This window comes from Perca flavescens, chromosome 8 (genome assembly GCF_004354835.1).
Source record: "Perca flavescens isolate YP-PL-M2 chromosome 8, PFLA_1.0, whole genome shotgun sequence".
Taxonomy (NCBI): Eukaryota; Metazoa; Chordata; class Actinopteri; order Perciformes; family Percidae; genus Perca; species Perca flavescens.
In genome coordinates, this window is record NC_041338.1 from 18,415,217 (window position 1) to 18,520,234 (window position 105,018).

General features: G+C 40.4%; 4 protein-coding genes across 6 annotated transcripts; 3 read left to right on the plus strand and 1 right to left on the minus strand.

Annotated features, from left to right (window-relative positions):
* The first annotated feature begins 20,272 nt into the window (after positions 1–20,272).
* prickle1a (prickle homolog 1a) lies at positions 20,273–47,215 on the plus strand. 2 transcript variants are annotated; one of them, XM_028585942.1, is made up of 8 exons: positions 20,273–20,677; positions 39,415–39,618; positions 41,498–41,611; positions 42,438–42,575; positions 44,024–44,227; positions 44,449–44,635; positions 44,736–45,602; positions 45,724–47,215. In XM_028585942.1, the coding sequence occupies exons 2-8, from the start codon at positions 39,430–39,432 to the stop codon at positions 46,572–46,574; spliced, it is 2,550 nt and encodes an 849-aa protein (XP_028441743.1). In that variant the 5' UTR covers positions 20,273–20,677; positions 39,415–39,429; the 3' UTR covers positions 46,575–47,215. The 2 variants fall into 2 exon arrangements, with proteins under 2 accessions (XP_028441743.1, XP_028441744.1); XM_028585943.1 differs by lacking the exon at positions 20,273–20,677 and adding an exon at positions 34,145–34,422.
* A 59-nt stretch (positions 47,216–47,274) lies between these two features.
* LOC114560423 (periphilin-1) lies at positions 47,275–67,451 on the minus strand. Its single transcript, XM_028585785.1, has 10 exons — positions 67,177–67,451; positions 65,967–66,027; positions 64,822–64,895; positions 63,346–63,561; positions 62,570–62,631; positions 60,446–60,508; positions 59,799–59,971; positions 56,953–57,029; positions 55,570–55,704; positions 47,275–48,185 (listed from the first exon to the last, which is right to left on the minus strand). Coding segments are annotated over exons 2-10 (996 nt in total). The 5' UTR covers positions 65,968–66,027; positions 67,177–67,451; the 3' UTR covers positions 47,275–47,990.
* Positions 67,452–68,157: 706 nt separating this feature from the next.
* LOC114560310 (YY1-associated factor 2) lies at positions 68,158–71,809 on the plus strand. Its single transcript, XM_028585607.1, has 4 exons — positions 68,158–68,325; positions 68,636–68,761; positions 71,257–71,409; positions 71,553–71,809. Exons 1-4 carry the CDS (start codon positions 68,300–68,302, stop codon positions 71,791–71,793), a joined length of 546 nt encoding a protein of 181 aa, XP_028441408.1. The 5' UTR covers positions 68,158–68,299; the 3' UTR covers positions 71,794–71,809.
* A 1,459-nt stretch (positions 71,810–73,268) lies between these two features.
* On the plus strand, positions 73,269–80,607 carry gxylt1a (glucoside xylosyltransferase 1a). 2 transcript variants are annotated; one of them, XM_028586216.1, is made up of 8 exons: positions 73,269–73,766; positions 74,332–74,424; positions 75,145–75,328; positions 75,713–75,844; positions 75,937–76,188; positions 76,616–76,739; positions 76,931–77,103; positions 79,612–80,607. In XM_028586216.1, exons 1-8 carry the CDS (start codon positions 73,549–73,551, stop codon positions 79,771–79,773), a joined length of 1,338 nt encoding a protein of 445 aa, XP_028442017.1. In that variant the 5' UTR covers positions 73,269–73,548; the 3' UTR covers positions 79,774–80,607. The 2 variants fall into 2 exon arrangements, with proteins under 2 accessions (XP_028442017.1, XP_028442018.1); XM_028586217.1 differs by lacking the exon at positions 74,332–74,424 and having other exon boundaries at positions 73,273–73,766.
* The last annotated feature ends 24,411 nt before the right edge of the window (positions 80,608–105,018 follow it).

The window sequence follows — 105,018 nt, forward strand, 5'->3', positions numbered from 1 at the left end:
TTGATTTAGTGACCGAGACCCAGGTGGGGACTGATCAGCTCTGGGCAGTGAGGAAGTGTTTGACGGTGTGTACACAGATTAGAAACTACTAATGCTGTTTTCTGAGTGAAACTTTCCACTTGTTACAATACATTGGGAATTTACTATGTTGTTTGTGCATAGTTTTTCTTTCAGTTTTTTTTTTAACAAATGTATTGAGGGTATTTTTCCTAAAATCATACTGTTATAAAGGAAAAACTATTTTTATTTAGTAGTGATAAGTAGCTTAATGATGTATAATTGTTGTTTATATGCATGTATAAAGCTATAGTGTGTAGTTTCTGTCTCCCCATGAGGAATTCTAAGTAATGACAACAAAACTTTCGGAGCATTCACATGATACAAGCCTTCCTTGATCGCGCACAACACCCACCCCTCCTCCACGCAGTTGCTTGTAGCCTAGGATGACACGGAGGATTAAAAAAACATGATGGACTCTTCAGAAGAGGTAATTAGCTTCACTCGATTTTCTGCGCGCTGAAGTTGCCAGACGACACAGTTTCTGAACATAGGCATACTGAGAAAAGCAGAGAGAGTTGTGTGGAGCTGATAGTCTTAATTAGCTTTGTAGCAACTCATTTGGCAACGGCTTGAAACGTAGACAGTTTCAGGCAACAGGTTTCCACGCATTCAAGTAAAGTCAACTAATTCGGGAAAACAGTGTGGGGAGCGAGTGAGTGGGAGCAATGGCTGGATGATCCTCCACCCTCAACCTCCACACGTGCATTATTTGCATAGATGAAAAACTATTTGGTATGTGGCTTATGAAAACCTGATGAAGAGTTGAGCATGTATGGTTCCAATTCTTTCCTATATGTGAATAATAATGGCTCTGAAATACAGATTTCCTGGAATCTTTCTCTATGCATATCGTCAGATTGTTGACTAGACAACCTCATCTCTATTTGTTTTTAGTATGTGCTCCGTAATGCGTCTCTTGTTCCCAAAAATGAAGCAGTAACAGTCGTGCCTCCATGAAAAAGTAAGCTGACTCGCCCCATATCAATCACTGAGCAGTTCATTAAAACCCTCCCTCACATATAATATACACAGGGAATTCCTCTCCTCTGAGTTCTGTTGTGACCTAAATAGAAGACCACACCTACAAAAATGGAAACATGAGCTTTTCAGAGTGCATGTAGGAAAGTATATTCCTCAAAGTGAAACCATATGACTCAATCCCTCGCTATGTTTTTAGCTGCAACATCGCCAGTCAGGGGAAAAGGTGTTGGGGAACACAGAACTATTCTCGGCACGCAGCCGACTGAAAGTTTATTTATTATGTTCTTCGCACAATTAAGCAAGCTGAGCATGGTCCTTTTGCTTCTTTGTAGTTATTAATATATTATCCCCAGATGTGAGGAGAGATTGGATTCAGACTACATTTTGTCCATTCACAGCCACAGGTTTTTGTGTTTACATAGTTTACAAAGACGTTGAAAGATTACTGTCAAACGTAATAGAAGGGCAAAGCCACCATGTAAGTTTAGCGAGTCTGCACTACATGGTCCTCTGCAAAATTAGAATATCCATAGTCTGAACTATACCCATAGTCTGACAGCATGTGCGTATCCAGTTGTTTGGGAAAAGGGAATGCGGGTAGTAGTGGGATTATTCAAGGAATAGTTTGACATTTTAGAAAATATTCTTTCTTGTCGAGAGTTAGATGAGAAGAATGATACCACTCTTGTATCTATAGTTTAGCTGTTTGGTGCTCAGCAGGTAGTGTACAGTGGGATTTTACACCTTTTTCCCTAAAAAACAAATTCAGCTGTGGCTGGAGATGAGAGCATTAAGAAAGAGTCAAAACAGTAAAGTTGTGGGCTGGAAAGCTAAAAAAATGAGCTAATACTCACTGTAAAGCTTCGTAAAGCCAAGCCAAGCTGCAGATTCAGGTGTTTATTTTACAATATCCGACCTGTTTTACATTGTCGCATAGTTTTCACATTGTCATTTGATACATTGTTAACATAAAAATATCAGCTAAAACTGCTTTAAGCAACATACACAGTACTTAACCTCTCTGTTAGCATTTCCATCTGCAGTCATAGTACACATTTGCTTCTCATTCTTGGATACAAATATTTTTTAAGCCTGCAGCTCCAACATTGCAACTCCCTTTTTTCAAAAGGTAAACTGCAAAGTAGAAATGTTGCATTAGGTATTTTAGGTACAGCCCTTCTCTATTACTGTGCACCTGCACCAGTGCATTTAGGAACAGTTGAGTCCGTAGTTTCCTGTGACAAATCTCTTGTCATTACTCATCGGTGGCATTCAATTTGTCAACCTAGTTCTTGTAGTCATCTATTAATGTCTGGCTGCAGATGATGCACAGTCCCCTGAGCTGGAATTGCCTGTTCTCCCTGCTCAAAGACATGGTCCCTTATCACAGCTTGCCGAGCTCACGTCTATTAAGATGCACCATCTGCATTGCAACAGCTCTCCTACATCATTCAGGATTTTCTTACAGTCTCTCCCCTGGCTCCTTTTTTTGAGGGAAGATCTGTGTAATGTTGAATGAAACTTTTGACGAGCCAGCTTGCCCACTGAGGATGGTTTTTATTATTGCTCCCCTTTTATTGCTCAACATGCATTACTTACAGTATTTAATTTAGTAAAAACAGGGACCAAATCAAGAGTTCCATGAGTTTCTTCCACCTACAAATAAAGTGTTTTTCTGCTAATTTGGATGACACGTTTGCAAGTTACTGCAATTGTCATCACTCTAACATACTCTAGAATAACAATTATTGTGGCGAGTACTGTGATGCCATTTCCTGCGTTTTATTTTCTTGAAGTTTGACTCTTAACCACTCAAGCTAGCTATAATTTAAAAAACCCAGTTTTAGTGCCGCTGAGAGTGTAAAATGCACAATCCCTGAACATCAATGCACCAGAGAACTATGAGGTGCATACAGCAGCAAATATGTTAGTGTTACATTGGCTGGGTATGGAAATCACTACTGAATCACAGTGTTATATGAACTGGCAGAGAGATAACAGACATTTCTATAAATGAAAAAATGTCAAACATTATGACTTTAAAGCAGCAAGCCTAAACCAAATCTGTCTACCTTCCCCTGCCTGTCAGGGGGAGGATGGATGGGCCCAGGGCCTCCACATGTCAGAAGCAGAAGTTACTGTAGCGTGTAGAAAGAGAGAGAGAGAGAGAGAGAGAGAGAGAGAGAGAGAGCTTTTGGTACACCCTCAGATGACCCACACCCTCGCCTCCCTCCCACCACCACCCGCTCCAGTCAAAGCTCCCAGACACAGGCAGAGGGTGTGGGTTGTTTGGACACAGCTGGTGGTCAGGCCGCTCTGACAACAATCAGACTGAATCAAGCATCACTGGTCCAGCCGCTGGATCCCTCCCTCCATAAAACAAAACATACAAACCCTCCTTTGGTTTTATCTTGATAGTGGAATAATTCAATATACTGCTTAATTATTATCATATCCTGCTAAGGATGACACCATGCTAGGACTTTTTTCTTCTTCCTCATACTGTTATAGCACATAAAAAGAAAATGTTCCATATAATTCATGCTACTTTCTTGCACCACTTGAAGTGACACTGACTGCTTGAGGGTTTGGATCATTTTGGGGTTATTTCAGCTGTGGTTTGTGCTCAGGCAAAAGGGTGTTAATCCTCTGAGCGCGAACCCAACATAAATCTGCACAGACTGTCAGACCTTCTTGTGTTTCCAATTTGGATTTATGACACTGTACACTTGAAATGTATCTTATTATGGACCAACCAGACATATCTTGGAGGGATTGCTGCAGCAGGGGTAATTTAAGATTAATCATAATGTAATACAATGACAGCTTTTATTAAAGCTAACATGCAGCTGCTACTTTTTTGGTAATTTTGGTGTTCATTTAGACTAAACATTATTATATATTGTTTTTTTCATCACAGTGTGGTGCTGGTGGTCTCATTTGCAACTGTTTATTTAACAGTCTGCAGTCTAGTCATAAGGAAGATTTAACAAATGACAGTGAAAACATTCACACAATCACCTCTTTTCTTCCTATTTCTTTTCTTCTCTCTCTGTTTCACACACACACACACACACACACACACACACACACACACTCCTCTACCCTGCCAGCCCAGAACTATGTTGATGACATCTCCTTTGCTTGGGCAAAGCAAAAGAGCCAGTGAAATAGCTGAGTAAAGAATAGTGAAGAAAACAGTCTGCAGAGTGACTCATGCCTCTTAAACTGTGTAATCCATGACACCGCTTCAATCCTCTCATCATAATGTCTCATTCACAGTGACATCTGTCTGGCATTGTTCTGTGGCATCACCGTAATAACAGTCTGGAACTAGTCTTATTTTCCTCTGATGCCTTATTGTAATGTTCACCAGGGTTTACAGTAACTGCCCTGAAGGGAAGTCATGAATAGCCATTCACATTAGCTGAAACTTTACTGTAAGAGCCTTTTATGTACAGTCAGTAGTATCACTGCAAAGGGTTAGATTGTCAGAAGCTAATTAAATACTAACCATTCTGTACAAATCAGTAGTTTAGCTGCAACTATTTCTGCTTATGTCTGTATTAAAGAACCAAATAAGTAAGTTTATTTAGAATTGAGTCTAAAAATAGTGTTTTCCTTTAAGCAAGTGAATAAATGGGTGATCCAATGGGTTTTTTAAAGAATATGTGCCTTTCCAAAGATGGATATTTTTTGCAGTGTGATCCTTTTCTTGGCCCACGCTGACTCTCTGGAACAAACCGTTGCCTAATATTATCCAGAACAATATGTCTGCCCTGACAATGAATTATGCTACTAGTTAACCCTGTATTTATACCTTCACACTGGCTTGATCGGCCCCGTTGTTCAACTCAATTGCTGTTTCAGTGCCGGCTGAAAGAGGACCATTTGTCTTCATCAAAAATGTGCCTGCAGAACATGTGAACACTTAAACAAGCTTCCTCCCTCCAAGCTGTAGAGAGTTCTTATTTTTCTCTCTTGCAGCCATATTTTTAAATCCCATTCCATTATGATGGTGACAGACTATATCCGCAGTGATGAACACAGCTCCCACACTCCAACCGCCACCTCACTGACCTAAAAGTGTATAGCTGTAGTATCGTGTGTGCCTGTGCTGTGTGTCTGTGAGACTGCGCACATGATCCGGTGTCTCATATGCCTCATGCCTGAAGTAGGAAAAGGAGGGCGATGACACTCTCCGTTGCTCGCGGCAGTTGGTCGCCTGGGTGCTCAGATCACTCCACACCGCGCTGATTATGCAGGGGACAGTGAGTGTTGGGTTAAACTGATGGATGAGCACTTGAACAAGAGAAAGAGAGCTGTTGACAGGGGTGTATACACAGACGTTCTGCTACACCATCTGAGTGGCAACACCTTTTGTTCCCCTAACAGCTACTCAGACTTTGCTATCACTGATCTCCAAGTGGCCTCTGTTGTATGACGAACTTAAAAAACCTCAAGGTCAGTGATTTCTGATGGTTGATTCTACAACTATGGAACACAAAGGGACAATTAGGACACATAAGGCCTTCTAACTCTAAGGCCAACACCACTTTTGTGACCCTAACAATCAAATAAGTCTTTTAAAAAGTTGTGACTTGTATGTATGAATATGTGAAATTCAGGTTTTTATGTTCCAAATCCATGAAGAAAACTACAGTAGGACTGATCTCTCTACTCCCTGCTATGCAAATGAGGCTTAATATAGACTGCACATACAATACGGTTCTTAAACTGGCTGAGTTAGTTACATTTAAACTACCAAGTTGGTTTGCATTGAGGATTTTATGTGCGCTGACATTTTTTATCTTCTCTGCAGTGTTGGTCATGTGCCAAAAATGAAATAGTTTTTTAAAGAAAAACAGTGGTTTCTGTGACATGAGAAATACTTTGAATGAGTACGTAGTCCCGCTTACAGTTGAGTAGGCGGTCTTTAATGTGGACACAGGACACATTCCAGTTATCACTGCTATTAGAATGACACATACCACCTCCAAATGTGGTTTATGTGATCCGATCTCAATGCGTCCTGAGAGTTTTCACCTGCACTTAGAGCTGTCCACTTGTGATCCAATTAGGACAGATGTTAAAGCCAGGTGAAAACAGGGTATGTAAAGTCAGTTTTACATCACATACAGGTTCTTAAAAACAGTGTGTTTGGGAATGCTGTGTTTATATCCCATATGATCTATCTATCTAATTTTGCAGTGTTGCTTAAAGAAAGGAGCATGTAAAAAGACTCCAATTCAGTAATCATGTAAATGCTGACGGGCCTCAATTTTAAGCTTTACTGTCAAGGTTGGACACAAACTAAGAAAAATATGAAAAACATTATTCATCTGCAGTGTGAAACGGGAAATAATCATGTCACCTTTATTACAGTCACAATCAACTGAATTTCCTTGATTCAGAAAAAATTAATGAATTCAAAGTTAACAGCAGCCTTCATTTTGTTACAGACTGCATATCATGACTACTTCAGTGTGGAAGACTAAAACCAGGTTTTGATTGATGCATTTCACCAGTTAGTCACAATCTATCACTGTTTCCTCACAATCACCCACGTGTCATCTCCCCAGAAAACATTTGTCTGATTTTCCAACACATGGCAGCTTTTAAAAATGAGTCATAAATATTGTAATAGTTTGTCTCTGAATGTCACAGAAGACTGCTTGTTAGTGGGCCAGCATGACCTGTGACTATGACTGTGTGTGTGTGTGTGTGTGTGTAAACCTGCAACACAACATAATCTTCCACACCTTTAAAAATGGAGTATGCTTACAGAGGTTTTGCCACATAAACACACACAAACACACACACGCAGGATCAAAGGTAATGATTGTTTCCTCAGATATCAGATTCAAGTAATTCCCTGCATGGCACAGATGTAGGATTGTTTTGTTAATTTCAATAGGTCAAATGTGTGTGTTTTTAGAAGCTGATCTCAGGGGGAAATCCTCTTTTTGGCTAATTAGACGGATCCGTCCCTCAAAGGCCACATGTTGGCTTATTTCAGGCTAAAGAAGTGAAATATCTCTAGTGACACTTTTAATGAGCACAGTGTACAGTGGAAATGGTAATGATGTGCTGTGACAATAGTAATAGCTGGGTCATTAAGAGAAGCACAGAAGCCGTGCAGCTTTCTTTCATTGTCCCCACCTCATTAAATTCTAACTGAGTGAGAGACGCAGATCGTTTTGAAAGCAAAGGCGATCAAATGAAACAAGAGGACATTCACAGATACAGTGTGTCTAATTAAGAAAGTGTAGATTGACAGGCAGAGCAGAGGAGACATTCTTAGTCATGCAGTTGATGCCACTTGGTTTGTCTGTGTATGTGTGTGCGCAGGCGTGGGTGCGTGCGTGCATATGTGCGTGTGTGTGTGTGTGTGTGTGTGTGTGTGTGTGTGTGTGTGTTTGTGTGTGTGTGTGTGTGTGTGTGAATGCTTACAAACAAAAAGCAAGCCAAAGAGACAGAGACTGAAAGCTGGGATGTGTTATCCGTCTCTATTCTGGCCTCCTTCCTTCAACTCACACATTTGGTTGTAAGTGTTTGATTGGCACAAGCACATCTACTTTCACTACCATCAATATGAAAAAGGCATTATGAGTGAACCAGACAGGTTTTTAATATTTCAAGGCCCGGACACATAGATCCGATAATCGGCCATTGGACAGTCTAGCGAGGTCAGTGACTCGAGTCTGTTCCGTGTGTTCCGTGCCGTTGTCCATCCGAGGGGCCGTCAGCCTTCATTTTGGCTGATTTGACATGTAATAATCGGCGGGGCGGGCACTGCCAGCAGTCAGACTCAAATTACCCATCTGATTGGTAGAGTGCTAACCTGGAAATGAGGAGCGGAATGAGCGTGACTAGAGTCTCTCAAAATCTGATGAAAATCTTTTAAACTGACCTTTATTGAGCTGAAATGAAGACAGATTCAGCAACTGCATGGCTTATTTCTTGCTTAAAATGTTTTAAATTTGAAATTTTTATTGATCCCCAGTGGTGAAATTACAATTTGACCTCTGCAAATCTCATAGGCGACCTTCATGCTTTATTTGTGCATCCCTCTTGCACCCAGTTCACTTCGGATGGTTCCAAAGTTACGTTACGACCGAATGCGGCGTATTTGCCTAAGGTTATTCCTACAGCCTATAGCTCTATGGCCTTTGAGCTTTTGAGCTTCTCTCCTCCTCCTTTTTCATCCGAGGAGCAGAGGAGGTTGCGTTCCCTGTGCCCGGTGCATGTACTACACCCCTACATAGACCGCACCCAGGGTGTGCATTTATGTGACCAGGTGTTTGTCTGTTTTGTTATCCAGACAGGGCTAGAGCCTTGTCTAAACAGCGGCTTTCTCACTGGATTGTGGAGGCCATCTCCCTAGCGTATAACAGCAGTGGTCGTCCGTTGCCTCACGGTGAGAGGGCACATTCAGCCAGGGGTATAGCAACACCATGGGCTTTGTTTAAAGGGGTATCTGTAAGTGACATCTGTGCTGCAGCCAACTGGTCATTGGCGCACACTTTTGTTCGGTTCTATCGTTTGTATGTGACTGCTCTGTGGGGCGTGAATACATGTCCAATACTGTATGTGTTGTACCGAGTGAATCGACTGAAAGGGAACAAACAATGACTATAACTTCTGTTCCCTGAAGAAGAGGAACGAGGTGCAACACTAGGTTGCCCCACTGCGCAGCAGGGCTCAGTGAAGAGCGGCCATCGAACTGAAGGATGACTGATCATCTGCCTTATAGGCGTGAATAGAGATGTCTTCAGTCAGGCCACGCGGGGGCGTGATATCCAATACTATATGTGTTGTACCTCGTTCCTCTCCTTCTGGGAACAGAAGTTATAGTCATAAAATGTTGTTTGTTCAAATGCGTAAAACAACCCGTGTATACGTGACATCATGTGATGAGTCTCTTGAGAGATTGTAAAAAACACAACTGTCCTTTAGGTGACTTATTTGGGCCTATTTCGGTGTTCAGATAATATTATTAACAATTTACACATAGGGGAAACTGAGTGAAATGAATGAAGAGATATTAACAAACAGCATGATGTGAAAAGGACAGGAAAAAAATCACAAGCAGTTGGCTTCACATATGGTGTCATATTGCTGCCAATTGAAAGAGCAGAGAAACTGAAACACCTTTTGTTTTCACTGTCCTTTCTACCTTTTAGAAGCCTGGGTGGCCATGATTTCTGGGTAATGTAGTGTAGTTTTAGAGTCTGACGAGGCCTGAGTGTCTGTGTGGAATTGGTCCTCTCTGGAGACTCATCCAAGCCCAGCCTCAGTTTGTCCCCAGCCCAAGGGGATGAAAGGCGACACCTCCTGCCCACAGCCTTGTGTTTTATATACTGCTCAACATACTTTCCATTCACCATTACCATATAATCACACCAACAAGGACAAGCGGGCAGTTCCACATGTCTTCAAAATGAGTCTTTGTAATGGCTGTTTCCATCTCTATTTAACTTTTGCTCATTGGCATACTTTACACCTCCTTTCTGTTTTTCACTTTTTCAGTATTTTGCTCCCTCTCCTTTTACTTGTCCAAGGGATGTTTTGACATTTTTTTTTTATATCCTCCACAGGCACAACCATCTGTGGCTGACCCTGACCACACTGCGTTGTCCCCCAGGCACAGACCCATGTTATTATCATCCAGAGCAACATGCACAGAGTGGAAAAGGATTGTCACGACCACAAATACACCAGTTTCACATTAGGGCTGCAGAGCTGCAGAGGGAAGCACACACAAATCCCTCATCCTGGCTCAGCGCTTGGTTGGTGAAATAAAACAAAGGCAAGCGGCGAGCCTGAGCAGGGATGGGGCTGCTGATAAAGATCTGTCAATGGCGCATTTCCACGGGACAGGGGGTTGGAAGGAGGGAGGGAGGGATGAAGAGAGGGAGAAAGGAGAGTTTAAGCGATTGTGGAAAGGGGTACAGCACAGGGGCCCTGAGTTTTCCAGAGTTGCAGAAAAGCTGTTGCTGGACAAACAAGCATCTCCAATTGAAACATGTTCTTCCAAAGCAGGTTGTCGAGCAAGGAATTTAGGGAATGGAGCAGATTCCTCTGAGAGGCTGCTACCCTCAGACTACCTTTCCAAGTAAACCCCCACCCCCCCAAAAAAACATTCCCCCATCAGCCTGTCAGTCCTGCAGAGGTGCAGACAGAGTTGTGCTGGCGCAGCCCCAGGTTGATGATCCTTAGGATAACTGATCTACAAGAACACGAAAAAGCCTTGCATGGAAAGACACCTTTCATCAGAGCAAATTCCACGATCACGGTGTCACAAGTTGAAGTAAAATGCAGAAACCTATGCCTGCTAGTGCTGATACTAGAACCAGGGCTGTAAATCTTGTTATCTGGCCTTTTTCAGCTTCTAACAAGTCTGTAAAAAGTAATGTGCGGTACGTAAAGAGTCGCCCAGAAGTGCGGCTGACCTCATTTTGTTAATGTATTTTTTTGTGGCGGAACAAAGCTGTTGACGGTACTTTACTGAAGCAATATGACCTGACGTTGAATTCCACAGGCACACATTAAATTACAGCCTAGTGCCGCTGAAAGCTGCACAGGATTGCAGCTGAAAATGTACAGACACTATCCACTGGTTAGGACCTTTGCAAATGGTTCTCATTGCCAAGTAAAGAGAGGATAATGCTGAAAAGGGATTATATATGCGGGGTAAGAAATTATACCAATAGCTTCCAGGTGACATCTTTCAACCACAGCAACTCTCAAGCTTTTGTTAAGTGTATAAAGGTGCCAATTTCTTCATCAGTTTCTCTCCTGGAGTTGCAATCATGCAATCACACACTCTGGGTATATCTATACATGAAAAACTGCCTGGAGTATAATGTCAATCTTCCCACGTTCTTTTAAAAAGGGGATAACTGCTGGGGGAGATATCCCTCAGGAGGTGTTGGTTGCAGTCTGCAGTTCCAGAAAAGCAGAGTGTCAAAGAGCCACCAACAGTGATTCAGAAACCAAACACTGGAGCCAGTGTGCTAGTTATGATTGGATGAGGTCTGAAAACTCAGACAGGGAGGGAGAGATTGAGCAAATACAGGAGCATCAAGAGTCCTTGGTGAAGGCAGGGTGAAATAGGAAGAAAGGAAGACATTATAGAGACAAGAAGAAAGTAGAGGCAGAGGGAAAGCAGAGGTCCTCTTATGTCCCTTATCTGGGTAACATAAGGAATCTTAATAGTAGTGCAGGTTGTGTGCTCTGTGGTATCTCACAGGCGACAGAAGGATGGCCTGGGGAATGCAGCATGCCTAAAGGAGCTTCAATCCACAGCTGGGGAATTAATAGCAGAAGCATTGCAGTGTCTGGGATAAGAATGAAAGGCTGAGGGCGGACACACAGTTGAAAAAAAAAAAAAAAAAAAAAAAACTGTTCCTATGACAATTTATGTTTGAGCCGTAACATTTAGAGGGGTGTGAACAATTTAGCAGGAAAGCTGGTCCACATGAACAAAGATGCAAGCTGAACTGTTAGAGAAGGGATGATAATGCGTTAACTCAGATCTGTTTGGGGCTCGGTCAAACCCTCTCAGTGTTTGTCTTTCACCCAGCTCCCTGGTCTTCCTGCCTGGAGGCCCACAAACCTTCCTCAGTCAGCTTCCTCCTTGACTGGGAGAGCATTGTGTACGTCAGCTAGTGCAATCACTCAGACTCTCCACCTGCACGTGCACATTCCCTGCTGAAATCACACAAAATAAAGCCCCACAAATTGGCCAAAGATCAAAGTCATGTTATGCAGAAGCACCACCTCTTGCCAGCCTTTAATAGGGTTTGGATGGTTGTATGACTTATAAACATCTGTAGAGGTGCCTAGTTATGTATGCAAAACCAGTAAAACTAGTCTGGCTATCAAAAGACCAAGCTCAATCTTTTAAGATCGAACATTAGTCTGGGGATTCTGCTCTGTATTTTCTCTGCATAAGAGGCATGATCAACGAGCATAGTTCAAATGATTGTATGCAATTGGCTAGTCCTTCAACCAATCAGACCAATGATCCGGGTGATGTAGAAGCGACAGCAGCATCAATGGGTTGCTACGCTTTGGTGGCCGGCTTGTTGAATGTAAACAAAAAGCTGCTTGGTCGCTTCTCTATCGTCGTCGTGTTAAACCCGGCAATAGCGCGCCAGGTGGTTAAGCCAGTTTGTGATTGGTTCCATTTGTAACAGAAGCAGGATAGATAAACGTACAGGTTTCCAGCCTGAGCTGTAGGGCGAAATCAAATCGCTGGCAGATCGGGCTGGGTTTACCCAGTCTACAGTAGAACAGTTATTTTATCATAATAATTTGGTCATCCCAAGCCTTATTTTAAGGTGAAAATATTACTGTGTTAAACAATATACATTTCAGTGAGCAGGATTATTGCATATATAAACCTCCTTCGGGATACATCTAAATCAAAGAGTGGAACCTCTATTGGAAAAATTTTCAAGAATGCAGCTCTTTCATAAATGATTGTTGGGGAGAAAAGTAGAGGTATGATTGCAGATGGAGGATACAATAGCAGGAAAATACATTAACTTTGAATAACTGCTGAAAGGTGCCTCTCCAACCCAAAGTGAACTAACATTTCATGTGTTGTTGTGTAACCTCAATAGGCAGAACATAACTGAATGAACTAAATGAATAGTTTGGCATTTTGGGAAATACACTTTCACAGTTCACTTTCTTTTCAAGATGAGACAATTGATTCCACTCTCATAGCTGTAGCCAGGGGACGCTAAGGTTTCAAGAGGGTTATGTGCCACACTATTTCTTGGCCAGGTTAGTCAGCTGTTTGCCCAAACTATTCCTTTAAAGATTTCAAGCAGAAGGGATTCAAATTCAATCCTCTGGCCAAATGAAAGCATGTACCAAATGGTTAAAAAATTCCCCTGTACTCCCTCGTGCTCTGCCTGTATACCATTAACAAACAATGTCACACAAGCAATCCCCAGTAGAGATACAGGGATGGAGAGGCCAGCAGATACCATGACACTACTATGAGCAGTTGGTTGCTACTTATACCCTGTAACACTTCCATAATTAGCATGCTGTCAGCAAACAAGCATTCTCTTGTTTCAGTGAGTGTTTGTAGTTATTTTAGGAGAACTTGAGCAAGAGACAATTAGAGGCAACAAAGGCTAAAGTGTAACATATCAATTATAATGGTCTGGTATTTACAGAGTGCTTCATCAGCAAGCCAAACAGAATGCCAACAGCCTATTGTTCTTCTAGCAGCTCATGTAGACCATGGAGTCTATTACTGCCATTCTCTATAGGATTCTACAGAAACAGTGGAAACCAATCAGGGTCTGACTGGTGTGCTTTATCTCTAGCTCATGCATTAACTTGTTTGTTTTAGTAATGTGATCCCATTTGTCAATCTGTGACAAGCTGTCCAACAACAAACCGGTCAACAGACTGAGTAAAGCTGGGCCTTTTGGGGCACTGGGGTGACCAGTGGTCCCTAATTTGTCACTAGTGTTTGAGTATGGACAGCAGCCAGGTGACTGGTCAAGAGGTCCAGCTGCTCTGTCAACTGGTCCCACCTTAATTTGCTTTCCAGCCTCTGTCCCAGTCACTTGTTTATTTTCCTGTTTGGACTGGAGATTTCCTTTCTAAACTCAAAGAAACAAGATCCCTTTCAGAAAAAAGAATCCCCTCCCAAATTGTTTGAATGCGACTCAATGTGGATTTATTCCAGCAACAAGCAATTACCTCATATCTTTCTTGAATGAAACGAAATATGTGTATGGAATATGTTTCTGGGGCAGACACAGTTTCCATCCCTATCTTTTAATCTCATATATTCCAGTATGCTAATACCCCAGCAGGTTAGAGGAAGTCATAACTTGCATCAAACTGTTTCAGCAAAATTAGTTTACACACGCAGTTTCATATTCACTCACCCTGGGCCCAAGCAAACATGCAGCCACACATAAAAAGTAGAGCAAACAAGGAAGGCAGAGCAAGCCACTTGATTGGGACCACACTCACTCAACCTGGCAACCAAGGTTATAACTGCATTACTGTTGGTGGATTGAGGTGCTAAATAGAGACTTGTATCTCTTAGGCAGCCTAATTACTGTAATTTCAGTCCAAATATCACTAACTAAAACTTGTGTTCTTGAATGTATGTCACTGTTTACCACTTAACTGGATGCATTTACACTTCCTGAGTGTAAAATATAGATGCAGATGGGAATTACCAAAGCTGAATGCAGAATTCCCACAAGCTTGTAAAACTGGGTCTCCAAGTCAGTGGTCTGACTTTGAAAAATGCTCCATTACTGTTTCTGCACAGCTGAAAAACACATTGGTTCACATTAGGGATTTTCTTTCAATAATTAATATGAAGAGAGCTTCAATTGAAGGACAAATGTTCTGCAGGCAGAGACAGAAGAGTGCAAAGACAAAGAAAATTGTCAAGTCATTGCACCCTTACATGGATCTACATGCAAACAGTAAATAGCACTTATAAAGAAGAAAATCATCATCTTCTGTAATTAAAGCAGATTTGTTGGTGAGCTACTGTTTCAGAGGTTTCAGTGCCTTAATCTCCTAATCTTGTTAGAGGGTTCGACAACTTAACCAACACATTCACTGGTGCTCTGTCACACAGCCCAACAAATAGAAAACAGCTGTGACGGGGAAAAACATATATTGGTTTGTTGACCAAGTGAGGCATTTATGCTCAGCAATTCAACAGGATTACATTTGACACACAGCAATCAGAATCAAGTTCTATGTTATTAAAAATCATGGGGGTAAAGTCACATGCTACATATTAACGAGAGATACGCTGGAAAGTATGCCAAGCATCTTTATGGGTCATGTAAGTCAATGTAAGTGATGCTGCTCACTTGTTTTTTTCCAACGCCGCCATAAATATCCCATTAGATAAGCTGGAGATAAGCTCTGAAAAGAGACAAGATAAGTGATCGAGAGAGGTTTAACATTCAGGTCGAGCCAGTTGAACATTCTGGTTTAAGGCAAAATGGCTCTGCAAAAAAATCTGTGGTTTGAAATGATATCTATTTGCTTTAGTGCTGTGTTAACAGAATCCTGACATACACACCTAATTTGTTTAGAACTGTCCTCCTTTCAGATGTTGTGCTGTAACTTATGTTCAAGATAATGCTAGCAGGGATAACTTTTTGGAATATTCTATCCTAGTTAGACTTATCAGTGTAGTTTTGAAATAAATAAATAGATTTAGGTCAAATATATCTATATATATATATATATAAGTACTGTATATATGAATCTTCTCCGTGAACCATCACCTTATCGTGGTGGAGAGGTTTGTGTGTCTCTGTGAACCTGAGGGCTGTGTTATCTGGAGCTTTGTGCTCCTGGTAGGGTCTCCCAAGGCAAAGTGGTCTCAGGTGAGGGGCCAGACAAAGAATGGTTCAAAAACCCTATGGAAAAACAAGGTAGAGATGGAGTGACCCTGCCCGGAGGAAGCCCGGGGCCCCCGTCTGGAGCCAGGCCCAGACGGCGGGCTCATCGGCGAGCGCCTGGTGGCCGGGTTTGCCACGAAGCCCGGCCAGGCACAGCCCGAACAAGCTACGGGGCTCCCATCTCTCCAGCCCATGGGCCCACCACCTGTGGGAGGAACCGCTGGGGTCGGGTGCGCTGCCACATGGGTGGCAGTGAAGGTCAGGGGCCTCGACGGACCAGACCTGGGCGGCAGACGCTGGCTCTGGGGACGTGGAACGTCACCTCTCTGTGGGGGAAGGAGCCGGAACTGGTGCGGGAGGTGGAGCGCTACCGGTTAGATCTGGTGGGGCTTACCTCTACACAGAGTCTCGGTTCTGGAACCGTACTCCTGGATAGGGGTTGGACTCTTTTCTTCTCCGGAGTTGCCCAGGGTGTGAGGCGCAGGGCGGGTGTGGGGATACTCACAAGCCCCCGGCTGAGTGCCGATACGTTGGAGTTTACCCCGGTGGACGAGAGGGTCGCCTCCCTACGCCTGCGGGTTGTGGGGGGGAAAACTCTGACTGTTGTTTGTGCATATGCACCAAACAGGAGTTCGGAGTATTCGGCTTTCTTGGAGACCTTGAGTGGAGTCCTGCATGGGGCGCCAGTGGGGGACTCCATTGTTCTGCTGGGGGACTTCAACGCACACGTGGGCAATGATGGAGACACCTGGAGAGGCGTGATTGGGAGGAACGGCCTCCCTGATCTAAACCAGAGTGGTTGTTTGTTGTTGGACTTCTGTGCTAGTCATGGATTGTCTATAACGAACACCATGTTCGAACATAGGGATGCTCATAAGTGTACCTGGTACCAGAGCACCCTAGGCCGAAGGTCAATGATCGATTTTATAATCGTTTCATCTGATCTGAGGCCGTATGTTTTGGACACTTGGGTAAAGAGAGGGGCAGAGCTGTCAACCGATCACCATCTGGTGGTGAGTTGGGTCAAGGGGTGGGGGAAGACTCTGGACAGACCTGGTAAGCCCAAACGTGTGGTGCGGGTAAATTGGGAACGTCTGGAGGAGGCCCCTGTCCGACAGACTTCCAACTCACACCTCCGGCGGAGCTTTTCGTGCATCCCTGTGGAGGCTGGGGGCATTGAACCCGAGTGGACAATGTTCAAAGTTTCCATTACTGAAGCTGCGGCGAGGAGCTGTGGTCTTAGGGTCTTAGGTGCCTCAAGGGGCGGTAACCCACAAACACCGTGGTGGACACCGGTGGTCAGGGAAGCCGTTTGACTGAAGAAGGAGTCTTTCCGGGATATGTTATCCCAGAGGACTCCGGAGGAAGTTGCAGGGTACCGAAGGGCCCGAAGGGCTGCAGCCTCTGCCGTGAAAGAGGCAAAGCAGCGGGTGTGGGAGAAGTTTGAAGAAGACATGGAGAAGGACTTTCGGTCGGCACCAAAGTGCTTCTGGAAAACTGTTCACCACCTCAGGAGGGGGAAGCGGGGAACCATCCAAGCTGTGTACAGTAAGGATGGGACACTGTTGACCTCAACTGAGGAGGTAATAGGGCGGTGGAAGGAGCACTTTGAGGAACTCCTGAATCCGACTAATACGCCCAGTAGAAGCAGAGCTGGAGGATAACGGGGGATTGTCGTCGATTTCCCAGGCGGAAGTCACTGATGTAGTCAAACAACTCCACAGTGGCAAAGCCCCTGGGATTGATGAGATCCGTCCAGAAATGCTCAAGGCTCTGGGTGTGGAGGGGCTGTCCTGGTTGACACCACTCTTCAACATTGCGTGGAAGTCTGGAACAGTGCCAAAGGAGTGGCAGACTGGGGTGGTGGTTCCCCTTTTTAAAAAGGGGGACCAGAGGGTGTGTGCCAATTACAGGGGTATCACACTTCTCAGCCTCCCTGATAAAGTCTACTCCAAGGTGCTGGAAAGGAGGGTTCGGCCGATAGTCGAACCTCGGGTTGAGGAGGAACAATGCGGATTTCGTCCTGGTCGTGGAACAACGGACCAGCTCTTCACTCTCGCAAGGATCCTGGAGGGAGCCTGGGAGTATGCCCAACCAGTCTACATGTGTTTTGTGGATTTGGAGAAGGCGTATGACCGGGTCCCCTGGGAGATACTGTGGGAGGTGCTGCGGGAGTATGGGGTGAGGGGGTCTCTACTCAGGGCAATCCAATCTCTGTACGACCAAAGTGAAAGCTGTGTCCGGGTTCTCGGCAGTAAGTCGGACTCGTTTCAGGTGAGGGTTGGCCTCCGCCAGGGCTGCGCTTTGTTACCAATCCTGTTTGTAATATTTATGGACAGGATATCGAGGCGTAGTCGGGGTGGGGAGGGGTTGCAGTTTGGTGGGCTAGGGATCTCATCGCTGCTCTTTGCAGATGATGTGGTCCTGATGGCATCATCGGCCTGTGACCTTCAGCACTCACTGGATCGGTTCGCAGCCGAGTGTGAAGCAGTTGGGATGAGGATCAGCACCTCTAAATCGGAGGCCATGGTTCTCAGCAGGAAACCGATGGAATGCCTTCTCCAGGTAGGGAATGAGTCCTTACCCCAAGTGAAGGAGTTCAAGTACCTTGGGGTTTTGTTCGCGAGTGAGGGGACAATGGAGCGGGAGATTGGTCGGAGAATCGGCGCAGCGGGTGCGGTATTACATTCAATCTATCGCACCGTTGTGACGAAAAGAGAGCTGAGCCAGAAGGCAAAGCTCTCGATCTACCGGTCAGTTTTCGTTCCTACCCTCACCTATGGTCATGAAGGATGGGTCATGACCGAAAGAACGAGATCCAGGGTACAAGCGGCCGAAATGGGTTTCCTCAGGAGGGTGGCTGGCGTCTCCCTTAGAGATAGGGTGAGAAGCTCAGTCATCCGTGAGGAGCTCGGAGTAGAGCCGCTGCTCCTTTGCGTCGAAAGGAGCCAGTTGAGGTGGTTCGGGCATCTGGTAAGGATGCCCCCTGGGCGCCTCCCTAGGGAGGTGTTCCAGGCACGTCCAGCTGGGAGGAGGCCTCGGGGAAGACCCAGGACTAGGTGGAGGGATTATATCTCCAACCTGGCCTGGGAACGCCGATCCCCAGTCGGAGCTGGTTAATGTTGCTCGGGAAAGGGAAGTTTGTGGTCCCCTGCTGGAGCTGCTCCCCCCGCGACCCGACACCGGATAAGCGGACGAAGATGGATGGATGGATGGTATATATGAATATATATATAAATATATATATATATATATATATATTTATTTATATATATATATATATATATATATATATATATATTAGCTTTTTCTGATGATAAAATGACAAAGATATTTTACGGTTAGATTAGTCTTGTTTTTATACATTATGATGTATATGATCTTGTTATTGTTTTTCTTTGTTTTTATCTTGAAAAGTGCCTTTTGGTAACTTTTAAAGCGCTATATAAAATAAATGTATTATTATTGTTATTATTATTAATATTAGTTATCTTAGTTCTTTGTGACCGATTACCCGGTCTATGTGATGTGATTGGTTAAATGAGGTATCACATAAGGGGTACCTCATTTAACCAATCACATCACATTAGCTCAGTTCTATTCTCAGTTCAGTTCTATAAATCATCTTCATATCTGCAGCTCTGATTAAGAAGATGCACAGTGAGCGGTTGCAGTGAAGTGCAATAACAAATAGTAACTTATATCCATCTGGACTCGACAATATGTACCATTGCTGAATGCCAGGGCTGTTTTGAGCTTGCTAAAGCTGTTCTTACTTAAGATGCATTCACTCAGATCTATGTGATGGTCACTGGGTCGTAACCAAGGTCAGTCAGAGATGTAGCGTCTGCTCCAGTGAGAGAGAAAGCCATGAAAGTCAAATGGATGCATTTGTCATATTTATGTTTCATGTTTCAGCAGTCATGTTTTAGAGACAGCAGAATTCCAAAGACACCTTCAGATCTTGATTTCAGATACGACAAAAGATCCAGATTTGGTTGAGCTGTTTGGGGGCGCAGTGTCACTCTTGATGTCATGGAAAGGCCTTATCTGGGTCACAGGAGGTCAGAGGACTCTCTAAAGGTCCACAAGTCAAAAATCGTATCTTAATTGTATTTAAGTTGTCATGTGCTGACAACCTGACATGTGGTTAGAACACATGACTGCAATGGTGCCATAAAATTAATGAAAACAGTGGGCTGATTCTGCAAGCAAAATGAAATCTACAGAAAACTACCTTTTGGGTGACTTTGAATGCAGCACAAACCTGATTCTTTACTTGCATTGTGCTCATGCACTGATTTATGGGCGGTGGCCTTTCTCTCCATTTCTTTGATCACCCCAGAACATTTTGTCTAACTCAATAGACAGCTAGGCCATAGCCTCTTTTCAGTGTAAGCATATAAGCTTACCTTTCATGGCACACTGTAAATAGGAGTAGTGTTACACAGTCTGTGTGGAAGAACATAAAGCACATTGTAAACATTTCATATTGGTGGCATTAGGGACAAATAGGTTTGCAAAAAAAGATCATATTTCTATACCTGGTAACAAAGTCTTTGCACACGAAGTCTTACTGTTTTTTGAACATGAATTAGTGGAGTTGTTAATATTTAAAACAGAGAACCATTACATTTTAAAGTTCACAACGTTTTATTGGTTTATATATAGCCTTGATAAAGGCAAAAGTTCATATAAAGGTAATGGGCAGCCTGTAGGTAAAGGCAACAGAGGAAGATTAACTCACTTAGTAGTTTTAAAGCACTTAAATTACGCAAACACTTCTGGAACTCCCCGCTGTAGCAGCAGGAGTTAAACTCACAGGAGCATTTGTCCACTGAGCTCCAGACTGGTCCGTCTCACCAGGATTGGTGGGGCTGCTTGTTTAAGCCAATAGGCAGGGAGCAGCGCTAATGTCATTCCACTGTGACCGCCGAGAGGAACACCATAGCGCACCGTGCGCCGCTGTAATGACTGAAATGTGGTGACAGCGGGTGAAGTCAGACCAGGCTCCTTCAGCGCTCCTTTCCAATGCAGCCAGTATCTGGAGTTTAAGCTTATCGCTTTGCACAGCTCTGGGTTCAGCTTTGCGGCACAGTGGTGCACCCTCTCTGGACTTTTCATCTTATGCCAATGAGACGCAGCGTGAATCGTTTTTCTCACTTCAGGAATATTGGTTCTGGATACTCGGTTCACTGCGGCTGAACGCTTTGCGGGTGAGTATTTTAACAGTTATTTTTTATTTTTATTTCAGAAGTCTTTGCCGCTTTTAAAATAATTTCACTACGTTACACCAATTGGATTTTTGTAGTCACTTTAATTTCAAGTTTTACGTAGTGGTGAAGAAAACGTCGACCTCATAGTTGTGGTTTTGATAAGAAAAACAAAGCGCTTTCAACAATATATGGTAGCCTAGATAAACAAGCAACACTTCCATCAGTTGGAACTATATAGAGGCTACTTGTGTCAGCCCCCAAAAGTCATCACACTGGCTTTCATTTTACAATCCTTTGCGCTTTTACGCAGCAACATTTCACTTTCCCTGCATGTTAACCTCATTTCTCTGACGCTGAAAAAGCTTGGGTCAGAGACGGGTGGAAGTGTGGAGTCCCCCGGGCCTCCAGATGTATGGACTCAGCTGTCGCCTGTCACTTTGGTGACAACTGCTCGGCACTTCGTGACCGCCGCTTGTACGCCACTGCAAGGCTCCATAGCTGTCAAGAGTGCTGTCGAGTGAGGGAGAATGTGGTCAAGAACCCCGGCCACATAGGCTACAGTATGAGAAGTCACTCTCACTTTCTGTAAGTCCAACCATGATGCATAAGGAATGGCTTGACCAAAAAATTGCACTAGCTGCAAAACAAATATCCATTCTGACGAGGTATTTAATCTAGATTCAGAACTGAAATTTTTTTTATTAAAGTAAGTGAATACATCTAGCAACTTGTTTGAACTAGAAATTAACTTCTAGAGACATTTCTTGTGTCAGGTTTGATCCCCCTGATAGTGTGATCTGCACTTTTCTGCATTGTTTCTTGATAAAAATCTAAAGAAAAATGAAACTGAGCATGAGCATAGAGGCCTTATTAGGAGGGCATGTTTGCAGTGCAGTCAGCTCTTTAAATAAAAAGAACCCTGCATGCTGCTTGAGTGAATTCATCACTCCTTGTGGACCTTGTGCAGAGCTAAACATGCCATAAAGTGTTTCCTTTGGAGAACAATGACACACCCTCAAGTTTCAAACATTTCCATTCTCAGCTGTGACAGAAAGTGCTAAACCTACAAGGCACAGGATAGTAGTTACTGTTATATTTAACCAAGGCAGTCTAAGATAATAGTTTGCTCTCATAGGAACACAGTAAACATCACTTTAAACCATTAAGTCCTGTGCATGCCCTCTTGGGGGCTGACAGAATGACAGACCCACTTGGCTCAGACCAAGCACAAAAAAGCAGCAAAGTCAGACTGGCCTAAAATCTGCCACTATAACCACAGCTGACAGAAACAGATCACTGCTGATCCCAGAACAGTTCTGAAGCCTGACAGCTAGGTGAGAGGACAGACTCAGGAAATGCCATGGTCTTTATTTGGACACGGGGATAGCTTGTGGAAGTGATTTGAGGTATTGCAGGACTACACAAGTAAAATGTATTAAAATACATTAAATTATACCTTGGAACACGTTGAGAGTACAAAGGAGGAACTGCAGGTTCTGCACAATTCCATTTCAAAGTGTAATCCACCAGGTCAAAATGTGGCTGTAATTGCACCAGAAAGTGTTTTGAAACGTGGTCACATTTATCCATGATTGCAGCACTTTTAACCATCCTATCAGATGTATTTATTTTTCCCTGGTCAGTAAAGGAAGAGGATACAGAAAGAAATACTCTGAGTGAGTGTGAGTGTTGTGGACAGAGATACAGAGAGGACAGAGCACAGAACCAAGGGGGTGGTGTCACCTAGTGGCTAGAATAAAGGTTGACGCCTTCACTGCCAAGGAGTCACAGAAACTCATCAGCAGTATTGTCTTTACAACCTGAACTACTTCACATATGTATCGAAATAAGAGTAAACAAAAACACTTTTGATGTTTTGTGTAAGCTAAAGACAGCTGTTCAACATAAGCCATTGTAAGTACTGACATACAAAATGATGGCCTATATCTGAGACCCAGCATCTAATGCAGAAATAAGAGTTCTGTGTTGTCCTACATATTCTAACTTGTTATTGGATGTATCAACATTGTGTATATCTGCTCAAATCTGGGTCTCATGCTTCACAGCTGCAGATAGATGATCTAGCAGGAGAGGCTTGTTTTAGGGGATATTGAGCTGAGCTCCTACTTTCAATGATCTGCTGCAGGTGAGAATTATCTGTGAGTATTAAGTTATTTATAGACTAAATGATTTACAAGTGGTGTTTTTGGAGCAGCTCCACATGTCACACTGCACTTGTTCACATCTCATTTCCAAAGCCCCGATTTGAATCAAAGGTACCATTAATAGAATCAAAAGACTTTAAAGGCATATTGTTATAAATTTGTGTGCGAACACAAGAAAGCAAGGAAATCAAATAGCTGGCCTTATCATACATTTTCTTGGACAGAGCATAAAGAAACCGTTCCTGATCCTCCTCTGCCAACTGGATGTTTATGAGTGCTCGCTTAATAAATGTGGACTATGTTGATGGTTTATTTGAGTACCAAAGTGCATAGAGGATGTAGGACTCTGCAGCAGAAAAGGCCTGTTTTTTGTATGAGCACCTCATAATGTACCTTTCGACTATATGACCTTGCTAAAACATTAGCACACTTGTGCGCCTCGCATTAGTGCACAGCAAGAGTGTTGGAAGTGGAGACAAATCGCAGACATGAAGCCAGTCTCAGACATAAACAGTGGGGCATGTTGTGGTGTGTGTGTGTGTGTGTGTGTGTGCATGCGTTTGTCCGTACATGCGTGCGTGTGTCCGAGAGAAGCAGATGGACAGAGACAAAGTGGTCATCTATATGTGTGTATGGCTGCCACGTGCATACACTCTCTGACACCTACAGACAGACACCCAGCTGAGTGTGAATGAGCAGAATGTAAGTCCCAGTGCCCGTGTGTATACGTTTCCCACTGTTGATTTAAAAGCCCAGTACCAGTGAAATGTACACAGAGGTCTGTTTGTGCAAAGCTAGAATGAATCACCCTTGCGTCCGTGTAAATCGCCTGCAAGCCAAACACTCTGGCAGCCTTTTATCCCCAGACGTGGTCCAGCTCACTACAGCAGGACTAAAAGCAGACCGGGACAGGGCCGTGTGTTGTGCGGAGCTGTCAGAGGACGCCAGTCTTTCAAGACTCTGGATGGGGAGATGTGGCATAGAGTCGGGTTGCCATAGACAAACTCCAGAGAGCAGAGCGCATTGACTGTAAACTGTTTGTGGTAGGTTGGCAGGAGGCTGTATGAAATATGGCTTGTTTAAACGCTGGTGGTCCCTGAATCTGTGGTCACTGGGCTCGGCTGAATGGACGGTTGCCTGGATGGTCAAATTTAGGGCACTGTTACACTGCTGTTGTAGAGATTAGGATAACCACTGTGGATGCTGCTGTCTGTGCCATGCTGTAAAATTCTCCCTCCTGTAACTTTCAAACGGCATCATATATGAGACTCAGCGCCTGCAGCAGTGGCACACATTGGATCCACATGCTAAGCATTATTCTAAAGTGATAAAGGTAGCTAGTGATTTAGCGCTTCCAGGCACAACTCTGTTTATTAGGAGATGCACGATGATGTTAGAGGAAAATGGGTTTGGCTCTCATACTGGAGTTTAATACCCCAGCAGATCTCTGGTAACCACATGGCATAATTGCGGGACTAACCATCAGACCACCACTATGATGAAAGTCATACTTGACACACATGTTTTATTATCACCACCACCATGTATAGGCATGATGCTCAGCTCTGGATACTGCATGATAACATCGGTGCAGCGCTACAAAGGTGGTTTTTAATCGACATGTCTGTCCTTAATAAAGGGGAATAACAGATGTAAGGATGCCAAATGTCAGATGGAGTTTTGGAAAGTTCATCTGACCCAGCCTGACACAGACATGGCCGACTGCAGGAGGGTGTGTTTTCTCCTCTGACCTCCACATCTATAGGGATCCATCTAAGCAATCACAGCATCAAGGGCTAGAAGCAAAAGAAAACATATTACCCTGAGATAGTCATTAAAAAGCCCAGCTCATTTCCCCAGCACACAACAGGGGATTCAGTTAAAGCTTTCCGGACCCACGGCTGGAAATATGCAAAACACACACACACACCCTTCCCCTTCTTGTGGCTCTTGTTCCTCCTTTCCTGTTGGCATTGTCACAGGAGTGAAGTCAGTAAGCGTGGATGATATAGAAAAGGTCAACAGGGTTTAAAAATTGACTCTGCAGGGCAAGAGATTTTTGGACTGACAACAAAGGTATTTTCTGAGATTGTTGGGAAAGGTTACAGTTTAAGACAGTGGGGACAGTTGCTGGATGTCTGCCAGAATATTCCTCTCAGAACATTTCCTCATTAAAACTTTAATCCTGTCATATTTTATGATGCCATTATTTAGGTTTGGAAAGAAATGTATGCACACACGAGATTGGCCATATTCACAAACACACAATGCTGGATTTAATCGTAAGAACCAATTTGAATAACTCCTAAAATACATTTTAAGAAGATTAAAAAGATCACAAAGCAATACGTCAATACCTTATCCCCTTTCGGCTCTAGATTTAAACTGCTGCTGCTTCTTCTTCCTTTTCTTTTTAATGGAGGAGTTTTTCATGTGAGCTAATTCAAAGATAATTCCTTAATGGGATCTTACATCCAAGAATAGCAAGTGCTCTGTATATCACCAGATACTGTATGTACCACAGCACATGCTTTACATTCATAATGAAACATGAGATCTCTTCCCATTTCATCTCAAGCATTAAATTAGTTTAGCTCCAGAAATGTTACACATTGACAGGGTTGGCTATCGAGAACAGGTTCTGAAGTGAAGCTGACTGGAAATGTACAGTATAACAATTGGCACGATCAGGCTTACTAATTGTTTGGACCTACTGCAAGTCCATCTATATTATGCATATCTTAATATGCTTGTCTTTACAATGATTGGGATACAGCGAAAGTAATTTCATGCAAAGAAGGGAGGCCAGATATAAGATATAAGAATGCAGTCCTCCAGTCCATCAGTTTTAGTCATTTTGCCTCAAAATCAGCTAATGCTGTCATTTCTAACTTAAGTAAAAACAAGTGTAAAACAACAAACATTCAAGGTGTGTAAGGCCAGAACATAAATATATTTTCCTAATTTTACATTGCAACCAAAATTAAAATGGGAAGTCTAATTTTGATTGACTTCCCATTTTAGGCATTTATAAAGAGGATTACTTTTCTGTACATTATTATTTATCAAAAATCATATTCAAATGCAATTTTTAAATGCATTTGTCACCTAAATTGGTTTGCAACATTGAGGTCAAGGGACTGTCAAAGTTTTCTACCACCTCCACTCTCTCATATTTTCACCGCTATTATTAAAGCTCTCAATAAATGCAACCTCGGGTCTTTTTGTGAATGTACCCGAGTCAAACTTTCATTTAAAAGCATAATTAGGACAGAAACGCCACTTTTAAGATTTACTGTATTCTCGTTTTCGGTCAAATGGCCTTTTGAATGGGAGTGCTAGGGGCACTAGTATGATAGCATCAAAATCACCATTTTTAAAACACTAAGAAGGCTCGACACAACATGAAACTTTGCTCGAAGTATCACCAGGGGCTCTACACATGAACTCGAGCATTGAGAACATTGTTTGTGTTCCCAGAGTTTACTAAAAAGAAAGGTTTTGAACGACTCACTTTAGCAGTTGTTGTTTACGCTATCAGCCATCTTCTCAGTCAAAAAGTGTCCATCTCCGAATGCGAATGAACGGACTCCATAGGAGGAAATGTCATTCTTATATGAGGCCCCTTTTTCAACTACAAGGTCAATATTATTTTTCACTAACGACAAAACAACAAATTATCCGTGCATTTATATGGAACTAAGCTTTAGGAGCTTTCCATCTTTATTCTCCTCGAGATCAACTCTTAGAGTTACGCTTTAAGTTTACTATTGCAGCGTCATGATTAGGATTTACTACTTTATAATCTAATTCCTCTCTATACACAGAGGGAATGTATTAGTATCAGTTGGAAATACATCACAGTAAAGGCCGATGTTGTAGGATGACATACAGATGGGTCAATATTGACAAAGGCCAATTGAGGACATGTCTTGCAGAGCAGCAGCCTGAGGCCCACAATGGGTCCACTGAGCTGACACAGAAACAGTTCGTTTGGCCACAACAACCTGACGGCAGCTCCTAGTGAGAGGCCAGTTCAAAGAGCCGGGCTTTTGTTTGCTATGCTCACACTGTCTTCCTGTTCGGGGCTGGGCTCCCAAAGAAAACAAGAGCAGTGGCTCACCAGATGTGTACATCTGTATGTGTGCGCTTTCGGTCCAAACACACACACTTGACCATTCAGGGAGAATGTTTTATGATGTTGGAAAGGAATAAAAACTTGAAGAAAAGGCATCTCGGATTTTATGGAAAGGGTTGTTATTTTTTAAAACACACACAGCGTGTATGCCCACTCTGTCACATGTTCCTTTATGCTGGCCCATGATGCTAAAAATGGCTTGGTGTCATTAGTGACCTCAGTATTAGCAGCTCCAAAAATAACACACTGATGCTGACAGAAACAGGCGTATTACATGTGAGGTTACTAAGAATAAGCTTTGCTCTGCAGGACTGGTATCCCTAATTGGGGGGTGATAAGGCAGCCAGTTGTGCCCTTTTTTCCATTGCACACATATATTGTGCCAACACACATACAAACACACACACACACACACACACACACACACACACACACACACACACACACACACACACACATGCATACACACATGCATACACACTCACACACAGATCCCAGGCACTAATGACCCCATGTCTGGCCTGTATATCTGCTAAACTAAGTGAGGCCTCCTGAGGGATTCAGATTGGATCTTACTTGAATACACACACACACACACACACACACACACACACACACACACACACATAAAATGCACACTCATCTTACTCATGTATTCTTTTGTCCACAGGCAAGCTTATGTGCTCTTGGATCAGGTATGATGGTATAGATTCACATTAAATATAGCTACTGCTACCCTAAAAGAAGTAGATAGAAGAGAGCGGAAAGGAAATGAGGGGTGACAAATGTGGGAAATTGCATACAACAACATGCAAGATCCCCGGCAAGAGTCAAATCAGGTTGCGATTACATGGACAGCGCTTTAAACATTTAAAGGACCAGTTTGTAGGATTTAGTGGCATCTAGCGGCGAGGTTGCAGATTGCAACAAACCGTATACCCCTTCCCTTATCGCTCCCTTTCCAAGCACGTAGTAACCTACAGTGTCCTTTAGGTAGCGGGTAAACTTTTAAGACCATCTTTAGATAATCTTTTGTGTTTGGTTTGTCCGTTCTGGGCTACTGTAGAAAAATTGCAGTGCAAAATGTCAGGCTCCATGGAAGAGGACCCGCTCCCTATGTACATATGACGATTTATTGTTCAGATGATATACACTAATGAAAACTTAATTATAAATATTATTTTCTGCCAATAGACCCCCCTAAATCCTACACACTGCTCCTTTAAGCCACCAGGATGCCCTTGGTTTAGACGTTCTTAAAAGAACCTTACGTAATACAACATGGGCAAAAAGGTGATAAGACAAATGTTTCAACCATTCTCAGTCTTGGATACAATCTAAGTCAACATACTGCTTAAAAAGTGGAAGAAGTCAAATTGTTACCATGTTACTCAACTTGTTTCCCAATACATGTTATAATTCGGGTATCCCGTGCAAAAAGATCATGTCTCAGCAAATCATTATAGACAATACATCACAAGTGTCAAAAAATATATGTTGAAGCCACAAAGAACACAGAGAAAAGCAACTCAATGTGGCAAACAGATGCACATATAAAAGTGGGCCTCCCAAGATGTAGGACCTCCAAACATGTAACCTTGTTGTCCTTTTCTGAAAGACACACATAAAACCAGCCTCGAAAAATTCTTAAAGTCAAAGAAGAGAGTAGATTTAGAATTGTTTTCCTGTACATTTCAATGTGAGTCACATGAGGAGGTGAAAAGGTCAACATCACAGCAACAGAGAGCCTTACAGGGGAGATCATTGGGCCTCTCCTCTGCTCTTTCTGCTGTTTTACTACCACCTAAATGACTTAAATTGTGTCCAATTAAGCAGAGCTAGAAAGAAGCATCCCCGCTCTCAGTGGTCAGAGTTCCCTCTGTGCTGTGGCACTGGAGCATGTGTTTAATTAGAATGCTCTAAAAAGACTGTAACGGAGTGTTTCTCCAGGAATGTTAATCATTAGTGGGATCCTGACTGAGCAGCTCTTAACTGTTTCAGAGTATTGTTGGATTCCATGGTTTGCCTTTTGAAGCCGTGCGGCTCAGGAAAATGCTTCCACGTGTGGAAATTGCCAACTTTCTCTTCCTTTAAAAAACAGCATCCTCTCCTTCTACAGTGACTTGCTCGTGCACTCATGCCCAAGTATTGCCTGTTTTGTAACGGCGGTCTCATTCATGTGTCCGTTTGAGCCCAGGGCTGGAAACACACAGGAAATACTTTTCTTGCCATATGAAAGATATACTGTTGAACTGTGAGGAAAGTTGAGGAGAAAAGCCCAGATGTGTGAGGTGTGAGGTTTAAGTGGTGTGCTAGATTTTCTGAAAGTGTGAGGTCATAAGCTAAAAATGTAGTGAAGTTGTAAAAGGTTGAACCCGGACATTGACAGGGTGCTGTTTCAACAGGAGTGATCACAATAGCATGGAAATGAAGGCATGGAAAACCTGACTGAATTTTAAAGTTTCAATAAAGAAATAAAACATGATAGTGAAAACAGAGACCTGTTGGTTGAACCCACTGGTTTAAGGTGTTTATAGGGCTGTTTTCTAATTGTTTATCTATATTCTCAGTTTGTCCGTGGAGACCACACATGACAGGCTTTGCCCTTTGCTGATCCAGTGCTTTTGTCAGTGCAAGTGAGTAGTGTAAGAGCAGCCCATTCATCCTCGGCCCGCTCTGTGTGCAGACAGCCACAGGCTTTTGTTGAGTTATAGTGTCCTCAAATAAAGGGGCTTCCTCCCTTTAACAGCCCCAGGAGCTCTGTCGCTCCACTTCCCATTGTTCCCAATGAAGTTCGGCTTTTACAACTAGGTGAGAGGGTGTCAAATTGAGGGTGAAATATGAGCCGTCCCAATCGTACATCGCTGCAATGTTTGGCAAAGCAGACAGTGGTGTTTTTTTGATAAAGGGAAGAAACAACCAGTGTGCCGACATAGGGATTTGTTGAGCAGAGAGGTGTTATGTCATTTATTACAGGTTACTCTATATGGAAACTGGACATTCTTGTCACATTACATCATGCATGACATAAAAGGGCTAAAGCAAATTAATTAAAGCAGAAATTAATAGGTAAATAAGTAATATGTTCATAGATTGCTTCCATTAAATCAGAGCTATTCAAACTGACATCATCTACTTAACAAGTATCATGTTGTTGGTTTTATACAAAAGCATTACATACTCTAATTTAATAATCAGACACAGACAGCTTGGTTATGGACTCAGGATTTAAGGAACGTGACCTTTTTTGTTGCTGTTTGGGAAGAAATTAGATTTTAGAGTTGAAAAGTTCAGAAGTAATTCAGTCCAATAAACCTTGAATCCTGTCCTTTTTTTCATTTAGATTTTTACTATTCAGCGCCCTTGAGAAACACATGATCTTTAGTGAGGTCAAGTGAGAATATATTTCTCCTTAATATTTTACAAATGTCTCCTGTCAGAAATTAAGCTTAGATCTAAGCTCTGCCCTCAGCTGCCTCCAATGTGTCAGAGTGAAACAGTAAAAGGGGTTATGTGAGGGTTATAGGGCTAACCAGCCCACTGTCTGACCTGAGTTTGTCAGCGCCAATCTAGCTAAGTCAATATCAATGCGCTGACTGCTCCACCAGTTGACCTTTTCCTCCCTCTTTCAGGGCAAAAAAGGATTGTTGTTACAGTAGAGTGATAGGCTTTTATTGGCCTTTATAACTGAGGCTTTTGTTGGGCCTGTGTCCTGCTAATACCCGTTGGCAAGTCATTTAAACCTTGACAATGCCTACTTTTTATAAGGTAGCTCACATACCAGTGAGAGCTGCTCTTAACAATGGTCATCAATGACGGTGAGTTAGAGACTGACCTTCCCTTTGCCTCCTTTGGTACCACAATTTATGGCATTTCTTGGTACTTAAATTTATCTTTTTTAAACAGGTTACTTAAGACATTAATCCATGCTAGTGTCCATCTCTACACAATGTTTCACATGGGGATTAAATGCTTACTGTAAGATACAGCTTGACTAGATGCTTTGTTTTATGGGTCCCCTTCTTTGAGGACGTGTTTGAACCAGAGAAGAATGCAGCTTTATCGTTGGGCATTGGTTTTGATGACCATCAACTCTGTACCTGTCATTGTCAGGGCATGCTGCTCACCTCTACTACCTCGCTGCATGGGGAGTTTTTTTCCTCTTTTTATAGCGGTGAGAAGGTGCAGACCAGGTGTGAGGTGCTGTTCAGGTCGTTGTGGCTATGACAGGGGAATGGGCCGTAAAGCCCCGGGGCCATAGATTTATGGGTCATCTGGTGCTTCTAAGGTCAAAGGTCAGGGATGCATGACTTGTCCAACTTTATATCATTCAACCATCTGAGGCAAACCTTGAACTGTGTAGCCAGCTACCTCTAACTATAGAGTTGTGCGATCTCTGAATGAGACGGAGGATGTGATTTAGGAGACATAAAGATAATCCACAGATGCCTTTAAATAGTCGTCCTCGCATTAGTTCATTGTCAAAGGCCACTTATTCTCTTTTACAAAATTCTATTATAAGATGTCCTCACATTTGAACTTCAAAGATATCTGTGATTACTTATTTGCACTTAATCTGTTATTTAACTTTCTTCTGCAACTTTGAAATGAGAAGAGCTGTTTCCCTTAACTTTAAATGTGGATTACAAAACAGGTGATTCATTTCTACATTATAAGTAATTTGGGCACAATTCTGTTATATAGGCTCTGCAACTTTTGTCCAGATTAGTTTACCATCTTAACTTTGCATTTCATGAATGCACCCCCCAGAGACAGGATGCTGTGTTGTCCCTCCCTTCTAAGAATTGCTAATGGAGCTGGCTTGAGTCATTTGGACCAGCACAAAGGCCTGAGGTTTGCTGTGAAAGGTTGTCTCTCCTCCCTGGCCTTGGCTGCTACAATGGCTTTGTCCACACACCAATGGTACATGCACCATGCATGCACCCAAATTAATATATAAGCCCCAGAATATCGATTATCAATTTATTCAATCATGTTTTTCCTGGTTTGGATTAAACGTTCATCAGTACTGCCTAAGCTGTTTTATTTTTTTAAATTAAATGTCACTGAAATGACGGTCACCATTCACCACCCACGCTGTGATATTTCAACACATAATGGTTTGAATGTGAGGTGTGTGGGCGAGCAAAGTCACATGCTGTCAGTCATGAAACGTGTGCTAAACCAGGAATGAGTGGCCATGTTTTTGCTCTCATTTTTTTTGGCTGATATTTTGATTACACAATACTAGGTTTTCTGACCAGTTAGCATATAGACAATGATGTTCCGCTGTCCTAAGTTTAACATATCAGCCATGAGCTGTGATCTGATTAAAGGAGACTGTGAACTTTGCAGCAAACTAGCTTTGAATATACTGTGTATTTGTCTTAAATAATTAAATAATTGGCAGTGCTTGTTCTGTGTTTAATGCTGTGTGAACATACATTTTTTAAACAATTTCACTGCTTCTGCTACATACTAGTATTGAACTGTGTGAACCCTGTATTATCAGCCCCACTTAAAAACCCCACAGTGTAAATGCTGGCCGCATGTATTACATCCCGACGTCATCGCCATAAAATTAAACAGCTTCTAAAATGTTAATAAAGAAAACAATTCTAGCTGTTTAATAGATTCCTTGCTTCCTAGTAAAATGTTCTATTGCTTTGTTTTACAGTCTTAAAGTATGTTTACCCTTGTGTTGAAAAGGATGGAAAAAACTTTTTAGTTATCTTAGACACAATTATGTCCACTATAAAACATATCTTTTTGGGAGAAAGTAACACTTTGACATTGCAACCAAAACAACCACAAAAGGATGCAAAAAGTGCAACTGTCCAGAGTTTGACCTGAACTGGTCACTTTTGTTTTCTGAGGCAACAGGAAGAGAATCACGTTCTGACATTCCTGCAGAGGTGAAGGAGAGGCAGAGGTCAACTGCATCCCGGGGAGTTTCCATGGATGGGCGCCGGGCGGATATGTACATTTGCGTTTTATAGAACATGCTTATAATTCTATATAAAGCTTCTGTCCTGCCAGTACATGATGAAGTCAAACAGATAGCTTGCATCTTCGATCTCTTTTGATGATTTTTCTAAGGTTTGTTTGAATACATGTTGAATATTATGCCTGTTACTCATGTTTGGGATATGAAGATACATACAACTGCATTATATTGGCAACTAAAAATGCCCAATACAAGTTTCCAGAGCTCAAGTTGACGTATTCAAATATCTTGTTTTGTCCGAGCAACAGTCTTACACACAAAGAAATTTGTCATAAAAAAGACAAAGAAAAGCAGCAGATTGAGAAAATGGAAATATTTCAAAATTGTTATAGATTTATTTTCTGTCAATCAGTTAATCAATTAATGGACTATTCGTTTAGGCTGTAAAGTGAATATCTAATGTCTGTAACATTTTGGGGAACTCAGGTGACTCCATTGGGATTCCCATTACACAGTTACATTATCCATTTTGCATTGAGCTGAACAATGTGGGACATTTTTAACCCCCGGGCAGACAATGTTAAACAGATATTAACAGCTTTGTGGTTCAAATAATTTCTTTGTATAGACAGTTAAAGGGAAGGCTTATGTGAGGCTGAGGCAGGTTGTTGTAGATGGTAGGAAGCAATTTTTCATAGTGGGATAAATAAAGCATCTTTTGTTCACCCGATCCAACAATCACTCTGTAATCATAAAGCTGGAGTTTGCAAACAGCTCGCTGTAACTTAGTGACATTTAGCGCAGGAAAGAAGAGAAACAAACCACCAGATAAACCAAGTCCTGACTCTTATGTTCACCACCTTCCCCACATCTTTGAGCTGTTGATAGGGAAGGAGAGCGAAGAATGTCATGTGAAAGCTGTTGTGGAGATGAGGTGGTCAGTGTGGTAAAACGAGCTCTGCCATCACTGATGTGTTATTTAAAAGCACAGTTCCTGTGAGCTGCACGGAGCTAACGGTGGTTCTCATTTGGAAGCATATGTTTGAAGTAAGAGGGGAGGGTCAGCGGAGGAGAGACGCCTCGCTCCTCCATACCCTGCCGTGACTGGCTGTTCTGAGGTTAAGGGGCCGGGCTGAGGTTAGGGGGGGTTGGGTCGGGGGAGGGATGGAGGAGGAGGAGTGGTGGGTGAGAGAGAAAAGGGTGGGATGACCATCTGGTTGAGCTCCTTCATGTACACGCACACGCACACACCCCTCTCAGACACACTCTCCCACGCACTCAGACATCTCACTGACTTTTTACAGTCCCACCTTTGATATGGGCTGTTGCTTTGCTGACAGATCTGGTAGAGAAAGCTGACTGCTTCTGTCCTGGAATTAGAGCTCTGAGGATCTTGTGTATAGCTATGGAGGCTGAAGAATAATCTAGGACTGGATATTGTGATTATAAAATCATTTTTTTTCTGCTCGCCTCAGGAGAGTTGGCCTACACTGAGGTAAGACCAGCAGGGAAATGACTGAATATGTCATCTGTTTGTTTTTTTTCTTTTGAGGAATGGGTTTTGTTTGTAGTGAGGCTGAAAGAAAAAAATACTTGAGTAAGTAGAGATGTTAGAGTATTATACCATACCTAATCCTGAGCTGTCTACTAGAACCAAGCTTATTTGACCCTGATGGCGATTTGTAAAGTGAAGACATACACAAAGTCTCTTGGATTATTTAGTTTAATGGTAGGGTGGTTTAATTATTAATCTGTGTTTTGCATGATTCACAAGACATACAGCACATTACATGTATAGATGGAGTTTTGTACAACTTCTGATCTTTGCTAAAGTCAAAATCTGCCTTCAGATGGACTTTTTTTCATTCAGATGGTGTAAAGGGTGCCAATGTTCAAATTGAAGTTGATTTTAGGTCCCGAATACTGCAAACTGAATTTACTGGGATGTAAATGTGTTTTATGTCCACTATGTGACAGCAGCACATGTGTGTTGAGTCTTAGTTCAGTCTGGCCAGTGCATACAGGTGGTCCCCATAGTGTAGATCTCTGTGGGGATGTCACTCCCATCCATTTGGTCTTGAAAAAACAAGGAGGCCTCAATAAGATGACCAAACTCCAGCCATGTAGCACCTCAACACTGCATGAACTGAGCTCCTCTCTGGGTCTCCTGTTAGTCGCACTCAGACTTTCCAGCAGCTTTTCCACAATTGCATTTTCAATCTGACTGGATTAAAATCTTCTGCAGGCAGAAATGCCATTAATGAACATCCCCTGTGTTGTTTTTCAGTTCATGATTTTATGACGGTTAGTTTGTAAATTAGATCATTCAATTACAAGTTTAATCTAAAATGCTGATTTACTTAGCTATACGTGTGAAGCTGCTGATTCACAAACAGATCTAATCTGATCTGGCCTAAATGTTGGACGATGATGATGTTAGTTTGTTTGTTAGATCACTCTGAATATTTTTTTTTACAAGGGATACAACATATTAGGTGCCAACAGCTGACTGACTATCATTTATAGATATTTGTGTATACAGGGACAGCAGGGAGCAATAAAAAGTTAAGACTTATCTCTTCTGACATAAAAACTGATTTGTCTCAGTTGAAGCTCAAGTAAGCAAGGATTTTGAACAGAAATTCTTGTTTTTCTCTTCAAGTAGAGCCTATCCTGCACTGCTGAGCTTGCAGGAGCCAAGTTAAACATGTTGGGCCAGTCCAAACTGACAGAGGGCACTGTGTTGGGTTGTGTGCATGTCCATCATCCACTTCCTAGAGGAATATAGACAGTAATTCAGACCAGAAGCTGCTTATTTTCCCTATGCACTCTCTCAAGGGCTGTTAATCCAATACTCCAGTGTCTGGATTTTGGGGGCACTCTGGTTAAAGTGTTGCTGAAAACTCTTTACAAATGTCACTGACGGCTATATTTATTGGTCAGTCACAGTATGAGGTCCTGTGAGAGGTTTGTATCCCACAAAGTGATAAATAACATTACACTGCAGTTAACATGATGCAGTCTCTGCAGTGCTTTTTTAAAGGGTGAATACAAATCTGTGGTTATTTTTGTTCCTTAATGAATCAAGTTTGCACGCACTTGTTCATTGACCTGCTGTTATATAGAGCTTGTTGGAATACAAGCTTTATGTGCAACAAGACTATTAGAGTCATTGTGCACTTTTTTTCTAGAACACAGGCAACTTCATTCATTCAAAATATCTTGTGGGATGTTTTAAAATCTTCATTCACTGAAAACTATTCAAAGCAAGCATGTGTTCCAACTCCCCTCTTTCCCCTGCCTCAACTTACATTTCATCTCTTTTGTCGAACAAGACACATTAACATTTTCATACATGTCAGTCACCCCATTTTAGCCTCAGTCTGACAGCAACTCCACCACCTTCTGGCCCTCTGTGGGCAGATCAGTCAGATATGCAGGCCTGCAGCTCCCAAAGCCATGTTAACAAGCACCTTTACAAAAGAGCGAGGGGCTGTTAAACATTCAGGACTGCAGGGGTCTGGCTAGTGTGGGAGGAGGGCAGGGGGAGCAGAGCAATAAGAAGGGGGAGAAATTTAAGCTCACGAACCATGGGTCCCTTGTTGGGAGAAAAACTTAAAAAGCCAGAACAAGTGATGAATCAGTGAGTTGGCAAGTCAGTATAAGCATGGTTAAGTTATTTGGCTCAGTGCTTCCGTCATTCAAAAAGTTAAGGAAGCATTCTGGGCAAAGTTGGGAGGAAATGAACTGCATGACATCTAACGGAAAAATTAGCATGCAAGCAGATGTGGTTGTAAGGCGCTTTGCCTCACATCAAACTGTGTACATCCTTTATTTCTCTTTGCGGGCCTGGCTTAAGTTCAAGCCTGACATTCCTGTGAGTCAGGTTTGGCTGAGTAAGAGACATCCTTGCGGTCACTTGGCCAACATGTGAAAGCAAACATCTTTCTAACAAATGTAGCGCACGAGTGAGTCTATGCCTGATAAAATGTGAATCTCTGGGCTCCTGACTGAACCTGCCTATTGTTAGCTATCTCCCATGTGAAACCCAAGACACTCTCAAACAAGGCCACATTTTTGCAGGTTATTTTGGTCTCATTTGCAAGTCAATAGATGCGAATAGAACAAGAGAGTGTCTTCTTTCTCCCCCCCCTATCATCCGAAGACAAGGTTATCTGGGTTTGAGGGCTTTAACTGTCATGTATAGGGAGATAACGCAACACATCTTCAAGACAAAAAAAGACTTAAAGGGAGATAAACAGGCCCTGATGGAACAAGTCTTCAGTGGATTCCTTCACAAAGCCGCCATTGTTTAGGACATGAGAGCCGATTTAATAGGACATGTCATAAGCAAATCCGCCTGACTTGACACTTTGTGGTGTAATGCAGGCACGAATTCCAAAAAAAAGCACATGAATCCACTGACACCACTATCCATCATGCTTAACTCTGATAGTCTTTGGACAGGCTAGAGGAGGCCATGCCCGTCGATGGTGGCGAAGCCACAGGTCTGACTTGTCCTTGAGGAAGATGGGTTGATAGGAATAGCTAGTAGCCACCTCAACTAGCATGCTCTGTGTGCAGCAGTTAATCATCCACAGGAGGGTCTGGATTGCCACTATCTCAGAAAGAGTTGTCACTAAACAAGAAGTAGGGTACATGACCTGACTGACAGGTATATGTTGCTGAGTGTGTTTGTGTGGACTAGCTTTGCCTATATAGTAGCCTGTGTCTATATGTCCGCACGCCTGCATCAGTGTTGGCTCCAGCATAAATGTGTGCATTCCCTCTTCATATGTGCATAGGAGCTGCACACACCCAGGGGCAGCCAGGCATATATATCATTCCAGGAGAGAGCGCAGATTTTCAGGCCCCTTTACTGTTCAAAGGCTTTGAGTGTGTCTGGTTTTGTCAGCTGTCTCTATGCGGCCCTCGGTGCCCTTGCCGGCCATAGGGGGTAGTGGCTTGGGGGGGTTCTGGACGCTGGCTGGGCTCCCATTTGATCTCAGCTAGAGCCCTTGGCCTGTGAGAGATGACCACAACTGGACACACATTCATCATCTCCCTGTCTGCTCAGTCCTGCAAAGCTAACAGCAGCACAGGGAATAAAGTAGGCTTGTAGGAGTGATTTGGTTAGTAACTAACAGGTGTTCATAACTTGCTGAAACAGGTTAAGTTTCCTTACCTGGTCTGGTATGACCAGTAGCATTGTGGCATGCTAGCAATTAAGGACGATGCTATTTAACAGATATTACTGAATCGGTTGATTTGACAGAAAAGATAACTAATAATTCAGTAACTTGTTTTTTTCTATTTAATCCAACTATGCACTGGTTTATATTGTTACTATCTTTGTTGCAGTACAGTCATGTCTGGTGCGGATGTAAAGAAAAGCATTAGTGACTATGGCCACCACACACATAGATCAACACTGTGCCAGTCTTTGATCTCCCTGCTCAATGTCCAACCGAGTATCTGTTGACCCCATCCATCCACGTCCTCCTCTATCCATCTCTCTGTACTACTTCACCTGTCTGGCATTGTTCTGTCTATCTAAAAGATGAAAGGATAATCAGACACTCACTGCAGCAGGTTGGAAAACAAACAGTCCAAAGAAAAAGGGGAGATGAAGGGAGAGACCAGGCTTGTGGACATTCCCCATATGGTGGCCCTGTCTTAAGGCCAGGCCTGTGTTTATACAGACCTCAGGCTCAACTGATCAAGCCAACATCAGATCCCATGTGGTGCCCCCTCTTGGAACAAAGTATGACGTAGCACCTCAACAGGCTGAATGATGACTCATTCAGACCCAAGCTCATCAGATAAGGTGAAACCTAAAAATTTAACAGCCAGTGTCTGGGGTTGTTCTTGCTTTTGAGTTAATGGCAAACTGAATCACAGCATAGGAAGGAATGTGAGGTCTGTGCAACATTGCCCAAAGCTGGGCATACATATACGCAGCTTTGAATTCACTGCATATTTATGAATAGGTAACTGCTTGTTATTGTCACTATATATATACTATAATGAGATCGGACGTCACCTCATGAAGCTTTGGGAATTTCCTAATGGTCCTCAAAAGCCACATGAGGAGGGTACATGTTTAACTGCCACCACAATAGCAGTGAAAGGGTATAGTTCTCTTTGTGAGTGTCTTTATGAAGTAGACTCATCACCAGAAGTGCACCAAGAAAAGCTTGCTCAGATACCATAATGGGCTTTTGAGGGGGGATGTTGGCCTCATGAAAGAGACAGTGATGGTGTGATTCAGTCAGTGGTTAACATTAGTAAAGTGGGATTGAAATCAGAGAACTGGATTAGATGGAGTGAGAATAGCATTATGTGGAGATTGGTTGATGTAATGGCTTGTTAACCAACATTTATTTTTCTTGTCTACTTCAATCCTCCCACCTCTTCCTATCCTCACCCCAATTTCCCTTTCTTTCCTCCACCCCATCCTTCCATTTTTTTTGCTTTGTCTGTCTAGTAAAAAGAGAGTCTGATGAGTCTGGCGAGTGCGGCAGTGTCGGCAGCTGGCTTCCAGGGCGGGGCGCGCAAGCGAGACTTGATGATGGAGCAAAAAGTCAGTAAGCTGACCTCTGGCTTCCAACGCAGCTCCACCTCCGACGATGACTCAGGCTGTGCGCTGGAGGAGTACGCCTGGGTACCACCTGGCCTTAGGCCTGAACAGGTGAGCAAAATATTGCTTACAGTGGACTAATATTATTGACATTGTTCATGAAATACACAACGGCGTTCTGAGCTAAGCTTAAATAAGCCTGCTTAGTTAGGATTTGGCCTTCTTGTACTACAAAGAAAACTTATTGAACAATATTGTTCACTTTTATTCTGGTACCTATTTCATTGGTTCACAAATCTTTACCACAGTGAATAATGGTTTATCCTCCAGACAGAGAGTAAAAACAGCTCTGACCTGATTTTTATTCCCTTCTAGCCCATTTGCCTGGCCCAGATAAATGCTATTCGGTACATTACGGAATAACACACCAACTAGAGTGTCTGGATAATGGCACTTATGGGACAGAAGACATGTTTCATAAAACGTTTTCTTGGTCCCTTTGTTTGAGGCAGACATGTCAGGCTCTACCATGCAGCCACTTACAGGCAGGATGTGTGTACTTTTATTTACTAACTGCGGTATGGTAAAGTCTGCTTGTGATTATCAGAGATCTGTTAAGAGGAGGACTTGGTGGGTCGAGCTGACTGCTGCTGGCAGGATCAGGAATCAGGGGGCCGTCTTTTAACAAGCCTTCTCCTCCACAAACACAGGCAGGGCTGTTAGTTGTGTCCGCAGGGCAGCCAGTGTGATGTGGCACTTTTCCCAAATTGGCTGCATTTTTCCCCCTCTTCTCTCCTCATTTCTCTCTTTTCCTTCTGTTTCTCTCCTCCTTTCCATCTCTCTCCATCGCTTCCCTTAAACAACACACATGGAAGCAATGAGGGAGAGATGGGCAAGAAGGGATGGGTTCGCAGCGACAGAGAACCTCAAATCCTAAACATGCAGGGCCTTTTGTTTTAGAAATGCATGGGTCAACTGTAAAGCCTTTACTGCAGCCATTGCCCTGAATGGGCCATGTATTATGGGTCGTCATTACAGGGAAGACACACATAAGGCCTGGGTGATAGCTGCCCCTAGGGAGCTGGATAAGGGGTAATAGCAGCATGGAAATGCATAATTTATGGTGGGGGGCAAACATTAGGTTGATTGTCAGGGTAAATTGCTGTTACACCCCCTCTAGACGGCCAAAGCCGCAGGAAACCCCCTAACACACAAGACAAGCACATCCCACCTCTTTATCTGGCTGGCTGTAAAAGCCCCTCCCTCATAAAGTTTAGTTTTCAGTTGTCAGCCCCAAGGGTCAAAGTGTCACAGCGACAGGCTGCTTTGTCCTGTCCCTATAGAGACAAGCATATGACTGGAGAAATAAAACCTTTAAACTGGTTTGACCTGTTGACCTGTTTTGACTTGTTTAATGCAGATTTATGAAGAAAATGATTTCTCCAGTGCCATCATCAAAGGGTATCAGTGCTCTGTGTGGTGCTTTTGAACTTAAGCTGATTTGTGGGTTAGGAAAAACTCAAGCAAACACTTTCGATTCCACAAAGTAAGTCTTCCATAGATTTTACACATACTTATCCCAGAATGTGTCACAAGTTAATGTGTCCTTCTCTGGTTCCTTGGAAAATAACTTGTGTTCAAAAAAATATGGGCCATTCTGTCCAAGATCATAACAATAATATATAGCTGAAGATGTGGGTGTAAAAAAGCTAAAATTCTTGGGGAACCAAAAACAGGTATATGTTCAGATTGATGACCACACATTCTTGAATATATCTTTTGGAAGAGGCTTCACTTTTCTTGTGTGGGGATTTATTGAACCTTAACATGTTTTTTGCCTCAACATCAGCGATACATTTGGATTTTTCTAAATGTTTTTCAGCAGGGTCAACAAAAACCTAGTACATAATCTTGGGGCTCTCTGAATTGGCTTTGTGTCAGATGGTGTTTCTATGTCTAATTTCCTTCCTCCATGCCATGATTTCTCCAGGTCCAGTTATATTTCTCCTGTCTGCCTGAGGATAAGATCCCCTATGTGAACAGTCCTGGAGAGAAGTTTAGAATCAAGCAGCTCCTCTACCAACTTCCACCGCATGATAATGAGGTGAGAATATTTTATTTGCATGTGCGTTAATGCCAAGTATCATAAAATTCAACCCAGGTCCTCTAATTTATGCCACGGCTGCATTGAGGATTTACACTCCATTTTACTTTAGTAGCCGTATCTGTCTCCCACAAAACCCACAGTGTTAACAGCCTCACCATCTCTATGCCCTTGGCATTCATGTTGACATCACACTGGGGGATTTTTGTTCCACAATCTTGTAGACATGTAGTGTGGGCACAATGTGACTTTTGACTTGATGGTTTTATGATGTTTGCCGGGAGCCCCCACCAGCAGGATTTTTGTCATAGCAGTGGTTTTTACGAGGACTGCTCATTGGGAGAGAGGGATGCTGGTTGAAAGAGGCTTTATGTGATGCCACCACCGCAGTGGCACTACAGTTCAACTTGGCTGTCTTTCTTCCTTTGTTGCTCGTCCTCTTGATTTCACTCTAAATACAGGTTTTGTTTGTGTAAACGTCTGCTTTCCCTCTTGTAAAGGCTTTGGGAAACATCAAAAAGGCCTGTAGTAAAAATGATGTTCTCAATCAGGGAACTGTGGGTGAAGATATGCAGGGGGTGTAGGGAGGGCAAGCTGGGGTCAAGAGTTGCCTTTGTTCAGCATGCTTTGGTATGCACTCTGCACTCTTTCATACTTACCTAAGTTTATAACCTTTATTAGTGGCCGACAGTCTTGCAGTTGGGTCCTTCAAGGGGTGTAATATGAAAGAGATACCTTTAAAAAAAGGAATCCCACTCATTGATGTAAAAGTACGTGATTGGAAAATTTGCCTTCGTACCCATAACTTATCACAACCCTTTTCCAGGTGCGTTACTGCCAGTCCCTCAGTGAGGAGGAGAAGAAGGAGCTACTTATGTTCAGTGTCCAGAGGAAGAAGGAAGCGCTGGGGAGGGGCACAGTGAAACTGCTGCCCCGCAATGTTCTGAACAGCATTTGTGAGCATGTAAGTTTCCTTGTCTTGCATCTATGGGAGAGTGTTTGTGGTATAACGTTGCTGACCTCACTGCTGAGTGGTTTGGAGTGGCTCATGACAAGTTTTTCACTTAGAATTTACAATGATCATTGAGCAGCCACAGGGTGCCCATAAAACTTGTCAAAACATAGTCCCATTGATGTAGCTCTCCCCTAGAAATCCATGCTTTCTCTTGTTTTCATAATTCAAAGTCACTATAGTTGATTTAAAAAGTCATGTCCTCATTTGATGATCTGCTCAGGAAGACAAAGGAAAAGATAAACAAATCTGCCACTCTGGGACTGCAGTTAGGACAACCTGATGGCACACACACGCCACATATTTACCTCCTCAATATGATGCTCCAGCGGCGGGTGGGGTGGAGGGGGTTGTTCAACGTCAAAAAGTAATATTACCTGAAAACAGTGTGTAGTTTCTTTTTAGCAGCTCATATCACACTTTCAATGACCAATACTACGGTCAGAAACATTTTGCCAAAATATGAACAATAATGTCGCCGTCAACGGGCTTATCTGCAAAATGTTAGCTACCGACCGTAGGGTGCCGTTACCTGAAACTGGCCGCTCATTTTACACACGGTTTAACAACAAAACAAAACGCTGAGTGAACATTACTAGCTACGTTTTTCATGTTCAATCACCCCCACTAAACCTGGAAAACGGTTTTAAAACAGTAACGTTAATACAGCGTGTCGGAGGAATACAGCGTCTCCTGCAGCAGGGAACCAAATGCAGAGGGACCGCAGCCTTCGCTAACTTTAGTTTCTTGTCTCATCTGGGGTCTAATAAGCAGTAAATTCATCAAATTCAGTCACCACAATGCTGTTTTCCAATAAACTGTAGCTGTCATATTTCACGGGACCTGCCTGAGTGCAGATTTCATGTCGCGGCTTTCGTCGCTGTTTGTCACTTTGCCTAAGATTGAGTGACAAGTAGTACTCGCCCTGTTGTTTATTTAGTTGCCATGACTTCGCGAGTGCTAACTTCCTGTCACTGTTCCATTTGCTCACCCTAAAGGGGAGAGAGAGAGCGGATGACAGTTCGCTTGAGTTCAGTAGAGCAGACGGCTCTGCAGAGTCGTGTAATTATGACTTTATGACTTTTCATAAACAGCTGAAGGAGCGGCGGTGTGCGGTTTACATAGCGGAAACCCTGTTGTGCGTCTGCCCTATTTCTGATACCGTGGCGGCAGAAATGTTAGCGTGGCGGCCTACCATGGTAACATTTCTGCCGACATAGAGAAAACACTGTGCTCTAGTTTCTATGAGCTAGGCTTTGTGTTACAGCTATATCCATGCAGTTTTGTGATAGATGTAATCACCTATGCCGGATTCAGATGATATTATCACAGAACATTTTGGAACTACAGTCAGTACAGGATGTTATAATCAAGCATTTGATCATGTCTGCATATTGCAGTGTGGTGAAAACATCAATGGTGGAGAAATGGCAGTGTTCTCCTCGAGGGCAGGCCCTGGGCTGTGCTGGCACCCTGCATGTTTTGCCTGCTCCACATGCAGCGAAATGCTGGTGGATTTGATCTACTTCTACCATGATGGAAAGATCCACTGTGGAAGGCACCATGCTGAGCTACTCAAACCACGCTGCTCAGCCTGCGACGAGGTAAAACCACGAACATGAAATTCTGAGAGAAATGTGATGAAGGAAAGGAAAAACATCCAGTTTGAAGTTTATGGCCTTTCAGAATTACTCTGGGATAGCAATAACATTTAATTTATATCTCTATTGTCTCGAATAAATCCACATGAATATATAGACTGATGACAGGCAAGAAGGCAAAAGGTGGCAGTTTTGTCTCATGCAGTGTACATCTATGTCTACAGATTATCTTTGCTGATGAGTGCACAGAAGCGGAGGGGCGCCATTGGCACATGAAGCATTTCGCCTGCTTTGAATGTGGAACAATCCTGGGGGGGCAGCGCTATATCATGAAGGATGGCAGACCCTACTGTTGTGGCTGCTTTGAGTCTCTCTATGCAGAGTACTGTGAGGCCTGTGGAGAACACATCGGTAAGATGAGGATTTTCTAGAGTTAAAATACAGCACCTGTCATGATTGTCTAGACTTTAGAGTAGTATTGCTAACCACCTCAACATTTCCCATTTTCCAGGTGTTGATCATGCTCAAATGACCTATGATGGGATCCACTGGCATGCCACTGAAAGCTGCTTCAGCTGTGCCCAGTGTAAGAGCTCTCTGCTGGGCTGCCCCTTCTTGCCACACCAGGGCCGCATTTACTGCTCCAAGGCCTGCAGCCTCGGGGAAGACGTGCATGCCTCTGACTCCTCCGACTCTGCCTTCCAGTCAGCACGCTCACGTGAATCCCGCCGCAGTGTGCGCATGGGCAAGAGCAGTCGCTCAGCCGATCAATGCCGACAGTCGCTGCTCTTCTCACCCTCTGTCAACTATAAGTTCCCTGGCTTCAGTGGAAACGCTGACGACACCCTGACCAACAAGCTTGCCCACATGAACTTATCTGATGAGCATTTCTGGAGGGGACATGGTGAGGAGACTGAGGCACCTGAGGACCAAGAGGAGGAGTGGGCTGAGCATGAAGACTACATGACTCAGCTGCTATTAAAGTTTGGAGAACATGGGGTCTTTCAGCAAGCCAACGACTCCAGACCCACAGATTTCTGGATCACTGAAAAGGATGCCAAGTCGAAGCAGGAGTCACCAAAAGCTGGCAGTGGTGGTGGAGGAAGGGGTAGCCTGGCCAGTAAGAAGTACCAGGCTGACATGTACTGGGCCCAGTCACAAGATGGGCTAGGGGACTCAGCCTATGGTAGCCACCCAGGTCCGGCGAGCAGCAGAAAGATCCAGGAGTTGGAGCTAGATCATGGGGCTGGAGGAGGCTTCCAGGGAGAGGAGCCACAATGGTATAATGACTCTTTGGAGTGCATCACGGACAAGTTCAAGAAGACAGATCAGAGCGTCCGAGACTCTATGGACTCACTGGCACTCTCCAATATTACCGGTGAGTAGATGTGACATGATGCATCAGGTCCTATAAAATTATATTTTATGGGATGGCAATGCTTGTTTTGAGTCTTGAGTCCATGTGCAAATATTTTATAATTTTTCTCTCTCGTCTCCAGGGGCCTCAGTAGATGGTGATAGCAAAGATAGACCTTTGGTATATTCCCTGCAAGGCTTACATGAACTGGAAACAGAAGACTGTGAGAAAACCAGTAATATGGGAACCCTCAACTCCTCTATGCTACACAGAAGTGCAAATTCCCTGAAGAGCCTTGTATCTGAGCAGGAGGAAAATGTTCCAGAAGAGGAGGAGGCACCTCTCCCAGAGGACAGACCCAAGCCTTATATCCCTGCCCTCAGGAGAACACGTTCACAATCTAGGCCGCAGCAAGTCAAGTTCTCTGATGACGTGGTGGACAATGGCAATTGCGATCTCCCAGTGCGCCAACCACCTATGAGTGAACGGACTCGCCGGAGAGTGTACCACTTTGAGGAGCAGGGCCAGGAACTTTCCTCTGGTCGCCACCATCATCACCATAGGAGGCGTCGCAGTCGCAAGTCTCGCTCTGACAATGCCCTTAACCTTCTGCCCAAGGAGAGAGCCCAAATGTGCTACAAAGTGGACCATAGAGGGAACGCCCTCGGCCCCAAGAGGCACCAAGCCTTCAACGGCCGCCCCAGTCCTGCTGCCATGTCAGACTATGGGCTACAGGGCCAAGCCATGGGGAGGTTCTTGGAGCTGTATGGGGATGATGATGACTGGTGCTCCACATGCTCTTCTTCCTCCTCTGATTCTGAGGAAGAAGGCTTTTTCCTGGGTCAGCCCATCCCTCAACCCAGGCCCCACAGACACTACTACACTGATGACTTGCCCAGCCCTGTGGCAGGCATGTCCTCTCCTCCTTATGGCCTACGGACTAAGTCCAAAAAGAAGAAAGGGCACAAGGGGAAAAACTGTATAATTTCATAGACTTTTATTACTCTCTTATCCTTAGCTTTGGGTAATGCTCTGCCACTCACCTCTGCCTCATGTCCACTGTTTAAAATGCAGTAACATCCTGCTTGCAGTTAAATGCTTCACAGCACTCAATTTACCCAGGTGTTTGTGTAAGACACAAGTCCTTATTCGTCTTCATAGGTGTGTGCATAGCATTGAAAACAATGCCAGTAAAGTAACTAGTAAGTATTTTAGAGTAATACATATTTATAAACCACCATCTAAAGTGTGTTAACAGTGAAGACATTGCTGTATATATTGTAGAATTAAAAAAAATGAACACTAAATGGCTATTTTTATACACTTGAGTTCATGACATGCTTTGTACCAAAATGGCAGTAACATTTAACCAACAGTTGGTACAGAGCCATTTTTCCATAAGGGGGTCTGAAATTGACAAGTTGACTCTAACCCAAGGTCCTCAAAAGTTTTTCTTCCAGGCTTGTTCAGCTCTAACATAAGAGAAACACTGTGTGTATTAAAAGGCCTGGTTGAGTGGTGTATTTATGGGTCACTGTATTGTAAGCAAATCATTGTAATCTGTATAAATGTACAAACTGGAATATAAGGCTAAGATAGATGATAATTGTAATAAAAATAACTATATATCATGATTTGTGTTGTTCTTTCCTGCACAGAAGCACATAATATATATAAGAAGTGAGAGGAGACATCACTTAATCCAAGCTTTTATTTACAAAAGTTTAACCACACATCTATGTAAAAGGTAATAAGCTGTTTGATTACAACTCAAAAGAAGACAACAAATTCATGACCTACTTCTATATTTAAAAAGCGCTGCACTGTAAAACAGCATATAGAGTTAGACCCTTCGATACTGGTTCAAGAATACTTGTTACAGTTAGCATCAGTTGCTCTTGCAGCCTCATCTGCAAGATATACAGATGCTGGAAACGCAATATATTATACATAATTCATATCCCTAAAAAGTAAAAGGTTGTGATAGGAAAGTTTAATTATTTGACTATGTCATTTTTTCTGCTAGTGCTCTTACAGAATAATTCAACAATAAGACCAAGCATATATTTCATTTATATCCATTTAAAATCTGTCATCAGTAATGGACTGAACATAATAATTTGACATTGGTCATGGTAAAAACACTGCAGAGGTTAGACACTGTCTTGTGCCCTTTGATTTTCCTTAAAATACTAATATTTCACTGTATCCATTGGAACAATTATTTAATTTAGCATTGAGTCTTAAATTCTATTATGTTTCAGCATGTGGAAAAGTGCCACCTCCAGATATCCTGTCATTACTTAATAATACATATGAATATTAAAATGAATCAGTTACTATTATTTGATTAAAAGAACATAATTAAAACACGCAAACAACTCATTTTATTGTTTTATGACCTGTGGCTTACGCCGAGGTATCCGGCTGCTCTAATACCTCGTCCAGCTCCTTCACAAAGTGCCTGAGGGAATCTAGGCAGCGCTGTTTGATCTCCAGCAGGTTCTCATCCAGTGGAGCCTGGAGAAGATTGTCCAAACTGGGTTCCTTGGTCACCAACATCTTCACCACTGTGCGGAATGTCTCACAGTCCAGCCTGTAATGCTGAACATAAAACAATCCGGTCAAGAATGTCAATATTCATAATGATACAATGAAGTATATAGTGTATAGTTGTACTCCACTTTTTTATTTTTAGTTTGTTCTTGAGGCACTCATGAATGTTTCCAGGTCAATATAAATTAAAGGGTTATTCATATATTGAATTTACATGAAGTTTAAAAAAAAAAAAGAAAAAAAAAAAACTCAACCTGAGAGCAAAGCCGTCCAGTTTTTTTAATTTTGGTGGTGTGGTTGCCTTGAGTTTTAGGCTGGAACCAAGATAGTGCCTTTAACTATTACTGTGCCTTTACTTCAAAGGCTGAACACCAAATCGGAAAGAGGCTCTGTGGCCAAGGTACAACACTGAGCATCCCCTTATGTTGGTATTTTATGCACATAGAATACTTATTGCATACAGATTTAATAGAATACAAAAAGGAAATTTCAACTGACCTCACAAATACGTAAGCATCTCTATCTGACAGCTCTTTGAATACTACAGACCAGCTTTTGTATCAACGCCAAGCTGTGAACTTAATGAACCCAGTTCTGTTAAATTGGTGTTTTCCATGAAACAGCTGTGTGAATGTGTGCATGCGAGCCTATTTAAGTGCATGTCCACCCATAACAAAAAGGACATGAGGTGTCAGAGTATGTTAATGTGCCGTAGCATTCTTTCACACCACATTGTAACAAGCTCTCACATCCCTCTCAGATTTTACTGCTGACCCAAAATGGCTGTTAAATCCTTTATTAGAGTCCCAGGTGCAAGCTCACAACATCTTTATCACCTGGAGAAAAAAGGCTAAATGTGAGGCCCTGCACTGAGGCCACCCTAGATGTTTAGGGCTACACCAGCCGGCCAAAGAGCAATCTGGGACATCGGGGTCCTCCAAGGATGAGTTAATGCAGCCCAGATCACCTCTCCCCTCAAATTAAGCCCCAGATACACCAACCAGAGGCCGACCCTCGCCAGAAAAGGCAGTTGGACTGATCAGTCTTCCCGAGTTGGTAAAAAAAGTGCCTCGGAACACACCGAAGCGACAAGACGTAATACGTCTCCATAACAGCAGGCGACGCTAATCTGTATTGTCGCCCAAAAATGAAAACCGGCAGCTGATTGGACGAATGCGTCACGTGGGTCTGGTTTCTCCGGAAATTCAAAGCCAGACTGTCATGGCAGCTTGTTCAGAATACAATCTCATATTGTACTAAAATAGTTCACCGAAACGTGTTTCTGAAAACATTTTAAGCGAGAAATAGGCCATGCAGTTGCTGAATCTGTCTTCATTTCAGATCGACAAAGGTCAGTTTAAAAGATTTTCGTCTGATTTTGAGAGACTCTAGTCACGCTCATCCCGCTCTTCGTTTCCGGGTTAGCACTCTACCAATCAGATTGATCATTTGAGTCCGACTGCTGGCAGTGCCCGCCTTCCGATTCAACATGTCAAATCGGCCAAAATGAAGGCCCACGGCCCCTCCAATGGACGAAGGCACGGAACACACCGAACAGACTCAAGTCACTGACCTCGCCAGACTGTCCGACGGCCGATTATCGGGTTAGTGTGTCAGGGGCTTAAGAGTCACTGGGGCAGACAGAAGGCTTCTCATATCTTCAAACAGCCACTCTCTTGGCCACTACAAGTAAGAAATTCAATAAAATTACCAGTAAAGATTATATACACGTCTACTTACAAAAACAGGCGGACATATTTAACCCCCAAAACATATCATCCCCTATATATCTATTTTTAGAGACCATGCTTTATATTCTTTAATCAGCTGTAGGTTATCACTTCATTAGATGGAAAACTTTGCATCAACTCTACTGAAGTGTCAGGAGATACGACCTACTTCTTTGAAGTAATGATTTGAATGGTTGCAGCTTCCTGTAGGAACTGTATATCTGTGTCATGTTCAGACCGCAGAACCATTTCAGGAACGTAGGCTTTTGCAGAACAAAATTAGACGACAGTATCTCATTAAACATTAACTGTCTGTTAAATTCAATAAAAGACAGGCCATCAGCTTTGTTAACTTTGAAAAGAAAAATGCTGCCTGTCAACTTAAATCAGAGTCCAGTCTTGAGCAGAATGTGAGGTTAACCGGTTAAACGGCTATATTCCAGAGTTCTGTCAGCTATGGGGAAATTTAGAACCACAACTGCTGTGTCTTTGCCTAGATACACATTACATAATGTGTATCTACGCTAACTCATGATCATGTATCCATCAATATGTATAGCGATCACGAAAGCTTTTGTAAATGTTATCCCTGTCACATGACTTAACTGCACTTGATGAGAATTTCATGACTGTTTTAAGCAAGAAAAGTGTCTGTAATCTATAATTTACTGAAGGATATGACAGAGAGAAAAGAAAGAAAACACCAGGTGTGACTGTGAGTATACAATTATTTAAAGAAATTTGTCAGTCTGTATCAAGACGATCTTTTCCATCAAAACCTGGCAGGGAGCTTGGCTAGGTGGTGCTTTGAACACACAGAAAAGGTCAAAGAAACAAAAATAATATGACATTCAGTTTGGAACAATAAGGATGGAAACAATGTGCCACATGGGAAATGCGTGTTTTCAAGCAAAAGAAAGGCCCTAAAGCAAAAGTCTAAAAGAGAGGCTATTGAGCATATATATTGCCAGGGAGACAAACATCCCAGGTGTTCAATTCATTGTGAATTGTGTGATTCAGACTAGGACTAAAGTAGGCTAAATAAGGTTATGTGAAATTATAAAATTACACACACAAAACTTGGTGGGAGAAAATGAATGTTCTGCTCTACCTGCTAATTACAATGATTAGCTCACTTCAATTCTCCTTCATGGCTTTTTAAACATTTTATTTCTCTCTCTCCCTTGATTATTCCCCTGCTGAACTAGCTACAGCACGTTCAGATAACTGATGCACAGCTAGGCCTATTTGTTCATTCCCGCATCCCTAACCCACATTCTGTGGTACAGTACATACAATTCAAACCATGTTTGCTCCTGTTACAGGGAAAAATGTATCAAATGTTATGATAGGGTAAAATAACTATTATGACTATGAATAATATAGCAATACAGGTTATTATCACTGTATTACAACATGCATTGTACACAAACAGAGGAAGGCACGTCGAGTAAACTCCGACAGAAATATCCCAGACTGTGGGAGATGTTTGGACTCATGCTGATGATTTAATGTCTGCAGATCATGTCAAGCGAATTCGCGGCCCCACATAATGATAGTCTTTAGCCCCGACCGCAAGGAAGTGAGAGACTCACCACACGTGTGGCCAGCTAAGCTCAGGGTCAACTTCATTCAACAACACAGGTTTTCTTCGATCAACAACACAGGTTTCCATCTGTCTACAGGCTGTATTAGTCTCTTTCCAGGCTATTTTTTTATCTTTTCATATGATTTTTATTTAACATTACACAGGTGGATTTCCACACCACTGCCTCTTAAGGGCAGATTTCTCCTTTGTTAAACATCTTCACTAAGTGAGCATTATTCAGGAGAGGCAAAGATTGGTTCCAGGTTTGAAGATCTGAGAGGAAACATGGACTAAATGAGACACTAACATGTGGTATATGTCCCACAAACCAGTACCCCTCTAATCACTTAGGGTTGATTATGTTTGCCATCTTTCAAAACAAAACCTTCCTAAGCTTTTCCCAAGCTACAACCTTTGTTGACAGTGATTACATTTTCACTTCATTATATCCTGTATACACAGTTTTACACACTTGAAAGCCTTGAGGAAAGGGCTGGAAAAAGTGTCCTTCTAATGAACTATGAACTCAAATTAAGAAATTTCCCTTCTTGGTACTGGAGACTGTGGTCTATCATATGCGTACATTTATATGCGCATGACTTTGCATGTAGATGTGTGTGAGATGAAGAGCATTATTCCACATGTATTACAGCAGGAGTGACTTTAATCAGCCTGCTATTTTTGTAAAAACTGCTCCCATGTTACTTGAACAAACAGGAAGGGTGCTTTTGACCCGAGTATGCTCCGTACATTGTGAGAAAAGGTTGCAGAGAGCCGCCCCCTCCCCTAGAGTGGGAGCCATGAGCTGATCTTTAAGTCTGATACTAAGGGGCCACACAGGATGGGCTGGAGCCCCAAGAGAAACAGCAACACTAGGGGCCCTAAGGAGAAGCCTTAAAAAGTGGGCTTCTGCCCAAATCGGATGTTTGTGGAGGTCCAAATTGTGAACATGACAGGAGTGTGCTGGGGTACTGGGTGGAGGTTGGGGGTTTGAGTGTGATTATACATAAGGCACTCACATGGACATTTAGTGAGGCTCTGTTTAAATGAGCATTGATGCAGGCAGGGGTCCTGCATAATAAGGGAAGTGGGGTAATGACTTGAGAGCTGGTACACATTAGGGGATATTAAAAGAGCCATTTTAATCACTCAAGTCGCAAACCGGACCTCTCAATGGAGGGGCTAATAGTTGAAATGGATATGTTTCATTTGCGCTGATTGGGATGATGAATGGACTTCTCTGAAAATTACTCCCAGGCAGCTAAGTTTTGACTATACAGTATATTTTCTATTTGTTGTTATTTTACATGCTCATATTTGTTCCGTCATCAGTCCCAAAAATATGATAAATTGCTCCATTGTTCAACTTCTTGCTTCACAAGGTTTACAAAACAACTGCATGCTGGTCATTACACCTGTAACAAAATCATTTAATATTTTAAATTCCCATGACAAGCAGTGTCACAAGCAGGGATGTTTACGGTGTCAAATTGACTTGTTTGATTTTCTAATGTCATTTAGAACCCTGAAACACCCACAGAAAGTATGCATTACAACAAGCTCTTGGCCGAAAAACAATTAGTTATGCTGTTGTGACGAATCCATTTCCGAATGATCCGGCCCCATGCTAACAGGGCTGTATACACAGTATTAAAGGTGCCCTGCCACACGTATTTCATTACTTTGTGGTAATGTCTGAAGTTCTACCATGGACTCTGTAAAAAATGCCTTGGTTACCTTGTTTCAAGCCATTCTAGCGTGGTATAAAAGCCTACAGGAAGACTACAGGAAGGTAATGCAATTACAGTAATGTATTCTTTCTTGCTGTAACGCAGTAATATAACGCATTACCAATTAAATTTCAGTAATATTATTATCCGTTACAATCTCAGTAACGCGAGTTACAACGCATTTTAACGCAACATTTTTTAAGAATTTCCCAACACCGCGAAGCATTTGTTCACAGGAAAAAAAAGCCGTGAGTATTATTTCATAACATCTGTGTCCCAACAGGTGACGGTACGTCAGCTCGGACAGCAGTGTGTCCGAGCTGCTGACAGATTTAAACATGTCGGGAATTAATGTTTAGGCTTGCTTACACGTAAATCATTGCAGTTTATCAGCCGTGGAGAGTAACTCTGTAGTGGAATGGCTTGGCGACCAAAAACGCTTGTCTTTTACTGTGACCATTTACTGTTCAATACGTTTCCGTCATGAACGGTAATAATTATTACGGTTGCAGTTTTACAAACAAGAAAGTGAGCAACTTAGCTTGACGGACATGTTGCATCCATAGGTTGCATCCATAGACAGTATTTGTTGCATCAACAACATGCATAACAGTTACATCTCAGTAAGCTAGCAAGAGTACACAAGGTACACAACAGACAACTTCCGTGTAGGCTACTTCAAAATAAAAGCACTTCCTGTAACGGTTCACAGTAAAATTAAATTACTGTTGAACAAATAAGGTTGTGTACCTTTTCACATGTCAGCTGTATATCAAGTACTGTAAATAATGTAACTAGTGAGTTTTAATCACACTATAATTGACAATTTCCTTTAGACTGTTTTAAACTAAACAACATGAATTTCTTATTCAAGTGCTTTAAACAAACATTTTACAACAATGCCGTACTTCAATACAACTGTATGGTACTTTTAATTGAGTATTTTCATTTTCTCCTACTTGCCTATTGTACGTTTTACTTATCTATTTTTTATAGCTTTAGTTACTTTGCATATTCATATTAATTATACAAAATATTATGAATAATCTGTGATATATTAAAGTGGATAAAGATGATTTATTGATCCAGTGGTGAAATTCACAAGCTAGCTGCCAAGTCAAACTTCCGCTTTTATTTTGGTGAAAGTAACTCAAAAGTAATGCAAAAGTAGTGTAACGCATTACAATTCAGAGACAGTAATATTGTAATATAACTAATTACTCTCAAATGACAGTAACTAGTAATCTATAATGTATTACATTTTGGAAGTAACTTGCCCAACACTGTTGGCTAACAGCTAGCCAATGAGAGCCTGGCTGTCAGAATCCTTTACCCAGCCCAACTGGGCGAGCTAATGAATAGTAATGAGCTCAGGCAATATGATGTCCGACTGACTAGCTTTTGTAATTGCCCTGATTTCTCTGCTTATTTCTTTTCAGTGGCTAGAGCTGACAAAAGGAGGTAGCAGTTCATTTTCACATTCACAAACACATATGGACCTAACATATTTCAAAAAATGCAAGTAGAAACGGTTTTGTATGGCAGGGCACCTTTAAGACCTTGCTGAACAGACAAATAGCCCATTTAGGAAAGACAAGAAAAGGATGGAGTACTTCATTTTGGTGTATGTGACACACTTGTTTACACTAACTGCTGTGGATTGGAGCCGTTCCTTCAAAATCAGGAGTTACGAGATCCAGCTCTGCCCACTACCTGATCTGCTCAGTTTGGCAATACAGAGCAGTGATGGATTGGTGTGTGTTTAACTGAGCCTGGGGCAGATGTTACAGTAAAGACACGGTAGAGGTTTCTGCCTCTCACCACGTCTGTAGAAGCAGTTGGAAATGGCAGGGTAAGCATGTGTGTGCTAATGCCAAGAGACGTACCACACTGTGGGTGGGCCGCATGCATCCTGCAGGGCAATTCCTGCCCTGCTTTAACGGGAACAGATAAGTGGTACTGTAGTGCAGAGCGATGAAGGGGAGGGAAAAAAGTGCAACTCCAAATAGCTGGCCACAAAAGGCATCACAACCTGAGGTGCTAAGGACTTTTCTGCTGACTTATCCGCCTTCTCTCTACTAAAAAATGGTTCTAAGTTTGTTGATTATTAAGTGTAGCATGCCAAGGCACATTTATACATGTACACCTTTTACAACAATCCCTTGACTCTCAGCCAAATCGTTAAGCTAGTGTAAAAGGGTTTTCTGGATACATGATGCACCTTGAGATCAGGGTAAAGCCCACACATGTAACATAGGGCAACCACACAGTAAGGTGAACCCATTCAGAGCCTTAGTTTTGGGGTTACAATGTCCCAGCGGAGACTAGTTATAATATGGAGAATCCACAGAAGTTAGGTTGTTTTATGGAGAAAATCTTACTACCTTCTCAATTTCAAGAGCCTTAGCCTTAATGGCCTCCAACCGGCGAGCCTTCAGGTCTTCCTCTGGTGTCAGCTTTGGCTCCATGCTGGCAGCAACCACCTCCTCCGTCTCCGCTACAAATGCAGGACTTTTTTCCTGCCAGGCCAAAAGTCAAGGGTTAGAACTAAGGTCACCAGGTTTAGAAGCTGGTTCTGATTTCAAAGTGTTTCAAATAATAGAGACAACCCTGCTCTCTTACGTGTGTTAAGTTCTTGTTTTGGTACATGTCTCATTATGCATGCCGCATGTCAACAGTAAACAGAAAAGAGGTACCATATACGTACAGCACATCTCTCTGATTAAAGGATCCTTCCAGCCAAAGATCAAAGTAAAGGCCCACTGACACAAATAGATCAGTCCGTTATACTTACAGTTTCAGGAAACTTGACCTAAATGTCCAGGAATCAAAGAACATTCTTTTGTATGTAATTTTAGTCTTTATAGTACCATACTGGTGTTTTTGGCCCATTACCTACACATGTTCTGTATATTTATATACTGTAACTATATACTGTGCAGTTATATGTAAAAGTTACATTGTCACTGCAATAAAGTTGATGGATTTAAAGACACCATAAGACCGGAAAAGTGTTTTATACATGAGCTATGTTAATTACAATAAAAACAGTTATGGTAATATCATAAACCTGTGGTGGTGTGATCACAAGAATTATGCAACAAATTCCATTTGTCTTGCTGGGGAGTAAATATGTTCTACCAAAGGTGTTGCTATGTAGGGTTGGGCAACGTTTGGATTTTAACAATTCTGATTCCAATTCCGATTCTCCCTTCCAATTCTTTGAGGGGTACAGTTGAAACGGGTGACATGCCTATTTTCACAAATAAGAGGAAAGTTTTATTTTGATTCCATGGTTGTTTGCAGTTTTACCGGGCGTAAAACAAAGCCAAGACTAGAGCGCCGCTTACTGTGCTCCACGGCTGCAACACAACAAGCACCTGGCTGCGACGGAAACCAAAACTTGCGCATCTTAAATTTGGAACCAATGATCGGATTTGAAACCAAATCCTCCAAATGATTCCAATAAAGAAATGATTCCAATGGAATCGTAATTTTTGGAACGATTCCAAGTAGGAATCGGTTCTCGATGCCCAATCCTATTGCTATACTTATGCAATGTAAAGATGATAATTGTAGGTAATTGCAGTATATATACACACACCTCTGCGCAGCTCACATAATTGAGATTGCTTCAAGCTGTTACATTAAGTCCAACGGTACAAATTCAGTAGATGCTACTGTATTTCATTTTATTCTTTTTTTTACCCACTGCAACATGTTTCTTGTAAGAGCAGGTTGCGATTGCCATCAAATGCTGCTTTTACCTTTGAAGATCCAGAGCTGTGAGGAGACTCCTCCATAGAGCTGCTGGGAGTGTGGCTCGTCAGCACACTGGTCTTATCTATGGAGAAAGTCTCATTACAGATGGAAATGGAAAGAACAGGAAGAAAACATGCAGATGATTCTGCTCAGATAACTACTGTAAATAAAAAGGTCTGACTGAGGGGAAACAACTATAAAAAGAGGTTGATTTAAAGAATACATGCGGGCGATCACAGCAGTCTTTTATCTTATTTTGCTCTGTATTAATATAAACTCTGGGGGAGCATCCTAGTGGTCTGTGACGGGGAATAATTACTTTCTACTGTAAGACATCAAACAATTACTCTTGTCATTGTGCACAATTGTGAAGCCAAGGCCTTATGAGGCAGCTGAACAGTATATATCACTGTTTTTTTTAATACTCCCTGGTGGGGATCCTCCCACACAATAGTGGTTGAGGAGTTCAGCTGTGCCTAAATTGAAATATTGTCCTCTACTGGCTCCAATGTGTCTGGAAAAAAAAACAAATATGTTGTTTGTTTTTACTGAAGGAATCTCCCACAATGATTAAGAGTGAGCCAAGGTAAAACCTCCATCTTAATTTAAGTCTCAGCGGGGACTATGCAGACCCCAGGTGGAGCTCTCTCGGGGACCCACAAAGACTCCAAAAAGGCTGGATAATCAGATACTGTAGTTTGGACCATACAGACATACATAAAACAAATGAGTTAATACAATATTTTGTTTATGTGTAAAGGTAAAAGTGTTATAGCTGTTCCGAATAGCCAGACTTGAAGGGGCAAAAAAGCCTGCCATGGTAAAGAGTAGAGCTGGGTATTGTCAATAATTTCCCAAATCGATTCTGATTCACAAGGTCCCGATTTGATTACATTTCCGATTCGATTCAATATCAATTAGGTTGGGGGAATATCAGTTATAATACCAATTTTCCTTGGATATAAAACAGAATCCCAGAGAACTAATGCTGTAAATTATTCAAGCAAGAAGCAATCCATATTTTTTACTTATATCTTATATTTTTTACGATATCTGATCACTCAAACAAAGATCGATTTAAATTGGAGAATCCATTATTTTAACCCAATCCTAGTACAGAGGGGCTTGATGTTCAAATTGTTCAAATGGGGATAACAGTGGACACATTTAGACAAAAATTGTTGGACGTAGCCACCCTAATTATGATGTTGGAAATATGTGGGGGGGAGGTGGTTCTAAATGCTAAATGTCTTGGGAAAAGGTGTGAGTCCAGCACACATCCACATGTTTGGTTCCAGAGGCCCAACTGTATCTACTATAGTTTGAAACACTCTCTAGGTGACATTCCACATTGTAACAGACAATTTTTGTGAATGGAGTTCAGTCCACCAAGGCCCCAAAGGCCTTCAACTGCTCCCCTACTGCCAGTTCACCAGAACATTACACCAAGCCTTGCAGGTGTTGGGCCCATAGTCATCATTGACCAAGTTTTTGTAAAAAGACATTGCACACAGCTTCTGTGTGCATGACAAAGCTTAGCATACATACCCAATCACTAAAACTCTATTTGTGTGTACTTTGCTGTGCTGGTCTAATTGTTATCCCACATGGCAGTGGAGCTGGGAGGTACAACTGTTTTCTCACAGTTTTATTGCATCTTCAAAGAGTGGCACGAGACGGAGCTAAGCTTTCAACGCATTAATATGTTTGTGTCTTAAAAATCAAAGCCCTGAAGAAATTACTGTCCACACTGCTTTGTCTAAGACTAATAATATTGCTTATGTCAGATCACTTTAAACTAGATTTTTGTAAAATGTGAATCCATAAATGTTTGAGCTCAACATTGCTAAGACTTTACTTGAAATAAATTAACTTAAAGTTCTAAAGCCTGTAGAAGTCACAAAAGAAAGCATGTAAAATGAAAGACCCAAAGTGATTTTGAAGGCATCATTAAGCCAGTGCATGAACTGCTTTCTCACTGAAGAAAAGGTCAGGTTCTGAATCTAAAGCCAAAACCCCAATAAACCAAGGGTATCCTTTTCCCCAGTCTCAAAAAAGTGTGTGTCGTGTTAGTGTAATTAACATTTTAACGTGTTTCAGCACACCCTGACCCTTCACATTACACACCACCTCTGAAAACAGATGCTTCACCTGGAATGGCTTAATACCTTTAGACATTATAATTATACGTATGCCCCTGTGAAATGGGAAAATGGCCTCTTTTGTTGTCATTACAGAGGGTATAACAGCTGCAGGGACAAAAAACGTACTAATGTGTCTGCCCTATTTCTGATACCGTGGCGGCAGAAATGTTGCCGCGGCAAAATCAACATAGAGGAAACACTGCTAGATATGGGTGAATTCACAACTCCACTGTTGCACTCCTATTATATGTGCTCCTTCAGGTTTTGCAGGCTGTGGCCAATCACAGGCAGTTCAGAGTGGTGCAGTGTTATTGGATGTCATACAATCCACAGCAGGTCAGACAGCAAAGTCCGTCACTCCTAGTTTTTTGCAAAATGTTTAAAAAAAGAAAAAGGTATAAGACAGAGGAGGAGAGTGTTTTCTCTGCCTATGCTATTATGCCACAGTTTCATTATTGATATTCATAAGAAGTGTGGATACATGTATGACACAAACATGCTTCATGAGAAAGCTAATGGACTCAACAAAAAATTGTATTTTCATAAAATAGGTCAGTGCCATACATGATTAATAAAGCCTGCTACAACTCTTCCTGTTTGTCTGGTATCACTTTCTTTCATTCCTTTTAAAAGTTAGATCGTAACTGAGGCTTTTTCAAATCTATAAACTTTAGCTGTACGAAATCCACGGAATACTTAATACTTACGCCTTTGCTGCGTCTGCTGGTAGCTGAAGCCTTTCTCCCTGTCGGGGGAGAAGCTCTTGTTGCTGGTGTTTGATCCAGAGCGGGAAGGTACAAGTGGCTGGGTGTCCCTTCTTCCGGGAGAGCGATCCCGTTTTACTACAGATAGAGAGCTCCTGTAGTCACCGTGGTCTTCTCTACGAAAATAAGCAACAATCAACAAATTCAGGAGTCCTGAGTGCTTTAGATGACAATGTCTATACACGTATGTATCCATTCGTGTGTTGATATGACAGCTTGAGGAAGGAATACAATTTTCAAAGTGTCCTGTACTTAAAATAAGGGATATAATACTGACTATTAATTAATATTACTTTCTTAAAATGTAATTATTGAATATCTGCAGAGATGTTTGGCATTAATTCTTCTGAGGGAGCTTCACCTGAAAAATTGACTGATTGTTAATAAATGCTTTTTTTTTCTTTAAATGTGCACATTGAGTGAGATATAGTGTGTTTGAATGTCAATTAATACAATAATAATAATAATAATAATAATAATAAAATGCCCTTTAATAATTTTGATTGGAAGCTCCCTTCTTGGCAGTTTGATATATTTATACTAGAAAATCATGCGGGGGCAGTGACTCTGCTTTTCTGTCTGGCACTGACCTTAAAGGAGGGCCTGACCCTCGACCTCTGCTGCGGAAATAGGAACTACCTCGGCCACTGTTCCTAAAAAACATAAAAGAAATACAGATTCAGACAAATCAATCACTGGCAAAGCTGCTCTGCAACCTGGCAATAACTGATGGGTAAAGAAAGGTCCAGGAAAAATATGATTAAAGTGTGAATTCAATGTGATCAAGGTTTAAGAAGAAAAAGTATTCATCAGTGAACGCCTTAAGATGGGTAATGGAAACAGAATAAATAGAAGACAAAACCACAAAGACTTAAATTTAATCTCGGTGGGGCACTGATCAATTTGTGGAATTGAGGCAATCTTCCACTTTGGCACATGCAACTGTTGGCAGACAGCTGGACCAATTTTGGTCTTCCTTTAGTCCTATCTGTCTGAAATTGTAGGCAGAGCCATGATTAAGCCTAAATATGGAGGTGAAGTCACAAAGCACTGTCACCAAACTTTTTATTCAACCATGCAATGTAAAATGCATGTACCTAACGTGTGATAGGCCTAACACAAGAACTGAGAAGCGTTTAGTGCACCTACATCTTTTATGATTTTCCAGGCTCAAAGCTTGTGTCCAAACAACAACCTTAAGGTCCAGAAGTATAAATGACCCAAAGGCACCTGGTTGTCATGGCCTCTGTCTGAACTCAAGCCACATCTCAAACAGAGAGCAGGTCTAACAAGGCTTCAAACTTTTACGACTCATGGTCTGTTTGAAGTAGCCAAGACCCAGCCTGCATTCTGCCAAACACTGAATTGCCATCCATGCAGTACAAAACTAACATCAAAAGGCTACGAAAAAAGAAAAAAAAGTTTTGTTCTTTATTTTGGAAAAAAAAATTCTTTAGAGTAAATTAAGCATTTATCAGACAGACCTTCATTCAGAAATTACACATATTGAAAAGGCCATACCTTATTTTTGAATAAAGTAAACTCTTCATACTGACAATCAATTCATGAAGCTAAAAATAACTGTGGGTCCCAAGAGACAAAACAAACACCTGATGATAATATTTGCATTTGTATTCCTTTTGCTTTTCTTTTTTTTCCTAAACCAAAAACACTGCTATTATACTGTTCTGATTAAACAATGGAGCAGTATTACATGGGTGCCACTAAAGAATGGTTTAGGTTTGTGACAGTTCTTCAAGTCTGTCTTAAAACAATAGTCACGTTTAAAGTCACATATTTTGGTTGTTGTAATCATTCCTCCTGTTCATACTGGCTATCAAAATATCTATTTATAATGTGTTTCCCATGTATGTGATGGAGGTTCAAATCCTCAGTCCTAGTCTGTGTAAAAACAAAATAATAATAATAAAATAAAAAATAAAAACATTAAACAGACAGATTTTAGGGTAATTTGGAACTTGAATATATCTCACATAAATTTAATTGAAATTGAATGCAGAAAGGACCAAAAGAGACACAAGAGATACGCTGCTCAGAATATCTGAGAAGTGTGTGGGTGTTGGACTGAAGAGGGAGTGGTCCAGCTGTTTTTCCTCTCAGGGTGGGGTAAGGGGTGGGGGTGGGGTTGTTTGGCTGAGTGAGTAGACACTAGTGCCCTTTGTCCCCCTCTCTAGCCTGGTATGACTCCTGGAAAGGGGAGCCTGGGCCCGTAAACTGTTGGTATGTTGAAGTGGCCGGGGCGAGAAGAGTGTCTGTTGATGTAGAAGTTATAGCTGCTGGACTTGTGGGGTTAAGCTCTTCTGATTATCTCAAGAGCAGTGTGGGCACAGATAATTGAATTATGCTTCCTAAATATACTTTACAAAGCTATACTTTTCTAGCAAGACATTTGCCAAAGCAACACTTTGTAATAATAGATGTTATACTATTTACTATTAGGTGGACTGTAAGAGTAAATAATTAAAAAGGACCCATATTTTCTCAATGATATTACATAAAAGAAAGTCACACCACATTGGTCATTTAATATCTATCAAGCTAATGATGTTCACCTTTTAAAAGACAGAACTCTGCCTCCACCCTGTGGGCAGTATGATGCATTACACAACTAATTCAGTGAAGCAATTGACAATCTGACATAACCAGGATGTGACAAACAAACAGTAGTTAGTCGAAGAATCAATATTAATTACCTTGAACCTAACTGATGCCTCAAATCATCTCTGCCATAAGACTGTTGGGAGTGCGGGCCCTCCTGAAAACAAAATAACAAATACAACAATCATAAAGGTTCCCTGTGGAGATTTTGACCTCTAGAAGCTTATGGAGGGGTTATCTATGAATGGATCCTTGTTTTTGTTTATCTTGTGTATGTCCATGAGGATGCAAATGCATTTTAGCACACGAGTGACGTGGTACACATTCCTGCCAGTGGTTTTACACTATTCCACTGATCAACAAGTGGCGAAAGTGCACAAAAAATATGCTGCAATGCCAGCAAAGACAGCGAAGAAGTTTCCTTGTAGACATGGATGTGAACAATGTACAAAGTGTTTTATGACGATGGAAATGCAATCAACACATTTGTTAGACCTCAAGGATAAACACTATATTTTGGTGACTAATATTGAATGTCAACATAACTTTGTTTACAAGAAAACACAACAGGGAACTTTTAATTGGAAAATTCTGCAAATTGATGATTGATGATGTTGTTGGGAACTACAAAAAGGCCTACAAGAACCCAATTAAAGTAATGTAACCTGGCATTCTGTTCTTAACTTTCTGACACTTTAAATTGGAGTCATACACATTGGTATGCCATTTCTTAATGTTTCTATTTAATCAGCTAAAAATGATTAAAAAAAACAACACTTAAACAGACACTTTACTATGGCTTGTTTTACAACCTGTAACACAAAACAGATGTTAGTTTGTTTATAAATATGGCATACCAAGCGTGTCTTACATTTCGTGGGGGTGATGCATTTCTGTGAAAATTGCCATCAAAGTACTGGCGATCATTGGGTGGGTAACTGCCTTCACCGGGACATTCTCTTGCTTCCGGGTAATTTCGAGGACCACCATACCACTGGTCATCACCAAAACCTCTGTCAAATTCCACAAGTGGCCGAGGCATGGGGCTCCTCTTTTCAACAATATTGACAACTCGATGGACCTTCACCTGAAACAACACAATATTACATTTTACATAATATAGCTACTCTTTACACAAATTACATTTGTAGACAGAATGTTTGAAAGTATAATAATTTAATTTATAATTTATACTGTTTATTGATCCCCAGTGGGGAAATTACAATTATATCCCCATTTTAAACCATACATTTACCTAGTCCTATGATGACAACTGACATCGCAATGTCCAAAAGTATGCTATGATCAGCATTCCCACACATTTTCATAGGTAAAATTTCAAAACCTTTCCATGAATTTTCAAAGGACCCATAATAAAATTTAAATGACCATTCACAATGTATAGCCCAAACAGAACTGTATAGTATACTTTACTCCAAATGTTAATTATTGTATAAAAATAAACCTTTATCAATCTCAAACTGTTGGTTATGTTCATATTTTTAATGCATTGCATTATAAACTCATTTCTGGATGCACGTCTGAAAAACACTGGGACAACAAGTATGTAGCTTACATACTACATAATATTTCAAGACTCTCTAACTCTCTAATACAAATTGTCTCATCATTAGAGAGCCATGAAATATTAAATGTACACTTGCCCGGCGTCATTCAAGATCAGATTGAAACTCTAAAAAAAACGCTCTGGGTTGTTTGCATTTCTTTAAACCAATCACAATCGTCTTGGGCACAAAACTAAATTCCATGACTTTTCCAAAACTTTCAAGGATTTTACTAACTCTGTTACTTTTTCAGGCCTCAAAAATTAGATTTTTTAAATTCCATGACTTTCCCAGGTTTTCCATGACCATGGGAACCCTGTGTGATGTAACGAGTAATTTGTCTGTAAGACCTTGATTATTTAATGCTGCCCTACTCAAATAAATATCTCCTATGACCTGGTCTGCGCAATCTAAAAGCTCAATTAATAGCATGGTTTGTAGAGTTGTAGAGCACACATAATCATTTTTAAACATAATTAGCTAGATGAAGATAACAAAAAGAGCTGAAAAGACAGCATTATGATACATAGGGAGATTAAAAAAAAAAAAGTGCCATGAGAATCGATACGACCTTGATGTCCCCTAAAGGAGTGATTTACAAAAAAATTTAAAGTGAATGAACACTCAATAATTTTATAAATACCATGGTCATAAAAAGCTAATCACAAGACTAAAACATAATAAACAACATTATGATACCAAAGATTGTTAACGAACCAGTTTTCCCCACTAATTAGTCCAACTAATACATTCTGACCATGGAAATCAACATATTCCCTTACCTCTCTTGAATCCATTGCTGTGAAGCGCTCTTCGTATTCCTCTCTAATTGATTTTCGACCACGTCGATATGCCACTACAATGAAAAAAGGAGTGTGTTTGTGTGTTGGTCAGACTATGACTTCAAATTACAGCTACTGTATGACACTGGATGTTTTCCAGACTAAAAGCCAATTGTGAAAACAGGTCTCCTGATTTTCATCTACTTAATTGTCTGTTAGGTTCCTATCTATGAAAAAGTGAGTTAAAACAATGGGGATTGAGTATATGACCCACTGATGAAAGTGCCTGTATTTGCTACTTCGTCAATAGGATCCGAGTGTCTGTGGTGACTTTCCCACCCTAAATTAAAATGCGTGTGCACAGTTAGTTACGCTTTTTACGTCAGTCAGCAGGGGTTGGTCTCTCTCAGTCTGCCCAGGTGGAGCTTGACAGTTGCTGGTTATGCTGCTTTCTATTGTACTCCCATTGTAAATTGGGGACTTTGGGCTCGGGCCGGCCCGTAATATTATGTTCGGGAGAAGGCAGCACCACCAACAACAACAACCCCCCTTATTTTATCAATAAAAGGAGTACATTTTGTATGGGCTCATTTCTTGATTCCCTGCACATTCTGATGCTCAGGTTGGTTTAGCTGTTCACCGTTAGCCATGCTGTGTCAGCTAATAATGTTAGCAATGTAAGGTGCCCCACTAGGGTCGAGGGGACGTTCGGCCCTTTCCTCCCTGAGTGAGGCGAATAAGAGGACAGCTGTGCCTGCTGCCTGCTCTTCCTCGGCCTCCACTTCATCAGCTGAAGTTTATGTCACATTTTGTCTCAGTGGCTAGTAGGGCGTTTGTGTCACATTGGTTAGATGCTCGCCACCGCTCGGCTAAGTACACTAACAACACGGTTCGTTTTTTAAAGGAAATCTGGAAGTCCCAAATGCGTCTTACAGACTACAACTTTAAGACATTGGAAATTGTGCAAAGAGCAAAGCACCACAATGTTTTATAGGGACTTGCTGAGCATATGTAGTCAAAATGTAAGCATGCTGAAAAAAGTTGTACAGCCAAAAAGTCCAGTTAGAGATTGAAGTCTGTGTGAAAGACTACAAATTACATTGCTATGCTTATAAAACATCCAAAATGCTTTTGTTTTAACTTACTGTTGGAATGATTTTGGTTTCCTGTCTGGTATCCTCAATGTCTTAGTAGAGAATGATGAACCTATAAAGGAAAGGGATAAAGCTTTGTTTATCTGACTCAGCATAGGCATATTTACCACAGACTATGTTGGACATATACCCAAACACACAGAAAATACAGCCTTCTAACACATGCATGCACATTAGGGGTATCGAAAGGAATCATTGCATCGCGATACGGACGTGGACGATTCTGCATCGATGCAGTGACAGGCCATAATTGATTATTGCCTATTAATGTTACTTGTTGATTTTCTGGTCGCTGCTTTTTTTGTTTTTGCCTTTTGTCTGTTGTCTGCTGTCTGTTTAGACTCCGCTAAATTCAGGAAGTGTCTTTTTTAAGAGCAGATACAATAAAAAGGGGAGTTCATATACAGTATATCTGACGGCTTGAATTTGTTGATGAAAATCATGTGTAGCAATAAATAATAATATTAAGGAGGTGACGCATAGTGATATTGAATCGGATCGAATCGTGGGCAGGATAATCGTAATTGAATCGTATCGTGAGACCAGTGAAGATTCACACCCCTAACGCGCACACACTCTGACCTCAGTTCAGCATCATTTCAACACCATAGAAATAAACTGCATTCTATTTATATGATTCCCCACCAATAACTCTGCCATAACTTTTATTTTTGGGGGGTTTTCAGACTTTATTCGATAGTGTATGTGCGCCTGCTCTACCCATTGAATCAACCCGGCCACAGTCTACCATAACTTTTTGACATGCCAAAACAAAGCAAATGTTTAATTAAGCCACTCTTTTAAATATTGATTCATTTAAAATAATGAATTTATATACACTTCTAATGGGTCGCCGACCATAACCATCCTTGTTAACAGTCTGCTTTCTTTTCATAAACGGTGGCTTCTGCAGAGGGCACTGCTACTCCTCATCTTCTTCTTTTAACTGAAGATATCCAAATGATCCAAGTATCCAAAGACCGGTGGCGAATGCCAACAGTCCTCATGAATAAGAGCAATGGGACTTGACATAATAGAGACAATGCTGTCAAATGGCAATGGTGAATGGGAGCGTTAAAATGTATGTTATTATGACTATTAAGACTGGATGAGAACAAACTCCACGGTACTAGCACTGTTGTTAGCAAAGCTAGATTATTAGCATCACAACAGAGGAAGAAGTCGTAAACAACTCACTCACCAAATAATGGTTTGGATAGTCCTGGTCACTGAGTGAGTCTTACATATTATCGTAACGCTAAAGGAGACGAACTTAAATCCAAGTTACACATCAGTCAGACGTTCCTCTTCATGTTCGTGTGAAAGGGAAACCAAAACAACCCTAGCTACAGGCTACAGCAGCGCCATCATGGATTTGATTTCGAGCCCGAGCAGTAGGTACATCTTTCTGTCTGCTCTTCTTCGCTGAACTTAGCTACTTCCGCAAACCAATGCGCTGCCCCCATCTAGAGTCGACTGATGGGAATGTCCAAATTTACTCATGTTGGCTTGTAGTGGAAGATCGTTTACTTCAGTTAAAGTACCAATACCGTAAAGTCTTAACTGTTAAATGTATTTACAAGTGGCTGTCAAATAAATACATTAGGAGCAGAGGTATAAAGTAAAGATATACACCAATGATCATTCAGATAATTTTTTTGTATTGACTGCAACTTAATTATTTCCTCAAATTGTGTGCGATTATTTGTGTATCAACAGACTTCTTTCGCTTTATGTATGGTGTATGCATATAATACCTTTTATTTTTTGTTTTTCAAGCTTCACATCATAGATGGTCATTAAGTGTTATTCGTTTTTAAGGTCACATAGCATTATTGTTCTTTTTGCTGCTGTGACTGTTCAGTTTCCATGTGTGGAACCAATGAGGTTAACGTTATCTTTAAAAAATGGAAATACAAACACAGGTAAAGTAGCCACACAAACCTCGAAATTGTAGTAGGCAAGTAAAACTATATTAACTCTTCAAACAAACAAACAAAACAGCCCACAAAACCCTAATATGTCAATGTATTGAAGCGCAGATTTATAAACAGTTATAAGTATACTTTTCCACTTCCCAATTCCTCATTAAAGCGTGCGTACACCTTCCTCTTACCATGTTGTAAAATTTACAATGCGCCTTTCATCAATGTATCACATTTATTTCTGCCTCTGTTGTGATTACATTAAAGGTGATTGGGTGAACCCGTGTCACGTGACCGCCCTTCGACAGGAGTTTCCACGACAGCTGAGTAGCAGGCTAAATACGTTTTTCACCTGTAACATAGGTCCTTTTTAACTCCAGTGAGTCGAAGTTTCGTAAAATGGGAGACAAGAAAAGCCCTACAAGGTAACACATGTCGCTAGTTTCTATGAAAGAAGACTTTATCGGGCCGTTTGAGAACAGAAAGCTCGGTCAATGGATGGAGCTGTTTTACTGAAGTGTTCATGGCGGCTGGCTGCTGGTTTAATATGGGGCAACTGCCTGTGTGAGCTGAAAGCTCCCTTTTCCTCAAAGACTGACTCCTGAGCAGAAAAGAACTTTAGAGCAGTGTCTTTCCTGTTCTGGTAATCTTCACCTAACGGGGTTTCTTTGAAAGCATTGCGCTCATTTAAATTGTGGCGTTATCACAGTGGTTTTGTTTTGTTTTTGTCTGAAGGCCAAAGCGGCAATCGAAGCCCTCCGCCGACGATGGGTACTGGGACTGTAGCGTCTGCACATTCAGGAACACCGCTGAGGCGTTCAAGTGCACGATGTGTGATGTCAGGAAGGGGACGTCAACTCGGTAAGAATAACTGCAGCTGTTATTTTTTTTAAGGAACATAGCACTGCAGAACTATTTTAATTGTACGATAAAAAGTATACTCGGTTGCAGGATATTAAGGTACATCTATCGACAACAGCCCTGCAATAAAATATTACCTTCATGACGGGTTTAATGTTCAGTTTTTGTTGAAAATGTTTTAGATAGTTGTTGATTGAACTTTATGGTTTTTTGAGAGTAGTCAGGGCTATACGTTACACTACCATGAGGTCATCCTTGTGTTGGGAAATTCTGGGAATTTAAATAATTTGACAAGTTTTAAGGGAAACAGAAATAAGCATTTCCCCACTAGAGATAAATCCCTGATACTGGCGAGAAGCCTTTGAAAACATAGAAAATGAATAACTCAATGTGGGGGTAAATGCAGTAAATACAGCTCAACACTTGGCTGAACAGAACACATCTGGGTAAAAACTACAATTAACAATCACAATCCACAGCCTCCAAAATTACCATAGAGTTGAGTAAACACCTCTTTAAAACTTAACATGATAAAGGTAGGGTTTATTGCAGGGCAGGTATTAGACTACATCAGTTTTAGCTAGGGGATCTAATGAACTGGCAACTGAGTGATGAGAGTAGTCTCGCTTTGCCAGACCTTCCTCCACAGTTCTGGGGAGAAAGGTCTGGAGAGTCCACACAGCATTCCGGGATGGGAGAAAAACGTGCTCTGGTTTATTGGCATTTCTTAAATTGTCTTGGGTGGCGCTAAGCTCCGTACGGAGCAACGACGCCTCTGCAAAACAGCCTCGGGAAGGAACTTGTTTTGGTGGAGGTTGTTTTAGTCGTGCAACAGAAAACTCAGACTGGACCGATAGTCTAGCTAGCTGTCTGGATTTACCCTGCAGAGATCTGAGGAGCAGTTAACCATAGTCCTCATCCACCAGAGTTTAGAATGCCAACACAAAGAAAGCCCAAGGCAACGTATATCTGGCCTAAATGAGGGACATCAGGCGGAATTTCCGGCGGCACCGGAGCAATCCCGGAAGTGAAACATTGTGTATATAGACTAGATGATAGGATAGATCATACCGGGTATCATAATTATAAAAAGAATTATGACTACATCACAGCCTATCCAGGAAAGGTGTATAAAAAGAGGAAAAAGGTAACTCACAGCTAGCGGGTGGCAAAGAGGTAGGTCTGTGAAGGCATCTCCTGGGGAAAATAGGGCCTACCTCTATTTATTAATCCTCTATTTATTCATTTCTGGGCAGTTTTAACTGCACAGTGGTGTTATGAATATCTCAAAAGATCTTGTGCAGACCTGATCACTTTATGTATCCCAGTCTGCCAGTCTTGAATTAGCATAGACTTCAGTACCAGTGAGGCCCATAGCATATCTGACCAAAAATGAAGGGAAGTCCTTGTGAAACTTTTCACCAATGCTCCTGAAACAAAATGAGAAGTAGTAAAAATTGAAATTAGGAAAATTTGAAACTTTAAATGATGAAAGTAAGAGAAGAAAAAGAGAGAAATTTCAACTGCGTCAGTGCTGTGATGTGATCTGTTGGTCTTTCCATAAAGATTGTAACAATCAACTTGCACCAGCTTACAGTTTTGTACACAATTACACAACCATACCAATACCATCCATTGTTTTGTTTTTTTTGGACTATGACATGCATGCATTAAGAAAACAAAAAACTTTTGTTGAAGAAAGTGATCTTGCTTGTGCCTATTATGGGCCTAAATTGCCAAGCTCATCAGTGCTCTTGTTAAATATAGTGCTGCAGTGGCAGAATGCAGAGGACATTTTTGCATGTGTTCAAAGGATATGTTTACAAATGTTCAAGTTGGTCTTAAAACAGTAGTCAGGTGCACATATGGACATTGATTTGATTTGTTTGATATAATAATTTATCCTGTCCAAAGTTAGTGTTGCTTTTAGTGTGAAATTCCCTCTTTTATATTAACTATACCTCCACTACAGCTCATCAAGCAAACACTGTTTGGAGAAACAGGAAGAGGACATTTCATACTTAATAGACTAACTTATGAAGATACCCACTTCATTTTATAAACCCAGACTGCTGCAACTTCATCTTAACTTCAGATAAACTTTAGAATGTAATTTTACACAGAAAAAGCACTGTGGATTTTGTTCTCCATCACTTACGTTGGAATTGGCTTTCGGAATAGATCTCTTCACGGCCAGGAGGAATGATTCCAGCAAGCAAAACCTGTTTCAGTGCACATATGGGAAGCTGATTACTATTTTAAGATGGCCTTGAACAATCCTGAAACCTATCCTTAACTTTTTATTAGAGTTTTAAGGAGTTTTGGAGAGTTAACATTCAGTCAGGATTTTCCAATTTAAGTAATTGTTGAGGCCCCCTGTTCCACCTGGTAATATTGAATTGTTACACAGTTCAGCAGTGCAAACCACATGCTCACCCTACTTACAGTAATATAAATGTAGCTATAAGGCTAATAACTTGTTTTGTCTCTTTCAGAAAACCACGGCCGGTTTCTCAGCTGGTTGCACAGCAAGCAAATCAGCAGTTTGCACCACCCACACTCCCCAAAAAGGAGAAGAAAGAAAAATCGGAGAAAGACAAGAGTGATAAAGAACTAACACTAAAAAAGAAAAGCTATAAAAAGATAAGGTAATAAATTAATGTTTTCAAAGGAAATAGCAGGATAGCTATTCATATTCGGTGGTCTTTGATCTTTGCCACCACTAACATATTTTGTATCAGCTAAGCAGTTTTCAAATCCATTTGTTTGTCTCTGTTTGTCTCCTCACCAGGCCCAGGTTAAAAAACATAGACCGGAGCAGCGCCCAACATCTAGAGGTCACAGTTGGAGACTTGACTGTAATAATCACAGACTTTAAGGAGAAAGCCAAACCCACGTCCACTTCAACAAGTGCTGCCTCAGCAGACCAACACAGCCAAAGTGGCTCAAGCTCTGATAACACTGAACGAGGGGTCTCCAGATGCTCTTCGCCCCGCGGGGAAGGCTCGCCGGTTAATGGAGAGACTCACTAACTTTCACACTCCCAGTCAGCACAACCCATTCTTCTGCACTCTCAACAGCCTCGACTAGAGATTAAACTTCAACATGCATTAATAATACTATACATGCCAATATGATAGCATTCACTTCCTTTGGGACTGTATTTTTCACTGCCTTCCCATAATGATAAAGAATTCAGGAGTCAGGACGTATGCTGTATGCTCAACTCAAAGAACTGTTGCAGCAAGATCTGTCATGATGAACTGAAAAAGGAACCGTAGCATTAAATCCTGAATGTTGGTGGAAGTGTGCCACGTGTTGTGGTCACTTGTGTTTTAACACCTCAGTGTTACATAAGCATCACACTGAGTTGGTTTTTGCTGCACCGAATAAATGATACATTATGAAAGAAAATAGGAAGAAGTCATCTCAGAATTGTAGTTTATCTTTGAATTTTGTTATCATTATTTGCACTTAATGGCATCCTATGTTCATAAAATCATTTTAGCATTATTTCCACTTGTCACACTGTCATTTTCAGTAAACCATAACACTGTTGGTTAATAGCCTTATCCGGCTCTCATTTTATGCCATTGGATGCAATCATTTTTTAACTAACATTTTAAGAAACAATATTGAATAATTATTCTAAGTATGCTTCTCATTCATTTGGTAGAGTTGAGCATGATTTAATCTATAGAATGGTTTATATTGTAAAATAATGTTAAATAAAATAAGTTGTAGATACTTGGATATGTTTTTCATTTTTCAATACAAACCGGAACAGTTTGTAAAACATGGATTTCTTAAAAGTTGCTTTACTGGAACAAAACTATTTTCCTCAATGATTTTCTATTGCATCTCCACAGCTAATAGATTGTATTTTTGAATGTGTTAACAACCTTTGGCTTTTTTATATCATGACTGATATGTTCCATGAAGGAGGAAGAAGAAGACATGAAAAGGCTATTGACTTGGTATTTAACTTATGGTTAAAAGGAAGTCCCTAAACGCAATGATGGAAAGTATTACATTTACTCACATATTGTACATACTGTTAGTATTGCTTGAGGTACTTGGGTATTTCCAACTGCTACTTTCTACTTATACCTCACAGCATTTCAGAGGGAAACTTTGTACTTTTTATTCACTACAAACTAAATATGTGCTCAATTATAAAAAAAGAAGAAGATGCATTGTTGTAGGTTAAACAACAGCTACTACAAAATTAAACTTTTTAAAATTTGACTTTACACATCCATCAATTTTAAAAGTATACATTGCTGAAAATTCTGTAACGTTACTTTTACCCGGCAGGGGTCTGGTTGTATTTACACCACTTCCACAATCCTCATTTTTAACTAATTTGCCTTTAGCAGGTGGGATTTGGGCTATATAAGATGAGTCACTTTCTCAACCATCTACCAGAATGTTTGACCCTGTGTCCCCATCTTGTGTGACACAATATTAATGATACATGTAATTATGCACCAAGCTTTGAATTTTTGTTAGCTAACGTTACCTGGCTGTCTACTGTACACCATGGATGTATCAGCTGTACACACACTGTAAACTTTGGTTGGAGAATTGGTTGATCAAACGAAACACGTGTAACGTTAACCGATGTGGGTGGGGCGGTAAACTGTAAACACCAACTGACTGTGCTCTTCGGCTCTAGCTTCTGACTTGATTTTCGAGATAGATTGTTACTAGCTGGTAGCACGTCATCAGATGGTAGATGAGATCAACAAAAATGTTCCGTTAGCGCATAAAACTTGAAACGCAAAATGCGATGCTATCTTCAAGCATTTCTCCTGTGCATGGTCTTCACCTTCTTTTCTCTGTTGTATGTGTTCAATCAACTCGCCTCCACCTTGGAGGACAGAGACGACTGGAACCTGAAAGAACAGGGAATACCCGACAGGCGCAGTCATGACTATGGGCACCTTCTCAGGAAAACGCCAGGACTGACAGGCCTTCTAGACCGCGAAGAAGAGCATGACAGGTAGTTGGGTTAGCGTTGATTTCATGTAATTACTGAGAACGTTAGCTAGTAACTTAGCTAGTGGTTAGCTTTACATACATTTGCAGTTGCTCTGAAGCTAGCGTGACTGTTAAATTGGACTAAAATAATAACGTTAATGTTGCAGTTGAAACGTTACCGTTAATTGCTGACGTCAATGGCACGTAACGTTAACCGGTTAATTTAGCTAGTTAACGTTACCAGGCTGATAATAATTTAATTGAACATATAGCCAGCGTATTCATTGTGCTGTTTTACACCGAAAGTATATAACTTTATGTGTTAAAAATTACTAATGACTTTCTTGTATAATTCTAAAAGCTACCACCTGTCAGCTAGCTAGCTAAATAATTGATTTACCTTTAACGTTAGCTACTGCTCGCCAACTAGCTAGCTAATTCTGTGCCTCGTTAGCTTTTGGCTGGATTTATAGGACGGCCACCTGTTAAACAACTAACTCGTAGATGCAGATCTAATTCCAAAATATGTCTGATGTCCAAGAGATTTAACGTTGAGGATGCAAAAGATCATGTTTTTATTCTGTCAGGTGTAAATCACTGTCAGTTTCTTACTGGAATCCATATTGGAGACTACCTGCTGATGTTTGTGGAGTGAACTGCTTATTGGATTCATCTCTTAGGTATGACTGATTTGGTGTGCATCTCTATAAATAGATACCACTGTTATTTATAACTCACAACTTTCACCTACTTCCTAGGTTCATAGTCCAGAGTAAATGCTCAGCCTGATCCTGCACTCCTACCTTGAAACTACTCTTGAGTTTTTGAAGTCATAGTACAAGCAGTTCTCAGAAATCAAACATGTTGACAATTTAGTGACAACACTTTGAGTTGTTAGTGTAAAGCCATTATAATCATCATTAATACCCAGAGGCTGTAGTAATTTGGAGTACAAATACTTCTACATTTTAATGTCTATTGTACTTTTTTTATCATCTCTACTCTACACAATGCAGTCATAGGTGGAGTTTTTCTCTGCAAGTTTTTGCAGAGAGAATGATAATTGAGGTATTGGGGCTTTCTTGAATCTGTCTTGTTACACTTTAATAACCTAATCAGATGCCGTTTTGTGGGATAACTTGAAATGAAAATAATTTTGTCAATTATAATTGTGTATGTAGGCTTGCCATACTATGACATGTATACAGAGATATGATTGAAAACTGTCAAAGTGGTCCTTTCATTAAACCTAATACCAGTTCCAACCCTACAGGGCTAAGCACCAGTCAGCTGAGCCTGCTGATATCTTCATTACTTTTTTCTCTCCTGCACTTGTGTATCCGTGCCAATAACAACCAGGGTTAATTACTGATTCATTTTCACTTTGTCTTGGCTCTTAGAGAGAGGTCAGGCTCTGCAATCAAGGGACATAGTGATGAGAGAAGTCACCTGGCTGTGGTGGCCTGTGGCCCCAGGCTAGAGGAGACTCTTACCATGTTGAAGTCTGCTGTTCTCCTCAGTAAAAAGCCTCTGCACTTTTACATCTTTGCAGAGGATGATCTACATGACCACTTCAGAAATGCTGTAAGTGTCTTCCCAACGACACCAGAACTTGTATGTACTGTAGTTGTGTATTCATTTTCTGGTTGTACAGTTTCCTAAAGCAATGGCCCATTTGTGATTAAATCTGTGTCAATGATGGCTGATGCCATTGTCAACTGGCATATACAGAATCACATTAAGAAAGCATTCTTGCAACTATTGCAAAAATTCTGCAAGCAAGCTCATGGCATGTTTGAGAAACAGTCTGCCATTCTGAATGCATGGATATTTTTACAGTAAAGCCTTATTTTTACACAGCTGTTGTCATTTTTTTGGGCCCAAAGGCTGAGATGCATAGTTTTTATCTTACAATGCATACAATATGTGGATATTTTTATTTTTATTTGTGCTTATGTTTTCTTAAAGCTGGACTCCTGGCCCAGGACTGTTCAGACCAAGTTTAACTTCACCATCTACCCCATCACTTTCCCCAAGGAGAATGTGAAGGAGTGGAAGAAGCTCTTCAAACCGTGTGCCTCTCAGAGGCTCTTCCTGCCAGTACGTTTAAAGTTATCCTTCATGCGTATAACTTGTAACAATTACACATTTGCAAAATGTACTCATATGTTTTATTGTGGTCGGTTTTCCAGCTCATCCTAAAGGAGGTGGATTCTTTGCTCTATGTGGACACAGATATAATTTTTTTGCAGCCAGTAGAGGACATCTGGGCCCTTTTTTCTCAGTTCAAATCGAGCCATTTAGCTGCCATGGCTCCAGAGCACGAGGAGCCACGCATTGGCTGGTACAACCGTTTTGCCCGCCATCCTTACTATGGCAAGACAGGAATCAACTCAGGGGTCATGCTCATGAACATGACGCGCCTCAGGGAGAAATCCTTTAAGGTAATGTGCACGTAGAATATCTTTTTCTTGCGAGTTTTTTGCAGCATGATAACTTCTTTCAGCTGTTGCTATGTATCGTTGCCAATTTAATATATTACCTGTGTAGCATGATGGCCATTGTGACATTAAAACTAAGGTTAAGTGTTCACCTATGAAGGCAAGAGGTATTAAGCAGATGTGAACCATCTAAAATATAAGTTGTATTATGTCCAAGTCTGAAATTATTATTATTATGAAATTATTATTAGTAGCTGTAGCACCAAGATTGACCAGCTGAGGTCACTCTTGTAATTTCTGAAAAACAGTTAATTTGAGTTGATGTGAAGTGTTTGACAAAAGGAATTATTTTTCCAGAATTGCAGAGTTATGATTTCCTGATGCAAAATGATATAAATGCTCTTTTGATTGCTGTATTTTTTTCTTCTAGAATGACATGACAATAGTTGCACTGAAGTGGGAGGAAATTCTGATGCCCCTTCTCCAGAAGTATAAACTCAATATCACCTGGGGTGACCAGGACCTTCTTAATATCATATTTTACCATAACCCAGGTTTGTGCTATCACATATACATCATTATTTTTAGTCTTGAATGTTACGCTAGTTTCTTTACACAAACGAGGCTTCACTATAGACGTTTGTTGTTTTGGACATTTACCATCAAATAAACAAACCTTTGAGGGTTTGTAACCCAGTTATTTACAATTCTAATCAATCCAGTCATGTCTCTTGCTGTGTTACAGAAAGCCTATATGTGTTCCCCTGCCAGTGGAACTACCGTCCAGACCACTGTATCTATGGCAGCAACTGTCAACAGGCTGATCAGGAAGGTGTCTTCATTCTCCACGGTAACAGGGGAGTTTACCATGATGACAAGCAGCCTGCATTTCGAGCCGTCTATGAGGCCATCCAAAAGGTAGAAACTAGAAGTCTGTGGTTTCTCTGAGCCCCTACAGTGAAATAGAAAAACAATATTTGTTAACAATCACCATGTCTTGTAAAAGATTCCTGAATTGAATATATTTATTCATCCAAAAATGTTGTTAAGAGTTCCAGACACAGCTAACTGGATAACATAATGTAAGGAGAAGTAAAGTTTTAAAAAGCTTTGTTTATTCTATTAAGGAGCAATCATTTTTATTGACTTTCTTTCTGGTGCCTCTGTTTCTTTAGAGGGCAGTTGTGTAGGTAGACCAGACTATTTGGAGAACCATTTTCTTGTCATTACATTATCAATAGGCACTCCAGGCCATTGCTTTTCTCTCATAGATGCTTCCTTCCACCAGTGCCTAATCAATATCCTGTTAAACCTTTCCATCCTGTCTTGGCTCTCCCAAACCAGACAAATCAGCTCCACCCTGCTTTGACCACTGGAATGCTTGCTTTAAATGTTGTCAACTAAAATCAAGTGAAGAACTAGAGTTAATAAGTGAAGAAACATGTCAGCCATTGAAACTGTGTTGCTCACTGATGTGCTTTTAAAGGTTTTTGGACAACAATTTAAGTTGTCAAGGGCACAGAGGTGTAAGCTGTATCAGAATTGGGACACAGGCAATATTTGTTAGTGGGAGCAATTCATTGTTGTTTTGTTGTTGATAATAAGAAAAATATAGAATCACCATCCTCATCCTTTGACTATCCTCCTCTTGGGTTTGTATGAGGCCTGTTCCACTTGGAACAGCTGGTGAGTTCTGGCTGTCTCTTTACACATTCTGTAAACTAAACATTTTCAAAATTGTAGCATCCTTACGTTGGTATGATGCCTTACAGAGCACTGCCAGTGCATTACTGGCACTTCAAAATGAACACAGAACTTTGAATAAAAAACGAATGACATCTGTCAAATTTACTATGCGTTATTAATGCGTTTCAGCTTTCATAGCTTAAAAGTCCACTACACATCAGTCATCAGTGAGCGAGCAAGCCAGCCGGAGAGCTCTCTCACTGCTGTGCTGGCGGGCTCGCCTTCGATCTGCTCTTGTTGTTTTCAGCGCACCGGTCAACATGCAGGCAGCAATCAGGGGAGTAAGGGAAGCTTCATTAGCTGGTCTCCATCCATTACCTCCACAGGGCTCAGCCTGGCCACTATCAGTGCGGGCAATGTTCTCAGCCATTAAGTAAACGAGCGGGCTTCATTATGGGGCACTCAGTCTCAGTCTCTCCGACAGCACAAACACGCATACAGCATCCCAGACAGCACATAACAGACTTCTGATTTTAGGAGGCGGAGAAGTCCTGTGGTTTGTCATTAGTCATCATCATAACATGTGTCCTGTATTAGTTATATAAAAGTAAGATACAGGGCTTTGTTGTAAAATTAGCTCATTAGAAAATAGCCTGGTCTTACTGAAGAGCATTTCATCCTTTGTTGTCATAAGCTTGCTATATTTTGTAGAAGCTTTTATCAGTGCTTCCTGTTGCTCCAGCTCCTCAGGCCCCCTCCCACTTTGTTCCCACTCAGTCCTTTGAGGACAGCATCCTAAAGCCTGGAGCAGGCAATTCTGGAGGAAACTCTCATTTCCATCCCACCAAGAGCTCCTTAGTCAGCTTTGCTCCCAAGGGAGGCTCTCCCAGCCAGCAGAGGAGCTTGTAATAAAGGGCACTACCATTACGCAGCCATGCCCACAGAAGAGTTGTAAAATGTTTAGTGCTGATGCTAGTTTGAGACATCATGATGGCTGTGTGGACAACGCACCAGCATCCACATTAAAATCAATAGGAGGCTGTTAATGGTGTTTTATTGCCTGGTGCAGTATATGAAAGATAATAAAGAAAGTGTGCTTTGAGTTACCTAATGCTTGGCCAAACTGGAGTCAAATGAGATGCTATAAAATTGTGATTTCCTCTTATTTACTCAAGAAGTAAATGAATGGTGTACTTCAATACAAAAACAAGAGGCCTGCATCCTTATTTACATACTGTATGTGACAAAAGCTTTGGTTGCTTATATTAACTGGCTGAAGAGCTGGACGTTTTTATCTCTGCTGTTCACTTGGTGACACAAAAGCATCCAATAATGAAGCATATCTGGAATGCTGCAGCTGTTAGAATTCACCAATGCTGTTACGCCCTACTGAGCCCATTCTTGTATAGTTGTGGTAACAGATATTCATCACCCAAACACACTTTGAATTGACAGTTATTAATCAAATGCAGAATGATATTGTCTTGAAGTGACAATGATAAATGTGGCACTTAATTCTTGTTATTTGAATACAGTTATTATACAATCATGGCTGTCACAGCAGGCAACAGGCATAAAAACGCACACCTCTGCTTGATTTTGAGTCTTTCTTGAGTAATGTTAGGATTAGGAGAAGACCTAATTAAAGACACATAACCATATGTAAAAAGCTGTAATAAAATCTGCTGTTTATTCTGAAATCAAAAATATAATACCTGCACACTTTTCCCTTCATCACAGTACACATTTGGTGAGGACATGGAGACCTCACTGCTTCAGCCGCTGGAAGCGTCGCTACAGGCCACCACAAATACGTACTGTGGAAGAGCCAGTCACCTGTTCACGAAGAAGTTAAAACAGAGCATCATGTCTGTTCAACAAGATGCCGCACAGAGAAGATGAGCAGGACAACACTCTTCTATCACTGATATTATGATTAGTGTCTTAATTTCTCTCTGGAAGTAAATACTTAAATGTAAGACACTCCTGTGAAGACAGTGAGCTGGATGACAAACACTCAGGTCAGCTCTGAACCATTATCGGTTTACAAACTGCATATCAAGACTGGAAATGGGGAAGGGTAATCTGTTGAACAGGTTATATTTTCTGTTCTTAAGTGAAGCCAATGTTGGTACATATCTATGTCCAATGAACACACAATCAGGTCACATACGCTTTCACGCCATATGGGGGAAAATGCACCGACACTTTTTAGAAAGAACCTACAATCACTTTATACAATTGTCTAAGGACTTTGGGGGAAGATGAATGCAGCAGGGTACTTAAATATGTACTCGTATCAAGATTATTGTATTAGAGTTTATAATTTTGCATACAGGTTTTGTACTAGAGTTTTTGTCACTGCAGTATATCATGGAAAAGGGTTATCTTCATGTTTTTTTTAAGGTATGTGTCACATCTTTTTTAAACAAAACAAATGTTCATTAAGAATACTTAAAACATGTAGAATATGATTATTATTTATTATTGTTGGACATCTGTGAAAGGATGCACTTTTGATGTCTACCTTAAAACGTTAACATGAGCCTATGGTTTCATATATTCTGGTATGGGAGTTTGTCAAAGAATTGTTTACTGTACATTGTAATAGCATTTAAGTAATTTCAGTAACTTTGCCAATATGAGCATGTTTTATAACTGGAACATGTCCTAGAGATCAGTTCGTTTTCAACCAAGCCAGCTAGTGTCATGAAATCGGCTGCCAGACAGGTTTCGCAAAACATTTGCACTATTGAGGGGGAAAATGGGGGATTGTAACAACACCGAATCATGTCATTTGAATGTATTACTCAAAAGCTAGAATGGACTTTGAAGTATATATCAAATGAAAATTAAGTAAATATTTTATCAAAAAGCATTTCCAATGGTGTCTGTAAAGCAGTAGTATCTCTAAAATACGTATGCTTGTGATAAGGTTGAATTGGAAAAAGTCATAGCATTTTAAATTGGACAATGCTCTAAAGTATGTAATATGGTTTGGAATTTACCTTGTGTTGCTTTAAGAGTAAATATACAGTATTTTGGGCTGCATATTACCCCTAAGAATATTGCACAAAAAAGGAAGGAATTACAACAATTCAAGTGTTTGTAATAAGGCAAATTAATTATAGTGTTATTAAATTATTTGACTGAAATTCCTCAATGCTCAATTCACTGTTTCCTATATTATGTAGTATTCTTATTAAGCCTTTGCACCAGTCATGATAACCATTTTGCATAAACTGTACTTGTTGCCCACTCACTCCACACGAAGACAGAGCACGAGCCATGTCCTAGAAGGCGGCAGCAGCAAGCTAAAAATAAGAAATAAAATGGGAAGACTTCAGAAAGTGTTGTTAGATGGCTGAAAAGGAGCTGATGTGTCTGGGTCAGTAGCCTCTGGCTCTTCATTTCACAGGCAGATTGACAGACGTGCATTGAATAGGCAATTGTTCTGCATGATGAATTTAAAATGGTCTCTATTCTAAGAAGCTGTTAGATATATCCATTTTTCTTCCTGAGAAATTACAAAGTGTGCAGTGAGTGGGGAGACATTTTTTGTATTCTTAGAAAGACTTACCTCTTCACAGGTTCAAAGCTTTATTTATGTGAAGCCAGTAGAAACCTAGCAGTAGTTCTAAAATATTTGCATATTAGGCAATTCAGGATTGTATTGTAAGCTAATGAGCAACAGTTATATGACTATAAGGAAAGTCTTATACATTGGCTCTGGTTCATATTTTTAATAGAGAAGCTCTGTGATAGAAGCTTTTAGTACTACATTTTCTACTCTCACAATAGTGTCTTTAAGGGGTTAAGGAATGTATGTTTTGGTTTGCTGTGGGGATACAAAAAAACCCTACCAAAAACACAGGTCAATTTATTTCTCTGAAGTGATGATACATTTGCAGAGAAATGCTCAATGATATTATTGAATCCCTTAAAGCACAATCCTTAGTAAGATCGATGTTTACAACTTCAATATGCAAAGCATATTCAGTTTTTAGGGGGAAAGGCAAATGCTGGTACTGCCTGGTTTCACTCCCCCTAAGTATAATGGTGATTGAGGTCTCATTCTCTTACGGTCTAACAGGAACTGCCAATGGATTATTCATGTTATTGCTTGCACCACTTGGCCTCCGTAATGTTCGATAACGATTTAAAGTCCAGGCATAAATTGAAACAGTCGGAGGCAAATGGCCCAACACAGTAAAAAGGGTCACAAAGAAAGGATTATGTAATATTAGGCAATGCATAGTCATCAACATCCTTTTTACATGAGGAGAGTGTGGAGTTGCATCATCAACAGTTATGTGCAGAGGACATAGAGTTTTTAAGATGACCGGATCTGTTTTTCAGATCGCAGAGTGCTTTACATCTGGGACCAGGTGTAAAAATGATGTGCACTCACTCTGTTTCCTTAACCAAAACTTTTAGGGTCCCTGAGAGTTACTGGGCCTTAAAGGAACACGCCGACTTATTGGGACTTAGCTTATTCACTGTAACCCCCAGAGTTAGACAAGTCGATACATACCCTTCTCATCTCCGTGCTTGCTGTAACGCTGTCTGACGCCCCCAGCATTAGCTTAACCTAGCACAGATCCTGCAGGTAACTGGTTCCAACTAGCCTACTGCTTTGAATAAGTGACAAAATAACACCAACGTGTTCCTGTTTACATGTTGTGATTTGTATATTCACAGCGTGTACAAATAACAAGGTCACATGAGACACAGCCATCTTCTAACCGTATATAAACTGGGAACTATATTCTCAGAAAGGCGAAGCACTGCTACTTCTGCTACTTGGGCGGAGTGATATGCTTGCAACACCTGAGAAGCCCAGAGCAGCTTCGCCTTTCTGAGACTATAGTTCCCAGTATGTATACGGTTAGAAGATGGCTGTGTCTCATGTGACGTTGTAATTTGTACACGCTGTGACAAATCACAACATGTAAATAGGAACACGTTGGCGTTATTTTGTCACTTATTTGGAGCAGTAGGCTAGTTGGAACCACCCAGGTGAAAAATAATTCTATTAAAATATACTTTCATAAAGTGTATTAAGTATATTTTCTAAATTTTGTATTATTTTTGTCAAATCCAAGTATAGTTAAGTGTATTCAATTATGTTATTAACTTCAACTTAACATCTATTTGACTACACTTCAAGTGTAAATAGTATACTAAAATGGAACAACTTTTTTTTAAACTTCAAGTGCACTAAAATACACAAATGAAAATCAAGATTCTTGAGCAATTAAGCACACTTACAGTACAATTGCATGGTATTGCCATTCTTATTGAAATACACTTAAAAAGGCATTGCAGCGCAACTTATAGTTGTGTTTAAATATATTTTGTGCATACTGCTATCATACTTATTACTATAAACTATGTTAATTTAGTATGCCTTTGTAATATTTCAAGTGATCTACAAATGCACTTCATAACTATATTTAGTGCTTTCAAAGTGTCCCACTATGACAATAATAATGTGTTTGAAGTGAAGTTCAATTACAATCTAAACATCATAAACACGTACTTTCAGTGCAATGTTATTATAGTGTAAGGTAGAAACAAATAGTTTGAAGTATATTTCATCTGTACTTTTATGCCCATTTTGTTATACTTAAGCTTGAATGTTGCTATTACACTACAAGTGTATTATATTACAATTCAGTTCAAGTGCATTACATCAACAGATTACAAATTGCATTTCAGAAAAGGATCTTTATTATTGACACAAAAGTAAAACACAAAAGCAGATATTGGCGAAAGCAGAAACCTTGAATAGTTAAGTCAAAAAAAAGAGAGAGAAAAAAAAAAGAATATGAGCAATATCCGTTGTGCTCGGACATACACGCCGCTGTGGCTGATGTCTTGCAAGCGGTTTCAGGAAAGTGGCGCCAGTGTTTGTTTGTGTGTGTGTGTGTCGGCCCACCCCCGCGAAGCTCCGACCTGCAGAGGAGCAGAAGAAAATAGCTGCACCTTCACCAAAATGAAGACTGAAAAACAGAACTATTATGGTAAAAACATTTAACTCGCCATGTGGCAGACAGCCACATAGATATAGATATAATTTATTAATTATATGTTATTATTTAAATGTAATATTTAGTTTTTAATAAATAATTGTTAACAGCAGTACAGAGTCTGCAGTCTATTGACAAACACTCAAGGAATAATGCAAACATATGACGGTCAGTACTAGTTGCCTGCGGGAACATACGTGACACAAACGGCAATTCCACAACTGTACAAAAGACGACATAGCCTACTAAAGGAGATCAAAGACATATTGTGGATATTTAAAATATCTTCCAGTTCTAGTGTTAAAAATTCCTTAGAAATAAAAGTTTATTGATCTTTGAAAAAGTGTACCTGCATTATTATGCCATTATCATTATATTAGATGAAAATGGTCTCAGGACGACAAGATTATTATTTCTGGGACAATTTATCATCCAGCAAAACTTGTTATCGTGACAGGCCTACTCTCTTTATACTGGACCAATGTCGAAGATCGTTGTTCCCATCAGTAACAACAACAGAGGAACATAGGGTCCAACTTGAAAAACCCGAAGTTACCCTTTAAATTGTGCACTCTGTTTTCAAAGTAGTTTTTCAAATGACAAAAAATGTTAACCCTGTGTAAAAAAACAACAACATCTGGTATAGCAGTACCAAAGATGCCTGTTGGTCTTTAATGAAGGAGTCTGTTTTGTAGAGAGAAAACTTTTGCTTGGTTTGCAAAAAGTTATTTCCAAATATGAAGATAAGTAAAAAAATAAATAGAGGAAAGGTTAAAACTGAGACAAAAAGATGAATATAGTAGGAGAAAGATGAAAAATAGATACACGTAGGGCCTTACAATTTGTATGCCGTTCTTGCCAATAAATTGTGGTATGTAAAATATTTTACATAACCTTTCCACAATTCTAAAATCTTAATGTTTTTCAAAAAAGAAATAACACTAAACAACCATGGTGTTTTAATGTTTCTGATACTGTTAAAGTTTAAAATGGCAATATCTGTGAGAGTAGGTCCATTTTCATTTGTAAACAATTGAGAAACAAATAAATGTTTCCATCTGTAACTTTCAATTATTTTAGGAAATATACAAAGAAAAAACAAATATGACAGCACTTACCACTATAAAGCACTTGATTGTATATGCTGTTCAAATAGGATCCTATGAAAGAAAACATTTAGAATCAGTGAGGTGAACCAAGCACATTGACTCAATAATTAAAAGACCACACAAAATAAAGCACACAGCAAAGACACAAAGGTGGGCTAAAAATCCAGTTTGAGTCAATGAGTAAATGTTGCGAACTAAACCCGACCACTTAACACTCATTCTTATGAGGCTGACTGGCTCCTCTTCACCGGCTGCCATTAACATTACGTTAGCTACATTGAAATACCGTTGTTAGGAGCGGGACCGTCAGGGGGAGAAACACAATTATTAATGCTAAACTAAGTAGTTACTAGTTAGTGATGGTATTAGCTGACTTAGTTACAAGAAAACCGAATATAAATGAATTGCGTAGCATATTCTAAATTAATTTTTGTAAATTCAAAGACCTGCTATTTCCCATATTTTCAGTGTACTTTGATATGCTAATAAAAGTACACTTATATTTAGTGCACTTTGTTAACAGTGTACTAAGATTACACTACTGATGAAGTGAAATTAGTGTACACTTTCAAAAATTATACTAACTCTGTATTAAAAATAAGTGTACTTACTATAAGTGTACACTAACTTACCACTATACATTTTTGTATTTTAACATATTTTATGAAAGTACTCTGATAGGCCACTAAAAATACACTTATTTTAGAGTGTACTGTATAAAGTGTACAGAAGTCACACTTCTAATGAAGTGAGATCATAGTACACTTTAAAAAAGTATACTAACAATTAATTTCCAAAAACTATACTTCCCATAAGTACACTGAATTGCCACTCTAAGTATGTCAAATTTAATACACTTAAAAAAAATAAACTTCTATACAATTTAAAATACATTAACAACAAAGTACACTTTCAAAAAGTACATTTAAAAAATAATTTGATTACTGGTAATTTAGTATACTTACTTTTTGGACTCTGATGTTGAACTTAATTACATCTATTTTGAAGTATACTTTTAAAAAGTACATATTAAATACTCTTTAAATAAAGCACAACAAATAGAAGCATACTTGTTTTATACTTCATGTACTTCATTCATATTTCTAATACACTAAAGTATACTACTTTTTTACCTGGGCAGTTACCTGCAGGATCTGTGCTAGGCTAAGCTAATGCTGGGGGCGTCAGACAGCGTTACAGCACGCACGGAGATGAGAAGGGTATGTATCGACTCTAACTCTGTTATGACATCATAAGGAGCAGATTCCAGATCGGCCCATCTGAGCTTTCATTTTCTCAAAAGGCAGAGCAGGGCTCGGTTTACACCTATCACCATTTCTAGCCACTGGGGCCCATAGGCAGGCTGGGGGAAAACATATTAATGTTAAAAAAACTCATAAAGTGAAATTTTCATGCCATGGGACCTTTAAGGGCTGCAAGGAAGACAAGATGATTAAATAAAAAGGGCTCTTGAGGCTTTCATAGATAAAACATATTACTCAATACGTGACAACACGTTAATGCGACTATTATCGCCATCACACCCCCAACCGGCCCCGTCAGACACCGCCTACCAAGAGTCTGGGTCTGCCGAGGTTTCTTCCTAAAAGGGAGTTTTTCCTTGCCACTGTCGCAATAGCCACTGCTAATGCTTGCTCTTGAGGGAATTACTGTAATTGTTGGGGCTTTGTAAATTATAGAGTGTGGTCTAGACCTACTCTATCTGTAAAGTGTCTCGAGATAACTGTTATGATTTGATACTATAAATAAAATTGAATTGAATTGAACACAGTAGTTTTAATCATCAAGGGTACGTTTAAAGAATCATTTTGCAAGACAGAAGTCCTGAGTTAGGGTGAGACCCCAGTTAGTCTAGACAGTGAGTCATGTGTCTTGTCAGTTTGATAAACTGAACAAAGTGTCAAACCAGGACAGGGATGACATAAAAGTAAGAAGTTTAACACCGTCGAATGGACCAGGTAGAAAATCTGTTTTCCCCTTGTGCATCTATCTCTCTGTTCTCTACCTTTCCTGCTACAAAGGATATCATTTAACTAGTGAATATTTTGATCAATAATACATTTGCCAGCACTGCTGAGACAGGTATTTTGTGCTGATATGCCAGGGGTTAAAACAATTAATATAATATACCGTTGAGCATTACCCATGCATGGATCCTTCAGTATCATGCTGAGAAGTGAATTTGCTACTGTAAGCAGAACAATATGAGAAAAATGCATATGAAAATGAAATGAAATCACTAGTTCAGTGCCTATAGTTGGAAAGTATGGATATCATTGTACACTTTACAATTATTGATATACCTATTGATATATTGCAAATTTAGATTTCTAATTTCAGTTCAACTTTGTTTGGAACAAGATTAAGAGTACATATGGAAATGTCATTAGTTTTGTGTTTGGTAAACAAAAGTATTGGACTAATAAAAATGTTGACTTGATAATGATGCTAGATGAAAAGTCAAAGATATTACAATTCATCCTGAGGGAGACATGAATGCCTGTACAACATTTCAGAGCAATCCATCCAATAGTTGTTGAGATATTTCCGTCTGGAGTCTGGACCACATACTGTAACTGGTTGCCTGACTGACTGACTGACTGACTGGCATTGCCAGCATTGAGCCACACAGCTAGCTAGCTAAAAAAGAGGTTATTCCACCTACAAGTTTAATTAAAATCCTCAGTACAATTTTGGCAAAGAGGCGCGTTTCCAAGAATTGTGGGGGATGACCAAAATGGATTTATAAAGGTAAGGCAAGGATTTCATAATGTATAAATATATACTGTAAACCAATACTTATTTACTTTCAAGCTCTTATCTATATTTACATATTTGGGCATCAAAATCACACTACATTTAGAAACTATAGCACCAAAAAACTATGACATAATAATGAACTCAGTACATAAATCTATAGAAAGGTGGATGCCCTTACCAATATCCATGATAGGGAGAATAAATATATTAAAAATGAACATATTGCCTATATTCAGAATCAGAATCAAAAAAGCTTTATTGCCAAGTACGTTTTTTACACATACAAGGAATTTGTTTTGGTGTTGTGTTGTAGGTGCATGTCACACATTCTCTAAAATAAGTTAAACAAATAGGTTAAACAGAACAACATAAGTATAAATATATATACACACACACACATACATACATACATACATACATATATATATATACACACACACACACACATTATATATATATATACACACACATATATATATATACACACATACATATATATATATATATATATATATATACACACATACATATATATATATATATATACATATATATACACACATATATATATATACATACATACATACATACATATATATACATATACACATATATATATATATACATACATATATATATATACATACATACATATACATACATACAGTATATATATTTATATACATATATATATATATTTATATATATATATATATATATATATATATATATATATATATATATATATATATATATATATATATATATATATATATATATATATATATATATATATATATACACATATATATATACATACACACACACACACACACACACACACAAAATGTATTAAAAATAAGAGTAAAAATTAAGATAAAAAGAGCAGAGCATTCATGTATTTATTTCAAAATATCCCTCTCGCTCCACCTGCAGTATTGTTTAAGAAACTCACAGCAGTCCTCAGGAAATTTAAATGGATTAAGAAATGACCTTGAATCCGTTTATCTCTGCTATATCTTCCAAATGAAGGCCGACGGCCCCTCCAATGGACGACGGCACGGAACACACCAAACAGACTCGAGTCACCGACCTCGCCAGACTGTCCAATGGCCGATTATCAGGTTGGTGTGTCAGGGCCTTAAAGAAACAAAGATAGCCAGACTTGAGACATGGAGGGCGGACTTAAAAGAGGACATTTCAGAAAACGACTGGAAGAAAACTTCCATGACGCATCTCATAAAAAAAATGTCTAACTCTAATTTAAAGATACTCCAATATAATTGGCTGATGCCGACATACACAACTCCTGTTAAATTGAATAAATACAACAGTAATATACCTGTCCTTTGTTTTAAATGCAATGAGGCTAAAGGAACATGTATGCACTGTGTCTGGAAGTGTGACAAAATTAAGTTGTTGAAAATTGTAATTGCAATGAAAAATTAATAAAAACAAACAAACAAAAAGTTAATCTACACGTCCTTAGAAACTAGACGTTTGGTGGCGTAGGGATATTTGGTGAACTAATGTAGTTGGAGAGCTAATGACTGACATGCCCGCAACTTGGGAACATACTAGTCAGTCCCAATAGTTCTCCAAGCTTCTTCTGTATTTCTTCTGTACTGGGCCATATACTGGCTTTTTGTTCCAAGGATTTTACATAATTTCATTCAATAAAGAGTTATTAAAGTAGGGGAAGAGCTCTTCATGCTATAGCTAGCTCGCTAACTGTTAATTAACTAGCATAAGTTAACAGGGTAATTTAGTTCACATGTTTATTCAAAACATGTATTTTTGCCATTTGTACCTCAATTTCTATCTTTTGGCTCTCCCCCAGCAGTGTCAGGGCGGCTTGCTTTTTGTCAACAGTGCAAATCTGTGTCAAAGTTTGCTAAAAATAAGCTAATAAAATGTAAGCCTAATTGTAAATATAATATAAAATGTGTAAATAAAAAAAAAAGTTACTCCTGGATCTACTTTTCTAAATTTGCAAACCCCATTTTAGGGACTGTTCGTTATTTATTTCAGGGTTCACGGGAGGAGTTTTGGGATCTTCAGTCAAAATAGACCTGACCCTCCCTACACCAGCAATACATTTTGGATGACCCTCCAAAATGATATGGAAAAAAAGGATAACCCTCCCCAAGAATTTATTGATGCCTTCTGTAGTGGTTTACACTTGGCAAAGACATACATCTAGCCTAAACCTAAACCTCTGCAATCTTATCTTACGCATCACACTCCTCTGTTATGGTGTGGTGGCCATTTCAGTAGATTTACTCACTAACGTTGTTGTGGAAACACAATAAGCATGGAAACTAAATGCACACTTCCTGCATATATATGATATTTGATATATATATATATGATATTTGAGATAGAGATATATATATATATATATATATCACACCAGGACCGAAAGGATATATAGGTTTTGTGTTTATATGTGCAAGCGGGATTTATTCAGTTTCAGAAATCCTATGGTCTCTAAAGCTACAGCTCAAGTTGTCTGGCTGACTAAATAGGGAGGGACCCATCTGCTAGCGATAGGGGCAGAGACTGAGAGAGCTACATGGAGCTACATGGATAAATGCACCAAACAAGCCACTTTGAAATGTTGCTGCTCTCATGAATACACAAGTTGGGTGACCCTCCTCCTAGACTAAAAAGATTGGATGACCCTCCTCTCAACAAAGAATAAAAAGACATGATCCTCCCCTATTTTCCTCCGGTGGTCCATTCCATAAATACCGAACGGTCCCTTAGCAAATTATTTGAATCTATTCCTCAAAGATTAGGAAGGTAAACTAGATTAATGACACTGCCTTGCAGCTACATTGTGTGGATCAATGTTTCAACAAATAATCTATACTCTGGCTACCCATGGGTGGCAGCTCTTCTCTCACTCAACAGCCATAAACAACAGCTCAAAGATCTTCCACATTGACCCCAAGGGCTCTTGCCTCCGCTGCCATCACATACAAGATAGCATGGCATGTTTTATAGATGCATAACATTCAAACATGGAAAAATAAGGATGTTATTACTCAGTCTCACACTTATATTGGCTTTTTACGGCCCAGTTGCAGCAAATGTCATTGAGATTGAGCATTCAAAATGCACAAGTAATACCATCTCTATTGCCACTCATAAAAGAGGGTATCAATCACTTCCACTGACCTTTTTTCCCCTGATAAAGTGTCTCATCAATGAGCCACATCTCAGTGCCTGAGGGCTAAAGGACTATTGGTTAAAATCAATGCCATGCCAAGTATTGTTAGTGAACAATATGCCCCATGATTCAATACTCCGCACTTTCTTGATTGCATTGTAGACACCACTGACAAGCAGCATTAATGGGCCGAGCATGTGATTCATGGTAACTGATTGATTGCGCGGCCTATCACGGGCATCCACTTTCATGCACCGGCATGAGAGCAGCATCAGTGGCAATAAAGTGTCTGTGACTTGGCCAAATGCCAGGAATGTGTGTGTTGTCTGTTTGCATGCAAAATAATATATGGTCATGTCTGTGTGACTGTTGACTTTTGGGAGGCATGCCAAAGACCTGGGGCTAGCTTTGGCTCACATTTTTGGTTTGTTTCCTGAAGTTCTCCTGGACCTCCTGTAGCCTATGTAACTTTCTCTCACTACAGTGACTTCAATTTAGGTGTCTGTCATTTCCTGTTTTGACCCAAGTTGTTTCTATTGCTAAATAATTACAGTGAACTTGGCAAACTTTGTTCTGTACTCTTCTTTTTCACATCAGTTGTCTTTTCCCTTCATCTTTTTAGTCCCTTGAGTCCTCAATTGTGTATACTGTAGGTCATTTAATTGTCTTCCACATGCATCCCTCCTCCACTGGCATTTTCTAATGAATGTACCATCCCTTGGCCCACACACAGAGGTTGCTTCATTGACTATTGGAGCAGCTTGACCCATGCTTGGAAACTTTAATTGTTTTTCCCGGAGTCTGACAGCCGTCGACACATGATGGATTTGCCACATTTATCTCTAACATGGAAAAGAACAATCCTTGTATACCTTGAAAAACATTCATGGTCAAATGAGTCAGTGCAAACAGACTTTTTAATGGGTGGATTTCCAAGCTTGGTTTTAGACCGGAGAAGTGTCTCTCATTTGGATTTGAAAGTACATTCAAAGTAAATCCCAAGGGCTAAATGGGCTGTCCCACAAACTCCACAATTTACCACAAATCTCTCTCCACCTCATGAACTGTTGGCTGTGATGAAAGTGTTAAATGAGCTGGTTTTTCTGGAGAAAAAAAAAAACGTAGACATGCCCCTCATGTGAAACCTATTATAAATACCTAATCCCAAACTAATTTAGCATTCTATTTCTTGCACTCTAAGGCATTTGTAACACTGAAATAGATTAATCAGACACATTACAGCAACGATGCAATTTAGGGTTACCAAGCTGAAAACTGCATAATGAGCTGTATGGTTTCAAATAAGGAATATAGTACAAACTGCTACAAGAAAGCCATTTTTCAGACCCCGTTATTATTTTCAAGGGCACTTTGACCACCAAAACCCAGAGATGGTTCCTCATCAAAGCTCCTGTAAGTCATTATCATTATTTATTCATGCTTGGGGCAATGGAAAGCCTAATTCTACAGTGATATGACTGATAGTAGGTGAGTGTAGGTTACATGAAAAGATTGTGATGGAATATTTCTCAAGAAAACCTCTTTCTGGGCACCTGGGTGGCTCGCCTGGTGGAGCGTGCGCTTGGTCCTCAACACAGTGGCCACTTTGCTGCATGTCGTTCCCCCTCTCTCTCCCCTTTCATGTCTAAGCTGCCCTGTCAAAAATAAAGGCCTGAAATGCCAAAAAAAGAATCATAAAAAAAAGAAAACCTATTTCTGATGTTATTTTGTAAAGTGAACTATCTCGAATTGAAAAACAATTCCTAATCTCTTCCAAGAAGACTTTTCACTTGGATCGTGAGTTTTTATAGCATCTGTTGTTGTGTTCTGATCCTGTGTTGCCAACTTGTTTCACCAAAAGGACTCATGACTATTGATATATGAATTTGTTAGTCCACCATCTTCAACATATTTTCTCCCAAAGCCACCAGTATTATTATAGCCAAAGTAACTGAACTCAACTGGCTCCCTCAGTAAATTGGCATTTAATAATAAACTGATTTATGTCCATAAAACATCACATCAACAACATTGTTTAAAGTAAAACATTAGTTTTGCAGAAAAGCAGCCATTACAGGAAAGTTTAAAAATGGAGCAGTCTTTACTGTGTCAGGAAAATGTATTTTACTTACTCCATCATGACTAGAGAATAACCAGATTTCAATTAAAGGGGAACCTAGAGCGAGTCACCGGAATCAACCTTAAGGGTCTGACTTCACTCTATTTCTTTATCTCCCTTCTGCCTGCATGGATTTCCTTTTACCTTTACCCTGCAGCCATTTAATGTTCCGTTCGCTCAATATTCTACCTATAGAGGTGTTATAGATGTGAAATCAATTGAAGGGCTGTGATGTGGAGTCAATTTTAAATTGTTACATTGAGTGAAACATTTACACTTGGTGCTCTGAGTTTTTATAATTTGATTACTTGTATTGCCGTAACACACTTTACAATGTAATATAATAATAATAATAATAATAATAATAATAATAATAATAATAATATTTAATTTATATAGCTCTTTACATGGTACTCAAAGACACTTTACAGTAAAACCAGCACACATAGCACATTAAAAACAGATAAGCAATAAAACCAACACATAAAACAAGCATATTGAAAGCAATTAAAAACAATAAAACCAGTAAACTATCAGGTGAGAAATGTAAGACTATTGTATGTGGAAAGCTAATCTGAAGAGGCGTGTTTTGATTAGTGTTTTGAATGTGTCCAGGTCAGTACAGTCATGGATGTGTATGGGTAGGGAGTTCCAGAGGGAGGGGGCTGCAATGGTGAAAGCTCTGTCACCCCAGGTACGGTGCTTGGTCCTGAGTGGTGGGGAGTAGGTCTCTGAGGTAGGAAGGAGCCTGGTTATGGAGGGCTTTGTGGGTGAGGAAGAGGACTTTAAAATGGATGCGTTCTGAAGGGCGGGAGTGATGTGATCATGGGAACGGGTGTGGGTGAGGAGATGGGCAGCAGAGTTTTGGATGTATTGGAGTTTATTTAAGGCTTTTGCAGGTGAACCGTAGAGGATGCTTGGAGCAACTCTGCTGCTGCGGACCTCTGTTTACACAGGACACCACACACTTGGGAAGGAATGTTTTACACAGCTCTTTATTTTGCCGACTTCACATTGACAGAGGCGTATTGTGTCAGACAGATCTCACAGAGTTGATTCGCTCCCACCTGGCCCAAGGCTCTCAGTCGCGAATGTCCAAACTCCCCCTATTCAGTCACTCTCACCATCACAGTTCATTTCTCTGTGTCAGCGTCTTCACTTCTCATTGTCGGCAAAATCCCCACTGCTCCGGCTCGCTACTGCTTTTAAAAGGGAGAGCATAATTAGACAACTCGCTACAGGTGTGACAATCAGTCCCTCCCTACCTGCTCACTTGAGCCACCACCTCCTCCCCACACTCTCTCTCTCCCTTCACCTCCACAATACTGTTGCAGTAATCAATTCTGGAAGTGATGAAGGCGTGAGTCAAAGGTTCGGCAGCAGAGAAGGTGATGGGCGGAGACGGGCAATGTTTTTGAGGTGAAAGAAGGCAGTTCTGGTTATTTGGTTGATGTGGTTTTCAAAAGTGAGGTTGCTGTCGAAGATGACTCCCAGGTTACGGATGTGTGGGGATGGAGACAGGGTGGAGTTGTTGACAGTGAGACCGAAGTTATGGGTGTTCTTTGTGAGGGATTTCGGGCTGTTGAGCATCAAGTCGGATTTATTGTAATTGAGTTGGAGGAAATTGGTTTGTATCCAGGTTTGAATATCAGTGAGGCAGTTGGTCAGGGTGGAGGATGTAGCTGTGGTGATGGATTTGGTAGAAGTGTAGATCTGGACATCATCGGCGTAGCAGTGGAAGTGAAGAATATGTTTGCTTATGATATTTCCAAGTGGAAGGATGTAAAGGATGAAAAGGAGAGAACCAAGCACCGAACCTTGGGGGACGCCTTGTGACAGAGGAGCAACGGAGGAGGTGCAGTTATTGATGTGTATGAACTTTTGTCTGCAGGTGAAATAGGAACGGAGCCAGGAGAGCGCGGTGCCACTGATGTTGCAGTAGGTTTCCAGTCGGGACAGGAGGATGGAGTGGTTGATGGTTATGAAGGCTGCAGTGAGGTTGAGCATGATAAGAATTGTGAGGTGGCCAGAGTCAGAGGAGAGGAGGAGGTCATTGGTAACTTTGAGGAGGGCTGTTTCAGTGCTGTGAGCGGAATCCAGATTGAAATGGTTCAAACATGTTACTGGAGGAGAGGTGGGTTTTAATTTGAGCAGCGACAACATGTTCCAGGATTTTTGATAGGAAGGGGAGGTTGGATATGGGTCAGAAGTTGGACAAGGTGTCCGGGTTTAGACCAGATTTCTTGAGGATGGGGGTGACTGATGCACGTGTGAGTGTTGTGGGGACTGATCCAGAACTGAGAGAGGAATTGATGATTGTAGTTATGAGCGGGGCGATGGATGGTAGACAGGTCTTAATGAAAGCTGATGGGATGGCATCAAGGCTGCAGGTGGAGCTGTTCATACCTGTGGTGAAATGTGAAAGCTCCACAGGGGACAGCAGAGAGAAAGGAGAGAGTGACTGAGAGGGTGGAGGAGGGAGGCAGGTGTGGTGGTTGAAGGAGCAGGGGATTCTAGACACATGGGATGAAGCAATACATAGTCCATAAAGAAATGTATGCAGAATGCAGGTAATATTTGACATTTCTAATAAAGATTGGATTTATTTGGCAGAAGGGTTGCAACTTTATATACCAAGTTAATGACAATTTAATAAGATTAAGTTCTAATCCTGTTTGCAGATCACCGAGGTCTACTGTGTGACATCGGAGGATAATCCACTAGGCTTCTCAAATGATTATCTCACCAACACACAAATGCTAATATAATAATCCTTCTCGCCATTATTGTGACTGACAATATATATTAAGGTGTTTAAATACCAACTAATATATTATTAGAATAACTCATGCATAGGCTAATGGCCAAAAAGCCACACGACCAAAAGGCAGCTTCATTCACTCAGCACATAATCTAACTTTCTTCTAAAGTTGAGTGGTTATTCCACCAAGTCAGCACCCTAACAAACAAATCAATAAATACAAACAAAAGTCTATCATTATTAGAAATGTTGAATACATGTTTTTAATATTTTCTGTAGATCATAAATAAAGGTTTGGGAAAGTGAAAGAGCAGCCCATAAGATAATAGAAAAATAAGAAAATAGACATCCTTTTAATAATTTATAAAAAACAAAAGACAAAAAAACAAAGGCAAGGCATGTTTTCAGTGTGTTTGGTACAGCTGTTGTAGTGATACCATTGTGTGGTGGTTTGTTTGTTTAAAGGTGATTAGAGGGAACAAAAACATTTAGCTACATTCACAGTTATGAGCATGAGCTGATGTTAGCATTGGGATGAGGAGGAAACAACTGATCAACTTGGCTTGTAAATATTCTTTGAGAACCTGCAAAAGATCCTTGTTAGGCAACATGATCATTTAAAACTCATAACAAGCCAGTAATGGATATGATCAAGCATGCAGGTGAAAAATAGTTGTCAATATCTGGTTCTAATTAGAAGAGGAAACCTGACTGGGCCTTTATAAATGAAATGCAAATGAATTTAAATTCAGATTAAAGATACACATCACCTTCCAGGTGTCAGCCTGGACAGGCTTGTCTTGCATTATGGAATAATGGCACTCTCTCTGATTATGCATTATAATATAGCAGCATTTTCTCTAATGCTTTCTGCTACAGCCTTTCCTGCTCTGCTTTCTGATGAACATCACTTTTGAGTACCAGAGCAAAAACTCATAAAAGCATCATTTGGCTTCTTGCTAACACTATTAACAACCATTCATGCCACTGCACTTTCCTTTATTTTCATTAGAAAATGTGTAAATGCAAGAAGATAGGAAATAGAACAACTCTAGCTACTTAACATAATCATGCTTTCGATCCAATTAAACTCAGCATGTGCCCTTTTCAGCAACAAGGTCTAAATCTTCACTCATTCATCACAAGCTATTCAGGGTTCTATCAAAATTCCTAATTCAATTAACATTTCGGGGAGATGTCTTATCCTGATCATATGGCATTTATATGGCTTGTTCACAAAGAGCATTGTCCCATTTAATCTTACACAGCACTTTGTAATATTTCCCTGACTCCAAGTGATAGCAGTAATGCTACTCTTTACAAGTTAAAAGCACTCATTCAGCTGATATAATATGATTGTTCTTTCCATCAGCTAAGACTAAGGTGTGAAATGCAGAGAAAAAACACAACTGAGATGAAGCCAGCAATAGACAGAGTTGGATGATAATCAACAGTGGAGGCTTTATTATTATGTTAAACCTTGTGTAACATATTTCTGATTTTCGTTGCAATTTGATTTCTTACACTTGCATTATTCATGAAATTGCAAATGACTTGCTTGAGAACACATTTTTACATAAAGAGAGGAGATAAAATCATGAGAAAATTGAGTTTAATATAGATTTCCTGGTTAGAATGAACTGAAAATGTGAACTGAAACTCTTAAGCGTGATTTATGTTTCTGCGGAGGCTCCACGTGGAGCTTTCCCCGTAGCCTACGTAAGTGGACTGTTGTTTATACTTCTGCATTGGTGTGTGTGTCGACCCGGCATGTATGTGTGTGGTAGACAGAGTGAGAGAGTGACAGTGATTATCTTCGGAGCGAGTAGCGACTCTAAATTCATAGTGAGGGAAACAAAGTGTCTCCCCTGTGCTTTCTGACCACGGTGGGAAATCTGTAGCAGGAAAAGTTAACCCTCTCCTTGATTTCATGTTGTTTATGGAGAAGGAGAACCAGGAAATGAGTTGGGGGAAATGCAACGCTACCAAGCCCCGACGTGCGTCGCCGCGACGTGTAGTTACATTTTTCGAGAGGTGCACGTCAGGCTACGGTGTAGGGTCCGGCGTAGGTTTGTGTCTCCACGTACTTACGTACGTAGCCACGGCGTAGATTTTACGCAGAAGTATAAATCACGCTTTAGCATTGACATGACTATATACCTCCAGCTGTGCCCCTCTGTCCTGTCACTTTGTGTGGAAGAAAAGAAGATCCACAAATTGTAAGTCCTCTATTCTACCCACGTTTCCTTCTGGGAATTTACCAATCTTCCCACAATGACTAAAAGCTATAATCCCTTTTACTTAAAATACCATTGTTTTGGCTCTGTTGTGACAGGATTGGTTTACAGAAACCACTCCTCTCTTCTCAATTGTCAGTCTGTGTCATTATTATTCAGGTGTTGGAGTCCCAGAAGACATCCTCCCATCGGAGGCTGAATCTCCTGTTTTTCCCACGTACTCCTCCATTATACAGTGAATACAAATAAACACTATCTCTCTCTGTTTTCCTTCTGGCCACTCTTGCAGTCTATGACAACAACATGCATAGCGGTTGAATAGAAATTCTCCTCCATTATTGTGGAACAGCAGTAGCTTTGGTAGCACAGCAAATCTTTTTTGGTGCATCAATGTGGTCACAGTGCAAGTCATCAGATGGAGAATGCAGTAAAGATAGGTTGTTTAATAACTGTGTAAAGTCATTGGCCACATTTACATGCATATTCAAATATGCAAATATAATGTAACTAAGGCAATAATAAAGTGCAGCATCAGGATGGTGTATGTGGGATTGACTCAAAATAAACTACAGCACCCATGTTCCTGGTAATAAAAGACAATAGCATCCAGTGTAACGGTGTGGCTCATTGATGTGTTTTTAATAGTTTTGGACAGCTCTACTGCACAAAAGAATGGACTATATCAGGTTTTGGCTACACAGACAATACTTGTTGAAAGGACCAATCCATTGCTGGTTTTGCTCTTTTCATGGGGTCTGTGGCAATAAGAAAAATAGATCATATGTATATTTTAAATGGCCCATATCCCCATATGCATTGGGTGGGGAAAAACCTTGGACAGGCCACACATCCATCAAAGGGCTAACACAAATTGGCAGACAAACACATGAATACCGATTTTAAACCAGCTCTGTGTCATCGTTGTGTGGGCAGTGTGTTTAGATGAACCGTGTTTGGCTTCCCTTTGTGGCGCCAGTGCACGGAGCTCCGAGCAGCGGAGGTCGCACGGAGGTTACCTTCAATAGCTCCGTGTCAAGGCCTCGATTTCCCCCAGTTTGAGGGTATGTTGAATAAATTAAAACTGTCAAACATCTGTCTAAATTAGCTATTTAGACAGACGTTTCACAGTTTTAATTTATTCAAAATCACCAAAAATGACGATGCAGTTAAGAGCGCAAAAAACTACATGTCTGTCCCTTGCGCCCGTCACTATAGACGTAGTTAGGAAATAAAAAAAAAATTGCAATACCATCGCTTTCAATCTTTAATTACTTCGTACTTCGTATTACTTTGGTTCCACTGCCTCTCCTACCAGAAATGTCAGGAGGAGAACAGAAACAGGCCCTTTTTGGACAGCTACTGTCCTCACATTTCCTACACTACTCCTGCCATATTACGTGCAGAAGATATGAAACAAAACAAAATAAACAAAACACATTCCCATTCACATACACATTGCCATACATGCCTCACTTTTACATTTGTATAGCATCTTCTCTTTTCAGTATTTTTTTTTAAATCTTTGTAGCGTGTTACACATTTTCATTTCCCCATCTAAAATATTCCACGTTTACTTCTTTTGCCAATTTACATCTTTGTTTTACATTTGTTCTAATTTTTATCTTTAGGAACATGCACATTCCTCGTAGTTCATACTTGCTCTCTCTAATCCGAAACTCCTGGATACAGAAGATGTCAGGCGGGAGTCAAGCTGGAGTTTTTTTTTCCTCCTTTAGTTAACTTTAGTTTATTTCGATCACATAGATACAAATCACATACATAACATAAATGGTAAAAAGAAAAAGAAAAAGAAAAAAAAGTGTTAATACATAATACATTAATTCATACAGCGTTATCTTAAGTCGTTTCTAATCAATACTGACTGAAAAGGTGTAGGTTGAAGCATTTGCTTATTACACCTACCCTTTTTACATTCTATTTTATTCATATTTAGTTCTTAGTTCCCTCAGAATCATATCAATCTTATGATTCTTTGGTTATGTTTTTTCAAGCAGGAGTCAGGCGGGCTGAACAAAACAAAATACATTCCCATTCATATACACATGAACATGCACATTCCTCTTAGTTCATGCTTGCTCTCTCTAATCCAGAACAGCTTCTTGATACAGTCTGGAACCATCCTATTTTCACTTTATACATTATTTGCATTGTTTTGGAGTCAGATGGGAGTCAGGCTGGAGTCAGACAGGAGTCAAGCGGGAGTCAGACAGAAGTCAAGCGGGAGTCAAGCGGGAGTCAAACGGGAGTTAAGCGGGAATCAAGCGGTGCAATGCTATTACTCTTTTATAAATGAAATATTTGGGGGCACACTGGCTTAGTAGTTTGCACAGCTGCCAACTGGCAACCAGCCAGTAATCACTACAGGCTTTGACCCAGGTTTGAAACCCAGACCAGGCTGGCTCTTTTTTCTTTTTCAACATACTTCACTTGACCTTAAATTTTAATTTTTATTCTATACTATTACTTTTTAATCACTTTTTTCAACACTATACTATTACTTTATCACTTTTTTCGACATACTATACTATGACTTTTTCCGCTAAACTATACTATGATTTTTTTAAACATTCTATACAATTACTTTTTCGACATACTTTACTATGACTTTTATTATTACTTTTTTCAACATACTATACTATGACTTTTTTATCATTTTTTTTCCAAAATACTATACCATGACTTTTTTATCACTTTTTTCGACATAACATGACTTTTTTTTATCACTTTTTTCAACATAATATACTAAGACTTTTTTTAATCACTTTTTTCAACCTACTATACCATGACTTTTTTATCACTTTTTTGCTATACTATGATTTTTTAAAACATACTATACTAAGACATTTTATCATTTTTTTTTCAACATGCTATACTGTGACTTTTTTAGTCATACTTTTTATCACTTTTTTCAGCATTTTTTTTGACATTACATACTATGTCTTTTTAATGACTTTTTTTTCGACACACTATGCTATTACTGTTTTCCACATAAATGATTTGGTTGCACACTGGTTTAGTGGTTTGCACAGCTGCCAACAGGCAACCAGCCAGTAGTCAATGAAAAGTCCCTGCAGATTCTGACCCAGGTCGATATCCCACATCTAACCCATATTACTTTTTATTACATATTAGACCATGTCTTTTTTGTGACTTTTCTCAACAAACTGTGCATGACTTTATCACTTTTTTACAATATACTATGACTTTTATGACTTTTTTTGACATACTATACTATGAATTCTTTCGACATACTATGACTTTTTTTATCCCCTTTTTCAATAAACTATACTATCACTTTTTTTTATCACTTTCTTTGACAAAAAACCTTAAAATATTCTGCTTTTGTTTAATACATTATTGGTATTATTCAACATTTCAATGTAATTCGTACTAATTAAAACCATTCCCCCTTTTCCTATATCTATTTTCACCTTCTTACGTAATTATGCCAGCAATCCATAACCTTATAGCTGGCCATGGATATGCTTTAAAAATGCATTTTTTTACACAATAGCTCACTGATGATGAAAATTATACTTTTTTTTTTTTTTTTTTTTTTACAAACTAATAGCTGTGAAAGTCGTGAGAGGATGTCTGACACATATTCATTCAGACATAGTCAGCTGTTGACTCTGTGGTATTTGTGAAATTGCCTGTGCCTGTGACGCTATCCTTTGTATGTCAAACATGGACAAGAGTGTGTCAAGTCATGTATTTGATACATGCAGAGTATATTTGATGTGAACATAAACTTTTAGATATGTGAATGTTGTTGGTGTTCAGTATTCAGAACTGATCTTTACCTGTATCAGAATATAAGCTTTGTGGTAACATGGGCTATATATTTTTATAAGCTTAGAGAAAAACAGTGTTAAGTCATATATCTATGATACGTGACCTCTGACTTGACTGGCTTGTGACCCAGTCCACTGAGCACTTTAGTTTGAGTTAATTTAACTGGCTCGAGGTCTGGCCCCTGTGGTTTATATGGGCCACAACTGCCATGGTGACAGGACAATAATTATTCTGAGGAATGGGGGAATTGGGGAAGAGGAATTAATCAGAGAACCAATCACCAACTTTCTAAACTCAGCCAGAGAGCTTGAGTTGAGATGCTGTTGAACTGATGTTTTGAATGCCTGAGCCATTTAAATTAACTTTATTTGATCTGTAGGATTAGTATTAATTTGCCCTTGGGTTTTTGTCATGATAGAAAATAGCAAAACTCAGAATAAATTTAAATCAAGATATTTCTTTTTTGTAAGATGAACTGACATAATTTAGATTAAACTATGAAGATTGTGAAGATAGCTGAGCTTTTTGTGTCATTGTGTCTGTTTCTCACATGGTGACAAATGAGAATGTGAAAAACATTTTATTTAGAGGGTGGTTGATACATTTTTCTTCAGAAGATGGACTTCATACAATTGTTGATTTTTAGCCTTTTGTCGGTTGTAAATTAATTAGAGATAAACACTTCAGTGGTAGAGGAAATCAATTTTCTCCATATTGAGAACAGTAATTACCCTCTTCCTTAGATACGTTTTGTAATCCCCAGAGTTTAACTTAAATGGAATCACAACAACATAGAGGTCACCAAAGGTTAAAGCCTCATATTGATTGGAAAGGTAATTAACTTGAATGAGCCATGACAAGTACTTTAACCAACAGCAGACATGCTCAGATGAGACAGGAATCTGATTTTATAGAGCCATTTTACCAGAAAATAAAAAGAAGCTGTGGATTATGGACAGACAGATGGGCAAACATGAATATCCAGTATTAACAAACAGATTGTGGGTGTTTCCCTTTTCATTAAGTCATCTAAACAAATGAGCAGGCTTAACCCTCTTCACATAGCAATTCATCTCAGCAGTAAGTTGTCGGTGTCTTTCATCCAGGTGAAACATTTATCCAATATTTTCTGTCCTCAGCACCTCCCAAAAGTAGCTTTTGTTAGAGTGAAGCTCTTGCAGAAAGAAACCCGTCTTTCGGGTGTTTTTTTTGTTGTTACTGGTTCATCCTTTTGTCCTCTGATCACCAAAGACTTGTTGCTGATTCTGGATTTTTGTTGGTTTGTGGTGAGATCTCAGACATTATTGATTTCATTTGTTTCCGATTTCAAAGGTGGCATATAGAGATAATGTTAGACAGATGTACACATGCACTCTGTGCCAGTTTATTAAGTACACCTAGCTAAAACTAATGCAGTCTAATACAACAGTCCTGCAATAAATCCTACCTTAATGAAGGTTATAATGTTCAGTTTTTGCTTAAACAATTTAAAAAAAGGTGTTGATTTAACTATATGATCATTTTGGAGGGTGTAGTTTGTGAAGCTGCTGAATTGTATTGTGGTATGCAAGGTGTTTCCAATACTTTGTCCACTACATAAAGAGGATTGGCTAAACAACAGAAATACCTCCCTGTATAAAAGTTCAACAGCACCACAAACTAAATCCTATAAACTGACCATGGAGTTGAATCAGCAGGACTGCTGTATTTGACTGCATTAATTTTTTCAAGGTGTACCTAATAAACTGGCAACTGTGTAACTGTGCCCAATATGTAAGTCTCCTGGTTAGAACAATAATAAAAACAGTTTGAGATATAATCAACTTAATGGATGAACCATAAACACATTTTTTTTTTTTTTTTTTTTTTTTTAAATCAACCTACCTTTTAAGTTTTACGTGAGATAATGATCATTCATTGTACACCATTCCATCTGAATTTAAAAAAACAAGATGGACAAATTTTCAGTAATTCATATTTTTACTGAATGCAGGAATAATGATGGTATCTTGGTCACCACTATTACCTATTATATCTGATAACTGAATCCTGGAAATTCCTGTTTTCAGACAGTTTGACAATTGTGTGTTTAACGTAATAAGGCACTGTATATCCTTATGGGCAGAGCATGGCATTAGTACAGCTGGAGTTAGGGACTTGTGTCCATTTGAGGCCAGTCACACTACAATTATATGTCCCTAACAGTATATTCAAACAATGCCCACTAAATGGCATACAGTGACAAGGCTGTCCATAGTGTGGGCATTTAATGACTTTTGTTTTGGTGAAAAAGTCCTAATATATTCTGCCCAAAAATACTAAGGGCTATCGGCAAGCACTGTGCAAAACATGGAACTCACTCAATGATCACTTAGACCACATAAGAAGGAGTCCATGATCGTTGAGATGCTCGCTTCTGACATGGCTGACATATCAGAACAACAGGTAGGACTCCAATTACTGCTCTCAGCAATTAAACAACCTTTAACCTATTAAGTTCACCTCATAATGCCCAAGGACAAAGGTAAAACAAAATCAGCTAGCAATTTGCATTTAGATTGTGCTTCCATACTAAAGTATGTGAATGAGTTTACCATGGAAGGAGCTAATCCAACCTCTATGTTTCAGCCTAAGTAAGATCTCTGCTGGCAGACCCTCCAGTTGTAACACTCACACAAATGTTCAGCAGATCCAATGACTTAATTGAAATGTTTTGCCTGTGGGGTAATTAGACAAGTAGTTGAAATTGAATTAATATAACGTAATAATCTATTTATTAACAGTGTTGGGAGTAACGCGATACAAAAGTAACGCAATTACAGTAATGTATTCATTTTTGCTGTAACGCAGTAATATAACGCATTACTAATTAAATTTCGGTAATATTATACCCGTTGCAATCTCAGTAACGCGAGTTACAACGCATTTTAACGCAACACTTTTTAATAATTTCCCAACACCGCAAAACGTTTGTTCACATGAAAAAAAAGCCGTGAGTATTATTCCATAACATCCGTGTCCTAACAGGTGACGGTACGTCAGCGCAGACAGCAGTGTGTCCGAGCCGCTGACAGATTTAAACATGTCGGGAATTAATGTTTAGGCTTGCTAGTACAC

What these genes read in the sequence shown, in the direction of transcription:
- prickle1a (XM_028585942.1), top strand. Translation starts at nt 39,430, where the DNA reads ATGAGTCTGGCGAGTGCGGCAGTGTCGGCAGCTGGCTTCCAGGGCGGG. An exon ending in CTGGCCTTAGGCCTGAACAG is followed by an intron (nt 39,619 to 41,497) that starts GTGAGCAAAATA and finishes TGATTTCTCCAG; the next exon opens with GTCCAGTTATATTTCTCCTG. An exon ending in GCTGCTCAGCCTGCGACGAG is followed by an intron (nt 44,228 to 44,448) that starts GTAAAACCACGA and finishes CTATGTCTACAG; the next exon opens with ATTATCTTTGCTGATGAGTG.
- LOC114560423 (XM_028585785.1), bottom strand. An exon ending in ATGCATCACCCCCACGAAAT is followed by an intron (nt 62,632 to 63,345) that starts GTAAGACACGCT and finishes TTTTGTTTTCAG; the next exon opens with GAGGGCCCGCACTCCCAACA. An exon ending in ACAGCTCTGGATCTTCAAAG is followed by an intron (nt 55,705 to 56,952) that starts GTAAAAGCAGCA and finishes TTGGCCTGGCAG; the next exon opens with GAAAAAAGTCCTGCATTTGT.
- LOC114560310 (XM_028585607.1), top strand. Translation starts at nt 68,300, where the DNA reads ATGGGAGACAAGAAAAGCCCTACAAG. An exon ending in GACAAGAAAAGCCCTACAAG is followed by an intron (nt 68,326 to 68,635) that starts GTAACACATGTC and finishes TTTTGTCTGAAG; the next exon opens with GCCAAAGCGGCAATCGAAGC. An exon ending in AAAAGCTATAAAAAGATAAG is followed by an intron (nt 71,410 to 71,552) that starts GTAATAAATTAA and finishes TCTCCTCACCAG; the next exon opens with GCCCAGGTTAAAAAACATAG.
- gxylt1a (XM_028586216.1), top strand. Translation starts at nt 73,549, where the DNA reads ATGCGATGCTATCTTCAAGCATTTCTCCTGTGCATGGTCTTCACCTTC. An exon ending in ATGACCACTTCAGAAATGCT is followed by an intron (nt 75,329 to 75,712) that starts GTAAGTGTCTTC and finishes GTTTTCTTAAAG; the next exon opens with CTGGACTCCTGGCCCAGGAC. An exon ending in TCTATGAGGCCATCCAAAAG is followed by an intron (nt 77,104 to 79,611) that starts GTAGAAACTAGA and finishes CCTTCATCACAG; the next exon opens with TACACATTTGGTGAGGACAT.